The sequence below is a fragment of the Contarinia nasturtii genome, unplaced genomic scaffold (assembly GCF_009176525.2).
Source record: "Contarinia nasturtii isolate CC-2019 unplaced genomic scaffold, AAFC_CNas_1.1 Cnas_scaffold_695, whole genome shotgun sequence".
Taxonomy (NCBI): domain Eukaryota; kingdom Metazoa; phylum Arthropoda; class Insecta; order Diptera; family Cecidomyiidae; genus Contarinia; species Contarinia nasturtii.
The window spans coordinates 6,517,480-6,634,702 of record NW_022198046.1 but is presented as its reverse complement, the minus strand read 5'-3'; the positions used below and the strand labels follow the sequence as shown (position 1 = coordinate 6,634,702).

At 35.1% G+C, this 117,223-nt stretch overlaps 4 protein-coding genes across 6 annotated transcripts; 2 read left to right on the top strand and 2 right to left on the bottom strand.

Moving 5' to 3' along the window:
• Positions 1–452: 452 nt before the first annotated feature.
• Positions 453–2,903, bottom strand: LOC116340903 (zinc finger protein weckle-like). Its single transcript, XM_031767648.1, has 7 exons — positions 2,652–2,903; positions 2,371–2,577; positions 2,105–2,297; positions 1,624–1,870; positions 979–1,543; positions 732–919; positions 453–662 (listed from the first exon to the last, which is right to left on the bottom strand). The coding sequence occupies exons 1-7, from the start codon at positions 2,772–2,774 to the stop codon at positions 584–586; spliced, it is 1,602 nt and encodes a 533-aa protein (XP_031623508.1). The 5' UTR covers positions 2,775–2,903; the 3' UTR covers positions 453–583.
• A 190-nt stretch (positions 2,904–3,093) lies between these two features.
• LOC116341131 (stress response protein NST1) lies at positions 3,094–5,540 on the bottom strand. The gene is made up of 6 exons (XM_031768024.1): positions 4,974–5,540; positions 4,660–4,823; positions 4,470–4,568; positions 3,761–4,330; positions 3,330–3,604; positions 3,094–3,252 (listed from the first exon to the last, which is right to left on the bottom strand). Exons 1-6 carry the CDS (start codon positions 5,255–5,257, stop codon positions 3,118–3,120), a joined length of 1,527 nt encoding a protein of 508 aa, XP_031623884.1. The 5' UTR covers positions 5,258–5,540; the 3' UTR covers positions 3,094–3,117.
• Positions 5,541–9,937: 4,397 nt separating this feature from the next.
• On the top strand, positions 9,938–21,901 carry LOC116341055. Its single transcript, XM_031767908.1, has 5 exons — positions 9,938–10,143; positions 11,258–12,012; positions 20,743–20,981; positions 21,227–21,339; positions 21,527–21,901. The coding sequence occupies exons 2-5, from the start codon at positions 11,498–11,500 to the stop codon at positions 21,770–21,772; spliced, it is 1,113 nt and encodes a 370-aa protein (XP_031623768.1). The 5' UTR covers positions 9,938–10,143; positions 11,258–11,497; the 3' UTR covers positions 21,773–21,901.
• An 11,875-nt stretch (positions 21,902–33,776) lies between these two features.
• LOC116340993 (proteoglycan 4) lies at positions 33,777–100,835 on the top strand. Of its 3 annotated transcripts, none has more exons than XM_031767799.1 (6): positions 33,777–34,505; positions 48,534–48,776; positions 89,882–90,206; positions 90,307–90,544; positions 90,963–91,122; positions 91,193–100,835. In XM_031767799.1, the coding sequence occupies exons 2-6, from the start codon at positions 48,684–48,686 to the stop codon at positions 93,743–93,745; spliced, it is 3,369 nt and encodes a 1,122-aa protein (XP_031623659.1). In that variant the 5' UTR covers positions 33,777–34,505; positions 48,534–48,683; the 3' UTR covers positions 93,746–100,835. The 3 variants fall into 3 exon arrangements, with proteins under 3 accessions (XP_031623659.1, XP_031623660.1, XP_031623658.1); XM_031767800.1 differs by lacking the exon at positions 33,777–34,505 and adding an exon at positions 34,763–35,034; XM_031767798.1 differs by lacking the exon at positions 33,777–34,505 and adding an exon at positions 34,763–35,039.
• Positions 100,836–117,223: the final 16,388 nt, after the last annotated feature.

Below are 117,223 nucleotides of genomic sequence, written 5' to 3'. Positions count from 1 at the left end.
GAATTACTTTTCTTGTTTGAAAGTTATCGTGTTAACAAATTTTTGCGGACATCGAAAAAATGCTAGATTCGTGTTTCCTGGCCCCAAAAACACCCAGAAAACACATTTTTGATGGGTGTTAATTTTTTGACCGATTCCAATACTTTACAATACACACTAGGTGTGTGCGGAAAAGTAAAAGGTCTTCACATTTTCCGCGAAAATCCTTAGCAAATCGAAAGAATATTTTTCTCAAAAATGTGAAATTTTTAAGGGGGTAATTCCCACATATGTTCTCCAGGGTAATCCAACCCCTCGGACACCTGCTCAGAAGCTATGATTTTGAGTCATTATAATTCTTGGTGATTTCTTTAGTGCATAAATCGCTAATTTTTTTATATAACATAAAAACAATGTTTTTCATTTTTCCAAAATCATTAAAACTTTAATTCTTGATCTCTTGTGAATATATTCTCAATTAAAATCTAATCAGGAGTGTATTAATGCTAAAATTAATAAATGTTCTATTATGCTGTGTGATTTTCATGAAAATTATATATGCTATCAGTTGAAGTAGATTCGAAAACTATTATTACGCTTTTATTCAAGTGTATACGATGCTTTCGATAATTTTATTATCGTTTTGGGTGATGATGACTATGTTGTTTTCAGGCGTTGGTTTTCTGTGGAAATCGATTCAGTTTTAGTCTAAAACATAATATAGTTTTTAAAGCATATGCGATAAAACTTACTTAGGTTGTAAATGCTCAAGTTTGGGAATATTAGCAGCGGGTAAAACTTCTCCGGATGCTTCCAAGGCTGCTAATTCAACTGGATGTGCTTTTTTCTTATGACTACGACAATTGCTTCCGTTTGCAAAAGTTTTCTCGCAAAATGGACACACATATGGCCTCAGACCAGTATGTAAAATTAGATGATTCTGAAAAGGAATTCAAATGTCAAATTGGTTGTTTTTATTTTTTCAAATGAAAATCTTACCTTCAGTGCTTTTGATCGTTTGTATTCATTGCCACAATATTGGCATTTGTATTTCTTCTGATCCGAATGCACAACCATATGCATTTTTAGCGTTCGTTTTGTATTCAGTTGAAGACCACAGTGTGGACAGATGTAAGCAGTATGTTTGTGAATGTCTTCATGTGTTCGTAGTCTGGCCATATTTTTGAATTTTTTTGGACAATGCTGACATTGGAATGGATAGTCATCTGAATGCGTGATTTGATGTTCTTTCAATGCACCTTTTGCAACGAATGATTTCCCACATTCCTCACAAATAAACGGCCTGTCACCGGTATGAATTGCCCGAATATGTGCTTGTACGTTCACTAGTTTGCTGAAACGTTTGTCACAGAATTGACATGGATGCACCAATTTCAGTTCATCGGGTAAATGAACGCTTTCGTGTCGTTGCAATTTTGTCAGTGATGGAAAACGTTTTGGGCACTTTGGACATGAGAATGGATTTTCTGACCTCGGATGATTCTCACGCATATGACCGTCGAACGCACGCTTACCCTCAAAATCAATGTTGCAAAGTGGACAACTGGAAATGTGGAAAAAATTTGATATATTGTCTTCGGAGAAAACTTGTCAAAAAGAAAAAAAAAAAACAAATTGTCAAACCTGTACGTTTTATTATCAGGTTCTACAATTTTTTGTCGTCGTTTTCGTGGTGTGTTTTTTACTTCGTCTATGTCAAAATCTTCTTCATTTCCATCTCCAGCTAAATCGTCCAATTCATCATCGTCCAACTGTCTGTTTTCCATATCGGCGGTTATGGCAAAGGATGGATCATTCTCAAAATCATCATTATCGTAGTCAAACGCATCAATTTCCATTTCTTCTTCATCATCTTCTTCTTTGATTTCATCTAAAAAACATTTTGCATAAAATCGAAAATTTACATTCAAAGAAATCTCTTAATATTTGTACCAAGGACTCTTTTTCTGAGGAGGAAACTGAGTAGGAGAGCACTGAGGAGGAAAAGTATTTTTTTTTGTTATAGAAATTAAAAAACCGTTTCCTCCTTAATTTGGATCTTTCTCAGTCTTCCTCAACATTCCTACTCAGAGAAACAGTCTCTGTCTTGAACCAGTTTATGTACCTTCAATAACTTTACGACTGGTTTTTTTCGTTCTTTTTCTTGGTTTGGTTCTTGATTCTCTTTTAATTCGTTTCGATATTTTTTGATGTTCTTTCTTTACATTCACAATAGGAGATACTGAGCCTGTTTCCAAATCGTCAGTGTCTGTACTTTTGTTGTTCGTTTTATAATCAACAATGTTGATTGGAATTTTCTGAAAACAAAAAAAAAACATTTTTTTAATGAAAAAAGATCAAAGTTATTGAAGAAAGTTCGTTTCTTTTTACTTCATCTGTATCAAGTTCAGCTTCTGGTCCAATGAATTCATGTCTGAGTGTTTGCAAGTAATTTGAATCAATTTCAAGATTGGTGGAGGAAATTAGATTACTGAAAAGCAAATGCACTTTTCTGCATCGTTCTGTGAATTCTTCGAGTTTCGATATAAATTGGTGGCATTCATCACATACATTTGACATACAATCCGATTCAGTCAACTATATAAAGAAATAAAAAAAAATTGCGGTGAAGTGAAGATCGTTGACATTTCGGAAGATATTCTACAACTTACCGTAATGGAAAAGTGTTTTTGAATTAAACATATAAAATTTGGTATTCTTTCAAACTTGACTATATCGTTTTTGACTTCAATTTTTCCACACAAACGACACCACTTTTGCCAATCACACGGCATTTCGGCGCCTCCAATGATTAAAATTATACCAAAACAATTTTTGACTAACACTAATTTAGAGATAAAATCAATTCGCTTATTTTTTTATTGTGATAGAATAAAAATAACAAAACAAAATCTATCCTACATTGTTCGCACCACAAAAATATATAAATATTAGCGATTGGCGTGAAGTTGGCCTCATCATTTTGACATGTACAGATGTCATTCGAGTGTGGTGGATAAGGTATCGTTTATATACTTGCTGTGAGGTGAGCGCACACTTTGAAAAATAGTAAATAAAAACAGCGAAGAGTTTTATCTTTTTCAAATTCCTGTATTCATGTTTTATTTTTGATTTTGTTTATAAATATTTTTCCTTAAACTCTTCAATTTGTGACATTACGAATTCGGTTAATAAATTCACTTTTTCAACGCTTTCGTTGTGCGATAAATCTCTGATGCTTCGCCGATTAGTCAAATGATTCGGTAAATCAACCTAAATTCAATAAAAATAGATTTTGTTTTCACGATTTGTTAACATTTTTTTATTTATTCAATAAAATTAGAACCTACCTTATGACGTCCAATACTTTGCAAAATGAGCCAAGTGACGTAGAAAGTGAACCAAACGGTGAAGTACAATGGAATGTACCACAAAGAGCGTGACAAATAGAAATACGAATATTTCTTCACTCGAGGCTGTTCTTCGGGTTCTTCAGGCTCTGGTGGCGGTGGTGGTTGCGTTGTTGGTGGTGGAGGTGGTGGTGGCGGTGGCAACACATCATGATGATGGAAATCATGATGGTCATCGAAGTAATCATGATGATGTGGATCATCAATTATGACTTCTAAATAAAATCAAAATTATCTATTTAGACATTGTTACTCTACATAAAAATAATAGGAAGAGGAAACTGTCCCTATTTTACTTATGAACTGTGAATCATCTGGATATATTTTAATGAGTCATAAATGCTGATAAATGAAAAACGATGATATTTTACCTGGAAATGCTTCAAATCCGTGCAAGTGTTTCAGAGAATCGTCATATGGTGAATACGGTTCATGGTCGTGATAATCTTGTGGTGGATGGTCGTGTATGTGCTCATGCCCGTGGTCATGATCATGTGGATGGTGATCCAAAAATGGAAATGATGGATAACTGGGTTTTTTATTTGGTACAAAATCAGCCGGAGGTTTGTCAATTAATTTTGTATCATCCGATGGTCCATCTGAATTACTGCTGTTCACATCATCTTTGTTCGGCATTTCATTCATATCGCTCATATCATTCGGTGTGGTCATGCTGTCTACAGAACCGGAATTATCGACTTGAGTGTGTAACATTGAAACTGGTTTTGCTGAAATCGGTCCTGGAAAAATCGGATAACTCGCTGGACCTGCCGGCGGTGGTAGATAGCTTGAGACCGATATCGGTTTTTTAGCTGATGGAGGCGGATAAAATGCACCCGAATTCGGTGGAAAGGCATACGTTTGTTCTAATGACGGTGGCTTGTAATTACTAAGTGATGCATCTACTTGAGATGTGGAGCCTTGAGGACCTTCACGATCAGCTGTGAAATTGAAAGAGAAAAGCAATTGCCTTGATAAGTAAACAAAAATGGTGACATTTTATTTGACAAGTTTATTTTTAACTTCAATTCTCAATTGATGTGATTTTTTCATGTGTTTTTTTATAAGATGCCCACTTACATTCTTTAATATTTGATGAAAATTTCACTCGATTTCGGTTGTTTTTCTCGAGAAAATGGTCGGTGGTTTCGTGTGGTACAAATCGGTCTTGTGCAACCTCTGAAATGAATAAAATATATTAAGCCTCAAGAAATAGCACGCACGCACACACAATGAACGGATTAAATTGTTTTCAATGGCATTGTCATACGTTGAACTGGTGATGAAGCATAAATAATCCGTGGTTCATGGTTTGAACGATGATTTGATGGTTTATTGTAAGAAGAATAGGCAACGTTTTTTAGTGGAAACGGGAATGGGCGATTATCGTCAATCGAACGGCCTGTTGATTTATCCGTTTCGGTGTCATTGAATCTGTGATGAATAAAAACACAAAATTTCCAATTGAATAGCAAACAAAAAAACAATAGCAATGTGCTTGTGCATGTGCACACAACAAAAACGCATTTTGATGTTATAGAATGAGGGAGAGTTATGTGGGATAAAAGATGAGAAATTATTTACGTTTTTGGTAACCATAAATCACTATTAATCACACCCTCGCGTGCTCGGTGTATTTGTGGCTGTTGATCAGTGTTATTTTGTGGTTGAACATTAGGTTGGCCATTTTTTGCAACTTTACTGTATGAACTTAATTCAATGGTGTTACAATGAAAAGTTTTTAATTGAATCAAAATAATGGTTACGAAAATATGCCACTTCATCATCATTTTTATATGTTTCTCTCTCTTTCTCCCCGCGTATACTTTATGCAACAGCAACTTTTCAAGATTCGGCAAAAAGTTCATAAACTTTTCCTGCTTCTTTAACTATTTCACTGCTATTATTCACTTCGTTACCAAATACAAAATCGAGCAAAAAAAAAAAACGACTGACAAGAAAAAGAACACTCTCTTCAGATTTTCTGATAAGGAAAATTAAGTGACTTGAAAAGAATGAAAAAAATAATATTCGAGAGCGTAAAAAAGACGAATAATCGTTCAACTAATAAAACACTTTCAATCGTTTCGAAACTTAAATGAATTATGACGAGCACATTGTTCGGTTTTGAGACTTTTTGTACGATGCTTGCCACTTCAAAATGAACAATGATTCGATGATGTGATGCTATCTCGACGAAATGATGCTCTCTGATTATTCCAATTGATAATTCGAAATTCGTTGTATTGTTTGTCCGACTATTCCCACCTGAATAATTTGGTCAGTTCGTGCGTTTTGCGACACATAAATTCTACACGTTTAATAGAACAAACACGTATATTAACACATTGGCTTTGCTTCGTTCTCGTAAAATCTTCTAAACAAACACAACCACAACCAACGGAATCTATATCGGTCAGTATACGGTTAAAATGTCTAATCGGAGACAACAATTGATTAGCAAGTCGTTTCGGTTTCGGATGTACACACACTTGCTGCATAATCATCACGAAATGAGATGAAGAATGTGTGTGTATTTCGCCTTTTGAAGCGCAATATAGTTAACAACAATGTTAGTTTCTGGGCAACTATTGAATAAACATTCAGCGGAAAAGTGTTTCATCCAATTAACATTGGTCATGTTGCCGCAGGCTCAGGCATCCGATGCAAAACGTAAATTTTTGTAAAAGAGTATTTAATCATTTATCGTCTTTGATGATTTCAGATTTGCGAAAATCGAATCGGATTAAACCACAATGACAAAGTTGCCAGTTGTCCATCACACAACACATTTCATTTAATTTACTCTACATCTTCATCTCTTTCATTCTCTCTCTCTCTCTCCCTCTCGCTGTTTGTGTATCTGAATCAAGTACGCCATTAATTGAAAATGGTTTACTGTAGTTTTGTTGTGACAGAGCTGTACTTTTTTGTATTCACTCTTGATACTCGTACAGCGTTGAACATAGCGCTGGCTTTGAAAATTTTCAATCCGATTCAAATCGATCCATTAGCAAAATCGCATACACTATTCTTTCCACATAATTTATTCACCATGGAAAATGAGCTGTACACGATACGAGCGATAGCCCAAACACACAGAATAAGTCGAGCCGATGTAGAGATTCGAAGAAGTGGCACCGGTGTGTGTATGTGTTTAATTATCAACATTTCCATTTGCGGGCGCGCGACGCCAATCAGATCAACATACCGTGATAGAAAGAGAAGGAGAGAGACCTATAGAAATTGAAGAATAATTTAGCAAAAAATTTCATTAGCGATTAGAAGTGGAGCAACAGCATTCATTCATTGAAATTTTTGATTTTGTCTAATCGCGCGTATTTCTTCAGAGCTAACGTGTGTTTGCACTCGAAATTATTAGCTTCAGATTCTCGCGGATAACCGTTTTGTTCACTCTTTTTTTTATCTGTTAGTTATAATTTGTGCACCAGACATGTGATAAGGCAAAAAACAAACGTGAAAACGAATACGAAATGAATTAATCAGATGACAGATCGTGCATTGTTTTGATTATTGTTGAAATTACCGTTAACTGTCGCGCCGTTTTTTATTTTTGTGGTTTTTATTTGTTAACATGATTGAAAAGTGTTTGCAATGCAAAAATATCGAATAAAAAAAAATCCTACATTATTTAGGGAAAAATATTCATTACTAATTTGTGCGTGTGTCGACGAAAAAAATGTGTAAATTCTAATTTTATCAGAAGAAATTAGTTCAAAATTTGTGTATGTGATGAAATGTAGCAGAAAAGTTTTGTATATATAATTTCTTCGTACGGAATGAATTCGTTAAGGGAAAAGGCGGAATTTTCCCTTTGAAATGCAAAAAAAAATTGTTTACAAAGTTGTTGATAGCATCCAATTAAAGAAGTTTCTAGCTCATAATTAACTCAAAATATTGAGTACCGTTCATGGCCCATGAATCATGAGTAACAGTGCAGATACGACAATCATAAAAAAATAAGAGATACATATGAATGACATTAATTGGACTAATTTAATTTTCAAGTGACCTCCAATGAGATACTCGTGCATTTGAAAAAAATATGTTCTTCTCGTGATCGATTTAGAACTAGAACCTCAAGCGAGTGAAAGTCGGCACAATTTCCTTTTCACATTTGATACTTGAACTCTGAATTTGGGGTCTCTCTATATTCATTTTGATACATTTGGATTTGACATTATTTCAAGAACATCGAAGAACTTTTACAACCATTTGCTCATAATCAATCTGTTTGATGGTCTCTGAACACCGTTCGATTTGTGAACACAATCTTTTTTCCGGAAATAGCTGAATGTCCCTCATGGAAACAGAATGACAAATTCACATTTACGGATGACATTCTGATAAAAAGTTACCATTAAAACTAAAGCCGATGATGAATCAATCAATAAATTATGCCTTTCAGGCAAAACTTTTCATTATTTGAAAGCTTTGTGTCACATTATGTGATTCACAAATTTCACATCCACATGTACTGAATGAGAGGACATTTTTGTAGGGGCAGATGTGAGAATAAATGCGTTTAGTTTTTTGTATTCTGTTTGAATGGAATCCGATTTGGTAATCTTTGTCAATCAATTTATGCGACTCAGCAGGCAGTATTAGTTGTGTAATACAACTTGTATTGTCGTATAGAATTGTCAATGTTGTCGAAGAATATTCCTATTATTTTCCAATACCATATTGTAATTTTTATACATGGTCTATGCAATTTTTGTTGTACATAGACAAATTTTACGAAATAAAAGAAGATGACAAAGTTTGAAAGAGAAAAATCGGTTGCGTTGACTACCATTGCCATCCATTGATGTGAGCTCATGTTTATTTTTCCCAGGGGTGTAATAAGCAACGACAATGATGAAACTATAGTCAACAGCGATGTATCGATGGCCAAAATTTCCATTTCAATCAAAACCAGCATTTCCAATGTCAATCATTTGCATGTAAAATGAACGTTTCAATTTCAATGCGGGAAATATATTCGACGGTGAAAAACTCAAGTTTTGAATCTCTTTGTAATATTCTCTCTCTCTCTCTCTCTCTCTCTCTCTCTCTCTCTCTCCATTTTCATTCCATGTTCAGTGTAGAGAAATGTTCAAACAGAACTATTATCTATTGGTCTCAATTTCATTTGGGTATGGTCATCGTTTATTCACAGCAGCAATTTAATATCGTTATCAAGATTTCGGACCAAATGAACGAAAATATCATAACGGGAATAATCATAACATTGTTCAGCTACATATCCTCGAGAGATTTAAAATTGAGCATAAATAATCTGCATATAGTTTTGCTGGAATCCTCTGTTCGTAATTTGGATCAAATCATCGTATCTGTGACGAAAGTGTTCTCGATGTTTGAAAAACTTTTAAATCAAATTCTTGTTAAAATATTTGAATACGAAAGGAAGAGAGGAGGATGGAGGTAGTGAGAAAGAGAGAGAACGAGCATGGCTGTGTGAAAAGCAAATATTAATTTAACATACCGTTATGCCCGTTCAGTCGACGTAATTTAATCAGGTTAGTGAAGAATTTTGATATAGCCGTATTGTAGGTACTAATTGGTTGTTCATGTTCCCGAAATATTTCGTTGTATATTTGAATTTTATTGACAAAAGCTCAGCATACCTGCTTGCGATATGAAAATAGAGTTAGTGTGTGTGTGGTGTATGTGTTGTCTATCATCGAATTTGCTCGACTTCACAAAATTTACCGTTTGAATGAGTAAAACTGCATGTGTTGGCCGGATTTGAATCGATCTATTTGTTTTTTGGTCGATACATGTGCGAATGAATCAAACTGACCTATTTATTTAGTTTTAATTTAGCATTTGGTCATGTTGTGAATGCATACCAGATATTTTGGTATAAATCCGAAAATCAGTCGATGAGTGAGTGTAGCATGCATTGATTTATGCAAAAGTTTGACATTGCAACTTATGCCATCCAAATATTTGCAATAAAATTGTGTCGTCGACAACATCCTTAAAGAATTGATATGGGAAAAGGCCGTGATGATAAACTGTTTGTCATTTTGATCAATGAACGCTATCAACATGATAGACAAATTAACTGCAGCACATGTGGCGCTTTTAGTTGACCAAATTATGAGCCGTTCAACCATGCCCTGTAATAACACGTAAACATTTGACTTTGGAACGCATCGAAAATCCGGCCCCAAAATGTATATTCACAACAAATGACAACAACTTGATAAATTTCATTGTGGCCAAGGCAACAGCAATAATAACACAGTCCGTGTGTATTTACCGTAGATATTTAGTATGTCATGCACAGAAATCGAGTGAGTTCCGTTTTAAAGTAAACAATCGTACCGCTAAACAGTTTGTGTCACTAAGGACCCATTGGCCATTCGTTGGCATTGACCAAGCATCGGTAAGTGAGCATGTGTGCGTATTTGAATGCTGTAAAGTGGGAGACAATTATTAAATGATATTTTACGTTGTGTATCTCCTCAGTTCGCTTTTTAGCAAGTTCCATCACCGCATAAGTCTGTAATATTCTGTGGCTTCGTATCGGCCAACGATCAAATTAGAGCATTATTTGTAATTTTGACGTTCCAAGTGAATCAAGCAAACTACGTTTTTTCTCTCCATCGAACATCTAACGTAACCATTCGATAACAAACCAAATAAATGGTGTTTTAAATTAAGTTCTTTTTTAAAGCTGTAGTCTCAGTGTGGAAAAACTTTCAACTTCTTAAAAAACATTGTGCGTATTTTTTCATATTACAAGATTTTTCTACCCACGAAAATAAAGAAGAATTGCAACAAACTGTGTGTGTGCGTGTATTGTGTGCTACCAATGCAAAAGATTTATATCTTATTTTATTATTATTTTTTGTTTCGTGCTTCTTTTTGCCAAACTATTTGATTTAATTCCATTTTGCCAAAATGATAAAAGGTTCATTCCTGAGAATAAAAATGAAGAAGAAGAAGAAGAATACGAGCTCGGTTCAAGTTTGGTGTGCAGTGACACAGAACGTTTGTTACATAACAAGGAAAAAGTTTTGAATTTATTGAAGATGCTTTGAACGGCGCGCCGCTTGAAAAGTTCATTCAATGAAAACGAATTGACGCTAAGATTGTCTCTGCTGCAAACATAAGACGAGCATAAAACTTTATCCTTTCTCTCTCTCGCTCTTTCACAGAAACTTTTCCCAAACATCTTCGTCTTATATATTTTTTTCTGTTACTTTTTTACTGTCTTGCTGCAACTCAAAATACATCTTTTGGTGTGTGTGTACGTCTTCTTTTCATTTTCTCTTCCATCATGTCACCAAATTCGAATCGAAAAAAAAAAAAAATCATCTGTCGATGTCTCGTATTCAGTTCAACTGACGCAGCACGAAGTCATGCAATTTGTTTTTCGCCACATACAAACAAAGATCATAGAATTTCTTATTTTTTTCATGTTGCTCTCAACAAAATGATATCATTTGTAAAAGTCAGAAAAATTATTTTCAATTTCAAAGAAAATAAAGTGGCTGAGAAGAGCAAAAAAAACCTATAATGGTAGTGAAAAAATGGGTTCGGAAAATGTGAAAGAGGGTATAATGTAAACGTTCATTAGTCACAAAATCAATAGCATTGCACGCTGATGAGAGCCACCCAATCGAAGCAATAGATAACGAACGAACACTGTTTGTGATAAATGGCATCGATCACCCAGATATAGAGTATGCACACGAGAACAAGCGCATATATACACACACCCACACCTTAAAAACCATAGAGAATAGTTTGAAATTGCCAAAAAAAATTCCCCGATGCGATGAAAGTTGCACAGGGCGCTAAATTAAAGTTTACTGTTTTGTGTTCATTAGGTTTTTCTGTATTGCTACGAAAGACGGTGGGTTGAGCGTGCAAGAGAAGCGATTTATCTGTGTGGCAACTTGAGGTGTTGACATATCGCTAAAACATTTAAATATTATAACGGAACGATAAAGTAGCAGTGAAGTAGACGCAGCAATAACGGCAAAAGCATCAGCAGCAACAACAACACACTTTGGTAAAACTATCGAAGTGCAACCGAACGAAAAGATTGTAACAACAGTGAATTGGAAATGATGTCATTAAATAATAACGTTGGCGCTTCGGCGATATTTTATTTATGTGCAACAAGTACATTGTTGGTGCTATTGGTGACACTTGGTGCAACTACAGTAACAGCAACAGCAACAGCATCAGAACCATCGGTGATTGTAGTAACCGGCGATGTGGTGTCATCGTTGCAGGGAGCATCGAATGCATCACCAAACATGCATAATTCAACCGAGATGCAAGCAAATGCAGCTAACGAAGAGAAAAGCAATAACCTTAACCATTTCGAAAAGAACAATCGCAACGATAGCATAATGGTATTATCACCTTCATTGTCGACACCATCGAGGGATTGGAATAATGGTAACCAACGTTCGAACAATGAACACCAACACCATCACCATCCACAAAAACAACAGCAACAACATTCGGATCAGCATTCATTTGAAATGGAAAATTCGAGAAAATATTTACATTTAGATGAGCATAATTTTGTGGCGACAACGCCAAAGATTCACACCACAAAATTACCGAACAGGTATGCATATATATATATATCGTCCGTACAATTTTACGCACTAACATTATTCGAGATATCTTATTTTTCGAGTGAAACATTGCATTCACTGTGTGCGAGTGAGTGGAAAAGATAAAATTATAATTCGGAATTGTATGTATTTGAATGTGTATTGGGGGGAATTTTGTACGGCAAACGTGGGTGAGCGGGGCTAGAGCTAGACGGAATATGAAGAGTGAAAAAGAGTGAAAGAGATTTGGTTGAATGTTTCTAGCCCTGTGAATGGCCACCGGATCAAACCGAAGCAAACGACCGAATACAAGAATAATAAAAAAGAATAACGAGGGAATTGACTTGCATAATAGACTTATGCATGGACAATACGAAATGATGTGGCCAACGACCGAAAATTCAGGCATGCCACATCGAGATCGAGACGGAGACGATGAATGCGAAAAAATGCTGATCATTTTAGATATGCAACAGCAGTACGGTACCAAAGGAGAGAAGAAAAAATCGTATTATCCAAATTATTTAATTTAAATGCTTTGTATCATTTTACTTTCTTTAATTTATTTTCGCTTGACGCTTTCCATTATTATCTTCATCCGAGTTTTTTTTTCTGTTTTGTTATTTCATTCTATCTGTTCTTATCGCATTGTATATAAACATTCATCTACCCCCCCCCCCCCTTTCGAAGAAAAAAATATGAACATACACAAGAACTCCCAACCAATTTTCTTGGAAAGTGTGCGACTTTTTACATACAACTCGTAAACTCATCACAAATGTTCCACTCGAAGCGAAAAACAATCGTTTTGCTTGAGCGAGACCGAATTCTTGAGTATATACTTTTTTCTTCTGTTTTACACAATTTTTTAAGACGTCAATGTGTTTTTTTAATGCCGAATAAAAAAAATCAAAAACAGACAGAGGGGAGAAAGAGAAGAAGAGAGGGGAAAAAATCGTCCCAGAATAATCCTCTTTGATGACATAAACTTAGTAATCGGTGAAAGCTGCTACGAAATTCCTTCACACAGCCAAATGATGCTTCTTTCCACATTATTCGAAACGTCGTGTTTTTCTCTGTCTTTCTCTCTCTCTCTCTCTACTTTTCTTTTACTTCATTCATTGTATGAGTGTTCATTTTTTTTACAAGAGATTATTCTTTATTTAATTTTTATGTGGTGTCTGTATTGCATTCACAATTTAAAATGAAAATATTCCGAAATGTCTTTGGTCGTTCGTCCTTTGTGTTTTATGTTTCACTTTATTTGCTTCGCTCGACAGTATCTTATTGCCAATGCAAAACGATACACCGAGGATAAATGTCAACGTTTGATGCGTTTTTTGATTCCCCAAAAAAATTCATTGCGATACATTTTGTTTTTCATTTTGTGTTTCATTCAGCCAACAATATTTCACATCTTCACACACACACACACAATCAGTTCAATGCTTTACCGATGATGTCGTTAAATCTTCATCTTTCAACGCAAAAGGAAAAGAAAAAAATCAGTTTATCATTGCATTCCATTAAGATATGCTACGATTTTTCGTTGTCGTCATGTCGTTTCATTGGAAGTGATAGCAACAGTGTGTGTATTTTACCATTTTGAACTAAGGAAAGAGAGCGAATGAGACAGACCAAGAAAGATATGCTTTTTTTTATTGTGTATGTGTGCAAATTCAAGGTTGAGCAAAGGTTACAGAAAAGGTTCGATAAAGACACTGTCAAACAATAAAAGCAAAATCAAATGTCATTTCAATCAATGTATTACATTCATATGGGCAATTCTGAACCACATCTCATATTACATGGCAATCGCAGTTGATTCAACTGCAAAGAAAAACCCCATTAAGCTGAATTGACTGAAGATGCAAAAATTAAAATGTGCCATTTCAATTCTAAGAAATGTCTTAGTTTAAATGCCATAAAAAATAATGGGGTTCACATTTCATGATACTTAAAGTATCACAATTTTTCTCTACGAATTTAATTTTTCCCTTGTAGTTTCAATTTTTTTTTTTTTGCATTTTAATACACATTTTTCTCCATTCTGTCATTGCTGGTTTCGTTAATGAAAAATAATCTACGATAATATAAAAAAATGCATGAAAGTGCATAAATTCATACTTTAAAAAAATCAGCCTTTGTCTTTGGAAAATGTGACAGTACATTTTCTCTTTGTACAAGAATTCGTTTGGCATCGTTACGTTGCATAAAAACGATATACATTGAGACTGTTCAAGTATTTTTTAGTACCCCGAAAAAAATCTGGCCGAAAGCGATGCCCGTGAATTTGCCGAGGAGTGAATTATGCAAAAAAAAGTCTGGTTCATTAGCCGTTACAGCGTGAAACTGAATGAATGAAAAGTGCTCTTAAAAATGCAATACTCTCACTATAAATAACTATGGCAATTTTGTTTTATGCGAAATAATTTTTCGCATCGATTTGAAGTGGTGTACGGTCGAGTTGTGCATATTTTCCGTATATTTGTGCAATTTTTTTTTTGTTCTTCAATTTATTGGAAATCAACAAGCATGAATCCTTCGCTTGCAAACTTTGTTTATTGATATAATCGAACAAAGACTTATGTTTTATCGTCTCTAAATGCTTTTTATATTGTAAAATCGTGTTGTGCATATATTTTTCGGAATGAGAAATGTGTGTGTATTTTTCATGGTGAGCGATTGGCCAGCGGCGATTTATGTCGAATTGGAGCAAGAAAGAGTGGGCAAGAGAAAGAGGGGGAATAAAAGGGACCATTATCGCCATTCTTCCCTTTTTGGAACATAAATGATTTGAATTTGACTTATGGTCTACGGTAAAGTTCGGTTGTAAAGCAATGCAAACGGAAAAAGTTTTCATCGTTGTTGTTTTTTTGTTTCACTCTACCCACTTCTCCCGAATCCATTCTCATATCCGAAGCGCATTTGAATGAAGTAAATGCCGGAGACGGTAACATTTAACTAGTAGTTTAAGTACCCAATATATGCGGAACGTGTTGATTTTCATTTGCACGTTTGCACCAAATTCGACTCTCGTCCATATGCCCTTCGTCTTTGAAGACATCGAGCGGATTGTGTACATATTGTTAAAGAACTTCTGCTCATTCGTTTTCCCGTTCTCTCTTTCTTGGTCTCCCACTCTCTGCAAAAACTAGTATACATTCGGTATTCTATTTGCACTGTATAACAAACTGCACAAAACTCAATCTATGGATTTGGAAGTACTTAGCAACGTTAGAAGCATTCGAAGCATCATCACGAGAGAGAGAGAGAGAGAGAGAGAGAGAGAGAGAAATTTAAATTCACATGCAGCACATTTATCGCATGCAAATCCCAAACTAAATCATATATTGGTTTTTCGTTCCGAGCGCATTCCGCCATAAAATTTTCGAATTTTCCTTAATCGATATAAATAATAGTTTTTCACACATATAAAGAGTACATTTTTGCTCTCATTTCAATGATTCTTTTCGTTTTATACGGATTGCGCTTTAAGTCGCTTGAAAAATAAATCCCGAACAAGAACGAGAAAAAAAGGAGAGCTGCTGTTAGAAATGTCAACGTTGTATTCAATAAACTTTTGCCCAAAGCAATGTATATTGTCTATTCACAGCTAAAACTGGGTGTGTTTTGGCAATGTTTGCTTCATCATCATTTCTGAATCAAATAATAATATTTACTTTAAGCTTGAGAGTTCGCTGTTTAGCACTCAACTAAACATAATGCTGACAACTTGAACTACACAAAAGAGATGCAACAAACGACGATTGCTTCTGCTGTTATTGCCGTCGCCACCACCGCCAACGACATTCCGGGTCTCAGGATGTGGGTGTCATTAAAATGGAATGCATCCGATCTCCCAACGATTATAAAAACTCTACCCGTTCACCAAATGTTAAATTCCGAAAATGTTTGGTTGTATATTTTCGTTTTTTTTCTCTCTTTTGTGAGTGAGGTAGTTCGTAGTTCATTCGTTTGCTTGTGCAAACAAATAGCTTAAATATATTTCGTATGGTTATGCGATGATATTCATTTCCGTTGTCATTGCTGTGTGTACGATGGTGTTTTGTGTGTTCTATAATGGTTGTTGAACATCGTGTGTGTTTCAATTTGTATATGCATTCTCGCATTCGCTATTCTTCGTCATTTTTCCAGTGTCATGAATGAACTCATTATGTTATTGACGCTTGATGTGCGTGTATGTGTGTATGAGTTACATTTTCTGAATAAATTTGTCAAATGAAACACATGTCACATAATGAAGCAAGTCACATACGCCGTGCAATCATACAGACTAAATATGTACGGGAATCAATGAGACGAAGAGAGAATGATAACGCGCTTTCGGATATTTATAATACCTTTTTGATTTCAACTGGGAAACACTTTCGCATCATTTGAAGATAAAAACGAGCGAGTGTGTGCAAGCGAGTGAGCAAGAGCGAGCATGTATCCCGTGAATGAAATGCATTGATGTAAGTGTATATGTGTTGTTTATGCCACAAACATGCCATTTTCACATCGAGAGTGTATTTTCCATTTCAACGAAATGTTATTGTCGAAAAGTTCAATTTGCTCGAAATGGTTTTTCGCCATTCACGTTTTTCTGCCACTTGATAGTTGATGCATGAGAAAACATCTATTAAGCAAAGTGTTAGACGTGCATTCGATTTGGTTCTTGATTTTCACACTGTCTGTCACTGGTGTATTTTTGGTTTTATCGTCATAAGCGCGAATGTGTCGGTTGTCATGCTAGAGAGAGAGAGAGAGAGATGAGTTGGAAAAACACGATACGTCTGACGAAATGGTTGTGTTCAACAAGCACTTGCGACAAAATCGAACCAATTTGTTTAAATATGAATTTCTATTTCTGTCAAAAGTCGTTCGCATTGCAACCATGCTCAATGCATCGTGGTACCCCTTTTTTGTTGCATTTGAAATTGAAAAGTTTAAAAGTTTTACAGCTACGGATTAACACTTTCAGCAATGTAACAGTCATAACAGTGCACCAAAAGAATGTGGTGTACAACCACATCGAAAAACATATGTCAACTGTGCAAGTGTTTATTTTAGTGGATGATTTCTATTTAACGGATCAGCAATATTCTCTCTGTGTATTCTATTCACTTGTAAATTGAAATACAGACAAATGACTGCACGAACGGTACCCAGCAATTTTTGCAATGGCTTTCAATGTTAAGACGGGAAAATGTTATCGTTAGAATGACAAACGAGTGGAAAACACATTAACGGTTGCAGGCAAATAAAGACGGCGCAACAGAAAGTTACACCATTGGTAATCCTATTGCCAAACATACAACCAATCCAGTAAACACAAATTTCAGAGGCAATGTTAAACAGGCGCCTTAAACACCCCCACCTCCCCACACATGCCACACACTTTATCTGTCTCGAATGGGAATATTTGAAATGAATGCTGTTTACATTTTCCGTATTTGATTGTGCAATGTGAAAATTTTAAATGAAATTTCACATTTAATTGCGGTTCGAAATGTGAACATTCTTTTTGAAATTGCCATCGTCTTTGGCATCCACTTTATCTCAGCAAATGTGACATTGTCAACCTCAACATGGCTTGAAACGACTTAAGCACAAAACACACAAGCACACGTTTGCACATATGAATGATCATAATGGTGATAATGCCAATTCGAGCCCGGAAGTAATATATTTAATACGATGTTGATTTAGATGGGGTGTAATCATATAAATTCTGAACTCTTATTCGTGTCTCGCTTTCATTCAAAGACTCTTCTATCTGGTGCGCTCTTTTTCGTTTTCTCTTTCGCTCGGGCGAATGCACAAAGTGAAAATTATTATTTACACTTTATACACACATGAGCAACACACGCGCGCAATAATATATATATATTCGTTACATAAATAATAATTATTTAGAATAATATTTGACTGTATTTAACCATAAATCTAAACCAAAAGCTTTGGATAAAAAACACACACGCATTCGGTGTGGATTTACATATTTAAATGGGTTTTTGTGTGAAAGGTTTGCCTAATTGGTTTGACAGCAATTATAGGCGTACACGCCATACATCTTTATTTCCTCGTTTTTTCCATGTTGGTATAGTTATGTATCGAGAATATGTTTCCCGAATGACTTATGCAACACTTTTTTACGTTCGCTATTCCCTTATTTGAATTTAGATGTTAAAATGATAAGCATACGTTCCTATACTGACCGAAACTTTAAGCTAATTACACAAAATATCCCAGGTCAAGTGATAATTAGTATTTATTATGTCGAATAATCCGAGAAAAAAAGAATGTTTTTGATGAATTATTAAAACTTTGGACTGACATTGAATTCCAAAACATACAATTGATTTTGTGCTCTGTGTCAATTATAAAAAAAATTACCATAATGAAACTTTATTATATTTGCCATAGAGACTCTCTAGACATTTCGTGTGTGCGATGCGATAATCATCTTGTAACATAAATACCGTCTCGTCAGCGACCCTTCAAAATATCATTTACTAAATACGTCCAATCGAACTGAAATACTCTTGAAATGTCAATAGGTCGCCGTTATTCATCGATTTATATCACAAATACAGTGTATTAGTTCAAAACTCTTTCGTAGAATATGATTCAAACAATGGCCAAACAAACAAATCCCCAAATAATGATGCGCTCTCTGCTCTATGCCGATTAGATGCTCATGTCGGCATTTTCTGGATCACATTTCTCAAACGAGACGGTGTGTATATGTGAGGATGAAATTGAATTTGAACGGCATCGCGTTTGAGTAGATTTCAAAACCAAATCAAACTCAAAAAAACATAAAATATGCCGGTATACACACACATTATGCATTCAAAGTGAAGAGCTCGGCGTCAATACGATTCCATCGTATATCGGTTGTGTTTATACAAAGTGGTTGTACACACGGAGGCCGGTTGACGAAGCGTCAAAAACAAATATAGGTAGAAATCTCGCATTTGCACTCGTTCCATACCAGTCCTGTTCGCATTGTGTGTGTTCGCCTTGCTGAATGATATCGAGATCCCTTTTGTTGGTAAACGATTTTGCAATTTGTTAACACAAATGCTTCTCTGAAAAATGCCTTTTCTCTCACTGTGTGTGTGTGTGTCTCTCTCGCTGTTTGTGTGTCTCGTGCTCGCATCAGACATCATTAAATTATGTTTGTTCTGGTGCAGCGACCTGAACAAACTCAGCGACAGTTAATCAGCTAGTTTATCATTCCGAATGATTCATTTGGGTGTATACATGCTTATTCTTGTTCTCGCTCTTTTGCACGGGCGCATTTCAAACGTTTATTGTTATCATCACATTGTTTCGCTACTTTTCGGCTGACACATTTCCGAATCGTTTTCACTTTACAATCACAAAACTGGCGCTTGCAAACATACCCAACGAAAGCCAGCGATAGAGAATGAAAAAGTGCAAAAGAATCAGGATCTCAGAAAATTCACTCACACGCACACATTTTGCCGCACAACGAAAGATGAATCAAAAACGAACATGTACAAATAAATAGCACGGAGAAACAAACAAATCATCCCAAATTGGATAAAGAAACGTGCAATGCGTTGAAAAGCACACTCTACTAGATTTCAGAGTTTTTCACTAAAACAATTTTTCCACCGAAAAACATTTTTAAGCGCGATTTTCCCTTTCGCTCGCCCTCTCTCTCAAGCAGACTTTGAGCCAAACAGATATCTGGAAAAATAATACACACGCTTCACGATTTGTGTAATGAATTTATAGTTACAATAAACTTCGCATAAGCTTTAAATGACCGGAATCATAATAATAAATTGCTAACGAATGAAATCGTTTGCACGATGTTTACCAATGACCATAAAGCCGTCCACAAAACAATATTCTTTGTGTATGACAATTTCGATGATTTCTGATTGAAAATACCGTTTTTATCTTCATATATTTCGCTAAGAAATAAATAATCGATGACCGAATGAGTGAATAAAATGGTTCAGAAAAGCCTATAAATGCCAATTGAAAATTGTACACAAACCAAATGGTGAATTGCTTCAGATTTTGTGCCCATTCTTATTGTTCTCTTGGTACCTTTTTTTATTGCCCGGCACATTTTTTTTCTCTCGCTCTGTCGTTCATTCAGAAGATCCAACTCACAAAAAAGGAATTTTGGTAGGCGATGGTCGTTGCCACGATTTATTTTCATATTATTTCGACCTCCTCCACAGTTGAACAATTCAACATTATTATTTGTTTGTGCTGCTGTCGAAATGATTGCTGTACATTGTTATTTCAGTTGAATTGCAAAGAGAAGAGGAGTGTGCGAATCAGAGAGAGAAAAAATACATTCCCGACTAGTAAATTGAACAATAAGAAATGTTCATCTCTGATAATCTCTTTCAATTGAATACTCCCAGTTCGGTAGAACTGTCGACGCGCTGTTGTTAATGTTGGACCATCGAACGTCGTGTGTGTGCGAAAATATTTTTTTTCTCTTTTACTTGTATTTTTCCCATCATTGAACAATTGAACAGTTCGTATATACTATTATATATATATGAGTTGTGTACATCATTGATTTGAGTTATTCGTTTTTATTCCCTCCCTTGCAATCTCGTTATTGTTCCCTCGGCAAGTGTTACGATGGACAAAAAAATAATAATAAATGTTTATATAAAAAAAAATCTCTTTCTTTTTTTTATTTTGTGCACCAAAAACGACATCGACTATTGTAGATACGAACAAGGTTTGGAGGACTATGAAGAAGCTGTGGCTCGTGTAGACAAAATTAAAGAGGAACAACAAAAGCAACAAGCGTATGGCATGAGTGGATTTCAAACAGTGCTGACGCTGATCGAGACGGCTAGCGATGTTTGGAGCAAAGTATCGACAGAATTTGAACAAAAGCAATCAACAATCACCGATAAATCGAATGATAGGCCAACAAATGATGTCGATAGCAATGACAAAAGCGGTAAGTCAAATGTGCGCGTAATACGCTCAATCCGATACAAACTATTTCAACAACACAAAAACGATTGACAAAATAAAAGCGCTTTGATTGCTCCTTTTCAGTTTCGAGATTTATGGCTGCACAATAAAAAAAATTCAGCGCTCTTTTTTAGTATTATTAATTTTTTTTTCTCTCTCTTTTTCTCATCAAATGAATGTGTATTTTTTCCCCAATAAAATGTACCGGTGTTTTTATATTTGTTGTAGATGGTAGTTCGACGGATGTTGCTGAGGCCCGTTATATCAAAGGTGATCCATTAAAGGGCTATTATGATTTTATTATTACGGAAGGATCATATAAATTTTGGGCTGCATTTCAGGTACAATTCAATATTCATGATATTCTATTTTTTTGTTCTTCTACACAAATCAACGATTTGCCCATTCAAATTGTGGCTGCGCCGAAAAAGACGGCAACACAAATATATCAACAAATTTTCTCAATTGCTCATAAACATTTCGTTTTTATTCATTTGGTTTAATGTCGGTGTTTGACGCTTATTTCAGCTTTTTACGGCCGGTTTGATGATTTATTCCACGTTTGCTGCGATTTATTACTCCAAAGTTAATCCAGTTGTTGGCGATTACGATTACACATCATATCTGGGTGGTGCACGTTCAATGGCCGACGATCCTGAACCATTACCATCAACTTCAGCACTGTCGGAGCTCGGAAATAGTTATATATTTCAAACAGCTGCCCATGGTTTCCAATTCGTACTTGATGCCATTGAAAAAATACCGAAAACATAAAATAGCCATCGAATAATGACTCAATTATCATTTGCTCGTCGAAAAAAAAATATCAACAACAATCGATTGGAAATATTAATTGCAATAACGAAATGGATGAAATACACAAGAATAAAAATATGAAACAAAAAAAAATAAAATAAAAGAGAGAAAAATAATGTTAATATTAACTTTTTTTATTCTGAAAATACTTAGCCATTAAAAAATACAAAAATCATTGAAGCATCTGGTGCACATGAACGAAATAAATGAAATTCTTTATTTTATATACATGAAACAAAAAAAGGGAGAGAGAAAGAGATGGAGCGAGAGAAATTGTATGTTTGGTTGGCGTACAAAAGAATAAGAATAAGAACAACAAGAAGAGCACCAAACAATGGTGAAAAACTAGTTGCAAAAACTGTAGCATTAAATGATGAAACTCCAAATTAAAAACTAGTTTGATTGCGTGTCAGAAAACTATAACAAACGAACGTGCACATACACACACATTGCACTTCATAATTTATCATTGTCATGATTTGTGCTGCATTGTGCGAAAATCTACACATTTCAAAAGTGACGGCAACAATTCTTCACTCATGTGATTTTTTTTTTGTTTCTTCGTATGTTCGGTGCCCCAGCGTAATACGGAGAGTATTTTGTTTTATTTCTTGCACATGGAGACAGGAAAAAATCAGCAGTCTGTATTTGATTTTGGTTCTGGAAAGTTTTTTTTTTTTGTTCCGTCGTAGAGAGCATTTCAAATCTTCAAAATGAAAAGTCTGCACATTTCATGATTTGGCTCAATCAGTTCTGGTCGCCGCCATGAATATGTATGTCAGAATTTATTAAATTATGGGTACGAAAATCATATCAATTTCTCTCTGCTCATTTCATAGATGGATTATTTCAAGTTTGAGATTTTGAAGTTTAAAAGTGCATGCCAACGAATGGAAATCCTCAATTTTTCATCGAAAAAGTGCAAGAGCCGTTTCAATGTTTTTGCAACGAAATAGTTCTAAATATGGTAATGTGACGATAAATAATGTTCATCAGACGATTTCTATCCATTTTATGAAATCGACGTTGTTCTTAGCCTCAGTTTTGTTGTTCGCATCAAACTATATAAAACAAAGCATGCAAGTTTCACTTCCGTAATCTTCGGCATGTTATTCAAATTGATGAAATTGTTGTTGTTTCGCTTCGTTGTAGTATTTAATGGAAGCAACCCAGAATGTATGTACTATCGAGAAACTTTTTTTTTAATTATTTGAAAGCTTGTACGCATTAAATCGATTTCTTAACTCGTTCTAGACCCATTTCTTGAACAAATGCTGCTGCCAAGTATTGAATATTTAATGTATAGGAAAAATAAGTAATTACACATTTTCCGGATTTCTTTTCATATCCAAAGCGTACATTTTCGATTAGAAAAGGCGACATTGAGTTTGTTTTGTAAACATCCAGCATATGCTTTGTGTAATATTTATAAGCATTTTCTTCATTTTTTAAAATTAAACTAATAATTATTTCACGATATCGAATGCGCGAATCTGTGCATGACTGGTGTGAAATGAAATTAAATATGCACGGTCGTGTCCAATTGGTTTCGAAGAAATTATTCTTGAAATCAGAAAATTACGTTGTTCCATGAGAAAAAGGGGAAGAAAAAGAAGAAGAAAAAAAACAATTGTATAATTCATTTTCACGTAAAGTATAAAACATAATTGTGCGATGAAAGCAAGAATGGAACCGAATTGCTCTATTGATGCGTGCGTACATCGCTCGGCTAATTCGAACGGGTAATTCTCAAAATTATGTAATAATCGTAACAATTAGATTCGAATGAGCCGTTATGTATTCATCGCATTATCTACTGACAGCATCAGCGGCTGCTGTTGCGATGCCAACAGCGACAGAAGGGCACCAGCAAATTAATGGATGTTAGATGCGATAAAAAAAAACCAACATAAATAATCTTTGCTGGCAAAATTTTCTGCATTCAATTTAACATTGTGTTATTATTCTTGTAACCAATTTGAATTGATGGTGCGAAATTGTTGTGGTGGAAACAAAAATGCCTACAGAATCAAAGAAAATGAATAAAATTACCATGTAACCAATCCGTAGCGCATCATTCATTATTCATTTGTTTCCCTTCGGCCCATTTCTATCGCTGCAAATGGCAATATCAATTCAAGTGATGTCACAGCAAAACACATTCTCTTTTCTCCACAACATTCTCACACTTTGTGCTCCAAAACGAAATCGGCATCTCACCTATAACAATGAAAAATTCTCCGTTGCACACAAAATACCAACAGTTGAAACAGTAAAAACAAAACACCCAATTTGTGCGTGACGTTTAACGTAATTTGAGTGCAAATTATTACGCTGAGGTCATTTGTACAACAATCTCATTTGAAATAATATTCACAGAAAAGTCGTTGGAATCTCACCATTAGCTCTGTGTGTAAAAAAGGTAATTATGATGTCAATTGTACATTTGCACCGAAAATAATTCATCCGGTGAGGTGAAGCATTCTTCATTTAGAAAGCTTAATTGTTGATATGGAGTCGACCGGTGCGTCTCATCACTTAGATTATGTGTTTTGCATCGCAAACAGATTCAATGCATTTAATTATGATTTACAATCTTATTAACCTGTACAAAAGGTTTTTTTTCATTTTTTTTTAACTTTTGTTGATGGTTATGAAGAAGGTTTTGAAAATTTCATTTTCTCAGACTTTGTCATATTCAAAACAATTCCATTGGTTTTTGGTTTCAATTTAATTTCTAATGTTTATGTCTCTGAGCTGGAATGGTTGATGCTATCAATGTCATGTTGTTGTGTGCAGCTGCTGCTGCTGTTGTTCGGGTTCAATCGGCCTCGCTTTGATGCACAAGTACACTTCAAAACAGCAACACATCAATCGGTGTGCATGAAATACGTTATTGAGCGGCAAGAGCATATTCGAGGTTCTTTGATTTCAACAAAATTTAAAGCCACAAAAATGTTTCAGTAGAGCAAATCGCAAACCCGGATAAAATGCAGGTGGAAATTTAGATATTAAACTAAGGCGCCACCACAAACATGTACACTCTTTGTCGTTTGGAAATTAAAGCCAGCCTTTTGTGATGTACCGCATATACATGCACACACACAGTCTTACAGTAAAACATTTGCTGATAACAAAAACTTTGATTTGTTGGAAAACCGAAACCGTAAACCAAAACCCTGTTTAATGGCGATTGAAAGCGCACTAATAAATGCTTTGTAAAGCTAAAGTTTCGACCTCTACAACTAATTTTCTATCAGGCAACATATTTCTCGGTGCTCATACCTCACCGTCGGATACAAACTACCTCAAGAATTGCAAAAGTCATTTTAGATTAAAATAAAAAGAAAAAGAGAAAAAGTATTCCAAAACAAATCTGGCATACAACATGTCAACGTAATGTTCCCTTCAATCGTGTCGATTTATTTCTTTTTTTGCCCTTCTCTATTTCTTTCTCTCTCTCTCTCTCTATCTCTCTCTCTCTCTCTCTCTCTCCTGTCGTTTTTCTGCGTGTGGCCACTGCACGTCGTCGTCGTTGTTTCAACGGGAATCCGTATTCAAATAGGTGAAAAAAGCAAAAGCAATTATAAGTTTCATGGCATTTCCACAACAACATTCCATTTGTGTTTTTGTTTTATTCAGCTCTGGCTATTAGAAATCTAACTACTATACACTGTTAAATAGTTTTTTTTCTTCAATCCCCTTGCTTTTGCCGTATTTTTGCTCGTCCTGATGTGTTTGTGAAACTTTTTCTAATTTAAGCTGAATAGTTCTTTTTTTTCTGTCGCGTATTGCCGCGCAAAAGGGAGATACAAACATTTCGTTTATTTGTGCCGTGTGTTTTTGTCTGCAATTTAATTTTCGTTTAACAGTTTGAGCAGTGAACTGATTGTGCATACTAATTTCCTCCCGTTAGCAGTTTAGTCATTGGATTCCGACGGAATCATTCCGTGCTATTCAGCTACATTCTGCCATTGTTCATTTTATTCGAGGCAGAGAAAACGTGTTTGTTCCGAATCGGATTTCCTGTTTCTATTTTTTTTCTGTATTGTTGCAAAACCACTTTGCTGTTTTGCTTAATGTTAATGTGGCATTCGATGGTTAACTAAAATTATTGGTTTATATATTTTTGTAGCGAAACAAAGTCAGGTGACACAATTTTCAACAACCTTTTCACACAACCAATTGGCGCAATGCATATGCTTTGATTGTTGAACCAATTATTCGACTATGAACTTCGGTTATGATGCGCGAATTGTTCATCTTAAGGGCAACGAAACTCACACATGGATCGATATAGAAATAGAAGTGGTGTGAGATAATGTTCCCAATATTTTCCGTTGATGACAAAATAATGGTCGGGTAAATTTGCGAAAATTGAAAATCTTTCTTGGAATTAAGTAAAATAATATCTTAGCGAAATTAGAAGTGCACCATAAAATGCACGCTGAAAAATTGTGTATTCTTTAATTTGACTTTTATGCAACAGTTCGTTAGATGATATCGAATGAATGCAAATGTTGTTTTCCTTCATTTTACTTGTATCATATTCGGAATATTACAAGAAAACATATAATGTCCCAATGCTTCACACACATAATGGCAGTGCTCTTGGTTTGGCTTTAGCAAAACGATATCACAACTGTTCGGCAAACAAATTGCGAATGTTGTTTTTTTTCTCTGTACTCCATTATGCAGCGGAAAATAGGTTACCTCTCTCTTACCATCATTTTTTTCTCTTTCTTCCTTTTTTTGTTGAAATTTCACCCTTTTTGCGACTTTGTCTCGATTGCCTGGTATGTTGTTGGCAAAGAATAAGAAACCAATGAGAAAAAGCCAACACAAAGGCAGGTAGTAAAAAATGAAAACAAAAATCAAACTGAACATTATGAACTGCATTGTCATACACAAAACGGAAAGCATACTAACAAACTAAACTGTTGAAATAAATGCGCGTTTTCCAAAAATTAAAACAAGAAAAAAGAATTGGAAAAGTATAAAGTATAAACAACAATCGAGTTTTGTGTGTGCTGCACGAGCTTTTGAATCGGCAAAGAAGTGAGAGCAAACGATCGAATTGTACAAATGGATGATAAAAAAAGAGTAAATGTACGAGTGGATAACAGTATATGTATATCATTGACGACATGCAAAATAAGCTACACGAAAAATCATGGTTCAAAGTAACGGAAATATCATGCACAAACCAAACAGTTGTGTGTGCGATACAACCATACAGATAACGGTGCACTGAAAATTGAAAACTGAACAAATGAACGAAATGGGAGCTTGGAAAAACACAACGCTTTTACCCATTGGACTAAAAGTAGATAGGATTGAAGAAAAAAAATGCGAGCGTTGATATTTCGTTGTAACGTGCGGTGAATAAAAACGAGAAAGACACACACACAGAGAGAGAGAAAGGGAAACAATTGTGAAAAAGAAAAGGGACTACAAAAACAATAACACCAATTGCAGTAGTGAAAAAAAACCCTGCCTGAATAGTAGTTGGAGTCGTATTAAAGATGTAAGGCGCTTTAGTATTCAGTTTTGGCAGTGCACACGTGATCGTTTGTGCTTTGTTTCGATTTCGTGCATCGTTTTCCGAGTTTCTCAATGCTTGGCTGTGTGTGTATGGAGTGTGTGTGTGCGCACGAGAGGGTTTTTACTTTTACAATTTCGCTCTCTTGGCATTTTACTCGAGAAAATGAAGTACGAACACGAGTACTTGAGTTTATATTTGTGGCATGCCAAATCACAACACAAAGAACATTTAAGAGTATTACACCGACAACGGTAATGAACAGAAACGGCATCGCGCTTTCACTCGTGCTTTCCACTCTGAATGCAACACCAAAAATTAAAGGAAGAAAAATGCTTGCACGACGAGAAATGAAAAATAGGAATACCCGTGAAGAGAGAGAGAGAGAGAGCTTGTGGACGAGCAAGCAAAAAAAGACACGTAGAATGGCTGAACTGACGCACATTTGAAAATAGCAACGAAAAATCCCAAAGTGAATAGCATTTATGGGGAATTATATTTGAGTGTGGAGCATTGGCGTGCTCAAAATGACGAAAGGAATGGCTGTGCGCGAACAAGTTTACATGGTAGATGCTTTTTTAATGTACTCAACGCATTAACAGCGAAAATGTTTGTGCGAGAATGAAATGTATGACTTGGAAAAAGATTTCCTCATCAAGGCAATGCACAAAAGAGAACGAAATGAGCACGAACGAATGACTAACAGATAGAGCGAATAAAAAGAAAACGTTCACAACGTCAATGGATTTGAAATGAAAATAGCGGATAGACAACGAAAACAATGGAAAATAACGACATCAGAATATCACACACATACATACAACTCGACTAAAGACAATGCTCGACACGAACAACGATACATATTAGCTGGCTGACAATAGGCAATAGACTAGTGCTCGCACAGTACACAAGCAATCAGCTTATGGTGCACCGTACAATGCAAACAAATAAAATCGGGAGAGAGAAAGAGAGACACAGATAGAGGAAGAGGAAAAAATAACAACAACAAACAACGAAACGCCAACAAAAACATCATCATATTATCTAAAATTACATTCAATGTATTTAATATTTAATATTTCAGTGTTTGAGCCGTTATTGTGCTGTTTTAATGATTCTTCCTCATTCTTTAGATCCATGTCACTGTTACTATGTGAGGAGGTAGGTGTACGAAGGGAACCAAAAGCATACTTGAAAATACACAAAATAGTTACTAAAATCTTCTTTCACACAATTTTCGTCCTTTTTTCTCTATCTCTCTGTAAAATCGATTCGGGCAGTGACTTTTCCAGTTAGATTCTGGTGCATGTTCTTCAGCATACTATTTTTTTGGCTTGACTACATCCTGGTGTTGCTGTCGCTGCTGCTGATCAACAAAAGTATCAACAATTTAATGTTAAGAGCACATTATACAAGCGTTTTCTACTTGTTTATGCTGTATTTCACAATGAACGATGATTTTTTCTTCTCTTTAGCCAGTGAATGCAAAACACTCACTCCTTGCATTGCCTTGGTTTCTTGACTTTTCATTAGAATACATTATCTTGGCGGCGGTGGTGGTGGTGCCCAGTCTATGTATTTCGGATGGATATCCATCCGAGATATTTTAGAATATCTGGATATTCAACGCAACTGCACAGCGCCAGAGCTGCGTGCATCGCAAATAGAATCTACGGTATGTCGCGACGTATATGTGTATCAAGTGTCGCACGTACACAGTCACACTGTGTCTGTCTTTTACGTGTAGCGACATACCGTAGATTATATGTGCGACGCACACAGCTCTGGCTCTGTGCAGTTGCGTTAAATATCCAGATATTCTAAAATATCTCGGATGGATATCCATCCGAAATACATAGAGTGGTGGTGCCGGTGCTGTTACTTTTCGGTTTACAATTGTTGTTGTCACTTTTTGTCTATTTTGCCTTTGCTCAATGCATCACTTTTGACTGTTGGCAAAAACATATCCTTGGCAAATGTTATTACCGACGTGCTTGGGCTACTGGAGCAAACTAACACGTTCGCCGAAATGAACACAAACAAAATGAAGAACAACACAAAAAAAGACACATAGCTGGGAAATTCGTTCACGAAGAAAGGAAACAGCTGTCAATGTCGTTGTCACGCTGCTTCTTGCATCATATCATATCTTTTCCCGCTCGTGTGCGCACTTACTTTCCTCTTCGTCGTTTTGAATAGTTCTTTGTTTTCTATTCGCTTCGTAAATTCCTTATTACACTTGTTTTCCAATCAGGTTCATTTTTTCTTCTTCTATAATTCACAACGTTTGTGTTGTTATTGTTGCTGGTTGTTGGATGGTTGTTTGTTGTCTCAGTGGGTGCATCAAATTCAAAATTTGTCAGCCGTAACAAAGCAAAAGAAGCTTTAAATATTTTCAAAAATAAAACAATGAGCTTAACATAAACGACGTGTTTACATCTCGTTTTAGTCATCGTCCAAAATGCTTGATATGTTTATTTTAAGTTGTGTGCTCATTTGACTTTTTGTCATTGAAAAACGATGCCGACGGGATGATTTGGATTTTGCGAAAACCAGGTTATAAGCAAAAACTTATAAAACAATAATTGTTGCATGGGTTGATTTTTAAAAGTCAACCATTCTAAAGCCGATATGAAATGTGTGGCAAACTCAAAATCAAAAAACAAATGCTTCTTGTTGTTGTTCACATTTTGGAAGGGATTTCATGAATTTATTTATGTTCTTTGGGCTAACATTAGAATTGAATTGAAATAGCCACAATAAACAATGACAAGTATATTCTTTGAATATTTGATGATTTCATTGGCGAAAATGCTAGGAAAATCGTTGAAATTTCAATGGTTTGAAATTCTTGGGTACTCCACCCGTAATTTAGGTGGTTAATGGATAGGTTGTGATTTCTTCGAAAAAAGGCTGCGTACTCATAATAATTTTGCCGAAATTATAGTAGAAACAACGAAATGTCCAAATATGTGAGTGAAAATGTGATCTCAAACTTGCAATGATGTTTGGTAAATCTGGACGTGCTCAAGTCTGGAAAGGTAAGGTCTCAGGCTTCTAGAGGAGAAAATCAGGACATTCCGAAGTCCATATGGAAGGGGTAAATCCCGTGTGTATATACAATGGCATTTCATCCACGACGCTATATTTTAATATTTTTAGAAATACAGTAGAATTTTACCATAATCCAGTATATAAATCAACATTTGTTATGCTTTAACAAGAATTTCACTGTAGAAAATCACATTAAGATACATACATCGCCACTTTGTCGAAAAATAGTGAATGAAATTCGAAACTAAATGAATATATAATGGCCATCCCGGGATAGAAAGTGGTATAATCAAATATTTAAATAAAATTCGATCAAATCATGAAGATTGACGTGGTATTTTATTTTGCAAATTCGTCGTTATTGAAACACCATCCTCAAATAGAACATTCAATCCGTTAGTTTCGGAAACTATGCATGGTGTGATTCAAATAAAATGAACAATCTCGATAAACTTGTTTGTAGTCGAATGGTTATTTTTGCCCGTTTCAGCAGATTCGGAATCAAGATGAAAGGGTGAACCTTGAGCAAACGGTATTTTAATCGAGAATTTAATAAAACAAGCACTTTTTTCTATCTATATCTATTTTGTTATGTTAATGCATATCAGAGATATTCAAAAATGTTCGGTACCATCTATACGGTTTACTCATACATAAACGATTTCATTCGTTGGTGCAAGTGCATTGTGATAATCATCATCGCCGTACTACACCATAAACCGTACGTGGCAGCACCAACATCGCATACAAACTGTGCTGCATTATGATTTAACCAACTGACAACGTCGACGAATATAAATAAGAATGAGAGAGAGAGAAAAAAAAATAAAACCGAAAAAATGTTGCTAACAACACCTGTGCGTAAGCGAATCTTCTCTGCATACGGAATATAACCGCACGTTGCCGTAGTCTCTTAACACAATGGTTTTAGTTCTCGTCATTTCTTCTTTTGCCCGATTCTCATTTCTTTCATTTACCATTTGCGCGCGGGTTCATCGACTTTTCAACAGCAGCAACAGCAAAAGCAACAACAAATATAACAGAAATATTCTTCTCTCGTGGTGTTATGATTGTTTTACTTTATTTTCTTTGATTTTTCTTTCGCTCGTTGTTCTTTTCTTCTCCGGATTCTCAGCATACGGCACTTTGATTGCAACCAGTGATCATGCCTCTTTTCGTATATTTGTACAACTACGAATGTAGCATAAACAACATAATGATGGCCAGATCTTCTTTATTTTAATCGCTCTGCTCGTCTCTCTATCTCATTTGCGCACAATTTAAGCACTGAACTTTTTCTTAAGTAGTTGTGTAAAGTGTTCAGTTAATGAGCTGCGTACGAAAGTGATTGATACATGTTCTCTGATTTGAAATGACCGACGCTTGAGAATGATCAACAGCTTCAGAACCCATGAAATTTAATGCAATACGTGCGCATCAGCAACAGCATCTAGTTCCTTTTGATTTTATTATTTTGTGTCTACTGTCTACAACTATACGTACTCTATTTTTTTCGTGTTTGGCATGTCGGTGTGTTTTTTTTTTCTTCGTGGTGAACCTGATTCATTAAGTCGTTGTCAGTCGTGATTGTGTTGTGCCGCCTAGCTCTAATGCAAACCACATACCTTTTCATATTCGTGGTTTTGCATACGTATACTTTTTTTCCATTGCTGCCGGTGTTTCACCTTTAAAAAATTATGCAGCTCATTGTTTTTTTTTTATCTTCGACTTTTGGCTCGTAATTTTTGTGCAGCAGTTCAGATGAAACTCGTAAAAAAGCAAAAATTACAAACTATGTGGAAATGAAAAAGTATACGAGAGGATGAAAGAGAGAGGATGAACAAGGGAATCATGAATGCTAGCTTTGTGACTCTTTAACCCTTTTCCACTTTTATGCTATGAATTATTGCTAAATGTATTTGAGTATAATTTCAAAGTACGCCCTTTTTGAAAATGGCACGGCAGAAAAAAACACGAAATATCTGTATCGTGCTTGTACACTCTTTTGAAGATAGAAGTCATTCGTTCATAAAGAGTAAAAGAGAGAGAGAGAGGGACGAGAACAAATAACAAAAAGACAAAAACGAACGATAGAAAACCAAAATATCCTCTGATTTATGCATACTCAAAAGAATTTTACATTGTCGCCAGACAAAAATATCCCAACATGGATTTACTTTTATTAATGCTAGACATCAGCCAAATATTGCATAAAGTGGATTCTGTCACTATATGCGCAGACACACACATACACATAAAAATCCGATATGGTGCTATTTTGTGGTTTGATATCTCTTTCACTCTTTCTCGTTATGCCTCCTATTTTCCTTTTCTAATTTTCTCTCTATATCTAGTGGGGCTCTCTCTCTCTTTTTTTTTTTCTTTCTCTCTAAAAGTCGGTGCATTAGCATAAAAAAGCTATAAAATCGATTAGAGTACGTTTGGGAGATTTGACTTTGTTGCATACAAATCGAGCATCAACCGCAAATAGAACGTTGCAAAGTGGTTTTTAACTCGATTTGGATAATAAATTCCAAAATTCGAAACAAAACCATTCGATGAAATGTTTTTTTCTCTTCTTAACCATCATTTACATTGATAGCTTGGGAAATACGGTGTTTTTTTCTTCAAAAAATAAACAATGAAAAAAACACATACATTTTATGTTACACGCATCGTTTGTAAACGAATCAATTTAAAAGTTATTCATCGATGCCCTTGCCTTCGAGCAAACTATTCGATTTTTAAGCGTATGTGTTTATTCTATATGATTCTTAGCGATGTATATACACCAAATCGACTGGGAATGAGTTAGTGATAGAATTTTCTTCGGTCTTGTCTATTGTTGATGAGAAAACACACATAAAATCAGAGTGTAGAAATTAAGAAAGAACACATTAGTGTGTGCAATACAGTGGAACTGAGCTCAGGTTTTTTTTTTGGTATTAAGCATGAAGAAATCGTGATCGCGCGACTCAGACAATCTCAACAGCATTACGCTGAACATTTCTTTTCTTCTTGGGTTTTCTTTTGCGTCATTCTTCTTCATCTTCTTGGTAAGCATATCGCGTGTGTGTACGAAACCGCTATTCTTGGTCGATCAAAGTGTCTTAACCATCGTCATCGTCATTGGTATGAGTGTGGCATGTGATTGTGTTGGTCTATTTAAGTACAAAACGCAATGGTTAATACCTCCGGTAGAACATTCGTCAGATCACAACACTCAGATTATTTGTACGAGTCGTCTAAATAAGTCACATTGAAACGCGCGCGCAAACTCAGTTTTAAGTTCGTGCTATTTGTATAAAAAAAATCTTCCAAAAAAAAGTGCATCTTTTTCTTCCGATAATTTTGCATTTGGTGCGTTTTAAATCAGAATTTTATTTCATCGTTTATTGTATGCGAAAGCAATTAAAGAAACAACAAACTCGTTACCATATTCATCAAAAGAAAAAAAAACTTCAATGAATACGGCAAACAAAGCCAGAAAAAAGTGGATACTGTCGGTGCTGTAGAATAGCAAAAAGGATGATATAAAACGTGAATCTTATTTTGCGCGAGCAACGAGAAAAAAAAAAACATAAATATACTGTACATTTCCTTGGTGTGAACGAAAAGAACGTAACATAATTAATGTGTCAAACAAAAGAGCCAACAAGTAGAAAAATTCTTTAAACATAAAAAATTTCTTTTAAAAAACCGCCCGCGTTTTGGTGCTTTTTTCAATGTATATGAGTGTATGTGTTTACGAATCTTGTGAAAACGAGTCAACATTTTAATTTGGATTAATTAGAGAGCAAGTGCACGGATAGCTCGCTCAAAAATAAAGAAGAAGAAATCATCAAGCGCACAAAAAACACGAACGACAATAGAGAGTATATTTGAATATATGAAGTGAAAAAAAAAGAAGAAATCAAGAAAAAAAAACGGATTCATGCGTTAAGTGAATGTTGAACGCAAAAGCAGTGTAATTCTGGGATCGATGTAATCTCTTAATTCAAGCACATAATTATAGCGGTGAATTCAGAGTTTGCATCTCTTTCTTGTTCCGTTTTTATCAACATTATATTTTCAACAGCAGTCGCCGTCGCCACTGTAAGTTGTTTCCATTTCATTTTTCGTTTCGTTTTGGGGTTGCAAACAATTTGAAATTCTTAAGTGCATTTCGGTTCTTGTGACAAAAGCATAGACATCGTTGTTGAATTCATTTATTGCATTCACATGTTGAAACTGAAAACTTTCCAACACAAAAGACTTACATTGCGTTCTACATGCAACGACTACGATTCCGTCGAAAATTTTCAATGCTTGTGAATACATAATATTATTACATATACATATATATTTTTTTTTTGCTTCTTAAAATTCGTTCGTTTGCCGGAATAGAAGTGTTTTTATGCTTTCTCGCACACATACGCACTGAAAACTTTCGAATTTAAAGTAAAAAGAACGCGGATAAAGACTGCAAGCGAGATCAACTTAATCTGCAAGCCGAAGCAACAGAAGAAGAAGCTGAATATTAAAAACAACAAAAAAATACACGAGAACGACCTCTTCGCGACAAATGCACTCGAGCGATGGCATCACAACGCAACGAAGAAATCTGAATAAAAAAAGCATAAACGTAATGTATGAAAACGACAGTAGAATTAAATAAAAATTCACGTAGCACTCTTTAGAATGTTTTTTTTTCTTCCATTTCTACCCTCCCCAAAACAATCTCTGGGTTTCCGAATGAATTCTGAACTTCTACTTGTGTTTTTCTTTTCTTTCTTCCATTTCCTTCAATGCTTTCTTTTTCGCTGAGCAAAACGAATACGCAAAGATTGCGTAGAAGTCATATTTGAATAGTGTGTAGATTTGTATGGATTATTTTATATACATGGGTATGAGGACGCAGTATTTTGAATGAGTATGCCGGGTCATGGACTGTTGGTTTAATTTAGATTCTTTCTTCTATACAATTTTTGAACAATATCAAATGATGAAAGAGATTTTAACATTTTGCCCGCCGAACACATAGAACTTTAATGACTGAAGCAAAATAAAGAGACTGCATACGATGCGCACAATTAAGTTGATGTTACGAAAAAATGGTTCATACCGTGTCTTAACATTGTCAATTTATGTCTTTGTCTATACAATGGCATCAGTTCACATGACGCTGTTAGTCTCGAAAAAATCTGACATAATTTCGTTGTATTCTATTGAATAAATTTGCTTGCGCATGCATAGACAAAAATGAAACGATGTGCATTATTGAACTCTATGCAAAGGCATGTTACATTTCAGACAGTTCGAATGAATGTTGCAAAGGTGAAAATTACATTTCCATTTTCCATTTGAATTATTTTCAATTTTTTTCATTGAATGTTCAATGCCTGATTTTTTTCTGCTCTCATCCTTTTTGCTCTTTTTGTTTTGTATTTCATCAGCAATTTTGCACATCTTTTTGCCATAGTAAGTTGAAAAATAAAGTATTTTTTCTTTTGTATTATATCCATTCTAGTGAAAACATATTAATTCAAAGTTGATATTTTGCATGTTGTCGTCGACGTAGTCGAGTACATTTTTACCCGTTCCCCTTGGTCGAAAAGTGAACAATCACTTTGAATAGAAGCGACAAAATCAAGTATACAAGTGAAGTACGTAATGCTATATTTGATGTCAAGTGAATTTTTAAGCTTAATTTCACTTTACGGAAAATTCGGCGAACTTATATTCAGCTCAGTGTGTGTGTGTGTGTAACTCAGCATTATAATTTTATTTAAGTCTTTGTTTTTTTCTTCGTTCGTGCGCTCGCCTCTCTCTTTCTCGGTCTTTCTATCGTTTTCATTTTGTTGCTTTCGACTATAGGCCTTTTTAAAATCTATATACAAGAGAGTGGATGTTGATTGTCAAAGGAAGTGTAACGAAGAGACACTTGGCGCAATGTACCATACATGCCACGTCGTTGAATCGGATTTACATAAAATTGATGTAAATAATTTTTTTCTCTCTTGGCTTTCGTTTAACGCTACCGAATATAAGAAAGGTTCTTTTCATCATATGATCTTGAGATGCATTTTTTTTCTTTAAATACAAATAAGCCTAGGTCTCTGTCACGCGCATATTCTCACGTACTTTCTACGGACAAATGTGTCTCTTCGAAACAAATTTCATATATTTTTATTGTTGTTGTATGTCTCAAGATAGATTCATCGGTTTCCATAGACTTTCTTTATGATTTATGATGATGGTTTTATATTTCGACAGTGAATGAAAGACGAATAACATTTCCATATTTATTGTATTGCTTTTTGCAACCACCGACTGCTGAGCCGAATGTCGTTGAAGCAAATTAAGTTGCAAATTGAAAACGAGTGAATTGATATTGAAGGAAAAAAGAATAAAAACGATGAATAAAAAAAAATGACGAAATCTATACGAATGAAATTTTACCTTGCAAACGCAAGCGCCGACCGAACCAGAGACAGAAAGAGAGAAAAAAGTGAAGCAAATAATAAAAAGGAGCGATTTCAATTTTCTTAAATAAGCATGACCTTTGGCTCATTTAAATTTAAAATTGCGCGCACCGACAAGAAACACAGAGGATATTTATTCAAATGAGAAACGAGAATCGTGTCGAGTTGAGTCTACAATGGCAGGATGCCTGCCATTGAATTTCACTGAATGGGCAAAAAAGTGGGAAATTGAAATTTTTGTTTGTTCCATTTTTTGTTGTTGTTGTTGTCTCGGGCGTCCATGCACTGCCACAGAGGAATGGGAAAGCAAGACAGCCACCATTGAAGCAATTCAATTTGATGTTTTATTTGATCGATTGATCCACTCTTGAAATTAATTAAAATGTATGAGAAGTTGTAGACGCGTGATATTCACGAAAATCAATTGTGCGCATAAAAAACATTTTCTCCGCATTTTGCAACAATAAATGTTTTATCTCACATTAAACTATTGTACAATTGCGCTTTCATTCCTCTTCGCGAAAGAAGGCAAAAAAAAGTACCGCACACCAAGAAATAAAGAGTTTTGGCCTAGAGGAATGAAATGAAAGACGAAAAAAAAAACCGCCAGAACAAACGATAACGAAAAACTTTAACAACATAAATAAATTGATTGGAGAGATTTTTCGCATCTCGGTGTTGGTGTTCAATCAGACATTCTGAGCCAAGATTTTATTGTTTTGAAAGTGAGAGAAAAAGAGAGAGCGCGCGCACTCAGAATCCAAGAGAAACGAAACTCGCGTACTCATTCATATCGTTTTACTGTGCATACGGAATTGAGTACAGTGCTTTACAAATTGACCGAGATGTAAACGGGCCGAAGGAGGGTGAGTGCAAAACTGAGAGATAGAAAGAATGAAAATGAATCGACAAGAAAAATTGTATCGAGATACGATACAAAAACCACTTGAAGTAAAATTTTCGCTCAATAAGTTCAATTTACGCACGAAATCACCGAATTTATTGAAGCACGTAACATCTGTGCATTTTTCGAATCAGAAAACTACCAAATTTAACGTCAGCACAAAAGATAACACACACCGGAATAAAAAAAAATACAAGCAAAAAAGAATGGAAGAGAGATAGAAATTCGAAAACGAAGAAGAACAAAACCCAATCTCAGACTCACATACACCCATCCCGCCAAATTAATAGAGATAAAGAAGAGTCTCAAGTCATTTCGTTGAATTTCTAATTGCATTTTATGCTATTGTCTCAATTCAAGATACATTTTCGCACATTTTGTTGGAATTTTTTCTCTTGTCTACTATCTTATCGCTTCCAAAAAAATATAAATTCCATTTCTCGGGAAGTGTGCTTGACAATTCATGAAATTGGGCCGCATTTTCACATTTCAATGAGCGTTACCATTGAATTGACAATTAGCGATAGAAAATTCAATTCCGTCGTTGAATCGCAAAAATTCAATGAACGTTTTTCCAAAGAAAAAAAAATAACAACAAATATTTTACCGTGTTCGGAACTAATATTTTGAGAAACCGCACAACCGAGCAACAGATAGAAGAGGAAAAAAAATTGAAAATTTATGTCACGAATTCGTGTAGCGATCGAAAATGTGTTTAAACATTGATTAGAAGCTTTATTGTAGAAAATTTAATTTGACGCGTGAATGCGATTTCATTGAAAAAATCTGAGATAAAAGACCATAGTATACACACTGATACACACCGTTGAATATTTTCTTATTATTTTCCGTTAGTTCATGGTCAATATTGTGTATATTGAAATGAGCATCAGTTTTTGGTGATTGTGTGCACAGTGCACACTGCACGGAGATAGATTGGATCGATAAAAACAAAGGAAACATGCAAACAACTATAATAAAATGGTATAAACACAGTGGCCGTTTTTTTGTGTGTACTTCTTTTCGTAAGCAATACACCGTCAATGGAATGTGGCAGTCAACAGGAAAATGCTCGACAAACTACTGAAATTCTTTGCATCCAAAAAAAGAGAGAAAAAAACGAACGATACAACAAGCGCATTTGTTCATTTGCACACAGCACCAACAAGAGAGAATAAGTTGAGCATAAGCGAATAAGTGCAAAGTAAAAAATCTCCATTACGGTATACACGCGAGCGAAAAAAGAGAAATGAACCGCCGTACATTTTTCTCCTTCTTAAAATGTTCCTTCATTGCCATGATACTTATCGTTTCCGACGTGTTCCTATTGCGCGTTACATGAACGCTATTCACAATGTTTACACTACCAAATGAACGCGATCCCGTAAACAATTTGTAACACACAAAGAAATACGTGCATAGTATGCGTAATAATGGATTTTTTTTCTCGTTGTATCTCGCCACATCGCGAACAATGGTAAGAGCATGCAGGCACAATGACTGGTTCAAACTCTCTGTGGTAGCAAAAATGCCGCCCTGCACGCTGTCTCCTGCTTGCATCATTATTTATATAACAATGATTAAAAACAAACATGATAAATGACAACGGGAAATCACTTTAGTTCGTTGCGCTTTTTGTTTTGGGTTAATTAGTTTTGATTTGACATTTTGTTACGCGCACAAAATGCCTACACGTTTGATCGGACAGTTGATGGTATTCAGAGTGGAAATATTACGTAGATTGCATAATGTTATTGGTTTTTGGAGGGTTGTTGGTTATTTCAGCAAAATCGATAAAGTATACAAGCATCTGTATCGATTGTCTATTTAAACGCTATTCAATTTTCTATCATTTGATATGTCATTGGGTAATTATTATACAAAACGCACGCATTCGATTTCGTCACAGCTTCCATTTAAGTGTTTACGTAATTCATTTGACATCAAATGATTTACATCAATTCAATCGCGATTATGCATCACGCATGTTTACCATTTGTTTCAAACTGAATCCGGTGTCCTTTCAATAAATCAATGCTAATCCCTAAACAAAATAAAAAATATAATACACGTACAGACACATGCATCGTCTATTCCGATCGGACCACATCCAATTTGATTCAATGCACTATGCAAATTTCATTAGTTTTAATTGAAAATTCCACAAAAGTTGGTTTAATATTCTTACAATATAGAAAATATTTTCAGCAAGCGTTCGCTCCATCAAAAATGCACATAACAATGAAAAAAAATATGATTTCATAGAATGCCTTCACTCTGAATGCCAGAAATCCTTGAGTGAATCAAACATTCTTAAGTTTAATTTCGCTGAAACATTTTTTTCAAATGTCAAGGAAACGAAATGAGGCTTTTATCCACATTATAATACCGTTAACACACATTCAAGCATATCTATTACAAATACGAGTTTTTAGACAGATGAAAGTCTAGAGATCGTAATGATTTTCTTTTTAAAATCAATTAATTGGCTCAAACGTCCATTAAAATTGTCGTTGACATGAATATCATACAATCTAAAATTAGAAATGAGCTAGTCCAATCAGATTAAGAACGAACAAAAAAATCAACCGGCGAACACAAAAATGATGAGAAAATAAGAAGCAAAACAATCAAAGAAAGAGAACCAACGAAGAGAATATAAGTGGATGTTGTTGGTCAAATTATTATAAATGATCTTAGGCCCATTTAAACGACACAGAGAAAGAGTTTTTGTTCCCATTTTTTTTGTTGTTACTGTTCTTTGTACCACGCAATTTTCTTCCAATCTTTTTACACGTTGGCAAAATTGCTAAGTGGTTTTGATGTCACCAAAAGCATGTGCCCACCTTACTTTTGTCGCCCAAATGTAGAAAATCAACATGTAGAATAGCACTTAACAACGTTGCTCGGAATAAAATTTGTTTTAGGTTAATAAGTTTAATCTATTTTTTGTTCGTTTTGTCGTTTATTCATTCACTCTCTGGATCTCCGACAAATCATGTAATAATTTCGCTAAGAAAACAACTATTACACGGCTTGGTAAATATTATTTACAAGAATAACACATGCAACATGGTCACACGGTGTGCAAACACAAAGAATAACAAACATTGCTGCAGAAAAAAAACAGTAGAAGCACATATCTAAATACATCCGCGCACTTCGGGTACAATCAAATTGAAACCAGCCAACCTATAAACCTATTTTTTCTTCTGTGTTTTGTTGAAAAAAAAATAGAGAATAGTTTCTATTTCGTTCCCGCTAGTTGATGTTTCTCTCGCTCTCGTTCTCTCTGTGTACGCTCTTTCACTCGCTATTTGCTTCTGGTATGTTTTTAATTTTCGTATTTGGTGTCGAACACAAGCTATAGTTGGCGACGACGATGTGCACGATAATAAACAATTTACATATTTTTACCAGTTTACATGCCATTCGCTTCCACACAATGAACAGTAAACCGCCACGTCCATGGCATATACACACACGAACGCTATCACACCAAGAATACAAACACGGCACCAAGTGGATTGAGGAGCGCGTTTAGTGTTCGATGTATTCTTAAAACGGCTATGTCGCTTACCATAGCTACCGATATTATTATTTTTTATTATTATTTACATTGGTGCGATGTTCATTATATCTTGTTATTTTGCATTGTTTTCTCTGTCTCTCCCTTTCTGTCTATCTCGTCACATTCGACGGGAAAAATAGTCTATAATATAATGATGTATTATTAATCGAAATCGTGGCGAAACAACAAATGAAGAGAACGAAAAAAAAAATTGCCGGGTGCAGCGCGCGATATTTTTTTAGTTGTTAGCGTCTACATACATGGGAAACAAATTGCTTGTAGACAGTAGCACAACATATTGTTGCTCTCACTATCAAAATGTGTTTTTTTTTAGACAAGACGAATGTGACGCGCATCTACATCTACATTTATGAACACTCCAAGTGAGCACATAAGAAACCGACATCCCATTGAGATTGAATTCTAAACAAAATGAAAACAAAAGCATACAAACATACACTTTTTTCGAAAGAAAGAAAAAAATATTACCACTTGATGCTTACGAGACTTTAAAAAAACAATCTCCCTACAAAATATCAACGGTGTGGCTAAGTGCCACAAAATGCCGTCAAACATTTTGTGTGTTGTCGGCTGGAATGAAAAGTTTTTCATTTTCTAAATAAATACAATTTACATGAGCCCACGAATCGAAGTTAAATTCCGAATTCAGTGTGTTGAATCGAAACCACTTCAAAGGATCCAATGCATAAATTTCTAAATGAAAATTGCAAAGTAAACAACGGCAAACGGTTTAGGCAAAAAGGCACTAACCAAAAAAAAACAACCAACAACTAGAGAGTGAAACAATAACGGCTCAGAGAGAGAGAGAGAGAGAGAGAGAGAGAGAGAGAGAGAGAGAATCGACTGATTCAACAGAAAAACCGCACAGACATATAAAAAACCCTTGCAGTAGTCGAAAAACGATCGAATTGCTCTTCTCTCTGCGCGGTCGACAAAGGGAAATTCTACAGAAGCCACAAAGTGAGAAAATGTAGACAGCATCACCACCAACAACAACAAATTGAATTTACATTAACCGACAAGAGAGAACGCAATGAAAGAAAAATAGAACGAGAGATAAAAAATAACGTCCACCATCAAAATGCTGAAAGAACACATTTCGAACGTCAAAGTTGCTTTATTCAATTTTAAAACCAAAAGTTTTTTCAACTTATCTATGTTCAAACCGAAAAAAATGTATAATTATTTTAATTATATTATATATCACACATGTGCGCTTTTTTCTAACATATTAATGATACAAGCTCTCTTTCTCTCTCTCTCTCTCTCTCACACACACACACACACACAGAGAGAGAGAGAGAGAGAGAGAGAGACACTATCTCCGTTTTTTGACAAATTCAAGAGAATGAGGAAAAAATATATTAAATATTCAAGCCACACTCTCGAACAGCTCGGAAATGTAGTTGGCATTTTGTCGGTTAACCTATTTTTAAATGTCGACGCGGTTTTTCCAACATGCTGAACAAACAGAAAATAATTGTATTTGAAAATGTAATTGTTTGGATTTTAGTTTTATAAAATGGTCGAAAGAAATTCGATTCCATTTGGCTTTGGAATAAATACAAAGTGTCAAAATCTATACCTAACTGATTATGTCGACTACATGTAAGCTGTAGAACGAAATTAAATTACTTGATTCAACAAAAAAACCATTCGGATAAAAATATCAATGTATGAAAATTGATTCTCACTAATTCAAATTGAAAACTAATCAAAACCGGAGGCAAACAATTTAAATCTGTTGTTGTGATTGTGTCACAAAAACTATGGAATCACTTGTTAGCATACCACATAAATCAACTGCAATGCGTTTAAATAAAGCGACCAATTTTGCAAAGTTTCCGGCGGAAAAAACACACTGTACACGTGTCATACACATTCTGAATCAATAAAAACATGCGGTTAAATGTGTGCAGTAATTCTGAACTTCTCGTTTTTTTTCTTTCATTTCAATCGATTGAAGCCCATGCTTACGCATCAAAAAATATACCGTTTTGTTTCAAACATTTTGGATTTGTTCTTTTGAAGCGTTATTAATCCGTTTGGCTGGATCGGGTTTTTTTTGTGCATGCGTTGGCTTTTGTCGGGTTCAGACATTTCACATGTTTTATTTATGGATTAACGGTTTCTTTGATGAGTGTCACAATCCCTCCATTCAAAATAGAGTCTATAACTCTTATAGATGTATTTAATAAATAAACATGATTCAATATGTTACAACATCGAAGAAAAAATTATAACTGGAAAACTTTTTTTTTTCATAAAACATGGACCGGTGCAAATATTTCGTAGAACTTTCTATGGACAAAACTATGTATACCGCAGCATTCAAAAACAGGGAGTGTACGGTTTTACTGTGCTGCTTAATCACTGATTCAGTAATTGTATGTCCGTAATCTGCATCGAATTCAGTAAAAAGTTGTTCGATGTTTAAAATAAATGAAAATCAACCCATGTCAAATGAAGTAAATTCCATGGGGGGTTTTAAAACGTCGAAAAATGAAAATTTAATTTTAAAGAAGAAGAAAATTCTATACAGAATCAATGGCTTAGAAGGTGGCGTGTAATAATATTATTATTCATCAAATACATAATTAAAATATTGAATATGTAATAAATTTTTCAATATAAATGCTATACATTGATGAATATACTAAAGAGAATTGACTTTCGTATTCTATCACTCTTATTATATCGATGTTCGATCGTAAGACAATCACTTATTTAAGCCAAATAGTCTCATGTAGTGTATTCGGTTTCAATTTAGATTTCAACGTGTAATTTATGGTCGAATCGATTTCCTGTTGGCATATACATGAGGTATGATGATAAGAAAATTCTCGATTCTATTTGCTCAATTAACGAATTCCATTTTCTATTTATTGCGACAAATAACGAATATTTCCTGTGGCATGCAATTGAAATCTATCTTCTATCTTTGGCAGACTAAGAGAACTTGATGCCAAACATCCAACAAATCCATGTTATTCGGTTTGTCGAAACTGACAAAAGTGATGGTTGTATTGTTTGAAAGGGAAATAAACGATTTTCAAAGTTGATTAAATTGAAAACGTGGCCACAGAAACCATTTGAAAAGCCATCAAAAGTAAAACCAATTTTTGACATTAGCACAGTTACCACGAAATGTAGTCACATCAGGTCTTTTTTTCTTTCAAAAACATGTCATCCGATACTATCAAATGTCAAACGACCAAATGTGCTCGCCGAATTTGCCAGAAGAACACTTAACATACACAGAGAACGAGATGTTAAGTGCCCACATAAAAAGGAATAAGTAGAGGTGAGTCGAGTCTGTGTGAGAGAGAAAGAGAGCGAAAACCAGAATAAGAGTTGATTGATGCACTAGATTCAGTTTTGGAGACAATGGCTGATCCGAAAAACACATGTACAAACTTTCGCCGTGAATCATTGTATTCGTAATTGATTTGGCACACACTCCACTCAACACATGAATAGAGATTCAATTTCAAGTGAATTTTTTTGTTTCTTTTTCATTTTGGTATGCGTTCGGCTGCCAATTGTTGTATGCCATTGCCTGCAGATAACTACTGAATCATATCAACAAACTTGAAATTGTTTGAAACACATCGTTTTTTTATGCTCACAATTTCGTCCGGTTAACACAATGAAATCTATTCATCATACCTAGTTGTGAAAAAAAGACAGCCTAAAATCAGCATCGAGAGTATGAACTGGAACACAGAATTAAACAGAGAAAAAACAACAACGATTTTACTTTTTATATTTTGCGTTCCATATTTTTTTTTGTTCATGTTCAACTTTCATCGCACGTTATCTCGGGCATTCCAATTTAAATTTCGGCGCGCGGAAATTTGCACGAACAACAATGATTCTCGCTTCGACAAGAGATAATACCAAAGCGTACAGGCGAAAATGTATTAAACCATGCACCAATGTTGTATATTTTCGCGCGTGCATGTACTGAGTCTATGTGACGGGTTTGTATCAAAGCCATCCGTGGAAAATATGAACTCATCGCCGCCGCAATTAATTCGATCCGTTTCGCTATCGCAACGAATGCGCTAGTAAATAGAAGCGAGATTTCATATCATTCGAAATGAAAGCAGAAAACACAAAAATGCGACACGTAAATTCACTTTGTCGAAATGGTAAAATGGACATACACAGAACGATGTGTATTTGTATTTGAAAAGTATGCAAAAACCGGCAACAACTACACTACAAGAAAAAAAGATACGGACATATATAAGGCTATAAATGGCACTGCATTCGTATTGCAAAAACTCATTAAATCATGATATTTCTGCTTAATGCCGCTTTCTTTTCAATGCTCCAATTCTGATTCTGGTTCTGGGCTCGATTTTTGGTTGGTTTCGACATCAAATTATGAGCATGTATGCACGTATTGATTGTACAATTGTACATAATACCGAAAGTTGTCAGTATATCTGCACATTTATGCCACGTTCCAATGTATGGGGATACGATACATTTTGAATAATGTAGTGTGTGATCAGCGATAGCTGACTGTGGATATTCGTATGCATACGGATATTATTGCACATTGATCCGTATGATTCGGTAAATTCGGTCATCAATACAAGCGCACATTGAGAAGAATTTTTGTAATTTATCTTTGGCCAAAGGTGATATCGATTCGTCGAGATAATCGCCAATATGCTTAGATTTGTGAGCGAATAAAATCAACGAGAAAGAAAAAATAATTCTAATTCCGAAGTTTCAATTTAAAATGAAAATAATTTTGCTTTGTTCGACAAAGCACACAGAGAGTGGGATAGAGAGGGAGATAGATTGAGAGCGAGATGGAAAACAAAAAGCGAAACACAACAGAAAAAAGTCGTTATTTGGTACACACAGTATAAAGTACAGAAAGAAGCTAAAAAAAAGCCAAAGGTACGTGCCAGATGAAATGGAGAGAGTGAAGAAAACAGAAATTGTAATCATTTTCATGAACCCAGAAGTGATGCAGCAGCAGCAGCAACCAGCAACGTACAAATTCGAATCAGAACAAGAAGATAAGAAGACAAAAGAGAAACAATCGAAAACATGTTTGAAGAGCTGAAGATCAACTTTTATTTGAGATTTCTGCTTTCTGTTTTTCTTGTACCGTTGTGTTGTGGTGTTTTGTGGTTTTATTTTCGTCGTTTTGTTACGTTCATTCGTTTGTTGTTTCGTTGTCGTCGTTTGAAACTTTTTCCTATTACTCTGGACCAATCCGTTGATGGAATGTGCTCGGTTGTGTATTCCATGGTGCTGTGTGTTCTTTATTTTTTCTTTATTTCTCGTTTGCTTTCGTCAAATGTGCAGAGTATACACCGCTAATGCGCTGTTCAACATATTCTGGCCATTATTTGTGTTGATTTCGTCTTTGGATTCGTTTCATGTTCGTTTGACCGTACTAAGTACGACCAGAAAAAAGAGAGAGAGAGAGCGGAAGAGAGAACATCGTTGGAATATATTGGTATTTACAAGATGCGGTTTTGTGACACAGTGCACGTATAAAACTTAGATTATTACAATCGAAAGCGAACGAATAAGTGAATGAATGACTGAGCAAGATAGGGATTTCATTTCACATTGTCGATGAAAAATCCATGTTCACAATTTGAATTGTGCGTTTTTCTATTGAATGCACATTCTATTCCCGTATTTCACATGCATTCGGCTCCGTTTACCATTGGTTATGTTGTTGATGGTTGTAGCTGTTGCCTGCCTTTTTATCATTCAAAATCAGATCAACATGAACATTGAAGTGTATTTATAGAACAAACTGTAAGAATTAAATTCAATCGTTGAAGAACGAAAGATTTTGTGCCATATAGAAAATGTGCGGACAAATAGTTTTGGAATGAGTTTAAGTAGAAAAGCATTACACAAATGGTTTGAACAAAAACCGAATCAAATGATGGCCGTTTGGTCTTTGTCGATTGGAATCGAATCAAATCTCGAAAGTAAATAGCGACTAAAGCGCAAAGATATGGAAAAATACACATACTTAAAATGGCAGAGAAAAAAAAACAGTATTAAAAAACAACAGCAAAAAATCCCGATCGAATGAAACTCTCAACACAAAACTTCGATAGAAAATCGAAGCGACGAGTGAAAAACCTGCATAAAACAAACAAAAATATGCTTGACAAAGAGAGAGAGGGGGGGAGAGAAACAATACACAAAGATTCTCATGTCTATACAATAAAATACGTGCACACGTGAAACGACGGATGAACACGCTGAGCAAATAGGAAAACTTCAAATAGATTGAAAAAATATCGGGATTGTTGAAAGCAAACAAACGAAAAACCAATGAGTGAAAGAATATATATATGAGCTAAAGGTATCAAGAAAAAAAAGAGTTTGAAATACACGACAGCTCACCGCTACATTCCACGCAGCATGCATGCAGTCCGCTTGAAGTGGCCATATACAAACAACATATGAGAGCGTGTTTTTCCCTCATTTTTATGTTGTCGTCGCTTTTTTCTCTCGCTCTCATGTTCATTGCTGAGAACAAGCACATTTGAAGTGGACTTATGGATGAAAACATAACAGTTGAAAACTGCGATGCAACACACAAAGCTTGTTATTTAATTATGATGTGATTTTGTTGTCGGTGCGTTTGGTGCGATTGCATTCCATGATAGAGAGACGCTAACACACACACATACACAATATCGAATACATAACCAATATAAATGAAATGCCGGTTGTTGGTAACATTTTTTTGTGTTTGTTTTTTTCCTAAAACAATTCCAATTCATTGTATTATGATTATTATTTTTATAACAACAAGTCTCCGTTGGGAATGGTAATGGTAAAATGCTTAAAAAAGGTTACCTGACTTCAATGAACTTTCAACACATGTACACATAATTTCCGTTAAAATTGCTGCGTTTTCTACTTGATTTTCTTTTCTATGTTCGTTCAAATTGTAATTGAGTCATTATAGTTACACCCATGACGTGCGGTTTACTATATGTGTGTGTGTTTTTTGTTTCTCTTTCTGTAATTTTGATATTTGTCCTGCTTTCCATCGCAATTGTCTTCTAGCCAATTGTCATATAATTCATTCAAAAAACTACTTATATTCAAATTCAAATGATTAATGTAGAATAATTCGGTCTTGATTTTTTTTACAGTTGAAATTCTCATGAAGTTGGTTCCCATACACTGACCTGCATTTAAACTGAAAGAGGTGACATACACCGAAAAGAAGCAACAAGCTACAAAAAAAGAAGACAATAGAATTATTGAAGATAGAAAAAAAGAAACCCAGAGACACACTCAAGATGGACACGGTTTATGGCACAAAAAAATATTTCCAGAGTCTAGGCGATAACGATTACTACAACAGACATTCATCGTCGACAAATCGCGTCATGGTAAGTTTTTCGACAGACTATTTAATTTGTTTGATTTGCTTAGAGGAGAAGGGGGGAGATCAAAGCTTTCAAAGGATTCAAAAGTATTTAATTTATGATGTTCAAATCAAAAAAATTCGAAGAAATTCGATCCATTATTTTCTTTTGGCTTTTGAAACAATATGACAACGGTTCTCAGACATTTCCATTTCAATAAAAAAAATCAACGTTATGTAACGCATCTTTCATAATTCTAATAGCAATCTGTCTATACATATTAAAGCTTACCGGAATGGCATTCTGACTCTACAAAATCCAAACGAAAATATACATTTTTTAGCATCTTAGTGACGGTGCAGCAGCAGCAGCACGGCACCATCAGAAGAATATACCCACATTCCCATTTTTAGGTAGTCAAGTGTCTTTCCATCAAAACCTGAAAGACAATTTAATACACTCGATAATTCGTTCAATTTGATTACGTATATAAAAATCTAAGCGCTTCACTGATGATTAAATGATGTTGCATTTATTCTGGTCGCTTCTTCGTTCCTTTTTCCATTTTGTATTTTTTTCTTTTATTATCATCATCATTTCTGTTGGTTTATTGACGTGCAAAGCGACTGAGATGATGGAAAGAGAAAAACAAGAAACACTTGCTTTATCGTCGCCACAGTATGCGTTTTTTTTTCTTCTTCATCTCAAAATGAAAAAGAAAAATGTATTGAATGTGAAAAAATAGCATTTCATCGCATGCCAATCGTAACCTGAAACGTTTTATACTAAAAAGAATATTGAAAAATGAAAAGAGATTCACTTTGGTACAGGCTCTTCTCGTACAAACAAAATACTCGCTATAAAGCGATGGAATTTTTTAATTTATACTCTCTCAATCTGAGATTCAATTCACTTCGACGTACACAGTTGAAATATACGCACAGTACTTTTTTTTGATATTTCTTACGTTTTTTTTTTAATGCCATTTTATATCGTATATAAGGTCATATTTTTTAATGTTGATTTACAATACAAATTGCTACAAAACCTGGATGGCTTTTAATTTATATTTTATGCTTTTTGTGATACGAAACAAAGATACGGCGGCAACAACAGCACAATAATGGGCAGCATCCGTCAACATTGTATCGAGCAGTGATTCTGGTTTTATTTTGGAATGTGGCACGACTCAAGCAGAGACACACAGAGATAGGGAAAAAAAATATCGTACCTTTTGATGAATGTTGATTTCTACGTATAATTATGACGACGGGCGTTGATTGTGCGCGTCTTTCCTGAGCGTGAATATGAGCAAAGGGAAAAACATATATACACTTCACACAACATCAATAAAATGTAAATTGTTTGCTGGTGCTCTTCCCTTCGCTCATGTCGCGCAATTGAACAACAACAACAACAAAATATGAAACAAAAGTTTCAAGCACATGAGAGACATTGAGCCAAGAGTATAGAAGTTCAAGAGTATATGTTGTCAATGCTTTTAAGTCGAGCTGCACTAGAAATTCGTGCGAGAACATTTTTCAAATGGCTGTATCATTTTGGCTGTGTTTTTGAGAGCTACAAATACGCGCAATCAATTGATATTTAAAATGGCAATGTGTATTTTATGTTCCGTTGTGGAAAATATGTGCGCCAGTGACAATGTGAGAGAAGAGCATGCACGCAAGCATCGATTCAATTGAATTCTCTTTTGATTTTTCCATTTCTGGTGAAAAGCTAATTTGAATACGAATTTCCATTGAATTAAATTTCTTTTCTCGTCTTTCTTCTCGCTTATTCGTCAGTTGAACGCGAACGACGGAACTGTCTTACCATTTTGGAAAAGTCACTTGACACGCACCAGATAAAATGAAATGATGCCGATGATACGACGACATTTTCATATAATATCACATGAAGTATATCTAGGTACTTCATATCTATTCGGTTCAATTTGTTAAATTGTCAATTGTCAATTGAATATTATTTGCTGACTGATTTTAAACTAAAGCATTGAGCACATCAACTTCGTTTTTTTATCTTCTTACAACATCTACATTGGGATCGCGACATCGACCTTTTTGACATTATTATCATCAAATGATTTTCGTCAAGAGTTTTTTTTTCATTATTTTTGTTCAATGAGAGTATGAGGAATGGCATTAGAAGACCATTATTACGAATCACAAAAATGAGCTGCTCAAAAATGTGACCAAGTGCTTGTTGCCATAGTACAATGGCGCTCTCTTTGAATGGCGCACCTTGACTTGTTTGATGTAATTAATGGCTGCTCAAAAATTAAGAGTATACATCAAATGCCATTATAATTTCCATCCAACTTTTTTTTCGATGTTATTGAACTCTGGGGGGAATTGAAAACGGGGTCCAAAATTTGTATTGATTTCGGTATTTATTTCATCATCATCATAATCAACCGAAAAACACATAAGAACAACGGCGTTATAACTCACATCACTCGGCCACATTACAGCTAATGTGCTGTTTTTCCTCTCTCGTTTGCTTGTTACGCCGAACCGAATCTCATTTAATTCTTTTGTATTTTTGTTTCACGTTTAAACAGCATAATTCTAAAGCGCCGGAATCTAATGTAAGAATTTTAGTCTAAACAAAACAAAAAAAATGTGATTACGTCGGAATTTTTCAGAATTGTATTTAGTCGGCATTGTTTTTCAGTGCCAGTCAGTCGTTTTATAATCTCTTTCGATTTTGAAATACCGTTAATTTGCTCAAATGAATTTTGTGCACAAGAGACAGAGACAATAATAAAAGCATGATTCGTCTTTCATTTCTTTTATTCGGATGATGATGGTGGCGGTGGTGCCGCTGCTGCTGAAGTTTCGCATGCGACGATTATAACACCATTTACAATGGTGAAGTCATTAAATGTCGAACGCGAAACGACGAAATATAATACATACACTAAAGTGCTTTCAGGCGATAAGCTGAAAACTCAATGTACTTAACAAGTGCTCTGCGCTCTTTGTAATTTGTATGCATGAGCCTATAATGCATAAACCGGTAATATTGAAAAGATCACATTGCTCTTCATCAAGTTAAGAATATAGAATGAAAAGCGACACGTCAGTATATCAAGCCAGCAGCAGAAGAAGAAGAAGAAAAAAATAGAGATAGAGGTGAGACGTTGTGCAAAAATAAACGATCATCTTCATTCATGTGCAATTCTTTTTCATCAACTTTCCGAAATGTTGAATTTTGAATTGTCAATGTTGATGTGTACGTTACAAGGGAACAATCACAACTGGTTCTTATACCGGATTTTGTTGAATGCATTTGTTGTTTTCTTATTTGAAATATTCGTATTTATTTCATTTCCAATACAAACATTAAATTTATACGTGTGCAGTGTTCCAGTCGACTGATGAATTTTATTCAAGACAAAATTACTCTCACTCTATTCGTCAGCATAGGCTTGAATGTGTTTAAGCCGCAATTCATGCAAAAAGATCAAATCAAGGAGCAACAAGAAAAAAATTCGTAATGTAAGCAACGAACAACAACAAAACAATCCACAACAAAACGAATAATGTCAAACATTATTTTTACGGAAACTTTTCTACGCAATTTAAATGACACATGAAAAACACACAGGCACATAAAATATAACCAGTTCATGCTACTTTATCGGCGATATTCTTTTTGTCTCGAATTCAAAAAAAAAAACTAAAAATCCGACATAAAGTGAAAAAATTCAGTTAAACTCATTTTGTTTTGTTTTAATTTTAATGACATTCTCTGTTCTAACTGCCAAACAAAGTTTTGTGCACACTTTTTTGCCTGTATGCTTTTGCCTCTCTCATTCACTCGCATCTCTTTCTCTGTTTTGTTTTCCTTTCTCTTCATTCTCGTGTGAATGAATAAGTTGGTTGATTTTTATGTTCTTGTTGGATGCTCTTTTTATTTTATTTTTTTAGTTGTGTTCTCGTCGCAATTTCGTCGCTTTGAAATTACATCTATTGAGCTGAAGGCGCAATGAACTTCAGCTTTTCATAGAATTTTTCGACGAAATCGCTGCTACTGTTGCCGCTGCAATTATTACTTTTTTTCTTCTTCTTGTTCCAACGTAATTTTTTGGCCGCCATTTCTTTTTTCATCATCATCATCGTTGACGTCGTTGTCGTTGTAGTTGCTGTATGTTTTTTTTTTTTGGTTTGGCGAAATTCTAAAATATTCCCCAGAACGAGTTAGTCGGCACTTATTCTAGCCTTACAGTCATAATTTGCTCTTGTGCACCAATGTTTCGCAATGCATTTCGGGGCGAAAATTGCAAAGTCATATTATATGTATATATGGCGTTGATGTTGCCATCGCTTTTGCTTTTGTTGTTAATTTTTTTTTGTTCGGCTGAAGAGAATGTGTGCTGATGCCGTTTATAATGAAAACTAAAAGCAAAAATTGCTTGCACATCTGATGCCTGTTTCGGTGGCCTCCTGATGCCATTGCTTCTTTTCAATTTCGTTTTGCAATTTTCGGCTCGGCGTTTCTAGCATGCTTTTGAAAATGGTGTACATCGGATTGAAAGTTTTGAGCAGTGACCGGTTCGCGCATATTTCTATGCTTGCCTAAATACGCTAGGTAGCATAGATATGCCAAGTATAGCCGCAAACGCAACCGACGCATCGCCGTTCACTCTATATGAACAATACACATGTTCGTTTATGCAGACGACCGTGCGCATACAATATAGCTCGAATCGAATGGTGACGGGTGCGTTGCGGCTTGCGTCTCCGCTATGCTTAGCATAGCTATCAGGCATAGAAATATGCGCGAACCGGTCACTGGTTTTGAGTGCGCGTGCATACAAAACAAAGACCAGTTGCAAACTCTGACAGAATATCAGCGCATAATCGACTCGTGCTGTTCGAATTGTGTCCCGTTTCACTACAGAAAACAAAGAGATCTCGTTTCACAAAAAAAAGACTTGCAATAGATTTAGTGGCCATTTTTTCTGTTTACTTTGAGAACAAAATGCCTTGAGGGCACAACCACGCATCGTGCAAACCATCTGCACTGTATGGTCCCGAAGATCTAGCATCCCTTCTGTTTTTTTTTCATTGTTTTTTTTTTTTGTACGAAAATGCGAAATCATTATTTTGATAGCATTGAGCTGGTGTTTTTTTTTGCCGACTGAATCAGAACTAAATTAAAGCCAAAGAACAAATTGACCACCACCGAAACAAAAGATTAAGCGCGCAACGAAAAACAGTGACCAAATACATAATTTTTTTCCACAAAACAACTCGCGTTCCACTTGATTTCACACAGCGGAATTGACATAAACACATAGAGACAACAGGAACAAAAAAAAAAAAAAAAAGAATATATCTATAAAATGCTGAAAAGCGAAATCAACAAAAGTGGCAGTGAGAGAGAGAGAGATAACGGCAAACTTTTCCCTCTGTAAACAATTCGTTAAGTAAAATGTCAAAAATACAAACGAACACAACAAACCCGCTCAGATTGCACTGCCGATAGCCATCAACAATGCTAGACCATGGCAAACTTTTTTTGTTAGCTCTCTTTCTCTCTCGCTCTCTGTATTCGAGTTCATTTTTTTCTGCTACTTCGGTCGTAACAACATAATAAAAGTGCTGGCCATTTAAACGAGTCAATATTTTTCTAACCAAGTGTGTGTGTATTGTGTTGCTCTTGATCATCTAACTGAAATCATTCTATTCTTGAAATCGATGTCTTTCTAATTTCTGTTTGCGATCAATGGAACGGTGTGAGAAAAAAAAATCAAAAGTTATTGCTTAAAAGGTAAGAAACTAAATGATTCAAGAAGAACTGAATAAAGAAGACGAGAATAGATTGCTGACTCGGCGAATTCCAAAATCATAGGTGAACCGAGAAAAATTTCGTTGTATCATCGTTTGCAATTGGATGGTCATTGGTCGTAGCACGTAAGCAATGCTGATGTGTGTAAAAATTCTAGCGTTTAGCTGTTATTTTGTCATGATTATATGGTATCGATTTCAACATTCCATTTTGGTTTTGATGAATTTTGTTCGGATGTATTGAAATGATGTTGATTGTTCTTTTTTCATGCGTGTGAATTAAATCATATCATTTTTATTCATTTCCTGATTGTATTCATTGAACACTTCAGAGTCATGATTGATACAAAGACGTCGATCTGATTGCTACATATATATAATCATGAACGCACGAATTACGCTCTGCATAGCCGTTTATAGGAACGTTTCGCACGTTGATTCCATATTATTACATGTAGTAGTTGAAGAAACATTTTCGAACACACCAAAATCGTTATGGTTCTCTATTTATGTTTGCCAGTTAGTCGACATCATTATTCAAGAACAATAACAAGTGAAGGCGTTAGCATGAAACGGTCATGATGATGTTACAAAATTTGTGCTTTCTTTTCATTCAAAAGCCCTCGGCTATCGATTTTATTTCGCAAAACTCAATGGACTCGAACCAAACACTTGCAGTTAATTTTCAATGAAAATAAGCTGGAACAGAGTTGGACAAAAAAAGGAGCATACAAAGAAGTAAAGAGCGGGAGAATGAAGGAGGGAAAAGTAAGAGGGAGCATAAGGAACTGTGTGCAAAAGAGACAGGAAAAGAACAGCCTTTGGTTATGTTCATCTTTGCTCTAAATAGAATGACTTTTGTGTTTCGATCCATGTATCCATCAGAGCAAAATTAAAGAGAATAAATCACATGTCGTTTATATGAATGTTGAAATATTGAAATGCACATGAATGCGAGTAATTAATTCGAAAGTTCTTAAGATAATCTCTTTGGGCTATGTGCATGTGTCGTTTGTGTAAGATTTAAGCATATTACAAATGAATGACATAAATCAATACAAAAGACCATAATAATTAGCGTCCATTGCTGCTAAGCAATGTGCGAATATTTCTTATTGCAATCAAAGAGCACCGGCTTGTGATCCAAACTAATTACGATGTAATGTGTCATTTGTCAGTTTGGCAATGGCATACAATTCGCATACTTTGTAATATTTTATGCTTGATTCGTTTGAAAAGCATTCGAGAATGTTTCAATTTTTTTTTTCCAAAAATATTTGCAAGCTCAGAAGCATTTTCGTTTGAATTGACAGCAGCAGCAGTTGGAGTACTGGCATTAAGAAATAGCTGACGTATAACATGCATCCAAAGCAAAGTATATATGCATTGAAAAAGAGTTTGCTGTATTATTTGATCGGACGCTTTTATTAAATGCAACAGTCATGATGTTGATGAAGATGTCAAATTGAATTTCCCATGATAAATTATTGTTCGTTTGCAATTGCAAAATCTGTCTTTTCTAATCCGATTCTGTTCGTTTGTTCATCGTATATTTGCATGAATGAATCATACTCGCATGATATCCATACATTGAGTACATACACACCGAGAGTGCGAGAGAGAACACACTCAAACAATGTACCGCAAAACTGATTTCGAATGCATTTTGATTTGAAATGTTTGAGCCATTCAGACAGGCAGCCAGCTAACCAACCAAGCATCCAAAGGGTACACAAATGAAGAGTTAGTGGCAAGCATTCAGTTCATTTGTCGTTTTCACTTCGATAACTTCGTTTTGTTCATTCTTTTTTTTCTTCGCATTGAAAAGCGTTGCCCTGAAGTGTTTCACCTTTCTGCCTGCCGGTAATCGTACTCACAACACATGAAATATAACCACATTCAGTTCCAATTTACAGTTCATTGCGCGTACAATACTTTTGCGTCACAAAATTCTGGTTGGCTGTGTGGCTTCTTCGTTCGTCGTATTCGATGAGCGCCCACAATAATAAAAAAAATGCTCAATGCTCTTCTGAAAGAATTCGGTACATGTTTTTACCTCGTTCTGTGTGTCTCTCTTACTCTACCTCATCTAAGTGTTGCACTCAAACTCATAAGTTATTCCACTCACTTCATTTCAAGCTCAAGACTAAACTCAATTTGCTCATATTTGAGTCATCGAAATCAGTGGCCAGTAAATGCAATTTGTACATTGGATGCCACTATTCGATCATGTTAAATTACATTTATGACCAATATGCACGATGCAACAAATACATCAATTCCTTCTTTTAGTTACCAATCGTTCTATTTCTTCTTCGGAAATATTCTTTCGCATTCGAGCATGTTTTGCACACCGAAATCCTCTCACTGCCATTTTTTTATTATTTTATGTTCTCTCTCTCTCTTTCTGTGTTTTTTGTCATTCTCGGACATGTGCCACAGTTCGCGTACAATTTTGTTTTTTTGCCCGTTTTTGCACACATGAAAAATGGATCACATGAGCTACATGAATGAGAACCATTAACATTTGAAAGCATATTAGATTCACTCTGTGTCAGGAAAATCGGTCGACTGAATCAATATAGCCTAATATATTTCTCAAAAATAGTAATCGCATTGTTTTTTTTATCCTTCCAATTTGCTCTATCACATTCAATGTTTGGTACTGTATATGCGCATGGGTGTGCATTTGCAACGGAAATGTATTTTTCGAGAAAAACTGGTAAGGTTTTTCACCGAGTAAAAACAAGATTCTGATTTTATTAATAAATTGCTGGATGTCAGAGCACAATGCATTGCAAATCCCCATCACATGCACGAATATTTCATATTGGAATGCGAGAAACTGCAATCGATTGATTTCAATGTTTGAAAAACGAAATTTGAATAATCAGAAGTGAACTTTCTCCGGCAAAAAAAGAAGCACCTAGATTTTCGTATAAATTGGATAGCACTGTCATAAATGTGTTTCTTTTCTATTGAAAAGCAAGAGAATTGCAAAAAAATAACCCAAGTCACATCTAACCCAGATTACTTAATTCAATATCGGTCTGCTTTGCCCTCTTTCATTCGAATGGAAACGATTCGCTTTTTTCCGCGCAATGAATTTTACAGAAATGAATCACGTATCAAGTCACAGGTTAATTGAGTTGGCAATAAATAAGAGCATTGCGATCAATGTTACCGCAGCTGCTGCACTGTGGCTGATGCTGATGCTGCGACAACTATATTTCGTACCAGTACTCAAATGATTGCGGCAACACTTAGTTGCAGTTTATATTGGATGCCATCGACACAATTTCGCTAACTTTTCCAGAAATTAATTATGGAAATATGCACAACTTAACGTCCGTTGGATAACTATAGTTTCACGTTATTCAAGAATCTTATACAGTGACACTGTATGGTGAGATGAAAAAAATGAGGCAGCGGTCGCCACCAGCTGTATAATGGGTTACAATAAAAACGATGAACTCAACAGTGTTTTATGTCTCTTTCAATCGTTCTAATTAAAAAGTTGTTCGCGCAATGCAACTCATTTTATATGTCATATGCTAATGTCTCTTCTGTTGCTACTGCTGTTGCTTTGCTCCTACATTTTTTTTTATCCCCAATGTGTAATGATGAGCCAAACGAGACGGCCACCTTTCATATCACTGGCAGTGATTTAAAAAAAAACTCAATTATTCAGTTTGAAAACTTATCGTTTCTCTTTCAGTCCATTTAAATTGATTAAGTCACAAACAATTTCATATGTTTCTTTTCGCTAGCTCGGTCTATTCTTTTCTTCTCATCAGTTCAACGAATCCAAGTAGAAGTTTGCATTTTAGAAAACGAGACATTGTGAATGAAACTTGATTCGTTTTGAAATTAAACTTTTTGCATTTTCAAAACCGTACGGATTCGATTTAGTAAATGAAAAAACTTTTGTGTCGTGAGTTGACATTTCTGTCTCTCTGTATAATAAAGCATTGTACGTGTGAGAAAAAAAATGCAGCTAAGACGAAGAAGAAAATGAAACAAGCGATAAGAAATTCATTTTGGTTGCGGTCAAAGTTGTTCTTTCGCAATCTAATACAAGCGATCTTTTATTCGGTGGCAATATTTTCGATGCTTTGTTTATTGTTTTTGTTTCCATCTCCAAAATTTAACTAATTTATATTTAATTTACATTTTTGTATTTACATAAATAATTGCTTGTGGCAATATTCAACTTTCTGTGAATGTGTGTGTGTGAGAGAAAATCACAAAATGCCCCGGCACACATTAGACGGATGCGCACGGGGAGAAAAGGCTCACTTTTTAAAATCCCAATGCATGAAAGAAAAAGACAAAAACGTATTAAGTGAAAAGCGAGCAGGAGGAGAGATATTCTGAATGTAAAACGACGCACACGCCAAATAAAATTCATCACAACAAGATGAATGGAATGTTTTTGACAGTTGCAAATGGAATTCCATTCAAGCAAAACATTAAAGAAAAAGCAACTTAACATTTTTGGCATTTGAATTTTCCAAAGCGCAACTTGTTATTTTGCTTTCATTTCCGAAAATTCATTTTATATTTGGCAACAGAAATTGCAAAAGCATCTAAATTGCTTGGATCGACTCCAATGCAAAACATTATAATTTAACGATTGTCACATTTTCAAACTTGATTCCATTGGAAATAAACAAAAACCAACATTTAAATGTGACAAAGAAAGTAGAAAAACGGTCTCATTGAATACTGTGAAGCAGTTAAATGAGAAAAATACAGTGGAGTGCAACGAAACAAACATTGTGTCTGTCAATGCGATACGAGAATGCTGGACTATGCGAAAATATGTACGAAAGACATTCTTGAGGGGAAATAATCGTAAAAAAAGACCAAGGACGAAACGAAAGAAAAATTGAAATTACAGGAGAGACAATGCCATTTGTATTATTTCAGTCAAGCAATATTTTTTTTAGTTATTAGCCAAGTAACGGAATCCATATCATACATGGGCACAGTCAGAAATTTGGTGAGATTGGTCGATTCGCTAAAACCTAGCAAATCTGAAGAGTGTTTCTCGTCAAAAACCATAGAAAAGAGGGTTCATTCTACTCGGATCAAAATTGATTGGTATCCGGGCCTACCTACAGCTACACCCCCCTTTTACCCATGAATGATCCATAAAAAAAATGAAAGTCCGACCGAACCCAATTTTCCCTTGCTCATTTTTTGTATCGAATATTCTTTTGCATGTACAATTCATCCCTTCTGGCAATGGTTTTTTTTGGAAAATGAACTAAAATAACTTTTCTTATGACGGGCGCATGTCGCCGCATCAAAATGGAAAATCTATGACAATGAAAACGAAATCATCGTAGTAACAAGCATATTCTCATAATTTTAATGCGCTTTGTTCACATTTATTTTGCAAAATTTACCTCAATTTTGTTATATTACATCTTTCATTCATGCGAATCCTATTTTTCGGTCACAATAATTCGGTCTATTTTTACATCGGTCGCAACCGCGTGGTATTGTTGTAGTGGTTGTAAAGTATTCACATAACTGTCTCTTTGTCAAGTGCAAGGGTGGAAATTTTCTGGCCGGATTTTATTGTGTCTGATGTGCCGTCAATGACGGCCCGTCATATTCTGTAAAATATTTAATAAGCATATTTACCATTGAATTTGAAAGTGGTTTTCATAACAACAGACACATAGAATAGAAGTTTCAACTGAAAATCATCGCACACATTACCCTCATTCGTTCAATTGACTTTGCCCCTACACCGATATTTTTCAAAGTGTGATAATAATCACCGGTAGCAAGAATTCCTTTCGAAAATTCTCGTACAACAAAATGGCGCGTACTTCAACCCACCGAAAAAAAAAGATAGATTTACAATCTAGATAATGGTCGTTAAGTACATCAGAGAATAACGAACAACAACAAAGCGAAAGAGAATAGTACCCATTTTATGAATGGATTGCCCCGGTGTGCGAAATCTTAGAAAATTCCTACACAGAAATACTTATTTGGCTGCATTGCAATGACAAAATTATGCACACAATCCAATAAAAAAAAGTGGACAAATTTCTTGAATGTCACTCACTCCTTTTTTTACTCCATTTGGATTATTGGATTATTGGATTTGTACGGGGAGCATACTAGGTCTACTTTTCAGTAATATCCATAGTTTCTCGTTGCTTAGGTTAATTTACCTATTGCAAGACACCCGTTTGAGTTATGATGCTACTAGACTGCCGGGGTTCCATCTGTTCGGCACAGTCGCCCTTGCTGTTCAGCATGGTCTTCAGCGGCCCTTGTTGTTCGGCAGGGCCCTTCTGTGACCATTGCTGTTCGGCAGGGCCTAGACCATTGCTTCACTTAGGACCCAACTCACTGCAGTTGTTGTGAACACTCATAACTCTACCATACTCCAGATGGCGCTGGGTTCCTCTATTCAATGTAGGAATGCTACCACCACTGATTTACCGGTATATTCACCAGTAGTTCAGCACTACCTTTTTACGGTTGACGTATTGGATATTTGACATATCCAAGACACCAACCTAACGTAAAGGCACTCCATTTTACGTGTGTCTATGCTGAACCCATTATTCGTTGTGCACAAACACGGAACCGACAGCTTTAAGTGCCCTCCGAAGCACTCCACAAGTCCGAGACCCGGCCCAAATTTCTCCTGATTAAACCACTGATAATCCCTGAGCGAATCACGGTGGAAAAATACCGGACGAAATTTGACCGAGAATCGAACTCGTGTCCTCATGCTCACAAACCTGGCACGCTAACCACTAGTCTATGGCTGAGTCTCCATACAAATGTGATTACGACATAAAAAGTCCAATGAGAAAATTCGATTAAATAAAATGCAGCAATTTCAGAGAAAATGAATAAATCTGATTACTTTTGACAAAAAGCACATTAAATATTTGCTTATTAGTTTTTTTTGTCGTTATCAACATTTCTTTCTGTATAGCATCTAGACAAGTCGACGAAAAAGCGCTTCCCAAAAAAAAATCCAAACCAAAAAAAAATTCGGTCAAATCAAAAAATTGTTGAGATAGTCTTGTAGAAAACCCAACCAGAAAAATGTTGTCATATTATTTCGATTTCTCACGCGACGATATCGTGATGCCGTAAAACATAAAATAAGTATGTTTGGAAAATACAGAAAAAAGTTGCTCCGAGGAAATGAACCATATCAAAGTTAATAACATTAAGTACGAAGCGGTCAGCATCGCGTCTTTTCTTTCAATCGTCTCTTCGGGCTTTTTTCAGGTTGTGTCATTGAATATGACGTGACAATTGACATTGCTACAGAATGGAATGAACGAAAATCAAACAGCGTGAAGAATGTTTCTCATTTGAAGCGTATAAAAGTGTTCATTACTAAAACCACGCAGTGAATTCGCTGACACTTTTTTATGTCTATCTTTCTCTCTATGTGTGTGTGGTGAAGTGTTGATGACCCGAAAAAATCGACCAGATGAAAAACGTTTAATTACAAAATTCAAAGCGAACAAATGAGCAGAAAGCGGCAGGTTGGCTTAAAAATGTACGAGAAAAGAGGAAATAGAATAGAACGCTTCAGAAGATATTATGTGATGCTAAGGTCTCTCTGCTATTGAGCAAAAAAAAGGTCCGCGTTCTAGATGGAGAAAAAAAAACAATTCAACATGCAAAAACGAAACAAAAAGAATATCACAGCGTCTGGTATCCACGATTCGAAACGAATTTAATTTGATTAATCGCAAATGAAAGTTTTAATTAGGAACTTGATGTTTTTACTTGGCATATCTTTTCCACGGTCGATGAAAAGTGAGACTCATCTCAAATTTTTTTATGGTTTTTTCATTTCCAACCCAATTAATATTATTCTATTACATTTGAAACCTGATCGAATTCTATTCTATATTTAGAATACGAGAAAAATGGTAAAAATGTCGGTGTCTGTGCTTTTTCTAATTTGGTTACCATTTTGATATTAATTAAAGTGTCTTTTACAATTTTCCCCTTGTTTTTTCTTGCCGCGCATAGATTTAAGCTAATTCCGTTCACTTTCGATGCAGCCGTTTTGCGTGCATTCGCACATACGTGTTTGGTGTCGCACCTAATGCTGATCGGTGTTACAATTAAATATCTGTGCATGTGAAAGTAATGTGATTTTGAGGTAGACAGAGAGAACGAATGAAAAAGAAATGGAAGTGAAAAACTAGCAGAAAAAGCGATTCAATTGTTATTTGTAATTTAATATTATTGCGGATTTGCGCTAACTACATTATCAGTAATTGGATTAAGGTTTTTCTCGGATGGTTTTGATTTGATTGGTATCTCTGTGTGGCTCAAAAGCCATTGTATATGGCACGCCATCCAGTGTGAATGTTAATCGATTTCACGCGAACGCGCCTGGCCAATTTGCGACGAACATGAATTTAATTCAATTTTTTTCTCTCTTTCTTTTTTTCCACATTCGGCATGCTCGTTCATACATTTTGTGCACGCAGACACCCTGACTGATCGATAGAAAATTGATGTAATTTTCAATTAAACAGTGGGGAAAAAAATCCTGGCAATGAGAGTGTAAATGCTTTTGCAATATTGTTTATTTGTTTGTTTCCGTGCGATTTAATCGATGTTGCATGAAGTGGAAGCGAATACATACAAACTATACCATGCAAAGCAATGGCTTGAAAAGTATTACTATTTTTTCCAAGCCCTTGACATTTTGAATTGCAAAAAAAAACTTCAACGATTTTCTCTGCAGAACTTATCTCTATAGCAATACCAATCTCCAGCTGAGTAAAACGAAACGCAAAATAAAATGTGTTTACACCTGCGGATAAGACAACCTAAACGTTTTATTAAAATACAATTAATCTTGACGGCAATAGTAACTAATTCTAACATAACGTTTCTTGTTCACATGGAAGACAACCAAAAACATACTTCGTCTGTTTCGACGATAGCTTAATTTGTTCTTTTCTCTTTTCTCTATCCATACATCTAGTCGAAAAAGGTCATATTTACTTACGTGAAGATGAAACCCAGCGCTTTTCTTGCTTAAATTGTTTTCCATAAAATGATGTAACTTAAATATATTCAAACGATGGATTTTTTTTTTCACTTGCTCGTTGTGTATGTAAAAATGATTGAGTGATTTTTTTTTTTCTTTGTTTTCTTCGACATCTGAAATTAGAGTCGGCCGGATGCTAACAGCAATGAATGAAATCCGACGTGATTGAAATTTCAGGCATAAAATGATCGAATATTTACAAGTCGCTCGTGTTTTTCTCCCATCTTCTGTTCTCGGGAAATTCAATTATTATTATTGCTGATCAGTTTCGAGTTGCAAATATTTGTATTTTATGTTTATGCCTTGCGGAAATAACATTCATACAATAGACGAAGTATCGCTTCACACAGCAGAAAAGCACGTGGGTTTTTTTTTGTCTATGGCATCAATAAAAAATATTTTGTTGTTTTCTAGTTCGCATGCATCTCCATCGAAATTCAGGTTTGTCATAAAGCGCCCGAAAATAAATAAATATTCTATAGTAAAAATACCGAGCACGCATCCAAATACAGCAAAATTTAATAAAATCAACATTTCGTGTAAAGAAAATAAAAAAATTGTTGTTGTTGAAAAAATACTGGGACTTGGGATGGAAAGAGCAAAAAACACTCGCTTATGACGGAAGATTTAATTCCATTAAGAGTCACGCACCGGAAGCCTTTGTTAGCTGAAGAAAAAAAAATCAGCACGAAAAAAACAAAAATTGGAAATAGCACACGCGCGCAATGTAATCAAATAAAACACGATTTTTTACTTTTTCTTACTTTTTTTGGTTTTACAGTTAAATTGCTTGAGCCAAAAAATCATTTGGCACCAGAATCATTACTATTCACGCTCTTTAATTGTTGTTAAATCAACTCTTGTTCTTTCATTACTCACATTTTTTTGTTTCTTGATTCGCACGTGAATTCGATTCCGTTTTAAAATTATCACGAAATTTGTGGCTTGGTGTGACAAAAAAAAAGTTGACCTAAGATCAATCAAATAAATATCAATGAAATTGAAGAAAAGTTTTATCTTGAGACAAAAAAATTGATTGAAACAAAGAGAGTTTGTCATTCTTTTCAATTATAAAAGCGATCAATTGTAAAATATTTGCGACGATTTCTTTATTCGCCCTATTTTCATCGATGAAATACTCATCTGTTTGACTTTATTCTTCCGTATATGTCACTTTCTCTCTCTCGTTTTCCGTCTGAGGGGATCAACATTTAAAAACAAATATTCCATAAGATCTGCAAGTACGTCATATGTATTTTAAAGTGCTTGCCTCGAAGGTATATTATACGCACACACCATAAACATCATTTTGGTATTTTGGTTCGTTCAAAAGTTGGTTCCGAAATGTCTGGTGAATCAGAGCGTTGGAAAACGAATGCCAAATATAGAATAGATTAGGCGATGATAAGAATGCATTCAACACAATTTTACAACGAGCACTGTGTTTTTCTCATCTTTTACTGTATATTTTCGCCTCCTAACTTGGCTCAAGACTAGCAATTCTCGAGAATTAATGCTCGGTAAATGTTTTCTAGAAAAAATACTGTTCGTTCGCCTCGGTGCAAGTGTAGAAAGAAAAAATCGAGCGAATCGCGTGCTAAAATAATACACTATAACAGACGAGAACGAGCAAAAACCGCCATGTGTGTATGTGCTCGCGTTGCTCAATAGCCATATTTTCATTGTTGAAAAAGTTTTTTTTACGCAATTTAAGATTTATCTAAAAGAGAATAACCGAAAATGACACAGAATAACTAAGCAGTGTAAGAATATTCATAAATAAAGCGTACCACCAAACATCGAAGAGTAGCGGGCGAATGAACAAGTACGCATATGAAACTCTCAGTCTGGAGTGTGTGTGTGTGTGTGTGTCTAAAAACGATTTAATATTTTACGACGATAGAATACCAAATGATGATTTTCAACTTCGTAAAGAAGAAACAGTATACTTTGTTTTTCTCTCGCATTTTCGCTCGCCGTTTGGAAATTTATTCACTGTTTGTAGAATGATGATGCTCATCTGAGAGTAAAATGAAACCCGGCGGCCACAGCCGAAATTTTCAACGATGCTTTCATATTGCGAATTGGAAAAATTGGCGATAGTTTTAAGTTCCTTCTTTATAAGGTTTATAAATCACATTGCTTTTTATACAGCACCGCCAACATATTCGATAATGAAGACAATGCACTTTGGTCATTTCTACGTTGACAATTTTTTTCTTCGAATTTTATTTTGACTACTTTTTCTGTTTTTGATCGTTTGAATCGTGATGTCATTGTTAAATGACTTGTTCAGTTGCAATAGCAACGGCAATATTCAATGAATTCAAGTAGCCGCATTAAAGTTCCACCTGTTTTGTCGTCTAAGTCGATTTAAATGCGTCTAACTATCATCATAGTTCATTGCACTATTCCAGCTGAAAAATAGCATGAGAATAAAAACGGAGATAATTCTTTATGGCACACACTTGTAACAAGCATCGAGCAATCGCTGCGTGCTCCATCGATGTTTTTCTTCTAAAATTTGTTTATTATTTTATACAATAATTTTTCTCTGCCTCTTTTTCATCTCTCTCTCTCTCTTGCTCGATCTGCTGTTTGCGCATTTGCCTATATTTTTTTGCTCTCCCTCATTTGCCGTGTTACATTTGTATTCTTTGTGCAAATTCGTTTGCTTGTTATTCAAGAACCATTCGTCATCTTGCGGTTAACAGCTTTCCCGTATTCTAAGCATTTATGCACAATGCCACCAGAGTCAGAATGGTTCATATAGCAAACAGAAAAAAGAAATACGCGAATTGTGCGGTGTGTATGTGTGTGTGGTTGTGAGATTCGTGGCGAAAATCGAGCCAGAAAAACAACAACAACAACAACAGCACACAAGATGAAAATAATATCTCAAGTGAAAAGAAGAAGAGAAAAAAAAGTCGTGTTGTTTCAAACAATGTTCTTGTTTTCCGTATGTTTTTGCGAAAAACTCCAGAATATCATGGTTTTTTGCGACATGCGAACGAGAGGTCGACGATAGAACTATGTAAATGTGCACAAACAAAAGCTGAATTATAGAGTAGTAGAAAGCAAGAAGAAGAAGAAACAAGAAAAGACGCAGAGAAGCATGCTGCTGGTGGTGCAGCACCAACAACACACCAGGCATTGGCACCAAGACTTGATCTTCCTATAAAAAAAGACGCAAACATTGGAATAAACATGGTTGATGTAGCATATTGAAGAGTTTGGCATACTTTGGATCGCTCCAGTTGCCACACGTTGTCGTCATTTTCGTCAACGTCGTTGTGAACTATGTTTAAAGCGGTAATAAGACGCTATAGATTGTTTGATTGCATAGCAAATTGAAGGTGCTTGTCAACGGTTCAATTCAAAACGCACTATGCATACATTTCACGTACACGCAATTTTCAATGCACATAAAGAAGAGCAAAAAAATATAGAGACGAAAATAAGACACTCGAACTACTTATGCGCGTACCGAGAACGAGCATAATGGAAGCATTCATCAACTCACACTCCTTTGCTTCCTCTCTCTCTCTCTCTCTCTCTCTCTCTCTCTCTCTCTCTCTCTCTCTCTGCCTCCCGCCGTAAACGGAACAAAAATAAAACTGAACGTAGTTCAAAGGCGTCAAATCGATAAAAACCGAAATGATTGAGCAACGGCAGAAGAGAAGAGCGGCTGAACATTATGTATATGCACACATTCATGTCAAAGCAAGGCACGAAAGAAGAAAAAAAAATTTGCATTTGGATTACGTACACACTTTTTTCGCCGTTTGGCTGGTGTGTGCGTGTCTGTGTGTGTGGTGCAGAAATTTTTCTTTTTAGCACAAAAGCGTTTGGCACGAAAGACGGAGAGGTAAGAGTGTGCCAACTGTTTGCTGTCGTTTGCAAACCTTTCTGCTTGCCTAAAGCCCATCTATCGACACACCGATATGTGCGTATCACATCAGCATTAGAATATATTACTCGAGATAATTTGATTTTTTTTTATTGATGCGCATGGTTTTAGTGTATTAGCAGCGATATTATCAGCTAGAATCTGAAAAAATCCCATGGAAATATATGTATACAAATAAAAAGCAGAGGAGTAACACAAAGGAAAAAAAAGCTTCGAAATAAGTGGATGGCAAATGATAGCAATGAGTGAGCTATTTCAGAATTTTTCACATTTCCGTGCTGCGGAAAAAGAATGAGAGCGAGGAAAGAAAAAAAACACCGAATAGAAAAAAAGAATGACAAAATGTATTCGCACGCACCGTGCTATCAAATCAAATTATCATACGTGTAAATGTGTAATGCGATAGCCGAAACAGAAATATAGTATTGCATTGGTTTTGTTGTCGTCAATTGTCGTTCAGCACTCGGCTTAAATGATTCGCAATAGTATTATAATAGTATATCTCTGAAAAAAGTCTCCCCCTTGATCATCGTACTTTATCTAGCAACAAGTAACATCACATTCCAAATGGAAAAAGGTAAAAATTGTTCATTTCTTTTACTTTTTTCTTCGTTTTCTCACGAAGAAAAACATACTCTTCCTCTTGTTCGTTTTTCATCGTCACAAACTCTCTCCCCCTTTTTTGCCATTTCTACCAATATCACGTGGTGTATTTTCAAGCAAACGTTTGCTATTTTGATTGCCAAAAATTTGCTATACGTTGACTTCCAATTTCCAATTCGACGTTGAAAAGAGAATTGCAAACATCGAATATACTGGTATTTCGAACGGATAATAAGTTGAATTTGAAATTTTGTGAAAACTCTATGCCACTCGATTCCAATGTATATGGATGTAATAGCACTTGAAACAGTTTCAGTTGTGAAAACATTGAACGAGTAAGAGATGCTTTTTTTCAGATTGAATAAAATTTGCATTGAAAATGTCGACAATGAATTAGTCACGATTCTCGATTTGTGTATGTTTTTTTATGCGTTTTCAATCAATTCGCAAGATGTTTTTTAAATTCGGTTTGCACAGCCTCAACAACAATGTGATTCTGATACTCCCCCGTTCGAAACCTTGAGAATAAAATAAAAAAACCAATGCCAAATAATTCGAAAATCCAACAAACGAACGACTTCACGTCGCTCCCTCACTCCTCTTCTTTCTCTGTGTGTGTGTCGGCTGTTTTTACTGTTAGTATTAAATTGTTTCGATTGCCGCTGGTTTTATTGCAGCACGCGCGCGTCGTTTCTGCATCATAAAAAAAGGTGGAACTAGTCTCTATAGAATTTCAAGTTGGACCGTTTTGATAATGTTTTGCCGCACATTCGATACATTTATGTATAGCCAACTTATTTTCTTATCAATTGCTGTTGTTTCGATTTCGGATTTCGTACTCACATTCCGACCGAATCGCTGTTGCCCTTTTTTCTTTTTCGCTCTCCTTTTTTTCGTTTCTTCTGTCTCGTTTCATTCTCAGAATACATTTCACCTTTTTGCCCTCTCCGACTAAATGATATACCATAAAACAATTTAAATTTATTTGTGCTGGGATCAATCGGTTGTGTCCAGGTTTTTATGGTTGATTTCATTTCATTTGCGCCTCCATTGTTTTCACTTTTCGTCGATTATATTCAAAATGCGAATGGTGCATTTCCGTTAGACCCCCGAATTTTAATAGGCATAACATGAACGCCATGATTCCATCGCCTACGTTGAATATGAAATGGACATTATAACGATGGGTCCATTGTTTCACGTCTTGCTTTCGCTCTCACACTCCTTGTTATCGGCAGCTCGTTAGTTTGCTTTTGGATTTCAAATCGATTTCAAATGCCATTGAAATCCTTATGGGTATATTATGCATATTTGTGTGAATGTGTTTGTGCGTGTGTGTGAGAAAATGTTGAGTTATTCAATTGCCACAGGAATTTGGATCGGTTGAATTCGCATCGAATGCAAATACATTTATTTATTCATGAAAAGATTCTGTATATCATAATTGAAACGGACATGGACGCCAAATCTGCATATTTTCTTTAGAAAATGTTTGAACCGCGCGCCTAAACTGTTCATTTTACTCTCTCTCTCTCTTTTTCTCTCTCTCTCTCTCTCTCATACACACAAGTCGTTCGAATTTAATATATTTTCATCGAAATGGGTCTGAATGAGTTGAGAGTGAATTAATTTGAATGGCAACCGAAAAAAAAGAGAAATATATGTGGCCATTTTCATAAAATCAACCGTCTGCTTGTGCCACTTCGGCCTGTGCGATTGACGATCGTGCATGCAAACAAATTGACTGGTTATTTTTAGTGTGTAATTTTGCGTACTGTTTATTATGTAATAAAATTTATTTCATATTAAACAATGGCCAAACATTTCAATAAACATTTAGGCATAAGTTAGAGCGACCATTTCTATTTGTAATAATTTCCGTTGCAATAACATTTATACGTATGCAAATTTTCATTTCAAAAGTGCCGTTGCCTCGTCAATGTTCGCCGAATGCCTTTGAATAATCTATTCAAACGCCCGTTCCATCTCTCAAGAAGCCAGAGGTTGTTGTGTATGTGCATTTAAAAAGCAGCCTTTATTTTCACGCTCGCACCTTACGTTCACACACACACACGCATTGTACAAAATCTATTACATAGATTCTATTTATACGATGTTGCGAAGATTAAAAACAAACATTCAACAAAAAGTCATTCCGACGACAGTGCGAAAGAGAGACAGATGGGATTTTACGCACTTACCTAATCTCAATCGCATAATATACGTGAGAAAAAGAGGCATCATTTCGCCTCAGTAGGTAATTTGAAACCTGTCACATCGAAGTGCTGTAGCGGCGGCATGTAATTTATCACACTTTTGCCGCATGTTTATGGCTAAAAAATTGTTTGATAGATACAAATTAATTTTCGAGCAAAACTTTAAATTCCACATGTGGCTTCTGAGTGCGCATCGAATACAACTTCCAAAATATTGATGGCTAAAAAAAACCAAAGTAAACCGTAGCACAATACATACATCAAATAAATGTGGTAAAAATTCTCCTTCGATTCAGCACATCAATTTTGGGGAAAAAAAAAGAGAGAGAAAAATTGCACGCGTGTACGAAGTAAAACCGCCAAAGAATAAAGGCGAACAAAAAAATTAGTATTCAAATTGCAAATTGTGCCATTAAACGAATAAAAAGTATCTTGTTATAGGTTTTCTTCGAAAATGCCATTGTTTTTTCTACTCTTTATCTATCCAATGTTCGTATCGCGCATAAAAACTCCGGCCCAATGGAATGTGATCCAACGCACACACTCTCGTACACTGCACACAGTACGCATGCAGATGAGTACGCCAAGTACACATCATCAGGCATTTACGATGGTTTGTATCCATCAAACGGCTCGTCTCACAACTCACAAGTTTGAGCGCCATCGCGCACACAACATAAATTGGGCTTCAATAAAATTATTATTATCATTATTGTTTATGTTTATTTAGATAAATGACGTGATACGATCCATATGCATGGCATGAGCTGTGGAGTACGAAGATGAAGAAAAAAGGCAGTTGGCGAAATGCCTTCTTTGTCATCATAATTTATTCGGTTCCTTTATTTGGAACACACTGGATTTTAACACCTCAAACTGCATACGCAGAGGGGGAGAATGGTTCTTGGAAATTTTGTGCCGGAGTGCGTATATATCCACTTGATCATAGTTTGAAAAGTGGCCACATAAAACTTTTTTGCCAATGATGAGAGAGCTACTTGAGATGGTTTTCGATGCTAGAAAATGAATTGATAACATCAAGTTAATGTTCTGAGTAAACAGTGTTTTTGTTTTCGATTTTTTTCTTCTTCTAAAGCTGAACCGAACCGAGCTGAACTGATTGCAATTTATTCATCATGTTTTTCATTTCAATCTTTGCAATTTACTTAATGGAGCATGTTAAATAAATAAATTGGTATTTCATTTTTCGTTGTTGATTTCCTTTCTGCGTACAGCGTGCGGTTTCATTTCGTTCGAAAATGACGATGTGCTTGCGCGCACACACAGGGCTATATGTGCCCATATACATGGCATATGTATTTATCATAAATGAATTCATAAAACCCATTTGATAATGATAATAATGGCAACAACATTAAACGTAGATATGGTATAGATAAAAGAGACGGCAAACACAATGGTTCTGCCATAACAAACAACAACAACAACAGTAAAGATGCATGAAAACCCATTAAATTCTTAATATCAGGCACTTTTTTGTTCTTCGTTCTTCTGTTCTCGGTTACTTGCTTGCGATTCTCGCTGTTGTTCTTATTGTTGAACGAAATAAAGTCAAATACTGTATGTGTGTCTGTGTATGTGTGCGCGCAATGAATGCTAATGCAACAGCATTATTCAGTTGAGTGAATTATTATTCGAAGCAAATGTGCAAAACTAATTGAAAGGAAAGGCACTTGATATTCAAAACAAATTAAATGTGTGCAGAACATATAACGGAAATCGGTGTAAATGCAGCAATGCCGTTATCATATTCTATTGCATTCCGTACAAATGTATAATATAAATTTCAACCATCAATTTCAGTCCAATTTCATCGAACATATGCATGCGAAATTCTCAATTCTGGGAATTTGCTCTAAATATATTGTGCTCATTTCATTTTTTTACTTACTTTTTTTGGTTTTGGAAGTAAGAGCCATTTAGTAAGATCACTTCGAATAATTTTCTCTTCATTTTAAATGAGAGAGTCAATCATGAAATATGTTCCATTATCAGAAAGAATTTATTGCAATTTCATAATTGTTAATTATTGCTCTTGAACTAGAAGCAATTGTAATTTAATGCATCAAGTGATATTTCAGGTTCGCGCAAAATGTTCATAATGGTCACATTACAATGCTGAATTTACCGTAAAAACTTATTCGATTGATGTGTTTACGTACCGTTATAGTTAAATACAGTTCTGTGCAAACACATCAAACACGAATCACCAAATATCAAAATGTATGAGAATGAAAAACAAAACATGAAAAAATATATGATGAGGTGGTCGCTCAAAAAGAGGTGCAATAAAATAACAACTATAGCACTGGTAAAGTATTTCACAAAATTTATGTACACCGTTCGGCATCATTATGAATACAAATTAAGAAGCGCGAAACGCAAAACAGAGAATAATTTTTATGATGAACGAATTCCGGCGACCACAATATTACATAAGTTGCGGTTTTTTACTTATGCACCGCCATATATTTCAAGAACTTTTCATTCTCTTCTCTATCTGTTAGATGCGAGCGCGCGCGTACCCACTGCTCATAAAATGAACGATATTTTCGGTCACGTTGGCCATTCGTTGAAATCGAGACAGACTTCACTTGTTGTTACTGTTGAACGCTTGTGCAAAAGAGAATTTAGCCCAGAGAAACTTTTTTTTCCTTAACTGAAATTAAATACTGACATTACTGAATGGATGGATGCTTACTGTTTCGCATTTTTTTTTTGTTCGTTGGTTTCTATTTTGCCATCAAACAAAGTGCAGCATTTTTCGCCGAGCACGAGACAACACAATATACATGGAAAAAAATACGCTTTTTTATCCAATTATACTGTCTTTCTCTTTCATCTTATCTTATTGCGTACTTTCATTTACAGCTCAAAACCAACAAGAGTTCAACATGGTTTTGACATGATGTCTTCATTTTTAGCTCAAGTCTACGGAAGAATGGGCACAACAAAATGAACGACGTAACAATTAAAACGAAGGGAAAATGTAGAAAAATTCTGTTACAAAATTACTTTTGTCGAAATCAACAACATAATGAGAGTGAGAGGAGGCGATCCAGAGAGAGAGAGAGAGAGAGAAGGAAAGAAAGAGGGGGAGTTGGGAGAAAGCACAACTATAAGGTGGGTGAACAAAAAAAGATCCACACCAAGGAATTCGTCTTATTTCTTTTATTTTGGGAAATGCGCACAATAAAAATGTGTATTAATCTTAATGAACATTAAAGGCAAAACGAACTGGAATGCAAAGAATCTTGTTATATTGTTCCGAATCGTAAAGTAAAAATTCATCTTAAAGTTTACTTTAGTTGAACTGAAGCTGAAAGGAGAATATTAAGGCAAGCCATCGAGTATGCGAGAAAAAAAAAACAACCGAAAGAGTAAATAAATACATCCAAGTAAAAAAAAAGTTCTTTATTCTTAACTTGAAGAACGGGTTTCCTGATAGAATCTTAATTGTACGTAATTTCATTTCTTTTTTTAAAGATGAAAAGAACAGAAAAAAGTTTAAGTTCAGTTAGTTTCTTTGTGTTTATTTTGGCCACGTAAAATCAATGCTGATACATAAATAAAATGCGCATTTGTAACAGAGATAAAAAAGTAATCTTTTCTCTCATTTATGATTATGTCCATTTGATTCTCGTTACCACACGTATGCGATGCAAAGCTGCTCTTAATACAAATGGAGGAACAATTGAAAAGCGATATGATTTGATAGCGTGCTTTAACTTTGTTCGGCCAATTATTATTATTGAGTCGAATTATTATCGGACATACTGCCAATGAATGCAAATCCAACTCAAGCTAAAAATGAGTGTATTGGTGATGTGCATAAACCGTACTTCCCACATGAAAACTCACTTTACTCAATCTGTGCTAGACATTGTTAACGGTATAAATTTCCACCGATTCATTAAACATTACGTTCCAGCACATAGATCACACATATTCTGAATAAACCCATGCCGACAATTAACTACAGCAAACCAACGAACTAAAGCGCAAAATAATCGCACAGGTGAAAGAAGAGCGGATAGTAAACGAAAAAGCGAGGCCAGAGAAAAAGACGGAAAATGACGAAGAAAAAAAAAGATAGCAAACGATGAAACTAAAGCAGACAATAATTGAATGAGAGATGGTGAGAGAACGTTTGCAGTCATAGCATGAGGCACTTCCGATGAAAAGCGAACAAACAAAATGCAAAGCGATCCCAACGAAAACTCGAGACCGCTTCACAGAAGCGACACCGCTCATTACTCTTTCGACGCATCTGGTTGCATCGGTTTCAGTTTAGCAATTGTTTCGTTACTTATGCGTCATACGTATCATGTAATGTATATATATATATACTCGAAAGCGATTCTTAATTAAATGAACTGAAAAAACCAACAACTCACAATTTCAATTCATAACACTCTTCATATCTCTTCTCTTGTTCATTTCGATTTTCATTATTCATATATGTACATGTTTAATCGGTGTAGCAACGACCAAAGAATATCGTTCACTCTTCCATTTTCACCACATCAAACTTGCTTAGTTTATTAAAATTCTTCGGCAGAAGTTCGTTTTCCATTCTTTGCACGGTTTGTTCATCGATTATTTACTCATCGCATTGACAGAAGTGTTCGTTACATTGAAATTTTGTCAGATTGAGAAGGAGACGGCCAATTCTGCCAATACAGAAAGTTATAATGCACATCTTTTCATCGAAGATGGATTTGAAAACACCTGCTCTGTGTATGATTTAGAGTTTCAACAATTATGCGTGTATGCCATGAACAAATTTAATTAATAAAAGCTTGCCCAACGAAATGTTATAGCTTTTTGCAAAAACTCATTTCATTTTCAAATTGAATATTTCAACATCATCATCATTATCATCCAATGTTCGGTTGAAGCTCCATCATTGAAATATATATATTTATATAACATTTTTTTTATAAACGTAATTAATGAAGTTTACCGATTCGAATCCGTTAATCTTGATGATGACAGTCGGCAACTTATTTTTAAGTGCTTAGAATGCCATAATTTCACTCTCGTTCAATGATTTAATTAGTTCTTTTGCATAAATTGAACATTCCATTTTACTCGATTGCTATGACACTTTGGCATTTTATCGAAGACAACATTCCGACTACACCATTTCATTTTTAATTAAATTACCCGAATAACATTTGTGTACTGAAAATTATTCACATTTCAATTGTACAATTTACATGGAAAATCAATTGCTGATTTCCAAAAATAAACTCGCGTATGCAATGTATTATGGGTACATGAAGCCTGATTGTGACACTTACATGAAATTCTCTTTTTCATTCTGGATACCATAGAGAATTAAAAACCAAAACAATCGCCAGAAGTGAAATTCGAGACGATTTTTTCACTGTTATGACTAGTACCGCTGAAATGAGTCAACAATTTCCACCCCCGACAAAAATCCAACTTACTTTATATTTAATAGGCTTCTATATTTCATAAAACATGACCTACGATAATCAAAAATGGTATATTCTATTTGTGGTGTTTAAATGACGTGTTTATTTTTCAAATGCATAGAATATTCAAAACAGAACCAGTTTAATTGTTTCGTCTTCAAATTGCGTCAACTGAATTTACTTTAATTGGTTTGCGCATAACTGGAGTAAATTGTGTTACCTTTTGAATCAATTAACATTTCAATTTTTTCGAGCATTTTCGATCATTCTATCTGCCAGATTATTTTTATTATTGGACGATCTGTCACAATTTTTTTTCTTTTGTTCCGCGAATATCAACTTAAACTGCTTAAAATTGTTAAATAAACAGTTTATTGTGTAGCATCGTGTTCGATAAAACTGATATGAAAAATAAACGAGATAATTTACAAATTATCGTAAAAAATAATCATTTTCAATTATGATATTTGGGAATATTGAAAACAAAAATGGTTTAATACTTAAATATTTTGTTGGCCAGATAATAAAAAAGGTGTATGAATACGGGATGAGGGCGAGCGCGTGTGTGATAGAGAACCGCAAGCTCGTGTATCATAACGCATTAAAATAACGTTGCTCTAATGACCGCAGAGAAAGCATCGTTTAAAATTTAATGGGTTTTCGTGTATATTTTTAGGTAATTGGAATTTTCATCATTAACGGTGAAAAATGGTGGGGAAAAAGCACGCGTGATAAAAAAAAAGTCGAATCGCCACCACCACCACCACCGAGCATTTTACAACAAACATACACATACTCGACGAGTCGATATAATTTAAATAATCGCATTTTAAGTTGATTGTATATCGCTTGCCCTTTGCACAAAATATCACATACAGTTTCTGGTTCACAGTTTACAATAATCAGTTGAAAGAAGTATATTGGTTGTTGGTATGATCATAAAAAACGATTTTTCGGGCCAATTACACATTTTGAACGCAACTGATGCTAGGGTCGAAATCGATTTTTCCACTGCCGCTGCTACTGATGATGATGATGATGAAGAAGATTTAACCGGGGAAACAAACAACCATCACATTGTTTAATATTTATATTCGATTTTCGATGATGCACAACAACAATGGCGGCAACGCTATTTTTGGGGTAAAACAAAACTATACATTCTCTAATTTAATTTTCGTGTATTGATTGACCCGAAAAATTCCCATTAACAATCAAGCCAAAACTCTTTCGAGCATATACCAGTCCGGTGTGTGTGTGTTTTATTCAAACAAGATAATATACGGACCAGTTATCAGAATAATTGCTATTATCAACTTAGCTCTTCTCGCTTTCACCGATAAATGTTATTTGGAAAATTTTCTCTGTTATTTGTGTTTGAACAGCAGCACGATACGGTGAGGCAGAAGATTTTCACATATATTTATCAACACATTTTGAATGTACATGTACATGTTTTTTATGTGTACATTTCCACCAATTCAATTGTGATATATGCATATGGGTAACATCACACGCAACGGAAATATTTATTACTTCGTTTATCTCTGTTTTTCCATGAATTATTATTTGCATTTCATAGAATTTTAGTTTGAATTGGTTAACATCGATTATTATTATTAATATTTGATATATATTTCGCATAAACAAAATTTTCAAATGGAGTCTCCGACATTTTCGATTGAAATTCCAATATAAATTTGATTTTAATAGCTCTATCTTTCCATTTTATTTACGTTGGATTCTAATTTTCAACGGCAAATTCGATTGGCTCAATTTCGTAAAATATCCGATATGATTTTCAATTATAATGAAAAACCGGAATTAGAAAACGAACTTTTGAACGAATGAACGGTAGTTGTTTAAAATTATTATGACCTTTACCGTCACTTCACAAATGAGCACTTTATTTATTAAATAAATTTGGAATATCCTTGGCATTTAATCTTGAGTATTTTGCTTTCTCTCATGCTGAATGGAGTCTCTTGTGAGCACCAGCTCACCAAAGTCTGCTCTTGTGTTTGCCACATTTATGTGTTGATCCATTTATCCCAGAATTGCACATATAAATAGCATATGTGTTGGAGTATTAGTTTGACCTAAATCAATCGATTTCGATTTCAGTAATGCCAGAAATCAAAGCATCACTTTTAAATTAAATTGAATGTGCGATGAAGTTATTTTAGTAGTGTTATATTAAAATCGCAGTAATAATTCATTGAAGCATTCTTGGGGAGAAATCTATGATTGATTTTTCGGTGATGGTTTTTTTTATTTAAAAAAATCTCACGCTTCAACGATGCTGGTTGAGTGATGGTAGAGCCGGTGGTAACGATGAGAAGGGTTTTATAATTTTAATTGAATCGAGATAGAATTGATGTGCATGCAAGCGTAAAACGCAATTAATCGATTTGTTTATTTTGAATGCGATCATGTGTTTTTGTGTACCAATCGAATTGAATGATTTAATTGCCATTAAATACCTTCAATTTAAATGCAATTTGCATTTCATATGAAGCAAATTCAACAATTGGGCCCGAGTGATATCGAGTAAAAAAGGGAAATTCAACTCATTATTTTTAAATTAATGCGATTTTATTTTTTATTTTTCTCTTATTGATTTGAAACGATGCATTCATCAAAATGCCTCAATTGTAAGATAAATTCGAAACGGAAGCGCGACAAAAAAAAGTAAAATAACAAATGTTTTTCGCTATTGTTATTCAATGTTTTATACAAATCTCTTTAAATTTAATTTCCCACGGCTTGAATGGTGGCATCATCGAAAAAAATTATTTGTTTATTGGCAATCGAGTGCCATTTTGAGGGTGTGTGAATAGTTATTGGATTCATTGTGCTCACCGAATTACACTTAAATTGATAAGAGAATCGCTTTCGAAACGATAAAAATAAAACTTCTGAAAATAAGACAAACTGATTTCCACTTCGTTTTTTCTTTCTCTCCCCATGGCATTTAGTCCACATTCTATCGAACAATTGCTGTTCATTTATGCAATTCCACGACGTCGATTCTCCGGCGACACATGAACCTAACGAGATATAATATTATAAATTGTATCAGATAGATGAAACGCGCTCGTACGCACACATAAAACGCACGTAACAGATGACACGATGTACGTTTCTCACTTTGGCCCTTTTTTTATCTATTCCGAAATGTTATTTTGGCGATTTAGCAAACTAAACATCAGTTTTGTCGCTGTTTTCTTTTTATGCAGACATTATATGGCCTTTATTTAGCTTTGTCTTGTTATTCAATGCAAAACCGAGACGCGATCAATGATACGCGCCTGAGATTTTATTATTCGCCAAGAAAAAAAAGGAGAATTATTTCAAATTGGCAGACACTTAACTTAGGCTTGTATTTGTATGAGAGAGAATTTTATGCCCCCAAACGCTCAATGCATAAACACCAATCTCTCGGTGAGTTGATGGCGTTTCTTTTGTTGAAATGCGAAAGGATGTTACATTTTCGAAATTGCGAATCTATTCGTCTGACATACGAGTGCAATGCATTATGCCTCGAGTATGGTTTACTTGTTGGCTCCCATTTGAATTTACATCTGCATAATCTCATTTATTTTAGATTTTTATTTCAAAGATAATTTTAAGATAACAGAGAAGAACACAGTGAAAAAAAAACAGATCCAAAAAACTGTGCAACAGAGGGAAATAGAAAAATGGAAGGATGTAAAGAGAAAATGGAGAAAAAGAGAAAAAAAACACCAACATACACTGAGACAGAGGAAAAATATAAATAAATAACATACGAATGGTGCACAATACGCGTCGATAGGAATCGTTGTTCGGAGTCAAGTACGACAGCACACGCTGACAACAAATTCAGATGCTTTATTTCGAGAGCGATTTAACTACCATTTCTCGATACAATACAATTTCCCCCATTTTTGTGTGTGTGTCCAGGCAAACAGGGTGTATGTGGATGATTTGAAGCGACAAAATAAAAAAAATATTGGAAAACATAATATGTAATTGTAAAAGTATCAATGATAACAAATTGGAATGGTTGAGATTCAGAAAATTGAGATCTTGATGAATAAACGTTCATTATATTTATTTGGAATTTTGAACATTTTCCGAATGTTCTGCTTGATAAATTTGAATACCGGCCACCCTAACGTTGTTTGTCTCAATGTTTTAAGTAACTATTCTTTTGGTCTAAAGTTGGCTGTGTGTAGTCGTAGCAACATGCGACAAAGTCGCCCGCCAACTCACTATATACCATCGCCGGAAAATATCGAATGGAAAAGCACTTTCAAGCTGTTTTCAATGCAACGATGGATGTGTCGTGGCGAAAGAGCGAAAGCGAGACCGGAGAGCGGACGGGTACAAGTACACGGTCGAATGGATTGTTCTTGTTCGCTGTTATCGAATTGAGAATCTTTGTATATTTATTTGCGATACAGTTAAAGTTATTACATTGAGCATTGTGTTGAAAGGATGAGTGCTCGTTTTTTTCTTCTTCTGCAGCTTTTTTCTTTGAAATTTACGTGAATAAATTTTATCCCTCGCTCGTTCGCATTTTCCTCTTTATCTGTTGGCTTTTCTTTTCGGTGTTATACTTGTATTAGGAGCGATTTCATTCTATTTTTAAAGTTTTTTTTTCTTGTATTTTTTTATCCATTGCTTTTCAAGTAGATTGAAATGAAAAATACACTATCCATTCGTTAGCAACGCCATGGTTACCGAAATGTAGAAAATAAAGTACGAAAAGCCTCAGTGCGGATTATAATTCATAAGAACAAGTTTAACATCTAGTTATGTATTTTTTTTTTTTCTCTTCGATGAACAAGAAGCGAAGAAGAAGGAATACAGAAAAGAAAACAAATCAGAAATTTAGATTATCGTAACATGTAACTGGTATTTCGCCTTCAGCGTTTTTTGGTGGTTGCAATGTCACATTTTGCATGTTTTCATGAACTAACGAATTAAATGACAAAACTATATTTGTTTGATTTCGAGGCACACATACACTTCAATTGAATATCAAAATGAACAAGTTAGAGACAGTAGTTTTCGAATAAATGTGCATTTGGCATGCATTCTCTATTTATTTATGTGGGAAATTACATGCATAATCATTTGTCATGTGGCTTCAGTTAGTGTTCATTTCATGTAGTTAATATAATATTTATAACATTGACATTAATCCCAAAAAAAAAAATTATTCGCTTTTCGGTGTATATTTATTCAGTAGCAAAAATTTATTCGTCTGCTTTTATTATTTATACTATTTGGCCCGTATTTTCAAACCACAAATAACAAAACGATTTACTCAATGTCTCTCATCTAATGGTGAAATTGAACAACGGTAATATTGCAATCATTCACGCGCTGTGAATAACGTCAATAAATGCGCACGAGTGAACGAGAGCTTGTGAGCGAAAGCGAGAGAGCGAGAGAGAGAGAGGAAAAGAGAGATCGGGCTGCCAAACCCGATGTTTCAGAACCCAATCAACTGACAATATTAACTGCTATGTCAAGGGTTAAAACATTGCAATTTATTGTGAATTGTTTTCGCCGATGCATGCACAAAATATGTGTACGTATTTTGTAAAGTGAAAAAAAAAACAACTCCAATGAATTGGAAATGGTATGCATATTGAATGCAAAAATATTGAAGTTCAGCAGTTCCTTCAAAAATGCAAAATGACGTGTGCAAAGTGTATATAATTCCAGAAAGTTGACTATAAAAATGGGAAGCTTTAGCAATTTAATTTCATTTCAGCACACACACACACTCACACATACATACAAAATCATATAATTTGTTGGATATTTTTTCGTCATTTGCTTCATTTTGTTTGACTGATAATTATATATTTTTTTTATTATATCTCCATTTATAATATCGTTTTTATTTCGAATTGCATCACTTTGAATGGTTTGGCTATGAATACTCTTGTTGTTGTTACTGCTGATGCTTTTCGTATTTTTGGTTCGATTAAATATATCGGAGAATGTTGATGGTGGCAAAAAAGCTGGTTTTTCCCACTGATGAGTACTCAATTTTGGTTGGTCCACCAAAGGCACTCATGTAGCCTATATCAAAAATAAATTATATCCTTATTTTGTGTGCACAACGTATGCATTTATTTACACATATACCATTATAAATGCATCGATGGACAAAGGACCATTTATCTATATTGGAAAATAGTTGGAAGACTGTAAGCTTGCCCATTAAAATGACAACAACAACAAACAACGTCCACCGGCATGGCATGACTCCAACAGCGATAGCCACGATATTACGACCAGGCAAACAGTTCATTCAAATAAAATTAACCACATTTTTAAATTGGAAAAATAATTATTCGTGTAAAGTATAAATAATTAAATTTCAATTATGGTTCAGAACGAAAAAAAAAATCGATTTCAATAAATTTGTATATGGTTGAGAAAAAATGCGAACTATACGCAATTTCTCCACTTGATGTTTTTTTTCTCACTCCATTGCGCGAGCTGTGCGCTCCATCCACTATTGAACATTGTATAAATGTGAGAGTGCTATAAAATTGTGCTACATTCTACGTTTTCATTCAATTTTTAATTGAATTAATTCGATTATCATTTGTGAAGCGTTCGAGAGTTCAGTGACTGAAATTGACATTTTGCTCGAAATTGCAACGCAATTGTGGCGATTATAAACATTAAAAAAATGCATTGGTATTTTATCTTCTGGTCAGAGCTGTGGAGCTTTTGAATCGACAGGTTCGATGCACTATGTTGCCAACGATTTTATGAAATACAATCAAATATGAAACGCAGTTTGTATTTCTCTCAGTCATCTGCTTAACTGTACAAGCTCAACCGAATTGCGTACATTAAAATTCATCGCGAATGTTCGCATTTTTCGAACGACACCTGAATTTTAATTTATTCGATTGCTCTGATTGACATATAAACACTCATTTTTGAGCACATCTCGCTTCTTCATCGGAATGACATATTATTGTATCGTTTTTCATCACAGCATGCACAAACACATCAAATGCATTTTCTCTTCACTTCAATTTTATTGCGGTTCAGAAATTTGTGTTTATTATCCATTCGGTTGATATCAAAAATTAATAGTAAATGCACGATCTCAATGTCACTTGCAAATAAAACGGTTGTTCTAAGCAATGAGAACAAAACGACACTGAAATACACAAACATTCATTGAGAATTTGAGAGCATATTAAATGAGAAAGAGAGAGAAAGAAATCGGATCGCATTTCCAATTCCATTCTAAATTATTCAAGAAGATATGGATAAATTGAGTGTTCAAGCGCACTGCATAAGTCACAGAACATCTTAAAATTCATAAGCTTCTCTACTCGCAGGAAATTTGAGATAGAGACAAAATGAATGGAAAATCGAATGACGCGCAAGGGTAAATGGAAGAGAGCATGAAAGGCAAAGATCGATCGTGAGAGTTAAAATAGGGGAAGAAAGAAAAAGAGAACGCGGAATAAGAGTAATAAAACATTAAGCACATTTAATGAGCGACTGGAAGATTAAATAATGCTCTAAATTGAAATTCGTTTCGATGTAAATTTGGCATGAGTTTTGAAATTGCATCTTATTCGGGCAAAATGAGCGTATTTTATGATATGAAATGGCAACAGCCAATAAATGATTAGAAAACAACAAATATACACACAAATGATAACTAACCTCAATATGAACAAAAATTGACATAAAACTCAATTTATCCGAAGTCTCAACCGTTTTGGGATAAATTTTAGTATGCATTTTTTCCGCTCAAATGCCAAAGGGATATATGTTAAGCACTTAAATATTTGAGCGGAAAAAACGGTTGAGACTTCGGATAAATTCAGTTTTATGTCAATTTTTGTTCATATTGAGGTTAGTTATGATTTGTGTGTATAATCACTTGCGGCATTTTAGATTGACTGCGATCGCTCGTAAAATGGTGCATATTCGATATGAAATGAAATGAGATGAAAAAAAGTACATACACTACCTATGCAAACTTCAATATATGAATTGTAAATTGAGTGAAAGAGTGAGCGAGTGAACGAGCACGTGCAGAATAGGCATTAAATTGGCAAATTTAGCTGTAAATACGGTTTGAACATATTGAACAATCAAATCAATTGAAAATAGCAACGCGCTTTCAAAAGCGCACACACACCAATGAATTTGATTGAAATTTAACGCAAAAACAGAATGAGAACAAGAATGCAAAAGAGAGAGATATGGATAAAAAGAGAGGGGGATGGCGAGAGAAAGCTTCCAACTGTTCTAAAATCAATTGCAAACTCAGCGTCAATATAATTTAAATTGTTTAACGATTATAATTTTTATTCCAGCGTCATTTTATTCTTCTTCTTCTCTTTCGGATTAAATACAGGCAGCAAAACTGTTATTCCATTGTTTATGCACACAATAATGATATATTCTTTGTGCGCGCTATCATTCTGCATTTGCACAGCATGATGTTGTGCTGTGCATGGAAAATTTCTCTCTCGTACGCATTGACTGCTCTGCGAATAGAGGAATTTACTCAAAAAGTAAAGTGGCACATTGCAATAATGCCACTACAACAATATAAATTTAACAACAACAATAAAATCAGGTGAATAAAAGGTTAAACGTAATGTGCTCGACGGTTTTTGTTTGTTAAACAATGTCTATATCGCGAGTGGAAACGAATGCGCTCAATTCAGTCGTTCGCTTTTTGACTTCAAATGATCTGGTTCTTGGCGGTGAAGTAATGAAATGATTGCATTTTTGTTTTGATTTTCCATGATTTGGCGTATAACAATCGAAAAATTTAATCAAATGATGCAATAGAAACGAGCGACATGTTTAAACCAGAGGGAACACAACACAATCATGTATGTATGTACATTGTACAACGTACACAGCGAATTCGGATTATTATTATTGACATCTGGAGAAAATGTTTACCTGGAATACAATATAGTCGAGCCACTTTGAGAATAATCCAAATGAAATATTCATAAACAACATTCCATTTTATGGAGTAAAACTCACTGCCGAACCATTTCAACTCGAACTGTGTTCTCCACGAGTGGTAAATGTCCATTGAATGTGATTGATATTATTATAAATTTGAAATTGAACAATTTTGTATCGAAGATATTCAATTATATGGTATGTATTCTTCATTAATTTAATTATTTGGCTCAAGTTCGGTTTGTTGGGCGGATGTTCGCGTCATAAACCAATTTATGGCCTGTTCAGAATTAATGATGTGCAAATGGCGCGTACAATGACTGTATACATCGATTTAATGAAAGAGTTCGTGAACCGTATGCCGATTTTGTTGAACAGGTTTGACTGTCTGACATACAGGTCAACATTCATCATCATTCGGAGTGAAATGTAATCATGATGTCTGTGCATTTTCAATATGATCGAAACGAAAATGTTCACTCCAAACGAAGTCCTGTTATTATTGTTTTGGTGATGTGCGAGTTCGAGAAAATCAGCCCACGCTTATTCATACAATTTATAAGTTATTCCATTGACTTTATTGCACAATTTGCCGCAAATATAGGTAATCATATGGATGCAATTTAAATTGTATAGTCGTCGTCGGCACAAATCGATGGATTTAATTCCGAATAAATCATGTTTAAATAACAACAATATATTTGTTGCTTATTAGCCAAAAATGAGCATGTTTTTGAAGAGCTTCATTTCTTGTTAATAATCGGTATAATTACCGGGAATAAACTCAATGGCCCGATCATCAGAGCATAAGCACGTGGAAAAACTTGCAAATAGTATACACTTTTAATCATATGATAGAGATGTAACAGAGACAGAGAGATATGAGACTAAATAATAGCAGTCAGCAAATGTAGTGTTTCCATCGTGCAATATGTTACCATAAGAAGATTTATGCCAGTCGTTGAGAATAAATCCATTTTTTGTATTTCTGCACTTCTATTTGCGGCACAAACATGTATGAATAAATGGGATGGAGGAAGCCAGAGGGGGGGAGAGATGTGAGATAGCGCGAGTGGGAAAGAAAGAACAGTGGTACAAATTATGCGATACAATGATTTGTAATATTCATGAGAATGTTCTTGTGCCATTTATATTTAACAAGCAAAACCATATTGTGATACTAAATGTTGTGCTAATTTTGAGCGCATTTTAAGTCAATGAATTGCGGAAAATGGATGAATTTGATGAGCGACCTCGTCGAGTTTGGGCGGCTATATGTCATACAGTTTATTTGTTGGTCAAACGGTAAAAACCATTTTTGGTGATTATTATGTTTATGTTCTCGCACTAAATGAGTAATTACTTATGTGGCACAAAATGTTCAAGTGAATTTGAATTGACGTTGTTTGAATTATTTTTGAATAAATCAACGTCGCACATTTAGGTACTTTGATGTGGGTTCATTCTAATATGTTTAGTTTTGTTTACAAAATGCTTTCATTGACACCAACATTTCAAAATGATTTTTCCACCAAAGCCCAGTTCACTTCATTTATCAACACCAATTTTATTATAAACTTTTCAACTGAATAAATATTCAAAATAAATACATACGCAGAGAGACATGTAAACAATTTAATATTCCTATGATTAAGGGTTTTGTATTCTCTGGCAATGCGCCATTGTGGTCGCTTTAGAGAATTGTATTCTGAAGATATGTACAGAGAGAGAGAAAGAGAGAGAGAGAGAGAGAGAGAGAGAGAGAAAGACAATTTATGATAAACTAATTATGTTCGACAATCGATGTTTATGGCATTTTGGTGCATTCAATATATATTTGTATGATAAAACCGAATAACACAATTACCATAATCAAGAGTCAATCACCACACATTCACTAGTTCTGCAAAGTATGCGGTTGAAACCGCATTCAATAAATACTCACATACAAAACTATGTAACGCCCCATACACTGTAATCATGTGCTAACGAATCAATTAATTCGTTGTCAATCAAAGCTTTAACTTACGACCGCAAAAGTTTTCTTATCACATGTCTCACGGCAATCACCCCAAAGGTCCCCAACATCAGATTTATCAATCTATCACGAAATCCGCTGTCACTTCATGCGTTTGTAAAAGTTCGTTTTTTTTACTTCTGTTTTCAATCTGATTGAATGCCCAAGAGAGATTCAATGCTAAATGAAAATATCACCAATGAATCCTGTTACGAAATCGAATACAAATCGAACATGGGATGAACAAAAACAATACAGAAAAACGAACAAGAACAAGAGATGCATAGTGAGAAAATTCAAAGGAAATTGATAGTCCTCGCCTTGTGACTCGATTTAATTCTCTCTTCCGTATAACAACAACACAAACAAACACACACACACATCGAGCCTCCGTCACACCATAACAAAAACAAACATGCTTCACACAAAAAAGAACATTGTCTGAACTTTTTCTCCTCTTGTTTCCTTTTTTTGTCTCTTGGTCGCCTTGTGCGGTTCGAGTGGACAGAAACAAAAAGCATTTACGCATTAAAACATAAATTATGTATTTTTTGCCCCGCCAAAGCATAACGAATGGCATTGTTCGAAGAAAGGAAAAGTGAATGAAGTAAATGTACAGTGTAACTAAGTATTGGACATATATTCTGTGCGAACGAATGTCAGTCAAGAAAGAAATCAATTTTCGGTACATATATGTTCAGAGCAGAGCAGAAAAGCGAAAGAAAAAGTTGTCATCGTTGTTTTTAATTCATTTTCACAGTATGTTTTTGTATGTTCTATCCTTTTGTATCGTTTTCGGTTGTGTCTTTTGTTTTTACACTCTTGCCTTGTCATTTAATTCCCAGAAGGTGAAACTTTTATTTCAAATAAATTAAGATTAGATTGAATACGTCTCATTCATGATACATTATACTGTTTGTTGTATGTCTCACCTTTTTGACTCTCCACTTGACTGTCCGTTGCTCAAATGGTGCCCTTTCGCAAACACTTGAACCTCAATTTTCTGGCATGTTGTTTCGATTATTTGCCCTTAGTAAAATACATTGATAGTGGTCGATTTAATGTCAATTTAAGCACCATAACCGAAACGATATGGGAGGATCTGTTGCTATTACAAAATCTCAAACGGTGCTACGAAATTTTCGAAGAGGATCATTAGTGTGATGAAAATGAGATGAAAAATGAAACTATAAAACTATTTTGAATTATTCAATGTAAATTAAATGAAAACGGTAGAACTTTCTCGATATTATTATAATATTTTTCGCATGTGAAAACAATTTCATTCTTAGTTTTTCCATTTTTATCACTTTACCTGGTTGCATTCTGTCTTTTTTATTTGTGTTGGAAAGAGTGTTAATGATAATGGGTTTTTATGTTTCGTGAGAATGCAATTCCTCTATGCCATTACCAAATTCAATGTAATATGTATAGCGGATCATTCTCGAAAAACTCATCATCGCCGGCGAATGAACGAAGGTTTAAATGAACGAATGTTGCTGGTAAAATGAACGAAGTCGACAATGACGACGATGACGAATAATATAAGTATAAAACAAACATTGTTTGGAAAAGTATATCGTTGTCGTGTGAGCATTGGCATTTCGGCTACTGTTACGTCGTATAAGCATACTTACTTGAGAATGCTTTCGATGTTTCATGCAAATGTGAACGGCTCAAAAACAGGAAAAGTGCAAAAAGCATTCAGTTACAAACTGAGAAACATACAGCCCAGCACGTGAAACATTCTCATAAAATCAGAGCAAATAAATTCGAAATCGCTTGCATCTGCAGCAATAGAACAGAAGTGCCTGTGTAAAGCAAAAAGTTGGCGTAACGAGTGAAAAAAAAAAATGAACAGAGGAGTGAATGAGTGAGAGAGAGAAAGAAAGTGAATGAGCTAACATAAGCGGGTGATGCCGGAATCACGGAACTTTTACTCATCGCTGCAGTGCATCGACTACATTTCGGCTTTAAACTAATTTCATTTTGTCGGAAAAGTACCAAAAAGTTAGCTTGTTGTTGCCGTTATGTTTGTTTACAATTGAATATTATAAATGTGCATGTGCTGTGTGTGTACCCTCAAAAAGCCAGGATTCCTTTACATGCTACTCTCATACATTGCGGCATTACCCATTCTCTCACTTTAACCTCACTTAAGTTTCATTTACTTTTACTGCTGCGAACGAAACAGAAATTATTTCTCTATCTCATTTTCATTGCGACTCTCTTTCATTTCAAGAAGGAAGTGAAAGAAAAGTGAGAGAGAGAAATTAGAGCCATCGATTAATAAACAATTAGTTGAGATGGCTCAAGTCAAATGCAATGCTGTGATTGTCTATTGTAAATATTTGCCTTAAATGTTTGGTTGTCGACTTCAATTTAAGCTCAAGTGTTGCAAAGTTTCCGACATAGAAAATTCGGCATAAGCATCACAAGCCAAAAGACTGAAAGACAGAAGTGGAAAGAGAAAGACAGAATGATAGCGAAAACAGGCCTCAGAAATAAGCCGATTGCATTGCTTTCATTTCAAACGACGGTATCATCTTGTGATACAAAACAAGTTCATTTGGCTTCTATTTATCTTCAATTTTCATCGAACAATACACATTTCGAAACATAGCGAATGCAAATGCTTCCGCTCAACACACAGGGTATAAATGCAACACACTTTTCAATCATTTAGCATATTTGTATATATGCTTTATATGTTTCAACTATTTTAACTGGAAGTGTTTCAAGGCAAAATTTGTGACAGACAAACAAATACAGAGCGATAGAACGAGCATTGCTAAATATTCACTATACCCATCATTCGTATAGTAAAATTTGTAAAGCTGATTTTATCGTCTACCATTTTTGATGAAATCAACTCAAACATTTTTGTACTGTGATGAAACGTTTTTACTCTATGCCAGACACATTTTAACATAATAAATTTTATATGAAATTACTGACACTATTCATTTTTAGTTTGTACAAATCAAATTTGCAATTCTGACGAATTCTAATGAGTCGAAATTTTTCGGTGTGTTTTCTCTCTTTCTCTTTTACAGCAAGCAGCGTGCACATCGTATCAGAATACGATCGGACGACATTCGACAATTGGACCGTATTCACATTTATCAGGCAATCCGTACACAGCAAATGGATGTAACAATGATTTTAGCTACACAAATCAATACGGCTACAATTCGTGGGGCCAAGGATTGTGGCGTGATTCACGCAATTTAACACCATCATCGACATATTCATCGAAAAGCCGAAGCAGCATTAAATCATTTACCATAATTCTTATGACAGCCGCATTTATTGTAATTCTAGCCGTTCTTTCGGTTGCTGCGCTCGCATTCTATTTCAGCACATTCAAGTCGGATGATTGTAAGTAGTAGGTTACTACTAGTAACATATGATCATTGATTTATTTTTTTATGCGAACCAGATTTTATGATGACAATAATTTCATTTATCCACCATGTAGCTATTATGATTTTTGATGGAAAATTCCAAGTAACTCGTGGCGATGTGTTCACAACTGGATTAAAATACAATCATACAAATGCCTATCAAAAAAAAGTGGATCACTATCGCAATCTAATCACCGAAAGCTTGGAACGAAATGGACTCACGGTATACAAATGTGACATTCATGGATTTGGTACCGGACCACTTGTACAAGTTGATTTTCGTGTTTTTCTTGACATGAGAAAAGTGCCAAGGTAAATAATGACTATATATTTAAACAATAGACATATAGAAAGCAATTTCGAGAAATCCACACGAAATTGGAAACGATTTTCCATTTATAACTTTTACGAACATTAAATCCCACGACATGCTATTCTGGAAAATTCTAATTTAAGAACTTGCTAACGAAACGGAATCAAATGCGCTCATTTCTGAGAAACAACCTTTCATTGATATTGACACTTTGCACTTACTATAATGATATCGTATATATTTTTGGTTCATTAAAATGACATTGACTTAATTGACATCGTCAGAGATTTATTTCTAAGAATAGAAAAGTGATTGACGTACATATCTCATTTTGATTTGATCCATCTATAGAAACACTTTCTAAAACATTAATTGAAGACATGCTAAATGGTTTTTATTGATTTCTTGTTGATACAGAACGATTCGCAGCGTTGAAGAGCACATCCGTGACTCATTACTCAAGGAAATTATGTCAAGCAAATCAACAAAGGGCATCCAAATTGATTTACCTACTTTGGAAATTAAGCGATCTTTGGATACTGAAGTGTTAAATTCGGCTTCATTTGTACGCGAAAGGGTATGTGACTTTTTATTTGTTATCTTTTCTCGTTCGTGTTTTTTTTTACTTATTAAAGGCTTTATTTCAGGTAACAACACCTTCTTCCATTATGTTCGATGACAAATCTCGCAAAGCTCCATCGTCAACACTAATCAGTAAACCATCAAAAATAACAACATCGAAACCAAAATCGAAATTGGATATTGTTGAAGCCGAAATCGACATTGAAAACACTCCAATTCTGCAAGGTTCGTTTGAAGTGACAAAAACGGATGCCGATATTACAGAGAAAAAAATACGAACATCAACTCTTAAGCCGTTTACCATTACAAACGGATCGGTTCGAATGAAACCGAAAAAAACGACCGTCGAAAAAGTGAAACCATTACCAAAAGTACCCGAAAATTTAACGGCAAACATCATGAAAATTGAAAATGTTACAAAAGCATTCCATTTTGAGAAAGTAACAACACCACGGCCAACAATTACAACCGAAGAAATTCCAACATCAGCTATTGAAATTGAAGTTCGTCCGAGCACCGAAGCATCAACAACGACAACAACTACTACAACAACAAAGGCACCAACTACACCACTTCCACAAAAAGAAGTTAGCAGCACTACAACCACCACTGAAGTGAACACTCCATCGGTTGTTCTGCCAAGTGAACCACCACCATCGCCACCACAGAAATCGGTTGAAGATTTGTCAACACTCGAAGGTGAAATTTTGTCATCACAAAATACAAAGAAAAATTTCACCAATTTATTCCCAAGTGCACCCGTTCTTGACGATCAGCCCTGGCTGCCGATTGCACCGAATGCAAAAATCGATCACAATTTAAATGATGCCAAAAAGAAAATTCACAACTCACTCAATCCACCAGTTGTTCCATCGAACTACAATGCTGATTCGATTGGCATGCAATTACTACCTCGGAATAAAATGCGAAATCCAATTCCAAGTTCAGTGCAAAAAACAAGCCGTCCGCCCGTTTATCACAGCTTCAATAATCCAGCATTGATGTATGGACTGCACGAAGTGGAGAAGTTGGGCTTGGGCGTTGGTTTCAAATACCCGTTGCCAGTGGATTTAATTGGTGAACAATCCAACAAAAAAGATGATCTAATTTTGAACAGAGGTGAAGTACTTCCATCGATTAAAGAGACACCGATATTAAATGTTGAAACAACAACGGTAAAAATGACAACGACACCGGTTTATGAAAAGGCCAACGAAAGCAAAACAAATGAAACAATCACATTGAATATGGAGGAAACCACTGACCGAGCCAAAAATAAGACCGAATTGGGAATTGATGATGAAATCACCAATCAACAAGTTGGCGAAATTCTTTTGGATCTATTGAAAGACAGCAATGTTAAATTGAATGAAACTAACTCTGACGATCTGATCATGCAATCACGAACCGATGAACTGGAATTACACGAATCGAAAAAATCTGAAGTGGAAAATCAAACGGAAAAGGTCAATTTGAGCGACGATGAAGTCGATCACACTGAAGCATTTGATGAAATTGCAACCGTTTTATCTTCAATGGAAACATTATCATTTAAGAATATCAAAGACTACATAATGGCGACCACGAAATCCATCACAAAAGACATACTCGCAACATCAACGGAACGCGATCAAACTACGCCAAGACGTGAGAAACCACAAAATACCATTGATCCAATGGTGAAGTCCGATCGTATTTCGTTAATTGCACCAACGACACCGGCCAATTTGATAAAACCAATGACACAGTCCACAAGTGGTGGCACAACGGCATCGACCTCAGTCCATAATCAGGATGTAGACCCAGAGGCCGCAACAGCATCGTACGTTGAAGTTGAAACCGTTCAATACACACCTGGCGCTTCGGCAACATGGACACCCGGCTTATTTCCCGTTCAATCAAAATGGGAATACGTAAATGGAACATTAGTGTATCCAAGTGTCGCACCAATGAGAAAGATTTTTAATGAAACATTACAAGCGTGGATCATTGAAAATCCAACCGAAGCAACGGAACGATTGCCACCAACTGAATTAGTTCGAAATACATCGGAACCGATCAAAAATATTTCAGCCATATTCGATACATTGGCATCAAAATTGAATATGAATTCAATGGACACGGTGAGAATGCCACCGTTTATGGCACATTTTTCGGCAAACAAACTTAAGAATGAACATCATCCACTCGCTGATTATTTAACATCGACAACAAAGAGATCTGTACCACAAACAACAATACTACCAGCCTCATCAAGCGCATCAACGCCCGAAGATGAACTGCCGATTTTACTCAATCAAAATACCGAAAGCTATTATGGTTCTAGTGCTGAAACGTTAATCGGTCAAGCCGAAGTTGAAGAAGTCGATCCAACACAATACGAACAAATGCTTTTAATCGATAAAGTTTCGGCAGCACTTCATCCCAGCAGCACTGTACCGTCTTTAGTCACATTGATGCCGGTCAAATCGAATTCAGGCATCCGAAACGGATTCATAAACGACAAAGCAAAGGGAAGCGGACGAGGCTTTCCACCAACATCACAGTCAACGTCCAATCGGCGCCGCTTTGAAGACGCCTCATTTGTTGTCCGAACCAGTATGAATATTAGCTCTTAAGATTAACTACTAAGGGGAAAAAAAGTAAAAAAAAAAATATTTTTTTAGAGATACTCATTGACCCAAACGATTTATGAGAATTTAGACATGATTTAGCTGCACAAAAGAATTAAAGAAAAGAAAAACACGTTTTAGTTGGTTAACAATGTGATCCAAAGAACGAAACACTCAAAAGAGCACTAGAAATGTTTACGCTATACACTTATTCTCTCAACGCAAATTATTTATTGATCGAATCCGGCTCGTCTGTCGGCCTACACACATTGACATTTTAGATATAAATTCTTCATTGCATCGAAATATTAAATTTCATTCAAGACAAAAAAAAACTGTTTTGCATTCAAGAACAAAACAAATCCGAAGTGGCGAGAAAGTTCTTGAACAACCGAAGAAAATAGGCTTAAATAAAAAAAAACTCCATTTGCAAATCGAAAACGACAATTCAGTCAGCATATTCAAAGAAAAAAAACTTCGTTGCAGAATGTTTGGAACAGAGTTTGATTGGAAACCATAAACTTTCATTCGTTTTGTCGTAATTGTTTTAAGTTATTTTTTTGGTAAGAACTGCGTAAAAATTACTGTAAAAGCAAGAAGAAAACATAGGAAAAGGCCAAACAAGTTAAATTAGTTGAAAAGTTCCATTAGGTATCCTGGTAATTTTTGCATTGAAAATGAATTTTTGCAAGTTTATATGTATTCGGTTGTGATTGTTCATTGCCCATTGAGTGAGCGAACAACCGAAATATAAACAAACAGGAAGCGGAAGTTCCAAAAAAGGGAACCAACTTAAAATTGGAGGTCAACATTATCAACAATTTATATACGGAATTTGGTATGCAGGCACACTTTCGTGCCGTTCAAATGATTACCGTATTGCCGCATTGAGTTCATTTTTCAAATTTCGGGCTCTGAACCAAAAAACGAAACAGGAAAAAGCGACGAAAAAAAAACGCACTCGCTCGGAAACTCACTTCACTGTGTGAATACAAATTGAATTATGGATAAAGTCGGGAAAAGTTTTTGGTTTTGCTGATTGAACTGGCAATTCGTCGAATGAAGAAAATCAAAGCTACACCCGTACATTCATGCTATCATAGATTTAAATGGTATGCGTTGCTGCATCGGTTTGACAGTATAGTAAAAGATTACACTTTGAAATTAGTTTCAATTATTTAGATGAGAGAGAAAAAAAAGTGAGCAAAATCGAAAGTCGGCAAGAGCTAAGAATGAATGATAAACGAGTAAAAAAAAGCATATACAAAGCGATTCCACTTGGTTTTAACGAAATTGATAATTCATGCTCATTTTTCACAGTGAATGTAAGGCGTTACGTGTATCGTCGATTCGGCGATATAAAACCGCAACAACAACAACTGACAGTAATAAATTGCTACGAAATAAAAGATTTCCAAGTTTGAAAAAGTAGTTAAAGATGATAGAAAATCCACCTTGATATCAATTTATATTTAGATGTGTGTTCTCTTTATATTTTCGTCAATTTGTTGGCGTTGCTGTTATTTTTATATGCCGGAAAATCGTTTTACTTCAGTCTGTATATGCCATTTCGTTTACGATGTTATACACATTAAATGCACAACATTCCAGGTAAATTACATTTCTATTCTTCCGCCGCAGCTCGACATCATTCATAGCGACGCATTCCCATCTCTCATTTATACCTCATAGTCCGTTCCACATTGTTTTTCATAGCGTTGCAAATAAATATAACACACAGTATGTTTAACAGTAAAAAGAAAAGTTTTTGCAAGCAGCGATTTTATTTTCACGCAAAACTTATTGGATTTGCTGGCTAAATGAACGAAAAACAAAAACAGCAACAACAAAAAACAATTGCTAAACACCCAGGATTGCTGACGCGCCCACCCTCTTTCTCACACACATGCTCACATTTCATTCTGGAGACGACGACGACGACGGATGTGCGATACCAGAGAATTTATTCCATTTATTTATAAAACATATTCTACTTCTCAACACCTCACATCTCTGCCGGTTGCGTCCATAAAATCTCGCTGAAAATCATATACTGAAATAAGAGAATCAAGCCTCGAAATGAATGTGTGTGTTTTCAAAAGTGTTTTCCGTTTTGTTTTGTTGTGGATGTTTGTTGTTTGTTTCGGTGCCTATATATTTGTGTATGTTTGCTTCAAAGTAACGATAGTATCATACAGTTATCTCAAGCATATAATTCATCCCACTTAATGCGATCCGCTTTTAAATTACTAGGAATAGTAGTAGATTACGAGACTACTGTGGGAACATGTGTGTGCGCGTGCAAAAGAGTGAGAAACAAAAATAAAAAAAATCTAGTGCGAAATATGCAGTATACGCAATATTCCATAGATTTTCTAGTATGTGTCTCGTGCACCCTGCCATTCATTTGATTATATTCAGTTGAGATGAATTCCGTTGCCTTTGAACTCGTTGAGTTGTTTATGCTTATGACTGTGTGTATTGCACACTGTGCATATTGACATATCCCATGAGACACTTCGGATTTAGCACATACGTTGGTGTACGTTTTTTGTCTCAACTTCAGTACTTAGTGCCTTCTATTCTCTCCTTCTTGCCATCATTATCGTCGTCGTAGTTGTCGTTGTCGGAAATGCAGTAGTGTTTCTCGTTCTGTCTTAACATTCATTCATGTTTTCAACGATCTTGATGTAAACGACGTCGCGTAAAAAAAAAGAAAAACGGGAAAAATTGCACGACATTAAGTTATTTAGCAATGAAAAGAACCGACGAAAGAGTAAATTGCAAGTCCTTTGAATTGAACAGACAACAGAACCATTGTACATGTGCATTGTTTCAAAAGTTGTATGCAGATAACCTGAGCGCATACTTGCTCAATCGTTTGTAGCAAAAGACTACTGAATATAAAGTAAAGATATAGTTATGTCGTTGTCGTTGCAAACACACTCGCTCGTGTACTTTATTCGTTAATAATTCAATTGAATGAAGTCGACGCAAACATAATTCTATGCAGTGCTATCCAAATTACAACCGTACGGCTCAAAACTGTTCCGATTCATTAAAATGAGCGCATTTAACTTGGTATCTTCATTACCACTGTCACAATTCTACCTGTCGAATTGCGCCTGTGTCTATTCCATTGAAGTAAAAGCGCTCGCACACACTACCCTTTTTTCTATACAAACCTTCGCTTCGAATTGCTTGACTCACGATAATTTCAAGTGGTTGCAGTTTACCTTTGTCTTTTCGCCTTAATGTAAAGACTTTTTTTTGTGCATGTAGGCAAGGTTCAACAAAGCAGTCTTTGCTGTTATCCTTAATTTTAAACTCGTTCCCTTTCTCTATCTGTCTTGTTTTAAATTGCGTCACACAGCTTGACGCTATTCACTTCGTTTTTGGTATTCGGGTCCAATAAAAGGAAATGCCAACGTTGAATTGCGATTTCATTCAACCATTTTGTATATAAATGTTAAAAGCAATTTAGAAATCCACGTAAATTAATATCAAACTTTTATCCACAGCTAATTGACTTCTGGTCATTTGTAGCACTTCGTTTGCTTGAATGCTGCCATTTCAACGAAATTTGTGAATTCCATTCAACTGTGATTCTATACAATTTGCCTGTGTTGTGAAAATGATGCGGCACAGAAATGTTGTTCGCTCGTTTGTTTGTTACGAAATCCTTTAATTTCTATTCTTGAAGGTGTTTCAAATCGATTTCAAACGCCAAAGGTTGTTGCTCACACACATACAAACAAAAATACACCGTTGAACTTTATTTTCATACTAATTGATCCATTACCATTTATTTTCGGGGGAGTCATTTCGAACAGAAACAACTTGATTCCAAAAATATAATCAGTTATGGCCTATAATTTGAACATTTTCGCGCAAAATAAATGTGCCGCAATAAAAAATGTTTACGTCAAGTGCTACGAACTTATTCGTATGCATAGCGCGTAAAAATTAAGTTATTATTTTGTCATAATTATTATTTATGTGATTTCACATATATTTTTTTGGTTCGTTTCTCATGTTGATTATTCATAACATAATTTTTGAGTATGTGTGTATGCGTTTGCAAGCGCTTATGTTCATCGGGTCGGAAGTTGGACATAATAGCCAATCAGAATGGAATAAACGGCTATAAAGAATCCTTATATGTATGTAAGCATAATGCTAATTTAATAAAGTTATTAATTGAAGAGAACGACAACATTAAAACCCGAACACGAACGGATGGATGAACGAATACACGAAAAAAAAACCTGCGTACACGGCTCACCACTAAAGGACGTTAAACCGAATGGCGCGCAGAAAATGGTATAATTTTCGGTACACAACTGGATAATATTCATTGGATGTGTTTCTCATTGCGGTGGCTCTGGCTATTTTCAAATGAAAATAAAAATGCTCTGTTGTGGCTGATGCCTTTGAAATGAATTCAATTATAATTGTATGTTTGCGCGCGACCAGGATCATTGTCAACATCACACTCATTAGTATTCAAAAACAATTACCTTTTAAGCGCGCGAGAAACTTTTTTTTTTCATTGTCCTCATTTTCTCATTCTCTACCCACGTTTTTCCGTTGAGATTTTCCATTTTTGTTCTTTTATCCGGTTTATTTCTTCGGCTGTGGCACTTTAGCTAAACATTTTCAGCTTTCTTGCTGATAGTACGCAATTGATATGTAGCATGAAGTTAGATTCGCACAACTTTGATATTTGTTTTCGAATTCAGTCGCTCTAAAAATCAATAAACGGAATTTTGCAATTGTTCCGCATTAAAATGTCGTAACAATGAAATTTAAGACGTAAATTAACCACATATTAAATTAAATATTTGTGTTCAAATGTTTCGATCACCGAATGAAAATGATAAATTAAAGGCTCACTTTGGAATGCATATTACGATCGTAAAAAAGCGAGAAAGAGTGAAAGAGATGCATGAGATGTGATTAAAATCCCACCAAAATCAAAGCATCAGACCGACACTTGAAAACTTCTCACTGTGTCTGAACTACGCATCCCACATTTGCCACATTTCTTTGGTTTTCTGTTTCGTTGAGTTTCTCTTGCAGTATTCATTCAAATGCAAGTGAATTTCGTGTATATTTTACTTATATGCGCATTTAATTACTCGCTTCATGACACTCGCATCTATCATGCGAAAATTTATAATTTCAATTCAAAGAAATTGATGATAATCATATTAGATTACTTCCACTTGTAAAATCTTTCACTCTATCTCACTGTGGGTATGGCATGACATTTGAATGGTTTGCACTATACAGAGATGCTTGATGGCTTAGCGATGCAAACACACACATACACACTCACATATACAATGTCAAGTTGTGATTTCAATCAGACAGAGATCGGGTAGGAGTGAACGAGAACGAATGAGCATGGCTTCATTAAAATGTCGTTTATCGTTACCACAGCGACACCTTCTAATGTACGCATATCAACAGATCCACAATTCACCTCAAATTTCTCATAATTACGAGTGCCACATTTGCACGCAGCCACCGTACATAGACAGCGCGTCGAGAATAGATTCAAGTCGAGAGAATAAAAAAGAAAAGAAGAGAGAAACAGTTAAACGAACGTGAAGTGGTAATTAGTGCAAATTATAATGATTATATTTCATTTCACTGCTACGCAATTTGGTATTTTTATGAGCAATCGCGCGCATTCGAGTCGAATGCGTTTGCCTCTTTCATTCATTTTTGTTGTTGCTTTCTCAAATTTATCTGAAATACGGTTCAAAGATTTACGATTTTCGAAATGTATCGATTTCGTTAAAGTGGCAAGGCGAATGTTATACGTGACGACCGAAAACGCCAATTACTCATCTCGTTTCGTCTGGTTTTACATTTAAAATGGAAAATTATTATGAAAATGTGGTTCATTAATACGTGATGCATTGGAAAATTATATGAAATGTATGGCATGTATATGAGTGTGACGAAGCGCTTTGGAAAATATGAAAATATCAAAATAAAGCCCACACATTATAATTCACACTTGAATGGAAATTTATTGGTGTCTGGATATGACGGTGTGATATCAAGAGACGACGATCAAAACTACCAATCATCGATTTTATATCATAAATGTATAAATTCTTGTGAACGTACCCGCAGTCCCGCATACACACCCGTTTCGATATTTCCATCTTCTTTTGCGCCGGATTTTGCTTATTCATGCGAAAGTTTATTTTTCAATTTAAACAACAATGGACCGCAGGCGATACAACTGAAAATTGTAAACTATAAACTATTTGAATTTGTATCGATGAAACGGCTACAGGCGAGCATTTTCTCTATCCATCTCTTTCTTTCTCGCAGATCGAAATTAATATACAAACAAAGATAAGGAGAGAAGAGGAGATCTAGAGTGAGAGAAAGAGATTTATTAGCTGTTAAAATACAATAATTTCACATATCCCAAAATAACAAGCCTGGGCTTTATTACGGGCCCCCATTCGGCATTCAAACATTGGCTCACCCCAAGAATAGTATCATATACATAAGTGTCTATTAATTTATTGCATTTATTGAATTGAATATCATAGGTATAGAGTAAAAGAGATTATAATAGTAGCAATCTACCCGCATGAAAAGTCAAATAGATGATTTGAAAACTTCAATCGGCTATCGATTTGAAAATCAAACGAAATTGAAATCGATGAAGAGTTTTCCGTGTGTTTTGTGCACAATCACATACACACGCGCACACATAAATATTTTATATCGAAACCACTAACCGAGTAGCAGCAGCTTTAAGCAGAATAACACATATATTCCCGATTGTTAGAGACGATGTAGCAACAGATAAGAGAAACATTTTCCATTTAGTACGTAATGTTTAATTTATTAATTAAAATTATTAGATATCCAATAGAATAGTAGTAGTTTCAAGTATTTGGAGTGAATTTATTGCGTTACACAATTGCATCTTTAGATTGTACATTGCATTTAAGTAAGTTATTGCATTAGTTTGGTAAGTGTAATTTTGTACTGTGTCTCGCAAATGAAAAGTCGACGGAAATTATAATAAGTTTCACTGTAAACAAATTCTAACAATAAAGACGATGAAATTAAATTCTTTGAATAAAAAAAATCCCAATGGTTTGTATTGATACTGCTTAAAAACTAGTTACTGTTGAAGGAGAGGCCAAACTCAAAGAAAACTCTGACTGCATTATAAAGAAAGTTTTTCCCGATGAATATCAAGCACTCTGAAGCACTCAGTATCACATATATATTTTTTTCCGTTTTCTTCTGTCTATCTCACCCTATTTTTATGTGTCATAAAAGTTTGGAATCACATCAAATAAAGCCAATTGCTACGAGTTGAACGCGCACACAGACACGCATTTTATGCACTGGTAAAATTACATAAAAAAACACCAATAATGTGTCAGCCTCATTATTATTCATGTGTTTGTGAATGTATGCAAAAGTTTTGTAACGATGCTAACAAAAAATGCACGGCCATTGCTTATGAGTATCACAAATAAAACAAAAAAGGAGGAAATTTTATATAAACGTACTTCAGCACCGGAATGCTAACAAGCCATTTTGAAAATGCAGTGAAAATGAGTGGACCGTACATGAAACATCAATCCATAAATCGCAATGAGACGACATCGAACAGGCAAAAATATCGCGTCGCACACTCACACACAAAAAAATACGGCAAAAGCAATAACAACGGAAAAACGCAACAGAGGTAACAAATTGATGTTTTTATTTATGACATGCGTAGCCCAACAATTCGTTTTCGACATAAAGCTAGGCCCCAGTTCAGCTATTATACACCGCATAAATGGGCTGTTTGTGTGTCGATACATATCCTATGTGCGACTAAATTGAACATCGAACAATCATTTTTCGTTGTTGTTGTTATTATTATTTTTACTCTTCACACTCTCTTCCTCCTTGTTTGTGTGTATGTTGTTTTTGATGGCTGGTAAACGTGCGTATTGATCGAATTGTGAATATTTTTATCAGAAAGAGAGAGAGAGAGAGAGAGGGAGTGAGAGAGAAAACAAGCAATAAATAGAAATAAATTTTAGCAGCCAATGCGAGAATATTTGTGTCAGGCGTGTAAAAACAAAAAGTCATGAGCAAATACCAATCAGCACATAAATATGTCGCAATGGCAAACAAAATTGGCAGAAAAATGAAAATCTACACAAATATTCAGTATATATGAGCTTTTTTCAGCCATTTGATATGATATGTCATGCAAGGGCTTTTTGGGAAATTAATATTAACAGGTGGAATAATTTGAGTGAGAGCGATCAAACAGCAGATGTTTCAATATCGATCGATGGATGTCGATGTGGATGGCAATGATGATTGGCATATATGAAATGCAACCAAATGTATTGACACAACGACATCGAAAACGACAACAATTACGATAAAAACAAGCACCATAGAAAACAAAAACTATCGAATAGAATCGACATATGTGAATTTATCGAACACATAATGAAAATCTAACCAATAATTTTTGAATGGCATGGATATTGGTGCGGTGGATATGTGAAGATTTATTTACAAAGCAATCTGCAATAAATAACACAATTGATGGATATTTTATCGCCAACAAATAAAAACAAAAGAGACAAAGAGGACTCTAATAAAAATATTAAATACGAAGTCGATTATCACTACGTGGCATAAAGTCACTCACCGTCACTTCACCAGTATCGCATTCTCTTATTTGAGTGTGGTGTGCATACAAACATCAACTTGAAAATAAAAACGATTAAAAGACTATTGATCGTTTGTACGAAACAACATGAGCAAGTATCACATCATTATACACACACACAATCATGTCAGAATCGTTCTAAAAGCAAACGTCCCAATCTCGACATTCTGACAAAGCAATTCCAACTAAAATGTTGTGCACTTTTACTCACTCTATACAATAGAGGCGGCCGAGTTTCCAGTTCATACTCACGTCCATATTCACGTGCACATTGACACTGCTTTTATCGTTTTGCACATAAAACGGTATAATATGTGTTGATCGTCCGTGCATAAGCTTCGTCTTCAAATGTATGCCAGTGACTTTTCTTTTTCTCTCTCTCTCTCTATATATTACTGAATTGCTATGAAAACGACTCTCAACGTACCAACAAGAAAAGACATTCAAGCCATAATGAACGCATTCTTATTACGACAACGTATCATACGGTAACATTTAACTTTAACATTTACCACGAATTTACTGCACACGTTTCGTACGTTTACGGATGATAATGTTCTCTCATTCCACATTCTCTATGAAAAATGACACACTTTGTATACGTAATGTGTGTATTGTTAGTGAGCTTTTTGCTTCTATTGTTATTATATGGCAATGCATTGCAATGCTTCTGTTGTTTTATTGTGATCGCTTTCAATATAAAGAATAAGGGAGATAGTGTGTGTGTGTGTGCCAAGCTTCTATGTTTGTTCACGTATATGCATTTATATTGGGCATGTGTGTGTGTGTATGCATGAGCGTGAAACTTCTTGACAATTTGCCAATGAGAAGACACTGGCACATAAAACATGAACTGAACAACGAACGATACAACCACCTCTTGCACTGCCACACACAATCTGCTTATGTTTGGATAAAATATTGAAACTACACACCACACTAAAATCGTGCACTTCAATTTTGTTGCCACCACCATCTTTTTCCATATTCTATTCATTCAAATTTTGATGCACAATCACATGAAATTAGATTAATTTCTTTTGGATAAAATATTTATATTTTGGATTTGGATTAGGTCCGAAAAATCTGTGCTACTACGGCATTATCTCAAGCACGGATGGGAAAATAGACAAAACAAAGAATAAATTGAGAAAAGTTTGAGAAATACAGGAAAATATGGAAAAAAATGAAGTAAGTAAGTAAGTAGGTAAGTAAAAGAGCATGTATTGCAGTTATCAGCAAACACATTTTATGTACTCGGCCTGTGTGCTTCTCTCTCTCTCTTTCTTTTTCTCTGTTTCTCTGTGTATATGTGCCGAGGAAAATATCTCAAAGTAAAAGAGAGCGCACATTTATCAATAAATGTGTCATACTTTGCCGAATAGCGAACAGGTTTCCAAGAATTATGGAAATATGTTCAGAGCAGATACATAAATTTTCTTTGATATGTGACAAGCACGCAATCTTTGAATGGGTCGGGTGCTATGCTGTGCAGTGCACACATTAAACATTGTCGCAAGCAGCAAATACCATATATTCGATATTACGATGGAGGATATAATGGCGTTGTGATGTGTGAGTTATGCCACGCAAATATCGAATACGATGGTGTTGAAGTACCATGTGAATGAAAGAGAGTATTAATTAAGCAAAGTTTTTATTGTATCGATTACTTTGTTTTTGTGATTTTGAAATGGCACGTTTGCATTTTACCGATTACTGTGAGCTACGATAAAAATTAATTTATACGGTTTGCTCGCGATTTCGTTTCTTTTGCTCTTTGAAATTATAGCGCTTGAAATCCATAACATTAACCAAATACACAATGCATTGTGTACGGTCTTCATTTGAAGTTTTATATATTGAAGTTTTTTATAGTACAGTGAACACGCGCAACGAAAATCCCTTTGAACTTGAAGTATCGTTTAAGTGAATATTGAATAAGTTTTGAGTTTGAAAAAATTACACCGGATTACACGCATCGTTTTTACCAAAGTACATTTTACTTACGAAAAAAATGGAATAAATGGCAAATGTATCACCAAGTTAAGAAAGAGACTTTACTTTTTCTATATTCATCGTTGACTCGTATGGTGTTGCAATGTGTGTTTAAGTTCGCATGTCACTGATATGCGAGCATGTATCGTCGAACTGTATTCTGTTTGCATTGTATTGTTTGTTGGGGTCGAACCAAAAGATAGGACGGCAACAAAAGTAAAGCATAGCAAAGCAATGACATCAATCCATGGCAATTGCCAGCATGAATCAAACCCATAAATACCAAAGTGCTTGTTTTTTGCCATGTCTGAACAAGCGTTTTCATTCTCATTCTATCCCTTTCCATCATTCTCAAAAGAAATGGCATTCGTTTGCTCTTTCTTTTCATTCCATCTTTTCGAATGATTTTGTCGCAGAAATTCCTTCGCAGCATATATAGATGTGTGTAATACACATGATGTGTATAATGATAACTTTCACGAAATACAATCTACCCATAGTTGTATGCAGTGGGCGAATATTCACGGTTGTTCGTCTCAAAGACGGCCAAACGATTTAGTTGAACTTTATATTGATTCCTCTAAAACATTATTGTTACCATATCGTCATCGTTTACGTTAGAAACCTCAACAAATTTCTCACATTGCTTTTGATATATATGGGCAAATAGAAATGGAAAGAAAGAACCGTAAGAGATGTGGAGCGATAGTATGTGAGAGAAAATGAACGAGAAAGTCCGAAATGTATGTGTGTGTGTTTTCGGTTGGTTGAAATGTATGTTTCCTAATTTATAGGTATGCAACGGAACATATACAAAACAATATGGGATTGGAATTTTGTGCTGACTCTGAATGCATGGATCTTTTACTCGTTCTGAATGTGCACATTTCGATTTCGATCCAACACTCGTTTGTATTGCGATTCATGATGTGCCTCTTACAACTGTTTACTTTTTATGATTTTGTATTTGTGTTTCATTAAATGAATGTCATCTTCATTCACATATTTTATCCCTCTCTATCTCTCTTTCTCTTCCAAATGAAAACGGCATTGTCACACATATTTACTTGTGGCCGGCTCTCACTTCCTTCATTCGCACATCTAAATGCCGCTCCCTTTGCAAACTCAACCGAATTGAGGTGCATACATGAATCGCTATTATTATTTTTCGTTTATTCAAAAAATTTGGTAGCAGCAATGCTTACATACTCATATTCATATACATACAGATGAAGATGTAAAACGTTTTGCGGTTGGCATTTCACGAATGAAGTAACAATGAAAATATGAGATATGCTTGCGCCCTGAAATACGATCAACACTAAAACGGGCCATAGAAAATCCATTGAATCATTGGATTAAATTGTGGAAACTTTATAGTTTATTATGTGGATATTTTGGATTCGAAAAACCGAGGGTGCGTATCATATTCCATGGTTGCTTTCCTTGCTATTCCGAAGGTTCACATACACATTTATAGAGAGAGGGAGAGAGAAATACTTGAAAAACAAACTCAAAACGATACACGGAAAAAATGTCAGCAATAAAAAAACTGTCTCAATGATGAATTACTATGGAAAAGCGATGATAACAAAACTTATTCTGCATACGAAAAATGACAAAAAAGTAGGCAAATCCCATTGGATTTCTAATAGAGGCATGGTTTTTCAGTAACCATTTACTTGGCCACGACATTTGAACGAAATATAGAGGGAAAAAAATACTGACCACAATAGTAATAGTTTGTTTTTCAATCCGATAAAATGGATGAGATATTCTTATTTCGTTTTTCTCAAAATAGACAGCAAATGGAAAAACAGGTCTGTGGTTTCGTCAAAACCAAATTTAAATAGATTTTCGTACACATCAAATAGTTTCGTCTGTTTGAAAAACCATAAAATAAAAAACGAAACAAAACATCTCGTTGAAAATGGCATATGTTCTTGAAATTAGACTTTTTGGATCGGATAAAATGAACAATTCAAATATTTGTCGGTTCCACAAGATACAAAAAGTGTTAAATGATTACCTTTGCGTCTACTTTAGCAAACATAAACAATTCTATCGAATATTACTTAAAACTTCATCATACGTCCACCAGTAAGTAGTTAAATGAACGTGAATTAGTTTGCCTTGAGAAAATAAACAAAAATTGGTTGATATTATTTAATGCATGCGTGGTATTCGTGTGGTATTGAAAATCTTCCTTTTATTGTAATAAAATTTAAATATTATAAAATAAAAAGCAGTTAAAAATAGGCTTAAAATTTAAATAAAAGTTCTAACAGATTAGACAAGAGATTTAAAATTGTTCTCTACTTCACTTCAAAACCACTATATCAAACCATTTTATGGTATTCCTATGATACCAAACTCACAATGAATCAACAGTTTAATCGAATATTATTAAAGGACTTTATCATACGTTTACCTTGCATTCACCGTATCTTTGGTAAATAGTTTATGAAGTTGCATTACTTTGCCATGGGAAAAGTAAATTATGTGTAAACGTTAAAAGTTTTATATGTGCGTACACTGTTCAACTTCATCTGTGCACATCTTCTTAATTTTAATTATTCTTCAAATGATAGAATCGTTGTTGTCGGTTACTTATAGAAAATATTCCCATTTTGGAGCGAAAGACCACAATTGTTGGAAGTCTCTTCATGCAAGCTGCATTGCAAAAAATAATTCAATTTCAAAATAATGAGTACAAACTTTTAAAATAATATCTATGCCTTCTTCTTTAACATGATTTCCGCTCGATACATTTTTTCAAAAGCTTATGGCTTTTAAGAAGTAAATTACTTCATTAGTACCGTTGTGGGTTTCTTGTTATGAACAATTGGGCACAAAACTATAGGTATACATATTACTCAAGACGTTGCTTGCACGCACATAAATTTTACCTTTGGTCTGACGGAAGAAAAAAAATATAGCTCGTTTCCCTTTTGCTGAAATACTTAATGAAATTGCAAAATGCATTAGGATAATTTATCGTGACATTTTCTCTGCTTGCTTGCAGCCGGTGTATGTGTACGCATAGCGCACAGCTCGTTTCATCACGGTTTAATTTTGCATTATTAATTGGGTCATCGTAAAAAAAAGAAGAGACGGGAGAATGAGAGAAAAAAACCCGCAGCAGAAAAATATCCGAGATGCGATGGCAATCATAATGATGAACAATACTTCAAATGGCATTAAATAAATGCCAGGTCATTTAAAAATGATCTTTATAACAATATAATGAAATTATGTGCTTGGTCATCATACAACAAGATGATGATTTGGCCTTTCGACATTGCAAAGCAAGAGGAAAAAAGCGACTCTCGTTTGTAAAATGGCCTGTACCGACCGACCTAACCATTTTACCAGCAACAATGAATTGATTTCGGGAAAATATCATGAAACTCTCCTACAATGGAAAAAGAGAAAAGGGGATGAAAAAAGAATCAAGTCAAGATAAATGTGCAGGTATTCCACAAAAATACGGCTTAACGACTCTCTCTGGTCTCGTCTCGTGTGCTAAATTCATTTTAGGTTGTGATTCAGCAGAAATTATTAATCAAAGTGGCACATGTACAAACGACTAGGAGTAATGTGCAAAAATTCAAATGTTATTTAGACATTGAAAATGGTCTAGACCGAGTCAAAAGTGCTGTTTTTTGTTAATCGCAACGAACATTATGAAAATCATAACGACAGAATCGGTTCATTTCTTCCATGATGATGTGATTAAAGTGCGGCGACACAAATTCAAACAACAATAAAATATTGTAAAGAAATCACTAACAATGGTCATCTCAAGTGCTTTCAACGATTTATTTTTTTTTCTAAAGAAAATCATAATGTAATCAATTATTCGTGATCGGTTATCATTTTTCAAAACTGAATATCCGCTTCCATCAACATACAATAAAATATGAAAAATATGCCATGCAAAATAACATATTGATCGGCTTGTTGAATAGAAACGATAAATAATATCAAATGTTATTGGGAATTTATGTCTCATATGAATGAGAGATAATAATAATGTATAAAATACGAGATAAAATGTACACACGATATGTGTGACTGTTTCTATGTATAAATACAATGACCTTTCCTTTTTACGGTCTGTTGCACTTTTCATTTTGCTTGTAAGTTTGTGTTTATTTTTTCTCTTCCGCTCACAAAGTGTGTAAAAGAGTGAGACACAAACACACTGCTCGTTGTCAATTAAATCGAGCGAAAAATTTGGCACAAATATCCCTCCTCTCAACTCCCTGTGCTAAAATGATGAAACCGACGACAACGGATGCATGTGACGCATATATTTACGCATCATACATTTCGGGTGCTTAACGGATACCCTACTTCTTCATGTATTTTATTCGAATGCCACTTGTTCCTACGCACACACAATCAAACATACACATGAAAAAGCAATGGCGCAAAAATAGTTACCAAACGAATAAAAGTGTGTCTTTCACGAGCCAGAACTTATTGTCGGTTTCGTTGCAAAGTACAAAGCAAAAAAAGCCCATCGTTCACTCAAAAACGAGAGTTTTTTTTGTTCTTGGTTTTGTGATTATTTATTATTCCGTGCACGGAAACAATACGGAATAATAAAATAAGCAATCCATTATTTGTATGTATATAAGGAAAAGCTCTCAATTTGATATCTGTTTAGCAATGAGAGAGTGAAAGCGACAGAGAAATACAACGTACAATCCTTAACTAGGCATGTATACTACATTTGTGTAAAACACGAGCATTTGTTTTGTGCTTGAATTTCCTTCCGGCTGCCTGTCATTTCATTTGTTTTGGTGTTTTGGTCGATACGTTTCGTAGACGAATAGCAACATCGTCGTTATTTCTATATTACTGTCGGCCGCATAAACATGTAACAATCCGAAATTAACCGCTTTGCTGTCGTTGGTCGATACCTTGTGTGCATATAAATAAACGACAAATGTAATTATAAATATTATTGTTTGAAAACCGTTTTGTGCTTAAATATATGTCTTTATCTGGAGTATATTGTTGCGCCAGCAACAATCTCACAATTCGGTAAATTTTTGATTTTGTGGTCGACGGATTGTTTTAAATGGGAATTACGTATTCTTAGTCCATTCATTTTTATGGTTTTAGCCGCAACGCACATCTGCGAATAAAATGGTAACGAGCATCCGGTGTGATTCGTTTGAAAAGCGAAAAAAAAAACCACCCAACAAACACAAAAGCAAAACAACAAACTAACCATAATCAAGCAAAGTCGTCCGAAAATGCAGTACACCCCTTTTACATGTATCAGACTTTGGCTCTTCGCTAAACGATGAAAACAAATCAACGCCATTTACTTTGCATGTTTTCAAATCATAAAATATGTGTCAAATCCAATTTGGTGTTTCCTCTCTCACTCTCAAAAATGTTGGACAAAATGAATGGGAAAAAAGCGCTTAAATTATTTATATTTACGATGAAAAGAATTTATGGCAAATGGTTCGTTTTTTTTGTTTTCTTCATACCAAATGGACGAAGGAGAAGCAAAAAAAAATTAATATTGCACCGACGACAACGGCAAACGGTCAAATTGGGCGCTGAAATTCCTTTTGAATCTAATCATTTTACATTTGATACACGATGTGTTACTAATCAACAAAATAAGCACACCAAATGCTATCAACGAAAGAGTAAAAGAGAAAGAAAGCGAAAAAAATGTGAGAAAACTACCTTTGGGAAAAGTGCTAATAAAACTCTTTGCACCCGACAAAAGCAACATTTCAATATGCTTCAGTTTTTGTGTACACATTCTATTCGTTTCTCTGTGTGTGTTATTTTTCTCTATTTCCATCTGCAGCCAGCACACATAACTGTATGCACAACGCGAACTGGCTCGATTTTAAGTGAAACGTTCTAAATAATGATGCAGAAAATGAGTTTCAGCACCAAGAATTATGAAGGGTCTCTATACAAATATGTGCTTTATATTCTCATTTTGCTTGTTCTCTTTCCATCATCTGTGTGTATGGCGAATATAATCCGTACGCATGTGAAAATACATTCTTTTTTCTCGCCTTTTGTATTTGTTTGATTTCATTTTTCATTCTCGTCTTTGGACTGCATTCACGGATTCCATTCATCTTCGTTTGTTGGACGCATTTTCCTTTCATTTCGCTCCCTTTTTTCATACTCGCATTTTAGAACGATGGTTGTGTATGTGTGTGTGTATCAGCGTTTTTCAAGTACATGATTATTGTAAATTTACTAGCGCGTATTCATAACGACCAGGTGTACACACATTATTTTATTCACATTTATTTTTGAATGCTTGCATTAGCTGCTGGCTGAATCACACTGGCAAATATGCATTGCCCGATTACAACCGTCCAGACATAGCCACTTTTTCAAGAACATTGCTGCTTTTTTCTCTTCAAATTTGCTTTACCCATACTCTGCTCTTAATATTTCATGAAGTTTGTATGATTCTTCTTTTTTTTCATTCTCTCGAATTCCCTTTCAATTTTTTTGGGTGCAAAATCATATGGTTGTGTGAATCGTTCGTGTCCATTTTCACGTCGGCACATTATTTGATGATGCTATATTGTGATTACACCTTCACCAGTGTGAAAACTTCAATGAAAATGAATACCCGAATTGCAATTCACACAAACTATACCACAGCCCGGAGAGAGCTAAAGAAATAGAAACTCAAACCAAATACGAATTCATTTGCTAAAGATTTTCAGGACGCTTTTATATTTGAATAAAAGATACAGACCGAACCTCAAAATATATTTCTCAACTGTGTTTTTATGGGTGTGGGAGGTATCTGTATATATGACTATCTGTTCGGCGATAATATCTATTTTCACTTTTAGTGGTCCAACAATTTATCCATCCCGACGGAAGACTTTTCAACCAAATGATTTTTATTCGTCGACATGATGAGAAAAAATGTAGCTCATAATATATTTTTGAAGTAAACCATTACTTTTGTTGGCATGCTTTTATAGTCGATTGCATATCGTTCAAACTGCAAAGCGAGAGAGAGAGAGCAAGAGAGAGCAAACATTCATCACATCTCTCTTACACGAAATATATAAAAGTTTGCTGTAAAGCGTTGAGTTGAAGAAAAACGAAATGAAAATCGAACACATGTGAATACATTGAAGGGAAAAAAAATGTATATATTTCCATTTTGCAAAATATGTAACGTCGTCGTCTCTGATTTGGCAAAGCACAAAAAGTAAAACTTGTGTGTTTTGTACAGTACATCACGCACGATCAACTATTTAACGTTACTTTATAAATCTGCGACCAAAATGACTGTATCTGCAAGTTATTCGTTTCACTTATTCAACACATGAATCACTGTGGATTCTTTTTTTTATATGAAGGTGGTTTGTCGTTGCATGTAATATTAAATGGCAGAACATGATTTACCATAATTTGTTCACATACGAAAATTTTCATTCGACAGATTATTGTGCCTTGTTTTGTTTTTGTTGTTGTTATTCTTTGCTATTACTTTTCTTCGGTTTTTTTTTTCTTCTTTTCTTCCGTTCAGCAAATTTGGTGTGTGCGTTTGTGTGGGATTTGTATTGCGTATCGACATCGTATACCGCAGACACATGAATATAAAATGCCAGTTGGCATTCGATACATGTACGACATTTATTATGGTACTAGCAAATCCAAAGAGTAGCACCAAAAACCGTCAATTTTATTGAAGCGATCTCATTGCATGATGTTGATGGTAATAGTGGTGGTGGCGGCGATACATTTGAGGTGTATTTTTTTTTATTTCGATTTCATGCAAATATCGTTTGTCTATAAGCGAACGCATGAGACGCATACACACTTGAGCCGTACTCCCGATGCCCATGATCTAGTTGAATGATTGCAAACCATCAGATAATAACGACATCGCATAGACACACACCATTCAACAAATATAGTGCGAGTCGTTTATCAGAAACGAGCGAGAAAGAGAGTGTACAAAAGATATAAAGCTTTATACAAATCACACGGCCACAGCATCAAAACAAATTGGCAATGATTTCACGAATACGGATACACCGCGTTATGGGAATACACACTGTAGTTGTCGAAAATAAACGAACACATTTTGCAGGCAGCGAAACGACAAGAGAAACATAGACACAAGGCACAGACATACGCATAGTATGTGGCATATACAGGGACACACGGCGTTTCGGCCTTCACAACATAAATTGGAGACATCGTCATTTATCATCATGACTTTTTTATGAATACGGGATTTTATCTTTTCATTCCACAGCACACAAAATATTCTAGTGGCTACAAAATGGTACGGGTTGATCCTTGGCTACGTTGTGCAAGATGAGTTTTAATTCGTTTCACAACGTGCTTATTCTCATTCTTGTTGCGATGGGGCGGGTGTGTGTGTGAAAACTGTTGAAAAAGGTGGTAAATCCTCTCTTTCTCCACTTTGGTTCGTTTCGTCTTGCTATTTCTCTTCTGCTTATCTTTTTGTGGGATGCGTCGTTAAGAATATGTGTTGTATACACAATGAACGAGTGCAGATTTCATTTGTTTTCATCAGTCATGATGCAGTGCAAATCTCTCTTACTCTCGGGATATGTGCGTGTGCGTGTGTGGCCACGATTTGAAAGTGCCCGTCATCGGTTATGAATATCTAAGCTTGCTGAAATGTATGCTCTGTTCACTTTCTTCGGTCTTTTGTCGTTTATTTGCAACAGAATGAGCCCGGCACTGATTGACGACTCGAGGTTGTGTGCGCTTCAGAAGATAAACGGTTTGCAAATTTTTCTTACCATGTCATTTTTGAAGAGCGAAAGAAAAAAGGGCGAATAAAAAGAAAAATATCCATTTTATAACTGTTGTAATGGTTACATTGTTGGCTGTCTCCATCTACTTTTACCGCACATATTTCGACGCGTTCACAATCGTAATTCGGTTACACGCGAAGAACAAAATGTATGTATTGTGCCAAACAACACGTCCAAAAATATTTTTTTTTTGCAGGAATAGCTGTTTACAACTAAGAACTGAAAATATAGTATAGAGAATGTTGTGTTCTGGTGTTTTGTCTTATGAACATTGTATACACCACATCAAAATACACGAGTACATTATTGTTATTGTTGTTGAAAAGTATTTCAGTCAACTGCTGCTATTTTTGTGTTTTTCGTTTTGTTTTGAGCTCTTTTTTTCCTTACTTTCTTGCATCATTACTATTATTATTATTCGTTGTTATCGTACTTTTTCGTTGGCGCACACGCATACATCCAATGGGGAAAGTGACGCGACAATTTTTCTGTTTGTTTTATTTTCTCTGCGATATTTTTTTTCTTCTCTTTGGATGCTCGCTCGCGTTCATCGTTTGCCATTGTTCACAATTGACTATATTTCACTCGATACGACATTTTTCGCTCAAGTGTTTTGTATATTCGCATTGAATATTGAGCATTTGAGCATATTTCGAACATTGGAACGAAAACATGTGTTGGAAATTCAATTTACATTCTTTTCGTTTCGTCGATTTTTTGACATTTATTTCCATTTGTCCTCCAATGAGCATTCAGCTGTTATCGAGCAAACGTTTTAAGAGATTTAAAAAGTTCGATATACACGATAAACACTTTTATGTCGTTAAAGTATTCGATTGGCAATTCGATTTCCTTTGATTCGAAGATGAGAAAAAGGTACCGAAAAATCATTCGAACACTTACACACAACGAGAGTGGGAGATGAAATCGCACAATCAGAGATTTATCGACAAACAAAGCTTGAATGTTCGCTTTTTTTTCCACTGCAGTTATAAATTATTGTGTGCCGATCTGTTCGGAAGCGAAGTATATCGATTTTATTTTCTCATTCAGCATTGGCGTTACTCCGTTACTGCTTAATATAATGCTCACACTTCCCTCTTTCTCTTTTCTGTTTCTCTTTTTCAAATGATTTGCTACAATCAGTGAGATTGTTTTAATACAAAACATTTCCAATGATTTTGATGTAGGCATTTTACGTTTCAGGTCAATCCTTTTTCTATGATAGAATCAATATTTCACCCTCGTTTTGCCAATTTTAAGGTAGATTTTTCCTGCCGAACGATTTAAAAAAAAAACCGTCATGGGCAATTATTTCTCACCCTTTCGCTTATTTGCACAATCTGCATTTGAATTGACAACGCCATGCAAGGCAAACTTTTAATAAATATAACGAAAAAGAAATATACACGTGCTAGAAACGTGCATTTCAAAGCATGAAATTCACAACGGGTTTACGACTGTTGGTTGCTGGTGTCTGAACGCAATGATGCGAAGAATCAATGTTTCTCTGGGGGATTTGCTATTTTATACACTGTTTGCTGTGCGAACGTGCGCGTACAACTACTTTCTGCGTCGTTTTGTAACCATCGAATTAACCGCTAGCTCGATCTCGAGTGTCGATACCTGTTTTAAAAGCAGCGCACTGTAAAATGCTCTTTGACCAACTTTATCATCCCATCTACTTCACAAAAAAAAAAGAGTTATTTTGCCGATTTCTCAAACTTAAGATCCTGATGAAGAAATACTTTTTTTTCAATCGGAACAATGAATAAAACCGATTATGTTCGCTTCAGAGCACTTTCTCCCCTAATGCTCGCAAAAATTTGGATCAATTTTTTTTTCTTCAATAAAATTGTTGGTTCGAGCACATTGAAGGAAAAACATAGACCATTAGATATAACATTTTATTTCTTTTCTACACTTTTCCATTCTTTGAAAATTATGCCATAATTCATTTTCATTACGAATTATTCATCGACTGTCAATAGCCATGAATGGTTTCGTTTTCGTGGGTAAAATTCTGAGTATTGAATGGTCCCTTTGTGATATTTCTGCTACCATACGAGTCGGGGCCATTTGTTTCGTTAATTCGATTTAAATGCTTTCTCGCGTTCTCTCACACACCAAAAAGAAGGGAATGCATAAAAAAGTTGAACTTTTTTTGCCACAAATCTATATTATATCGTTCGAATTCATTCCGTTCTGATGCTGTTTAATTCAATGATTTTTCGTTCCAAGAAAGTGCACATTCATTTGAAATAATCTTAGCACTGGGCGCATTTGTTGACAGGTATATGTTAAATTGTTTCAGCAAATATTTTAAATGTGTATTTGAAATTCAAATGGAATTTTGATATCAAATGACTTGGGACCAACATTAGAACAAATTATGAAAACTGAAGTAGTAAGAACAAAATAGAGCGCAATATCAAACTTGTAAAGAAACTCGCCTAATCAACAACCATGGAAGCGCTTTGTGCTCTTCTCGGGAACTGCACACAGATTGCACTAATAGAAACCTACATTAATGGAATCTCCCAACAAGCCGGCTCTTACTGAGTAACGATTTTATTCTCTGCAATAAAATCATAGTTAGCGGTACCAGTTACATCATTCGTTTAAGCAAAGTTTCATGAGCTGTTTTTGGCGTTGATGATTAATTTTCTCCATTTTTGATGACAAGGAAATTTCTACAACCAAAGAAAAGAAAGAATGCACAATGTGATCATGAGACAAAGGTACTCAGTGATAACAAGATCGGATATTGCAGTTTTCGTCACATATTTCCGAATAAAAGAGAAAATTTTGGCAATTTTTTGTTGATTCTTTTCCCCTTCAAATATTTAATAAACCTTTAATTCAACGTTGTGGCTCAAAACACAAAACGAGCTACGAAGATGACAAAAAAGTACAATTTTTTGTGAGAAAATGCAAAAAAGCATTTCTCAGAATCAGTTCATTTCACGATGTAACATTGCTATGGAATGAATAATAATTCTCTTACTCCAATTTGCTGTTTTTTCCGTCTCCCATACATTTTTGCTGTCGAAAATTCAGATTATTTATGTGCAAGTATGCAAATAAATCAGTCGTGCTCATTTACCTTTCCGAATGATTGTGTCTAGTTTTAATGGAATAAAACACATTTCAGTCACTTGCTCTGCAGTTTTTTGTGTGTGTGTTCATTCAGTTTTTGTGTGCATCATGTGAAAAAAGAGACGATTTTTTATATCATCGTAGATATATAAAGTATAGTTGCAATGTGTATACAGCAATTAGATTTTGGTTTTAGCATTTAATTAAAATGTAATAGTTTCAGATGAAGCTTCAATGCGGTGAATTTGCATATTGAAATTGCGGAAAAATCCGTACGTCAAATTTCACAAGCGATTTTCTTGATTTTCGCATCTCTTGTCTTTCATACCCAATGAACATAATGGTGAAATTCTGTAACGCATTTGTATGAGACTCTGCACAGATTATGCATACTTTATGCGAAAGCGTTACATTATCACCATTTTTGTTCATTGGGTAGGTGTTTGTGCAGTTGCCACTGTTGCTGTCGCCTTATTTAAGTTAAAGCTTGGATTTCAACTTGGCATTAGCAAAGGAACAAAATTCGCAAGTGGTTTTGGCGCCCAATGTGAAACGTTTTCACCGTGTGCCGAAGAGATCATACATGACAGTTCTATGCAATATATACATTTTTTTTTCTCGACGTATGTGTGCATGCATAAGATTCGAGAGCATCGAGTATAGAGAGTGAATCGACTTTTCGGTACCATGGAAAACTCCATTTTAATGGAAGCTATTCGGGGGATATACTGAAATGGAAACATTTTATGCAGCTTTAATGCAACGTTCCATGCACGTATCCATTAAAATGTATGCAATTTACAGTAACCGTCGATTTGGTTGTTTTTTTTT

Bases quoted from the DNA above. Each gene is read 5' to 3' on its own strand.
- LOC116340903 (XM_031767648.1), bottom strand. From the start codon at position 2,774: ATGCCGTGTGATTGGCAAAAGTGGTGTCGTTTGTGTGGAAAAATTGAA. The intron at 1,871-2,104 runs GTACATAAACTG...AATGTTTTTTAG, and splicing joins CAGTCGTAAAGTTATTGAAG to ATGAAATCAAAGAAGAAGAT. The intron at 1,544-1,623 runs GTTTGACAATTT...CCACATTTCCAG, and splicing joins CCTGATAATAAAACGTACAG to TTGTCCACTTTGCAACATTG.
- LOC116341131 (XM_031768024.1), bottom strand. From the start codon at position 5,257: ATGAACTTTTTGCCGAATCTTGAAAAGTTGCTGTTGCATAAAGTATAC. The intron at 4,331-4,469 runs GTAAGTGGGCAT...TCAATTTCACAG, and splicing joins TTCATCAAATATTAAAGAAT to CTGATCGTGAAGGTCCTCAA. The intron at 3,253-3,329 runs GTAGGTTCTAAT...TATTGAATTTAG, and splicing joins AAAGTATTGGACGTCATAAG to GTTGATTTACCGAATCATTT.
- LOC116341055 (XM_031767908.1), top strand. From the start codon at position 11,498: ATGATGTCATTAAATAATAACGTTGGCGCTTCGGCGATATTTTATTTA. The intron at 12,013-20,742 runs GTATGCATATAT...CGACTATTGTAG, and splicing joins ACCACAAAATTACCGAACAG to ATACGAACAAGGTTTGGAGG. The intron at 20,982-21,226 runs GTAAGTCAAATG...TATTTGTTGTAG, and splicing joins CGATAGCAATGACAAAAGCG to ATGGTAGTTCGACGGATGTT.
- LOC116340993 (XM_031767799.1), top strand. From the start codon at position 48,684: ATGGACACGGTTTATGGCACAAAAAAATATTTCCAGAGTCTAGGCGAT. The intron at 48,777-89,881 runs GTAAGTTTTTCG...TCTCTTTTACAG, and splicing joins CGTCGACAAATCGCGTCATG to CAAGCAGCGTGCACATCGTA. The intron at 91,123-91,192 runs GTATGTGACTTT...GCTTTATTTCAG, and splicing joins CTTCATTTGTACGCGAAAGG to GTAACAACACCTTCTTCCAT.